The sequence below is a fragment of the Platalea leucorodia genome (genome assembly GCF_965183815.1).
Source record: "Platalea leucorodia genome assembly, chromosome: 19".
Taxonomy (NCBI): Eukaryota; Metazoa; Chordata; class Aves; order Pelecaniformes; family Threskiornithidae; genus Platalea; species Platalea leucorodia.
The window spans coordinates 5,703,732-5,825,618 of NC_138841.1; the positions used below are offsets into that span (position 1 = coordinate 5,703,732).

A 121,887-nucleotide genomic window follows, 5' to 3' on the forward strand; every position below is an offset into this window, starting at 1 on the left:
TGCAGCCCACGCTGCTGCAGTTAAGGATTAGTTACTCCTGGGTTTGTTTCATCCAGACAACTTGGCTGCAAGGCTTCCGTCCTTCCTGGGAGTTACAGGGGGGAAAAATGCTTTTCTGTCATCGTTCAATGATTTATTCCCAGGTATAATCCTGCAAGGCAGCTCCGGGAGCTAGGGCTCTGGCCAAAAAGGGAACGAGCAGTAACACAAGAGCACGGGGACTTTGCTGCCATCGCACCCATGCCCAGAAGAGCCTGGTCACCCTCCGCAGCCCGTTGGGACCCGCTTCCAGCGCCCGTGCCAGGTATTTCGGCAGGACTGATTTACGGGGTAGGCACCTGCTGGATCTTAATCCCCACTTCCACTGGTTTTTACATACGCCAGGATAAAAAGCTGCTAAGACTCAGCTCAGGTCTATCAAAGCTACGGAAGTCGGTGCAATCGGAGATCACGTCGAGAAGCGCGCTGCGCGAGTCCTTAACTCACACTGGGATTATTCGATATTATTATTTGATACAGCGATCGTACGCCTCTGAGGGCCCCGGCTATCCGGTGCAGGTTCTCCTTCCTCATTCTGTATTTGTGGAAACCTGCTCTGAGCCATCGAAAGTCAGGGTGGACGTTTTAAAACACGGATTTAGCCATTCCTCAGTACACAAAATAAACCTCTCTCCCTGCCTCACGCTCTCCATGGTCAGCCTCTCTCCTCGGTAAAAAAAAAATAATCTAATAACCAAGGCTGGAACTTTCCCACTGCTCCTCTCAGATGCCGACGACAGATAAACCCAGGCACTAAATACAGAGAAAGTTGACCCTGACGTTTATCGCATAATAAGCGACGATCTTTATCTCGCAATAAAATCCCCTCCAAGGGCTGGGCTGGACTCGTTTCAGCCGTTTCCCCGACGTGCACGAGCTCTGGGTGAGCGCGGAGCTGACCTGGAACCACGCAGCCGCTCGGAGGTCTGAGACCAGGGTGAGGGGCAAGAAGCTTTGGGTTTAACCCATCACCTGGGATCCCACCTTGACCCCTTCTTGGCACCTCGGTTGCTTTGCACACAAAACCGTTGCAAGACTCTCGCCCACGGCAATAGTGCGAGAAACACCAGCTTTGTGGGACACTCATTAACCACGGGGGGGAAGAAAAAAAATCTACATAATTCAGATTTTAAAGGAGAACAAGCGTTTTCACGGCTGTGGCAGGCACAGGTCTGTTTTTTGGGTAGCGGTACACAAGACACCCCAGAGATGCTCCACCTACCAACGCTCCTGAGGTTTCTGCTTTTTACCTTAAGCCGCAGGAAGAAAGCAAAAAGCAATTTAAAATAAAATAGCTGGGTAAGCATACGACAGCACGGCCTTCCAGCAACAGGAAACAAGGCTGTTCTTCCCTCGCCCGCCTGTTTGGCAGATATCGCGTGCGGTTTCGGCTGTTTACTTGCCCTTACACACGCTGATAACAGGAACCCTCGGCTTTTTTATTTTTTATTTTTTTTTGGTGCTTGTTTCCTTCCCTGCCTGGAACACGTCCCGCAGCCGCGTTTGCGATGCAGAGCGTTACTAGGCTGAAAATTCAGCAAAGCCTGAATTAAAAAGTCTCACTTCCAGCGAGATGAAAGCCTCCACAGGAGGTGAGGAGGGTTTGTTTTTTTTTCTTTTTTTTTTTAATCCTTAAAGGTAGCATAACGATTTTCATTGAAGTCGATGGGAATTTATCAGCTACTCTAATGAAAAAAAAATTAAAACAGATGTTTGAAAAAACAGAAGTTTTAGCTTTAGCTAAGAGATCCTCACAGAAAAGCTTTCAAGCCTGCGGGAACCACAAAGGAGATGGGAGCTCTCGCTCATGGCCAAGGGCAATTTCAGAAGCAATTCATGGGTCAAAGTCTCCATTTCCAAAGCGATACAGACTTTGCCTCCTAAGTCACCACTGAGCTTTGCAAAACTTTCCCCTACAGATACTTCTCACGTGGGCAAGATAGGGCAAGGATTGCACCCTGGCTCGGGGAGGCAAAGGGTGTCTTTACAACACCCCAGTGACTAATATAACGCCAATAAATTGATTTCCAGCCCTTCAAGCCTTCGGTCAAGCAGGGAAAGGGAGCTACAGCCAAGCTGGCCGAGATAAGGGCGGTTGCAGGGATGGGTTGTCTAGGACAGGGCTCTCCCAGCCTCAACCTCCTGCTGGGATGCAAGTCTGCGTGCAACGAGGAAGAGCAAAGGCACTCGTTAAAAGGTATCTGCCAGCCAGGAACGCGCCCATGCCGATATGCCTTAGCGCAAGAGAAGAAAGCTGGGCTGGCAGATGTGAAACATGAAGTCTTGTATTCATCCACCCAAGAGGAGCCGCACGCGAAGGAACGACGTCCCCTTCCTCGCCGTGCCCTCCCCGCAAGCCTCAACGACAGCAGTTCGGGTGGTCCAAGAGCTCATCCTGCCCTGAACCTCTGCCCAGGCCAGCGATGGCGCTGGGTTCAGAGCTGAAGCACCCGAAGTGGCCAGCTGATGCTGCGGGCAACGACCAAAAGCAATCCCTTGGCCAAGTGGGCTGCAAACGCCACCACGGACCACAGGACGACTCCCCTCAAATGGGAACAAGAGCTTAACAACAACCCTCGTGAGACCTCGGTGGCTTCCCTTAACTCAAAATCCTTCCGCACCCTACGCGTGTCCTGAGGCATACCTAAAATGTCTAATTTTATGGGCTTGAAACGCAGCACTTGCATATGAAAGGAGATACAGACTGACGGATCTAAGCGCTGACTCGCTACAAATGGCAGAAATTACAGGGAAAACTGCCAGTTCGGGGCAGGACACTGGACCGAGTCGTCCACGTTGCTAAAAGTCAGCCTGACCTATCACTGGATCTGGGGACAGGAAATATTGAAGATAGCTAAAAATCTACAGACCGATCTTCAGATCCGATTGCAGAACTAGGTATGAAGGTCAAGGCAGGGAGATAAGGAGATGAAATATCCGTTACCCACAATTAACGTACGGCTCATCTGTGGAAGCCGACCACGTGCACACACAACCCATCCCAATCCCGGGACAACGCACACGAGCTCAAACCCCAAAGCATGGGCACAGGAGCTGGGCTGGGAGGTGGCAACTCATTAATTCACAGCAACACCATCATGATTGACAGCATCCATACCTCCGTTCTTCAACCACATTTAATTAATACATCCCTGGAGCGGGATGCAAAGGATTGACAAAATAGCAGAGCTTTGTGCCACCACGTACACATTCTCTGCTCCCGCTCGAAGCACCCCAACTCCATCAGCACATGAACAAATAGGATGAACACCAGCAGGGTCTTGTTAATCGGCTCCGAGTAACCCATCACACCGAGCCCGGCTGACCGAGTCCTTCAGCAGCTTACCCTGCCTTAAGAGTTCACTTCACCCAGTTCTCAAGCCAGCTATAATTAAACTCAGGCGCACAGCTACTAGACAATAACCGAAGGAGACACAATAGCAATCACAAAGCCACCAGCCCGAGATACTTCCCACTTCTCTCCCCGGCCTTTCTGCAGACGCCTTGCCTGATCGACTCGCACCAAAAACCAGGACACATGGTGAGAGCATATCCTCAAAGAGCATTTGCCATTTCATAGTAAACGAGCAGCACGAGGCGAACATAAGCTTGTTATTAGCGAGGAGCAGAATCTGGGCCATCTGATGTTTTAAACTTACTTATTAATTCAGCTGCGGCTGGTAAAAGCACAATTCTAAAAAAACGTGTGAATTCAAATAACCGGTTCCCCATCTAATCCACTTGCATCGCTTTCTACTGCAGTGCAGTTAATTAAATGGTTCTCTTTACAAATCCACTTTCCCCAGAAGTCTCATTAGCCAAATTAATATGATGCATATAGAGCACTTAACCCTTCAGAGAGACTAGTTTTAACAAAAGCCCGGCTTTACCTGGCAGCTGAAGCATCCCTCTAACCAACTGAGAAGGCAGAGGGGCAGACCCAGCACACAAAAAAACAACTCGCTAGTACAGAGCAACCATAGGAGAATCATCCCACACCACTTCCCACGATACCTCCAAGTCTCCGGAATAAATACGTAATGTAAAGGAGAGAGGGAACAATCTCCCGGTTAAATACACAGTGAAATCCGAGTCAGAGAGGCAGACCTCTTCTGGAACAGCCACCGACGGCCCCGTTTGCCGCAATGCAACGCGTCAAAGCACACCCAAGAAGCGGGAGAGTGCCCAACCCCTGAAACACATGCCCGGTTACCCGAGCGGCTAGCCAGCTCGCCAAAAACACCTCCTTTCTTTGGGTTACGCTACCAGATCACTCATCTCCTCTTGGCATCAACCACCCGGCCGAGTTAAAGAGGTTGAAACATGCCTCCCGGTATAACTACCGGCCCCAAACCTTCTGTACAACGCTTCAAATTAAACCAGATTCAGAGGTCACATCTCAACAGAACATGAAATACATTGCAAAAATACGAATTTTCACTACAAACACCGACTTCTGGAAGAAAAGGCATCTCAAGAGTCTCCCCTCCCCGCTTCCCTCCCCTCGTTACCAGCAAAATCTGCAATCGCTCCCATTTCCAATAAACAGCTTAATTTAAACGCTTACACCAGCATCCCATAAACACATCGATAGCTTTGCCTAATCATTGGCTTGGCTTTCTGTATCAACATTTACAAATTATAAATAGTATTCTGGGTTAAAGCAGTGTTAATTCAAGCAGTTCATAAAGTCAAAATAACAGCTCTATCTCGCCAAGCTGAAAACCTTTAGGTTTATCCACACGGCATCTTGCCCCAGGTCGGCAGAGAAACCTCACGTTCGTTAACCCCCAAAGCAAACACAGAAGCTACATCGAAGAGCTCCTTCCTTCGCTCCCATCCCCAGAGCGGATGGAGCAGCGCGTTGACCGAAGCGAACACGTTAGTAAAAGTTAGTAGGCTGGAGAACCAAGGAAAGAAAAAAAAAAAAAAGGCGAACAACAAAATCATCTTCTTTTACATTACAATTCAGTTCAACCTCGGAAACCCCCTTACCTGTTTTAGGGATTTACACAGCTCTTTGCCCCAGGAACAGGCACCTTGCAGAGCACAACCGTGGCATCCTTTTGTTGAAAGGCACCTGCAGCCTAGCAATGATCCTGCCTGGCCGCAGGACAGCACTAGGTTCGTTATCCACGGGAGGTTAAAGTATGTCAAGGCAATCAGGGCAAGCTTGCATTTCAAGGTGTCTTCATCTGCATGTCACATTAATTCTAACAGACCGGCAAGCATAACACGAGAGGTTTCTGAAGCCAACGATGCAGCAGTGTTAGCTTCCTCTTGATGTCTGCGGTTGTCAAATGCGCCCCGAAGTCTCCTGCAGCAAACATGGAGTTGTACTCCTGCACTGGAACGGCCTTCCACAGCTCAGGAGCCCCCAATACAGGAGAACGCAGCAACTACAGCACACAACATTTTCAGGCCGCCTCCATTTTTTCCTCTCACCATCTGTACTACACAGTGAGGCGACTGCAAGGGAACATGCAGTCGTACCTGGGACGCGATCAGGGTGCATGCACATCCGAGGCGTGTGGAACCATTTGCTTCAAAACCGGTCAAAATAAGGCACTGAGACACCAACGCAAAGGTTTTAAATTACCGACTCTAGCTCTCAGGAACTCTTCATCCATTCAGCACTAAACCCATCACTGCATAACTGCTGAAAAGCCCCTGGAGATGGAGGAGCGCCTCGCGTGTGTCGGGAAAGGCTTTATTAACATCATTTAAACACTTTTAAGGACTCATTTCTCTTTTTCTTTTGGCAATTTGGTGCAAAGGTTTACGTGCAAGATTCAAAGCAATTTCAAACTTTTTCTTCAAAATTAAAAAAAAAAAAAAAATCAAAACTAAAGCCAAACATGTTGGGTGAACGAAACAAATCAGAAACTTAAAATTCAGGAACTCCAGCTCTTCAAACCAGCGAAGCCCCAGACTTGTACACCGTTCTGAGACGCAGGGTGGTGCTTCCCTGCTTCTTGCATGCCAGCATCAGCACCGTTTCCTCGTCAAGGTGAGGAGTAAAGCAGCCAGTGACCCCCTTTTTCACTGCAACCAAAGGGGGTGCCACAGCAAGACAATCAACTAGATTTTCTTCCGATTCGGTACAACAGGCTGGTCAACGCGAAAAGTGTCGGTCTCCCTGCTTCTTGCTCAAGACCCACAACTATCAGATCAAACATTGAGCAGCAGCAGCAAGTAACCCCTCCGCTGCAAACAAAGGGGTCAAACGTTTGTCGTCAATTCACTTCCAGGCAGAAAAACCATTTTCCTCAAAAGAAACAATTTATTTAGAATGAAACAAAATCAGCTCAACTGTGAGCGCATGTTTGAGTGACAGCTACTTTTAAGCTGTGTGAGCCATAAAAAGGGTATTCCTTTACTTTTCCAGCAATCTTGTGTACACAGCACAAAGCAAAGAGGTCAATTTTTTTTTTTTTCCACTTAAAACACGGGCATTGGCATCACAATAGCAGATACACAACTTTTTTTTTTTTTTTTAAAGCTGCCATTTTAGTAAAATGCACAAATACTAAACAGATAAGCTTTCTTCCATCAAGAGGCCCATGTAAATTCCACACAAGCCACAGCTTCTCTTCCCAAAGGTCCATTAGAGCTTGGTATCCCATGCGGTTGTCTTCTGCAGTCCACCAGCTTTGCTTGCAGGAGGAAAGAAAATGTTATTTCAATACAAATGTATACAACAGATTTTTTTTTTTTTTTTTTTCCCCCTCCCTACATTATACAGATGAACATAAAGAGCTACAAGGCCTTTCTGAATATTCTACTTGGACTTCAAAAAGCACCAATACCACCCACGGGCACAAAACCTTGAAATGAAGTCACCTTCTATGTATAGATGCATAACAAGTAGTGCAGGGCTTCTTTTTGGACCAAGGTTAAACTAGGCTTACAGTACTGATGATTATTCAACTTTCAGCAACAGTTAACGGGACGCATCCAAATAATTAACCATGAGAAAAACCAACCGAATTCTTGGAAATTCGGTTGACTTTCCTCAAAGAATATTTCCTGAAGGCAACTCATCAACAAAAATATGAAATGTAGTGTTACAAGTTTCTCTTTTGTTCTCATTTTGCTGCGTAATTCTAACAGCAGACAACTCCAATATTAAAGAAAAGGTCAAATCAAAGACACACCTCATATAATTTAAAATTGTTACTATTCAAGTAATATTTCTCATCCATCATTTTCACACAATCAAAACTGCATGAAGTTGAATATTCAATTAACCATTCTCTGAACCATACGGTCTGCTTTAAGCCTAATACAAAAATCATCTCATCATTCAGTTTATAAATCATTGGAATATCTGTCCTTCGGTGCTATCTGCAGAAAGTAATAAAGGGGGAGACAAAGGGGAAAGAACCCCAAAAGCTCTATAGTCGCACGGCAATAATTTCTTCCGCTCTCGTTTCTGTTCAACAGGCATACAGCAGACTCCCCAGGAGCACTGCCCTCAACACTGTTTTTCTTAAAGCCAGGAACCACGATTTTCCAAGCCATTTTTCCCTGAGTCCTCAGAGTTTTTGAACCTGTCTTCACAATTTTGATTCACTCCTCCTCCCCATTAATACTTAAGGCCTCTCACCTCAGTTACCATCAACCAGATGGTTCCCCAACCAATGCAAGCAATCTAGAAGTCTCCTCTCCGCCCTCCACAGGGGGCTGAGCAAGTTGTCACCAAACCATTTCAATCCTCTAACATCCTTGTGAATAAAAAATAAAAGAGAGAGGGTAAGATTTGTCTGCCTGGCACGTAACGCCCTCCTCTCTCTACGATGCTTACAAGGATGCGTCGGTATTTGTAATCCTCTGGAGTTGAGGGTAAGCTCAGCGTTCGCGCCGCGGTCCCAGTGAACGGCAGACGGGTCACTAGACGGGAGCAAACAAAGCCACTGGCCAGCAGCCAAGGAAGTTGCATAAAGTTTCCAATTAAAAAAAAAAAAAAAAAAACAACAGCCAAAAAAACCAACAAAACAAACAACTAAGATCTTAAACAAAAGTATGAGTCATTTGAGGTTCTTTCCCCAAAGGATAAAGCACAACTATGAAATGATTCGGGAAAAGGACATCCTTTTTCCACGCTAATTCAACCAACTAATGAAATATAGGAACATCAGCTGTACACAACGTCCGAAGAAATACTGAGCTCTCGCTAGAGCGACATAATGCCAAACACAACGAGAGAGCTAAAGCCTGCTACATCTGTTTTGCTCTATACAGAAGTGGTATTCCACACGGATTTCTACTCGCGTTCAGCCCTGGCCAAGACGACTTTTAGTGGACAGTTACTCCAATGGTGCACGCTTCGGAGCCTAAGAGAAAAGCACAGCCGACCGAGCTGTACCAGCCTGGATGGCAGCACGGGAACTTAAGTGCCGGCAAAAAAAAAAAAAAAAAAAAAAAAATGTTGCCAGTCAACTATGTTTTGACATTAAGAACCCTCAAAGGGTGTTAAAATCCTTGCTTACAAAACAGAGCAGCAACCACAAATAAACCAGATTTAAAGAAGCAGGTACTCCATTAAATAAGGAACCAGAAAACCTGGAGTCAAACGCAGCCTCGCCTGTTCCTTATTACCCTCCAGCGCAGCACAATTTTGACTCATAAAAGCCCGTGGCCGGTAGAACCACCGCTATTTTACAACGAAAAATGGAAGTGCACCTAGGATGCTCTTTCCAAAAGGGTTCCCACACTGAGTTTGCTTTGACAAGCTATATTGACCCCAAGTTTTACGGGTTTTAAAAACAGGTGCCTACTGCGTATCAGCATAACAAACACTGTTCTCAGCAAGTTTAAGTGTTGAACACAAACGTTAGTGCTTTTTCTTTTTTTTTTTTTTTTTTGGTTTAGGGCAGATTTGAATTCCCAGCGGTTCAAGTTTCTTTCCTTTAAAACTCTGCGCTTGCACGTGACTCATGTCAGATGCAACGAGAAAACTCACTCGAAACGCAAGCAGCGCTGCGGGCGAGTTAGCAGCCGCGCCGATTACCTGCTGACACACAACAGACACCTGCGAGAATTAAAACAGACATTCTTTGCAATAAGTGGTAAATAGGCTGTATCTTCTAAAACATATAGTTATTTGCGTTATCGGTGTCATTTCGAAAAATTCTCATTGTTAATAGTAAGATGAACAGCTGAATTCTGCCATCTATTACATTCACGCGGAAGGCCAACAACCCAGAAATCCTGGGTTTTACCCTCAAACATTTAAGAGCATTAAATGAGGCTTCTAAGTTTCCATTTAGAAAGAAAAGTAGCTATAAAACCAAAACCTGTTTTCAAGGTATGCTGCCACATTCAAGTTCTCAGTTCACCGCGATGCTTGGGTTACTACGTCTACTCATTCCGGTCAGATGAAGGAAATCAAAGCCCAATTCACCAAAGCACTCTCTGACGAGTGGTTCAGTAAAGCGGTATTACAGAAATTCATATTTTTGTGACAGTGAATCTTAAGCAAGTACAGTCACACTTCAGAACTGCCGTGCCCATAAAATACATTCAAGACATTTCCTCCTTCATCTGCTATTCCGCATTTTGAACTCGGATTTTTGCATCGTGCAAGTTGAAACAAAAATCAACTTGTCCCTGTATCGACCGCCCAAGGCATACAGCGGAGGATCGACAGAGTGAAGCAGCATCGCTCTTACATTGCCCAAGTCTCTGAAAACGCGGCTAAGTGCAAGGCTACATTCTGGGTTTAAGTGCAAGATTACATTTTGGGGGGCTGTAAATAGATACAGTCGGATTCACACTTCAGTTTAGAAGCTAGCTGCAACATCCTTTCGGTTGTTAAACAAAACAACAGGGATTTAGATCCCTTCTTCCCTCCTAAATGCCTGTATTAGCAAGGTGGCCGAGGCAGCTGGAGAAAAGTGCCCGATGAGCGGCGAAAAAACATAAGAGAACGTGAACTAAGTTCTTTGAGAAAAAGCAATCTGTTTCCTCCTAGAATCACAGGAACAAGAGCTCAAACCTCAGCATCTCGGCATACTTCTACTGCTTCTCCGAGATGCTAAAAACACTTTACTCCAGATGCCTATAAAATGATAAACCTCATGTAATGCCCACTGTACTGTACCTGAAAAGTCCCTAGCAGACAGCAGTTTCTTGCTATTAACAAAGAGGTAAAATGTTAATGAGAACTTTTATGTAATTAAATTATCACAGAATTAAAACCATCTCTGGAGAGAAGCACACTTGCTCAGAGTTTGCACTGTGGAACCAGACCCCACTGTACCTGCAACTCCTTGAAAAAAGGCAGTAAAAACAAAAAACCACAATATAACTAAAGTTATTCTTAAAGCACCTCCTTGTTTCTTGCATACCAGAGTAAGCACAAGACATTCATGGTTTGTAACAAAGTCCTCAGCTATTTACCGAACATTGTCACTGCTACAAACCCAAAGTGCATATATGGGATACAACAGAACTCAGAGAAAGGGGAGAAATACACCTGTTAAAAAAGCATACTTTCAGTGCATGCATTTTGAGGGGCTGGATGAAATTATCAAACACCCAATAAAGGAATTTAAATGTTCTGCAGTGTACCCGAGAGCAGGTGCTGGTCACCTGAAAGACATCAACCTTGAGCCATGCAACTCAAAGGGAAACCATTCAGGCTCCTGAGGAAAGGGATCGCGCGTGCCAAAGGGCCGCTGGCCTCAGGCCGTCGCGGAATTTCAAGGACTCGAAAAAACTGAGTTGACACCAGTCCGCTAGCAAGTATGTGGTTTTCCATTTAAACTACTGAGTGCTTTAAATCTGGTCTTTTAGGTTTGTAACTCTATCGAGGATGAGCTATTGAACTTGCTTTAAAATACATGAAATGAAAAAAGGACACGAATCAAAATTAAGAAGATGGGAGCTTGTTCTTCCCCCCCCCCCGCCCCCCAGTTTTTGTTTTTCCTTTTTTTTTTTTTCTTTTTTTTTTTTTTTTTTTTTTTGTAAATCAAAGCAGGCCTAGCCTCCCTGCTATCCCCACTGAGAGGGGATTCTCAAAATATCCTATTCACGCTAACGGCTAACCAACCTTTCTGGCTTCTAACTTTATAGAAAAATGTAGTAACAGAAAAACGGGCAGGGAAAGTCACCTACAAACAAAGATCTAATTTAAAATAATGACAGGGCTGGCTAAGGCTGTATCCCATAGCACCTGGCACACGCTGGAGGGGCTGTGTGGAGGAGTAGGCAGGGTTGGGTACAGAGAACACGAGGGCCTTAGGACGCCCCACGGACAATGATCATGACCAGATAGTCGTCCTCTGATTTGGCCAGCGCCTTGGCCGTGGAGTCCAGGAATTGCTGAGAGAAATCGCAGGGCGGAAAGGCGTGCAGGACCCCGCTGTTCTCCTTGTCTTTGTTACCCCCCACAGGGAGGCTGATCACCCCAGCAGCCTGCTTTTGCTTTAGATAGGACACCAGATTCCTGAGTGGCCTCTGGGTGGAGGTGGTGGCGGCCTCGGCAGCTCCGGCTGCGGAGCGGTTGTCTGATGCGCCAGGCACAGCCAAAAGGATGGCGTAGCCGTTGGGACCCGCCACTTTGATGCGACGATTGACCTCATCCAGCTTGGGCTGGTCCAGACGAAGACGTTGGGTGATCTTGAGCTGAGCTACTTTCCCACCCGTCGCTCCCTCCACCAGGAGGCTGCTGGCAACACCGAGGTCCCCCTGAAGCAGATGCATATTGGACGGGAAGTTGCTGTTCTTCAGCAGAAGCATCCCCTGCCAAGCCAAGCACAGCTTGGGGGCTCCCCCGGCCTGCGACGCTCCATCCTGCTGCTGCTTCTGAGGAGGAGGTTTGAGGCGGTAGCCTCCGCCGCCTCCTTCCGTAGCGCGCTCATCCTTTTTGGCTGGACTTTTGCACTCCTGCGCGGCGGCCGCCGCAGAAGCACGATGCTTCCGCTCCCGTTCGGCGGAATTCTTGCGGTCGCGCTTTTCGTTCTGACCCCGCTCCAGGCTGCCCCTGCGCGATTCCCGGACAGGCGAGGGCCGCTCCAAGAGGAGCAAGCGGGAGGACGTGCGCTCGGGGTCACTACTGTAACGCTCCCTCCCTCCAAGGAGCTCGGGGCTGCGGTCCGGTGGAGAGGTTGTGGCTAAACAGTGACGCTTCCGGGAAGAAGAAGAGCGCTCACTGTCTGGAGAGCGGTCCAAGTGCCGGCCTCCATCCTCCGCCAGTCTCCGTTTCCTAGGCTGATCCCTACTACTACTGCCCAATTCCCTCTCCCCTCGGTCCCGCTCCAAGGACCAACCATCCCGGCGGCGCTCCAGGCTTTCCAGTGGGTCATAGGCAGCTGCCCGATTACTCCTATCCCGTACAGGGGGTGGGGGTGGCACCCACTCTGTCTCAGGATAAAGGTCTCTGTCGCGGTCTCTATAGAGTAACGGTGGCGTCCTGTCCCGGGCCCCCCGAAGAGGATCAGGCGGGGCTCCCCGGTGAGCCCCAAAAGCAGCCGCCTCCGCCACAAGCTCGTAATGAGCAGGGGGTGGCAAGGGCAGAGGCTGCAGGTAGGGCTGCTGGTACCGATGCTCAGTGTCAGCAAAGTCTACGCGGAGCCGGCGATCTGGCCCACCCAAGGGAAACCCACGCATGTGGGTGCACGCTGCCTGCGCCGCGTCCAAGCTCTCATACTGGATATAGGCCCAGGAATCGCCTTTGCGGTAATCGATAGTGCGAATGGTGCCAAACCGATCAAACTCCCTGGCCAGGGCGGCGAGGGGCACCCAGGGCCCAAGGCCACCCACCCAGAGCCTGGTAGTTGGAGTGGCTTTACCATACCCAATCTTGATGGGGTTGCGCAGAAGCACCTTTCCCGACATGGCCAGCTTGGCCCGGTGCGCCATGTCCAGATTTTCAAATTTAAGAAAACCATACGTGCTGGTCTGCCCGCGCCCCGGCCTTTTGATGTCCACCTCGGTGATGACCCCAAAACGGTCAAAAGCTCGCCGTAAATCTGACTCGCTCACGGTGATGTCCAGGTTGCCCAGGAACAACGTGCGGTTGGCTCTCTGGTCATCCTCGGGGCTGATCTCCTCCTCGCCGGCAGCTCCAGCACCCCCTCCTCCTCCACGAAAACCCCCAGCAGCCGCCACACCGGCCACCCGCTCCAGCCCATAGGCCGGCCGCACTCGTGCTTCGTAGAAACCCCCGTAGTCCCTCTCCCTCTCCAACTCCCTGGGCAGAGGGGGCGGAGGCGGCAAGCGGCCCAGGGCGAGCTGCTGCAGCCGGTAGTCTCGATAACCCAAGGCCCCGCCGCTACCGGCGGGTGACAGGGCCCGCTGCGTCGCCCCAGCCGGAGGGTGCCGCACAGCCGCCGCCGCCGCGGCCGCCACCCCTACGGCTGCCGTGCCGTAGGGAGACTCCTTGTCCAGCAGCGCCGGGGAACGGCTGCTGCGTCGTCGGCTGCTCCCTCCGCCGCCCCCGACGTAGACGGCCTCGATTTTCAGCGGGCGGTCGTAGAGCACGAGGCGGCCGCGGGCGTGCTTGGCGGCGCGGGCGTCCTCGGGCCGGCGGAAGTTGACAAAAGCCACGCGTTCGTCGGCAGCGCCGGTACCGGGCGGGAGGCGGCTGATTTTGACGCTCACGTCTCCGAAGCGCTTGAACTCGTGGAAGAGCCCGTCCTCCACCGCCTCGTCGCTCAGCGCCGAGCCCAGCTCGCTGATCTTCAGCGTCTTGTACTCCCCGCCGCCGCCCGACTCCGAGGAGGAGGAGGACGGGGCCGCTGCCGGCGCCCGGGACTCACCCCCACCGCCGCGGCTGCTGCTGCTCCGCGACGCCTCCGCGGTTTTGCCGCTGCCGCCGCCGTAGCCGTGCCGGCTGCCCCCGCCGCCCGCCGCCGCCGCCCCGGCCTCGTACTCTCGGCTACCGGCGCGGCCGGCCTTGTCCGGGTGCGGGCCGCGCCGGCTGCTCCCGCTGTTGCTCTCGTTGGAGGCCGCCGCCGCCGCCGCTTTCCCGCCGCTGCCGTTGGAGCCGCCGGAGCCGCTCGGCTTCTTGCTGCTCCGCTCGCCCCGCGCCGACGAGGAGGAGGACGCCGAGTCCTCGCCGCCCCCGCCGCCCCGCGAACGCTTGGCTTTGGCCGGCGAACGCTCCTTGCCCTTCATGGCGGCGGGCGGTGGGGCCCCCTCCCGCCCCCGGCCCTGCTCCCGCCGGCGGCCTCACCGACTGACTGACCGCCGCGCTCACGCACCCGCCGCCATCTTGGAAGCCGCGGCGGCAGCGAGCCCCGCCCACTCGGCGCCCATTGGCCGCCGGGCGCCGGCCCGCCGCCCTCGTTGGCCGCCGAGCGCGTCACCCCCACCCCCTGGCCCCCGCCGGGCGGAAGGCCCGCCCATTCCCCCTCTTTTGCCCCTTCCGATTGGCTCGGCGGGCCGTCCTTCCGCCGGCCGGCCTCGCGCGCCCGTGAGGAGGGGGCGGGAAGAGCCGCCCCGCCCACTCCTCCCCGCCCCGCTCGCTCATTAGACGGTTAGAAAGGGCGCGGCCTTCTGATTGGGCTCACCCCGTGTCAATCGCAGCAGTCCAACCGTGGGAGGACTTCCCCTGCTCATTGGCCATTGGGCCGGACTTTTTGCCTCCTTCTGATTGGCTCTCTTACCTGCCAGTTATAATGGTCCTGCTGCGGCCCCGCCCCGCCCTTCCCCATTGGCCGCTCGCTTAGACGCGGGTTCCCATCGTCCCTCTCAAATTCTCGCGAGCTGCTCTTTCCCCGCCCCCTTTCCTCATTGGTCACTGGTAACCTTTCCTGCGCTGCTCTGATTGGCTGAAGTCTACGCCGCTCCCGAAGAAGCGCGGGCTGCTGCCCAAGCTCCGCTCTTCGGTTTTCATTGGGCGAGAAAATTCTCCCCAGGCACCTGATTGGGTGCAGCCAGATAGCTTGCGGATAGGCTAAAGCGGAAATCAGTCACGCTTGCTCTGACTCTGATTGGTCGCAGCGGGGAAGAGGGCGGTTTCCCGGCGGAGTTCGCCGTGCGGCCGCGGCTGAGGGCTCAGACCGCGCCGGGCTGCGGCGCGGAGCGGAGGGGGGCGGGTGCCCGTCGTTTCCGCGCGTCTCCTCAGCCCGTAGGGACGCGCAGGCAGCCGGGGGTTCAACGCCACCGGGGTGGGCTGGGGCTCAACTTCACCGGAGGGGAAGGCGGGGGGGGGAAAGGAGAGAGCGTTCAAGCGGGGCGCGACAGCGCGGCCTCTGGTCAGCGCCTGCTCTGCCCCCCGCCCGGTTCCCTGTGCGTGTCCGCACCAGGAGATAGACCGAGACCCCTCCCGCTGCGGCAGCCCCGCGGGTCTCGGGGGGGCCCGGCCCTCCCCTCCTGGGTGTCGGAGCCTGGGGAGGGCGGCAGGGAGCAGGCCCGGGGACCGTCCGCCTGTCACCGTCGCGCCTCGGCCTGTCACTGCCCCGCTCGAGGCGTTCAAACCATTTGCAATATTCCCTGTTTAAAGCATCACAAAAAACATGACTTATGCGGATACATTTTCGCGTTTGCCAGCGTTCTCCTCTTCCATGCGGGAGCTGGAGCTCAAGAGGTGGTTAGGGATGGGAAGGACCAGCTTTGCTTTGGGTCTGCCGCTGAGGCGAAGGGGTCGGAGCTGCTGCAGCCTCCAGGCCTGGGAAAGCCAGGCCCCGCCGAACAGAAGCGGCTCTTAATCGTGTACCATCGCGTGAGGATCCGGCTGGGCCCCCGCGCTCCTGCCCCGCCGCTGCGCAGGGCAGAAGGGAGAAAGAAAGGTTCGAAGGCTGAGAAAGCTGTGGCAGGGGTGGACGCCGCCATCCTGCCGTCCCGTAAATCCCAGGGATGGACTCCGCCAACCCCTGCATCCTACTGTCCCATAAATCATCCCTAATTTCGCACCACCAGGGCTGCGCTGGAGAATTATCCGTTCGTTCTTTGCCATCGAAACGCATCGCGATCCAGCAGGACCTGAGGAGGGGAAAAAAAAACAAACCCAAAGCTGCAACCACACTGCAGTAGGAAGAGCTTCATTTAAGCCAGCGATGCTACGGCCCCCCTGAGCCATGTTTTATAATCACAGCCTAAGTGGTCTGAAATAAGGAGAGCAGAAAGCACGATGTTCCCTCGCCGTGCCTCCGAGTGAAATGTCCTCGCATCTCTGTGTCACCCCATGGAAATAAGATCGCTCCCCAGGAACGTCTTAATCCAACAGAGGGAGAATTAAATCACATTTTTTTAATAGCGGTCCATTAGACTGCATTTCTCCCTGTCATATCATCTCCTTCTGACAGAGATGGTACACAGAGGCTCCCGAAACTGTGGGTAGGTTTTCAGTGGTGGGTAAATAGCTGATGTCTAAATATAGGCCTAGGAGTGATAGAAATTGTGTTGGAAATATATGTTGAGCTTCTGAAAATGAGATCCTCCTATGTAACAACACTGAGTTAACCTAACGGGCGTAGCGGAGGCAGAGCCGCAATGGTACGGGAGCTCGGCTCATGTGGATATAATTATCGTAAAGTATCTGAAAGGCAGATAAATGAGATGGATGCGGAGCATCCAGATGAAGGGATGCAAAGGTATGTGAGGGAGGGGCGGCGGCCCCGGCGCGGAGGAGACGCGGAGTCTGTCAGCCTTATCGCAACTGCTGCTCTTGTCTGGGTCGAGATGCTTTCCCGGGGAGACACCACTGAAGGATAAAGCTTGGGCTTGTATTTTTTTTTTTTTCCTTTCTCTTCCCCTAAAAAAATGGCTATTCTGTCGAGGTGTTACCATTTTACAGAAATATCTCACTTCCAGGGCCAGGGTTGCGAGAAAGGTTTCTGGAGGCTGGGATGGGATGGATTGAGGAAGGAGACCCGGCCCACAGCGTGCTTTGGGGAGCAGAATATCCCAGTTTACACTAAAATAAAGCATCGTTTTAGTCTGGATCCCATGCAGATACCCCTCCCCGCCAGCTCCCCTCCTGCACATCCCGTGGCATCTGTCAGAGCGTCAGAGGAGCTGAGGAATCACTCCTCGGCTAGGTAAGATAAAACTGCGGGGAAAACCCTATTTTACCATATTTCAGCTTCATCTTTGAGGTTACATCTGGTAAAACCTGGCACAGCTCCACCGGCTCCACGCATCGCTTTAAACAGCTAGTTGGAGCGACGTCTATCTGCCAAGGTCCTCACCGCTTCCTCCTGCTGCCTCGGCTTGGGAGAGGAACGCAGAAATTAAAATTCCTCCGCCGATGAGTCACGGTTTAAGACACCTTGGGGGAGCGCTGGGCCACATCACGGCAGGGCCGGGCCCTCCTGACGGACATTTAATCTGATTTCGCTCCTCCTGACCCGCTCCTTCCAAGGGAGGACTCTTCTCCTCCTGGATTTTTCCACCTCCACGTCAGTCGCCGCCGACGTGGATCTCTCCAGCGGCACCGGTGCGTTTTGGAGCGGGTTTTGGCACCGGGAAAAGGCAACGCAGCGCCTGAAACCGGCCCTGGCGAGGAGGACGCGTTGTCAGGCCGTGAGAAAGGACCCGGCGTAAGCAGGAATCTCCCCCCGGGCCCAGGCTAGATAAAGAGCGCGCTGTCTGCGCTTATGTATGGGCGTATGAATAATTAAGGTGCCAGATGGCCCCTGAGCCCCTGGTCTAGATATAAACCTCTAATTACATTTGGCGTCCATGGGAGTTGGGTATCCGGGTCCCTCTGCGGAGCCGGGCTCATCCTGGAGGATACTTGGGTGTTGCGGAACCACAGAAACTTGCCGTTTTCCTGCAAAAACCTTTCTCTAGGGGTTTAACTTTCTTTTTAAAACCTGGCTGGAGATGATCGCAGAGGAACGGGTCAGCCTGATGGAGGAGGAGAAGCAAAGAGCTCCCTGGCAGGATCCCGAGCCCCCGCTCGGAGCCCCGCTGAGCGACACGGGTAGAAGACTTGCGAGCATCTCGACTGAGGAGGCGTTTGCAGTTTTGCATTCAGACGAGCTGCCTTTCATCCTGGAGGTGCGCTTGTATCCCAGCTGGCCATTAGAGACGTCGAAATACATTAGCTTCACTTAGGCGAGGCCGCAAGAGCCCTCCCGGGAGCGGAGCTGCCAGCCCAGGAGCGAGCCGTCGCGCACCCTGACCCGGCGAGGAGGCGAAAGCTTTCCCCGAACGGCGGCTGCAATTCTCGCGACGATCTCCGCAGCGGCCCAGACCTCGCCTCAGCCAGCAGACGAAAACTGGAGACCATCCACCCTGCGGGATGCCGGTGAGGTTTGGCAACGAACCGCGAGGCAGCTCCCCGTACCTCGAGGAAAGCCGGGAGAGAGCAGATTTCTTCCTGCAGCCGGGAAAGCCGTGTCCAGCGCTCGCTGGCAGCCTCGCCGGGAGATGGGGTCAAGTTCAAGATTCCTCACCCTGCCCCGTGCCTGAGTTCACTGCTGCCTAAAGCCCGGCTCCCTTCGCCCTGGTCCAGCTCTGCTCAGCACCGTCCCCGAGGGCTTTGGGGACGGATTTTGCAGCGGTTTCTCCTCGGAGCATCCTCCCAGCGAGCAGCCCCAGGCACCCCGCTGCTCCCCAGCCTCCTGCCCCATGCCCCGGGGCTCTGCCCGCTCCTGCCCGGCAGGCAGAGCAGGCAGCCCCTGCCCGTCCCGCTGCCGGCAGAGGGCAACGGCAGCCCATGCATTGCCAGGGCCTGATCCGGCCCCGCTGCCGCAGCCCTGCCCGGGGCTGGCCGCAGGAGCTGGGCCCTCTGCCCTGGCGCAGCCCCTCCTAATCCCCCTCCGCTCCCTTTTCTTCTCCGTTTCATTTCTTTTCCTCCGCTGCATGGGGAGTGCTGGAGTTTAATAAGTAATGAAGGAATTTATGGAGCCATTAGCACAGTAATTGTTCGCTTTCCACCTAATATTCAGAGATTAATGGAGAGGGAAAAATAAACCCCCAAAGTACAGAGAGGATTAAGGCGGGATCGGGGATCCAGGGTCACACTGCAGGGCCACATCCTTCACCGAAGCCCTGTGTCCTGCGGATGGCTGGTGCACGGACACGAATCTAGGATTACAAAGATTTGATCACCCAGGGACCCTCCGCGCTCTCGGCCTCCTGCCCTTTCCAGTCCCCAGCTTCCCGCCCCGGGACGCGCCGAGGACGGCGCCGCTCGGGCCAGCGACGTCCGTACGGGATGGAGGCACCTGATTTTGGGTGCCCAAGCCCGGTCTCTCCTGGCAGGGCCCCACGGCTCCTCCTGCGGGGATGCAGCCCAAGGAAGCCAAGCAGCGCCCTGGGACGCTGCGTGCGTCCAAGGGCTTCAGGTGCTTTGGCTCAGGTCCGTCTCCGGTCCATCTGCCCCCTGCAAGCTGGTGCCTTTGCCTTCCAGTCGCTGCCTGCCCTCAGAGGAGCCCGGTTTTACATCCTACTCCGCTCAGAGACCCTTCCACCGAGAGGCAGCAATCTGGACCGTCGTCACGCTGTGCCTCGGTTCCGCTCTCGGAGAGCGGGCAGGAAAACGAAGCCGTCCTCCCGGGGAGGAGCAGCACGGCCCAGAAGGACTCAGCCCTGCTGCGCTCACGCCGAGCGGAGACGAGACCCGCCGCGATCCCGGCAGGCAGGCGCCTTTAAACGCTGGAGCCTCCGCTCGAGCCACTGCCATGTCACCGCCGGGTGACACGCTGCCACGGCCGGGACGTGACGAGCGAGCGCCGCAGCAGCCTCGCACGAGCTGGGTCTTGCTGGGCAGACGGCAAACAGGTGGCGGCTCCGGAGGAGGGGGACCTCACATAACCACAGAGCCCCAAAATGACCCAAACACCCGAGGTGTGGCTTGGGCTCAGCCAGGGCTCTTGGGTGCCTTTGATGGAGGAGGATTCTTCTCGGATAGGGAGAGAGGGAGAATGTGGGGGGGAGACCCCCCTCCCTGCTCTGAGCTATAACGTCACCGCCGAGCGTGACGCCTTTGCAGGATGAGTGGCACTTGCTCCGGGAGGGAGAGGCAGCGCTAAGGGATGCTGTGAAGAGCCAGCCGGCGGCACCGGTGCCCAGCTCCTGGCAGCTGAGACCCGCGCCCTTTCTCCGTGTCCCGGCAGGGAGGAAAGCAAGGACACAGCCTGCGGCAAACGACGTCTCTCAACCATTTGCACAAGCAGCCGGGAAGGGAGAAGCTGGGTGGGAGCCTGCGGGGAGCCCAGCACCCACAGCGGGGGGACCAAGGAGATGGCCCCATGTGCCAGCCAGCTCCCAGGCACCTCATGCCTCTCGTCCACCCCCCGAAGGATCCGTACCTTGTTTCTGCTGTGCCAAACGCTGTCACAAAAATGCAGAAGTCCCTCATCTCCCTTTAGTCTTCAGGGTGGCGTGTGTCACCTCTCGCAGCTCTTCCCGGTGACATGCTCCAGCCGCGGTGGGAGCGGAGAGCGTCATGCCGAACAGCACGTCCTCTCCTGTCCCATCAGGGCACCTTTGCCTGCAGCCCTAGAGGAGAAAAAACCCAAGTCTTCACAACATCTCCCCTCCCTTCCGACACCTTCCCAAGCGAAAAAGGCATCGTGCTGAAACGCATCGCCTGCGCGGCAGGCAAGGAGCCCAGGAGTTGCCAGGGTCCCCTCTGAGGACGCACGTGCTGACCACAGAACTCCGGGTTTTTTTCCTCGTCATCCCCCTTTCCCACCCTACCACCCCCTGCCACGCACAGGCAGCCCGCCACTGGTTTCTCTTCCCTGTCACCCACGCACAAATTCCCACCTCCTCCTAACCAGCTCCGGTGCCTCAGTTTCCCCACGCTGTGGGGTTTCAGGGAGGGGTTTCTCTGTGCCAGGCAGGTGGGGATGAGCAATGCCCCCTCCGCGCACCAAGTGCCCCCCAGCATCTCCCAGCTCAGGTACTCCATCACACATTCATCATGTCTTTATGTCGCTAGCGGGAGGGAAAAATAGCAATTAAAATAAATCAGAGGCTGGCAGCTCCGTTTGTCATCTGGAGGGGAGCAGCGACAATCTGGACGGGGTGGGAACACGGGCAGGAGACAATCAATAAAGCCCGCAGGTCTGTAAGGAGACACCCACCAACCTTCAGTCAGGGCCCCAAAGTCAAAACCTCGCCTGACTTTGCCGTCGGAGCAACGCTGGACCCGAGGAAGGAACGTGTGAGTTGAATTCCCTCGAGTTCTTGGGTTTCCAAGCTGACAGCCCTGGGCAAGGCTTTGCTGCTCAAGGAGACCCTTCTCCACGGCGTAACGGGATCCTCCGCACCACGCAGGAGCGGTGAATAATTCATGGGCTCTGGCTGATCCCGAAGCTCCCAGGGCAGCCCTGGAGCTGGGAAATGAGGGCTGCTCTGGGACAGGGTCTTTAGCCCAGGATGCTCCTAGGAGCGAGGGGATCTTCTTACTCCTAAAGGCCTGGGAGCTGGAAAACACTTTGGGATCTCAGTGCCAATGGCCAGCTGGTGCCAGGGGCATAGTGCTGCTCCTGGCCATCCCGGTGCTTCGCACCCGCCGAGCATCAGCCCCATGGCAGCTTTGTAGTCTTCCTCCCATGGGACCATACCTGCCACTTGTGTCTCCTCCTGGGCGTTGCGTTACGGATTTAATGCCATGCCTTTCCATCCCTCTAGCTGGTCCGTCAGCAGTTCCCTTCTCCAGAAGGGCTGGGCTCAACCCAGCACCTCCTCATCCACTCCCAGCTTGATGGGGACCAGGATCCAAGCCAGGCTGTCCGCACTCAGGCAGGGGGACCAGCGCAGGTTACTCCCGAGCGAGGAGAACCGCGATGGATGGGGTGGTGGCACCGCAAGCCTGCCGCACACAGGCTTGGCGAGAGCCCGGGCAGCCCGCGGCGTCTCCGAGGGTTGTGTTGCCAGCCCTACCCCATCAGCAGGAACCCTGGATTTGGCCTGCTGGTAGACTTTGATGGAAAAGGACCTTCTTTTAGAGACCCAAAAGGCTCCAGACGTGGCTTTATGCAGCGTGGGGGCAGTTCACGGGCATGGGAGGGTGGCTGAGCGCAGCCCTGCAGCCTCCTGCCCCAGGCACAGTGTGGGATCTCCCCCATCTCCATCCCACGAACCTCCTTCCCCTCTAAGCTGTGCTAGATCCCATGGGTCTTTATCAAAAACCACTCCGTACATTTGGTGCCTGGAGCTCCCTCAGCCATGGACTATGAATTCTTGCTAAATATATATTTAAGGGAGTCGTGGGGATATTTTTAAATGACCCCTGAAGCTATTTCTGCTTAATTTCCCTCACTTTTCCTCCGTGTCTCTCCCTGATCTTCTCCTCCACAGAGGACGAGAGCTCATTTTCATCTCTCCTGTCTGGGAGCTGGGGTCCCTGGTTGGCTGAAGACAAAGAACAGTCCAAAAAAGAGCAGACACGGCTGAGCAAGAATAGCAGCCGGGGCTGGCCCAGGGCAGAGCACGGCGGGGTCCATCCCCCCGCCTGCTTCAGGGTGCTGCTAATCACCAGCAAAGAGCAACCAGGGTGAAATATTCCCCTCTGCAGCCCTGCCCAGGCACCCAGCGGGGCTTTTAGCCCCTCTATAGTCTTAAGTTAGACTAAACCTCTGCAGTCAGGACAAGATCTGTTCACGGTCCTGATGCTTTGGGCCAATCTTTAGTCCCTGCTCAAAAGCAAAGGCACATCCCCGCTGCACTCAGCTTCTGCAAGGAAGCAGCGGGTCCCTCCATAGCCCCCAGACCATTTTACTCTCCACCCTGGGCCAAGCCATTTCACCGCTTTACGTCTCCATTTTCCCATCCGACACCTGTGGATAATCACCCACCCCCGGAGCTAATCAGGCCCTGGTGCCTCCTGGCTGCGAGCCGCGCACAGGCCCCGCAGATGGAAGCGGTTATTTTCCAAGGCAGCCCTCAGGGGAAGGGCAGCGCGTGTGCGTGCGCGCATACACACATGTGGGTTTATTGCACCTAAACACTGCCAGGGGAGAAACACAAATGAGTGGAAAACCCAAATCTTTGCTGCTGATGAGAAAGCGGTTCGTTAGGTTAACCCTTTCATCTCCGCCGCCGTCTCCTGCCCCGTCCTCTTCCCGCTGATGCCCTTGAGAAGCCGCCATCGTTCATCTTGGGCGATCGGCCCATCCGTCTTCCCCGCAGGTGTGATTTGCCCTTCAGGCTCTGCCCCTCGCCCTTACCATCCGTTCTTTACACGGGCGATTAACTCCCAGCACTGAGCTCCATCCCGCCCGCTGGCAGCTGTCTCCCCCTCGTCCTGACTGCTTCGGTTTGGGCATCTCTTCGGTGGTCGTGGGGGTTTTGTCTGGCTCCTTTGGGTGGGTTGAGTGGGAAGCAACAGGATTGCCTGCTGGCTTCCAGCAGAAACGGGGGAAATGGTCCTTGTTTCTTCTCCCTGGCTTCCCATCCCTGCCTTCCCTCCCAAATTTCCTCACCTGCAACCCACCTTTAGCTTTTTTTGGCACTTCCCTGGCTGTTCAGGCACCTCCAACCCTTGCGAAGTGCTGACTCACTGGGATCCCTTAGAAAATACAGGCAAGAGCACGTAGTAAACCAGAAAACAGGGATCCCAGGGAGGGAATGGATCCCTGCCGAGGTCCCACCTCCCAGGGAGCTCCCCCAGCCCCAGGGCAGGATTTTTAACCTGCATCTGCACCGTCCTGGGTGACCAACCCCAGGATTTCACCGGTGAGATTTAACCACCCGGGTCCAGCCTGGATTTCCCACATCCTCCTCCAAACTGTCCCACAAGGCAGGTGGAGTAGCACAGGCACAGGAGCAAACACATCTCGGAGCCTGAGGACACTCAGAGCTTCAATTTTGATCCAAATCTCTCCAGAAGGCTTTAAGAGACTCCAGTTACTTTTTCCTGGTGCTTAATGACCCCAAGGTAAAGGCTGCGGGAAATCAGGTTACCATCGCTCCGCAGAGATGCAATAACCACCGCCGACACTCGCGGTGTGTTCACAACAAACTGAATCGCGTCAGCTGGTGCAGCCCCTTCCTCCCTGGGCGCTTGCTACACGCTCGGGGTTTGGCACTGAGGTTGTTTCTTACACCTCAGTCAAACGCCGGCTGGAGCTGCTGTGAACATTTGTCTGCTGGTCGGAAAAAAATCTCCCCAAATTCTGGCAGGGAGATGGGACAGAGGAGCTGAGGACAGGGGAAACTGCGGGGCTCACTGTAAAACTGCTCATCCAAGGTCCTCTGAACGTCCTGTTGCACATTCAGTCCTGGAGACGCTCCATCAGCTCCTGCATCTGTATTTCAGCACAGGACGGATCTGGGATCCATCTCTGTTCGGAGCTCAGCAGCACCCACGTGCCACAGCCTGACACACTGAGATCAAGTACAGATGGGGCGAGATGCCCTGAAATGCCTCTAGGAGGGGGAACCTGACCCCAGGAGACCACCGAGACGCAGACAGGAGACCCTACAGCTTCAGAAAACGTTATACCAAGTGAGAAAAGAGTGCCACAACCCCCACACCGGATCTGACCACCTTCCTCACCATCACATGGATGGCCACAGAGCCCTCGGCGCTCCTGCTGGGGCTGGCACAGCCCCGGACCGTGCCCTCAGACCAGGCAGGCCGGCTGCCAAGAGCTTCTGCGAAGGCGAATTGCTTGCAGATGCTCTTGGTGCAGGTCCAGGACACCCCGAGCCGCTGCAAGCCAGCCCCGGGCACGCGGCGCGGAGCAGACCCACACTGCTCGCTCCTGGCCAGGGAAACGGTCTCGTTTGCTCTTTCCTCGGTTTGAACCGAGGGAAAGCAGTTGTGCTTTGCAATTCGGTGGATCCGGAGTGCTCCGAGCTGGCGGCTGCCGTTGCGTGGCGGGACGGAGGTGCTCTCCAAGGGCAGAATTGGGGAGCTGGAGATGCTGACTCAGCTGGGACACTGCGGAGCGGGGAGGTCCTTCCCTTGAGTACCAGCACCCATCCCATCCCTTCCCTGGCTCCCCAGGGGAGCCCAAGCACACGGGCTGGGGTTTTGCCAGTGACCAGACAACGGGGTGCTTTGGAGCCCCTAAGGGCCCCTCCACCTCCTGCTGCTTTTTCTTTTCACCCACTTCTTTCACCCCAGTCCTTTCCCCCAGCACCGAAGGTCTCCCACCCCTTCCCCTGGCAACACACGGCCCCCAGCCCTTCCCTTCCAGTGCTCCCCCCTCCTGCAAAGGGCCCCTAAAGGGTGCTGGTGGCTTACGATGAGCCGTGTCCAGCCACCCAGCACGTCCCTGGCACAGCCCTGGGGACCCGCTCAAAGGCAAATAGACACCGCACAACTCATTGCAGCGATAACAAGAGCCAGGTCTGGGCAAGGAGCTGGCGCTGAGCACCAAGAGCCCGTGTCCTCCCGGGGCCAACAGCTGTATAGAGAGGGTGGCTGTTTTTGGGGTGCTGGCACAGCGTCGGGTGCTGCGTGGAGGGTGAGGTGGCAGCTGTGTGTGTCGCTAAGTGGTGACGCTGCCACAGGAGACCACCCGTCCTGACAGGAGCGGAGGGGACCAAGCGAAGCTGAATCCACTGCCAGAGGCTGGCAGCCCACGACGAGGGTCCCCAGCTGGGACCCACAGCAGGGTTTGGGACTGGCTCCGAGCTGCCCAAAGGGAAGAGGGTCCCCCTGCCTTGACTGTGGGTGCTCACCCAGGGTGGACTTCACCACTGAAGACACCCCCGGAGGACCAGAAAGGTCTTTCCAAGCTACACAACATGGGGAAAAAGCCTTCCCTCAGCCACCAGGCCAGTGCGCATCTCCCCTCTTTGCAGGCGCTGCTTGCAAAGGCAGAAATCGAGCAAGAGCTCACCCCGAGCTAATCCGGGTTCTGCCTCGGCCCTGGGTTGCCGTTGCTGTTCCCTGCCGTGACTCCAGACCCTCCATCCCGGTACGCTGCATCCCTTCCGTTCTCCAAGCCGCGGCATCACGGCGGGAGCTCTTATTGCTCGAGCAGGGGCTGCCACCCCGGAAAGGGCTCCCAAGGACATGAGCCAAGGAAGGTCACACCACGCACGGCCTGATGAGATGGAGTAGAGACCAGTTCCTAAGCCTCCCCCAAGGCCAGCGGAGCAGGGCTGTGATCTTCCCAGGTGACCGGCTCTGGTTTGCCTGGGGCTGACCTCCGGGACGCAGAAGGGGAGATGCCACCCGCCTCCATGGGAGCCACATTTTCCCCAGGTCCAAGGCCAAGGGTGCAGCCCTGCAGCATTCACCCTCTCCCCCCGCTCCTCTGGCCACTGTCCCCACAGGGAGACAGGCAGCAGCTGAGATAATTTACCATTTAATGTGGGCAGATGGCTTAATTTAAACAAAATCAGAGAGGAGGGAAGACAGTCTGTGAATGTCTTGATGAGTTCAGCCTGTTCTCCCATCTCTCCCCCTCCCTGCACTGCTTTTCTCCAGCAGCAGCAGGTAAGGTCCCCACGCTGCCCAGGGCACGACAGCACCCTGCTGCGGGGCTGGATCCAGCCCCAAAGGCTCCTCGAATCCTTTCATCCTGTCTCCTCCCCAAGCTTCACTGTGCAGGAGGGAGAAAAAAAATAAAATATCCAGGTGCAGCAAAAATGCAGCCTCCCCCAAGCCCCTTTGCAATGTGGTTTGGTCTACAGAAGCTCTTGAGATCTTCGCCTTGGGGGTTTGGGTTGGCCGATGATGGGTACTGGCATGGTTAGAGGTGGCGGCACGGTCACCCGGCGGTGCTGTGCCCCGAGGCCTGGAGGGGCAGAGGCTGTCCTGCCAGCGATGGAGAGAGAGGGGCTGAAGTGGGCAGAGTTAAGGGGAAACCTGCTGGGGTGGGAGGTGGGTGTGGGGAAGCTGCTGAGCAGAAGGGAGGGGTAAAGACCAAAGGGACTGCGGCTTCTCTGCTGTACCAGGCTAAATCCCTTCCTCCGCCTGTCCTGCTCCTTGGGGACGTCTCAACAATCATGGTGCCCATTAATCCCTTCCTAAACTCCCCTCCAAGCTGTGCTCCCCAGACTCTGCGCCTCCACCCAAGACTTCATCACGCTGCCCGCTCTTCCCCATCTCAAGGTCTTCCCCCATCTCGGGGCCCCTCCTGGCTCTTGCCTTCCACCCGAATCCAGAGCCTGCTCAGGCTTTAGCCACACATGTCCCATTTTATGCCCATCAGGCACAACGAGCTCCTGCCCAGGCTGGAGCTTCCAGTGCTAAAACACACCAGTGCCCTCTTGGCCACGCTGGTCAGCAGGGGCGGAGGAGGCAGATCTGAGCCGAAACCATCACCAGAGCCCGGTGGTGAACGCGGAGGATGATCAGGCAAAAGTACGATCAAGCGTTCAGCGCTGCGGTTTCCTACCCAGGAATTAACCCAGCACGGCTCCCCGTACTCGGGAGGAGAGCCAGGCAGCCAGCCCCGGTCCGGGCAGGCATCGCAGAAGCAAACACAGCACCTTGGCTTGCCAACCACCACCAGCCCCGCCTGCACGAGCAAAGCAACGCTGAGACGGGGGGAAAACACCTACAACAACTGCACCGGCCCCCCTAATTTCCAGAACAAGCGCGGCAGGCTCTTATCTGTCAAGAGACGGCGATTTTCCTGTAATTACCCCTGTCCCCTATGCACATAACAAATCCATCCTGGTTATGCAGAGAGTTTTCATAACAGGTTGCATGGCCGTAGGTGATTGCTTTAAAAAGCTCCCCACCCATGGAGCCGCGCTTTCCGTGCCTGTTCCCTCCACAGTAATAAACGCTAATAATAAGGCTTAGTACCACGCAGCATTTTATGGCCTAACGCAGGAAGTCAAAGTCACTGAACACAATGGTCTCTGGCCACAAAAATAAGCATAATCCAAGGAAAAAGACAAAGCCGCCTTTTGGAAGCGGCAGAGCACGCCAGCAGCCTTGATTTGGGATATCAAAGCGGAGTCTGGGAGTTAAGCAATGTGCCGGAGGCTAAAAAGCGCATCGGTGGCAGAACCCGTGGTTGGCGATTTGCTCCTCTCCCACCCACGTCCATGAGCCTGCCTCGGGTGAAATGGGCTTATGCCAAATGTGGCTGGATTATTCCCATCTCCCCCACGAGATTAATTAGCCCCCGCGGCGGGTTGCCCTCATTCCCAGCCCCATGGCGTGGCTCCGCTGAGACTGGGGGGTCTTGGGGAGCTGCTTGGTGCTGTATCAGCACGAAGCAGCTGCTTTGCAGCAGCTCGGGGCGGTGATGAGCAGGGCTGATAGCCAGCCAGGACACCCTGATCCGAATTTCAATCAGGCCAGGCAAAACCCATCCACCTGCATCCTCTAGAGGGGAAATTTGGGGGGAGAAACCCAGAAAATGCTTCTTCCTGCATCTTGGGAAGATGCTGATCCCATGGAAATGCAGTCAGCAACAGGGTGTTGAGGTGGGACGAGGTGTGGGTGCCCGCTGGGGTGGCAGGGTGGAGGGGATGGTTTTATCCCCAGGCTGGAAACCCAGAGGGTAAAAGCAGCAAGGAAACATGGGGAGAGGAGCCAGGAGCAAAGGCGATGGGGCTCACTAACAAACTTCTCTTTTTTTCCTTCCTCCTGCTGAGGTTTTGAGAAGGACGAGCACGGCCCGTGGCCCCGAGAGGCAGGGGACCTTCCCCCAACAGCACGGGCAGCTCCTTGTCCAGTGTGGAAGTTGGGGGTCCCCTGTTGCGCCTCTTTTAGGATGGCCCAGCAGCAGCGAGGGACCCAAGTGCCTCGGAGACACGTGAGCCGTCCTGATTTACACCTGCACTTCAGCTCCCCTGCACCCCCTTCGCCCCAGCCCATCGCCCTCAGCCTGCCGGGGCCGTGCCGTCTCTGCAGCAGAGACAACAGCATTAGCATCGATTTGCCGAGAGCAGCATCCGTGGCGCAGGCTCCGCGCACGTCCCCGAGCGGCCGAGAGCACCCACCGTCCCCGTGGCTCCCTCCCAGCCTCCGTATCCACACTTCTTCCCCGCCAGCCACCAGATTATCCTTTTGCAGAGCGTTTTGGCCCCAAATTGCCCCAAACGCTGCCCATCAGAGGGTAGAAAAGTGGGTCCTGACCCAAATATACCATGCAGCTTTGAGAGCTGAGCCCCAACGTGCGCATCGCCTCCCTCCTGCTAGCTTGGCTTTTTGGGTACGGCTGTTGTAGGTCAAAGCCATTTTCTTATACAAGCGAGAAAAAAGCATCCCTGGGACCAAAGCGGGCTGTTTTATCCCCAAAAAGCTCTCTGGCTCCGGTAACATCTGTGCAACTCCAGAGGCAAATGGGGAGAGGGGGTGAACGTGCAAACAAGACAATTCCCAGCGCGTGGGCTGCATTTTGGGATGGGGAGATGCCTGCAGCCCGGAGAGCTCCTGCATTTAAATTGCTTTTCACAGAAGCCCGATCCCCGGTGCGGTACCCGGCGGCTGGCGTGGAGGGGAAGCGGGAGCACGGCTACCGGGAGCGGCACAACACGGCTCTGCCCTGCGGCCGGCGGCTCCCCCTGCCACGCCGAGGCCGTGCAGTCGCCAGCGATTTCAAAGAGGTGCTGGGGAACGGAGGCACTTGAACATTTTTAATGAAGCGTGTTCCTCGTCGGCTCCGCACAGAACGGGAAGCCTTTAAAGTCGGGCTCCCTTTGATTAGACAATGGACCCAGGGAGAGAAACGCTTCCCCTCCTCCTTCCCCCCGTCCACCTTCCTCCATACCCCTCCTGCCCCAAAAGGGCTAAATTTAGAAGCACAAACCCATGAATTGCAAGTAAGGGACGGTGGATGCTGCCCGAGAGCGGAGCAGCAGCCCCAGGACCAGGCACATTTAGGCCATGGTGCCTCCTGATGGGTTTTAGCAGAGGATGGGGGACACCGAGGGGGGTCCTCACCATCCTCCCCCAATTTATACCCATAGTTTTCTGGGATACAGGAGCCCTTGTTCTGCTGCACAGAGCCAAGTGTTTCCCCACCATCACGGCCACAACCAAGACCAGAGAGGAGAACCTGCACCTCTCCCAGCTTCTCCCTAATCTCTTCCCAAGTGCGGCTCTGGAGGGGTTGTTTCAGTGCAGCCCCAGCCTCTTAAAAGGCCATTTCTCCCCACAAAACCCAGCTCTGCCAAGCTCATCAGCTCACACGGCCTTTCAACACCCCAGCCAGCACCAAGGACACGTTTAAACCAGTTACGGGAATGTGACGTCCTTCTCCGAGAGGGACAAACACTGGGGAAGCACGAAGAGCCCCCAGCTCCAACTGACTCCCAATTATTCCACTCAAATTGCTCTGTGGTATTTTTTTTTTTTTTTTTTTGAGTCATTAACATCCCATTAAAAGCATCCCGTTAAGCAGAGCTGGCTGGCAGGGAGCTGGGCAGATGCAAGGCTGGAAGGAACCACAGCTCTCCCGTTATGGTAAGTTTTCCAAAACCCACTAGTTATGTCCCTAAATAGTTTCCTTCCACAAACAGCGAGATGGTGTCAGCTGCTTTTTTTAAATGAACAGCAGAAAATAACAAAAGAGCTGCAAATGGCAGCTATAAATGCAAAGCAGAGGCTGGAGTGTGGGGGTCCCACAGAGAGAGACCGGGGGGGGGGTTTGCGGGGAGAAGGGAACACATTCAAAGGGGACGATGCCGGCGCTGACCCTGCGAGTGCCACCGCAGCCTGGCAAAGCTGCTTGGACACGGTTGACCTTCCCTTTGCTCGCAAACCAGAGGGAAACGGTATTTACTCCAGCTGGAAGCAACCAGAGCATCCTTACTGCAAGCTGCTCTTAGGGCTTCTCCCTGCTCCCCCCGGCCAAGCCTCCTGCAATCGCCACGCACAAGGGAGGGCACGGTGCTCTGCTGCGAATGGGGCGACGTTTCCCACCGGGGCTGAAGTGCAACAGGTTTATAATATATCTCCCCCCCTCTCCATGCACTGCCCGCCCCTGCCCAACCATTCCTGCTTCCCGTCGGTGCTGGGAACGAAGCTGCGCAAGTCATCCTCTCCCAAAGGAGAGTCACAGCATCCCGCAGAGAATTTAGCCCGGTTACTGAAATAAAGTCAATAGATAGCTGGAGTGGTGCAATTTGGTTTGGGTTGGGTTGGTTTTGGGTTTTTTTGTTTTGTTTTGTTTTTTTCTGCAGGCTGTTCCACAAATATCATTTTCTGTAAGCAGAAAGCAAAGATGAAGACTAGCTCACCCCGGGGAAAAAACAAAAGGCTGATGATGGAGCAGCCCGGGCGGCCGGCAGTGATAAGAGGCAATTCATTTGCATGTGTTTCATGCAGCCTCCGAGACACAGACGAAAAAAGCCCCTTGTTACCACCGAGCATCTGGCAGGGTTAAGAGCGTGGCCTCAGCGCATGGTCCCCGAGCCCGGGGACACGGGGGACTCCCTGGGATGCTCCTGCCAGGTTGCATCTTGCATCCCAGTTGAATGGGTGCCCCCAAATCCAGCAGCATCGTGGGTGCTGGGCTTAGTCCTCTACTAACCCGTGCCAACCGTTGGCCAAAGCCAAGATCCAAGAGCAGAACCATGAACCTCGAACACCAAAGTCCCTCCAGTAGCATCCCCTTCACTCCATGGGGAAAGACACAATTTCCAAGACTACACAAAAATAAGGACCTGGGCTGAAATATGACTTTTTCTCCTTTTATTACCCAGAACAAGGAAAACAGACCGTTTTCTGAATGCAGCCTGAATAGGAACAAGTCTGCCTAAATTCACCGTGAACATAGATAAAAGCCCATCATGTTGGCCGTTTCCAATCCTGGAAAATCACCCGTTGGAAAGGAGCTGTTTCAGGCATGCTGAGTGCAGCCTAGGGATGGGAGAGCAGCTATTAATGAAAGTGGAAGTGGTTTTCAATTAAAAAAAAGCCGATGACAACAGTTTTTAGATCAAAAGAAGCCTTTTCACAGAAAGTATTCTGCTTGGGCAAAAATATTAATCAATCAGGCTGAAAAATGCTGCAGTAAAAAATCATTTTGTTTGGTACAAGTTCTCAACTTGGATTTCGCTTGGAGGACATGGGGTTTTAAGCATCCATTTCTTTTAATGAAAACGCCTTTGAGAAACCAAAGAAGTTTTTCTGCAGATGGGATTTCATTTTTTTTCCCCTAGGTGAGGGATGGGAAAGCACAAACTCTGCTTTGAAAACTGAGTAGTTTTGTTCAACCGTGGCTGCTCTCGGCTGGTTTGAAAACTCAAAATACCGAACCCCGTTGCAGAGGACGTGGCCTTAAGGTACCTGATTGCATCGGGGGTTTGGTGGCTCGTGTGTGGCTGCGGCCTCTCGCAAAAATCTCTGCTCTGTCTCTCCGTGAAGCCCATCTGCACTCAGATCCTGCTGTAGGATGAGATCTCCCCAGGAGCTCTGGAGCTGGGGAGCCCTTCTGCTCCCAGCAGCAGCTCATCCCTCCGGAGATGATCCATCTCAAGCCTGCCCAGAAGTTGCACCATGTTACACATCACCCATGGCTCTGGCCCTGCAGATCCAGCAGCCCCGTGCAAGGAGGCAGCGATGGGGCTGCCCACTCCAAGAGCTGGCCTTTGCTTTGTGCTTTATATCATCATGTTTTACTGCTTGGTTTCAGCCTCTGTTGGGGCAGCTACAAGCAGTCCCAGGCTGGGTTTTCTAGGTTTCTACATGCTGGATCTCCCCATGGAAAGAGATGGGACCATGGAAAAGTCCCATCATAGTAAAGGGAAAGCAACTGGGAGAAAATGCCTTGGTTCCAGCTTGGATCTCAGTGGGGTTCAAGGGTGGGCTTGCTTGGAAAACTCATGACCAAGGCAAGACCCCACTGCTGGGGGCCATGTGAGCAGAGACCAGCTCCTGGGATTCAACATATGGCCCATGTCCACATCCCCATCAAAAGAATATCTCCAAGGGTGCCACCGAGTGAGTCCACAGAGCAACCGTCTTGCTGTTATTAGGACAAGCAAATGATCAGCTCATTGCTGCAGACCAGCCAGTCCTGGGTCTCTCTTGCCAAATCTTCTCCAGTGCCAAACTGGGAGCGCTGAGTTTTCTGCACACTGCCCCGCTTTGCCACCCAACACTGCCACCGCACCAGCTGAGTCCTACCCACAGTGCTGGGGACAGGCAGGAGAAATTATATGAATGTCTAGCAAGAACTAATATTTGTCTTTTTTTTAATCCAAATTTCCAAGATAGATGCAGCAGGAGGGGGAGAAGGGGGGATTTGCCGAGCTAGAAAATAAAGGAGAACAGCAACGTTTTGGTCTCTTCTCCATGGGAGACCCTTGTGGCTGATGTCTCTCTGTTGGCCAACAGGCAAACAGGACAGCTCTGCAGTGTGATCCTAAGCAATCGTCTTCATCCTCATGTCCTCTTACAGAGTTTCTGCTCCTACGCTGTGGACTGGAGACAACCTGCCCCTGGCAAAGCCCCTTCAGAGGTGCCTCAAGGCAGAAGAGGACACAGTCCCAGCATGGGTAAGAGCATCTGCTGGTTTAACTCATTTAATTCCTGGTTCCACCATTCCAGGAGAGCAAACCCATCTTCTCCTTGGCACCACGTCACTCCCTTTCTCAGCAGCAAGGCACCAAGACCTCCCGCCAGGCTCCACCACCAACTTAGCAAACCCACCACCCAAAAAGCACATCCAACCCCAAAAAAACCCACCAAAGGGGTATGGGATGGGACGAACAACCCAGCTCGCACCCAACCACCTTTTAACAGCGTTTCACAACCTAACGCCCACATCTCTGCTTCCACGCCCGCAGCCTGGGTGACAAAGGACCGGGATTTATAACCACAATTCTCCTCTTGGAGCCAGAGCTTGGCCATCCCTTGCGCCCACTCCCTACCTGCTGCTTTTTTTTTTTCCGCAAGGAAAACGGGTTGCCCTGGAGCTGGGTCTCCATGGAAACTTGGGTTTTTCAGACACTCAATGGAAAACGCTGGCACGGAGAGGCTTGTGCAGGAATACTGATTCAGCCCCAGCGTCTGTAACACTGACTGCATTTTAATCCCGCTCTGCTACCCGGCGAGCTAAAAATACCCCGCGCGCTGTCGCCTCCTGAACTCGCGTAAACAGCTTAAAGCAACATGGCGATGCCAGAACAGAAATTTCATGAATCAGCTAAAAAAAAAAAAAAGGGGGGGATGGGGGAGGTAACGGTGGGGTCTCAGCCCCCGGCACGGCACGGGGAGCACCAGCTTGGCGGGGAAGGGCACATCCCCGCTCCAGGGATGGAGGAGAAGGAGCAATTGCACCACACAGGTCCTTGGGTTTTTGTTTCACCTCTCCAAGATGCCCTTTTCCAGGTGTAAAAGCAAGAAAACGAGGCTTCTCCCAGTCCCCAGCCAGCTGGGAGGAGCGGTGTGTTCATTGGCATGCCAAGCTCAACACGGAGCACTAACGTGGGCTGGGGGACGGAGCCAACTGTCCCCAGCAAGGAGTTTGGGGACAATCTGGGGATGGGGTGACCTTGGCTGCCCGCTGGCGAGCCGTGGCCTGGCACGGTGCTTTCCCTTCTCACTTGTATCATCTCTTTTGAGAAAACGATGTCGAGGTCCAGCAAATGGTTACCTCCGGGACGCGGGACACGGGGGCTGTCTACGCTGCCAGCCCTCGCTGTGCTCGCGGCCGCGTGTCCGCCCGGCGTTACTGGGACCGTAATAGGCAAATAAGATCATGCTCTCCTCTCTCCAATTAGCCGGGGCTGTCCTCAGCTGACTCCCAGAGCTTCTTTTTACAGAATACACAAACACCTCCTTTTTTTTTTTCTTAAAGGCTTTCTCCCAGCAGCACGCCCTTCCCTGCGAAGGAACACCCACATGGGGAAACTGAGGTACAAGCCTGCTTGCTCAAGACCTGGCAGCAAATCCAGCTTTCCCAGCTCCCCGAGCCGTGCTGGGAGCCAGGGGTCAGGCATTGCCCTTCGCCTCTAAAGCATTGCAGCCTGCAACACCCCTGCACCCATCGCAGAAACTCTCCTACCCCCAATTAGCGCTGCCTTCTCATTAAAAGGCTCTCAAAACCCCAGGGCAGAGGGGTGAACCCACGTCCAAGTGGCTTTGGGGGGGCTCATCCAACCCAGCAGCTGGCTGGAGAGTTGGGGTTGATTTTTCTGGGGAAACACTGCATTTACACATTTGCTTTCATCCTGACCGCAAGGGGACCAGCCAGCATTCCCGGGATGCTGCTTTAAACCTTGACTTCCATCAGGAACCAGAGAAGCAGGAGAACTGCCATCCCCAGCTCACCGTCAGAGGATTTCGGGTAGGTGATAGGCAGGGGGGTGCGGTGGAAAATTCCCCCCGCCCTACCCAAAGCAGGAAAAGCCAATTTCCCAGTAAAAACCCATTTCAGGTGAATTTTTCGAGGCTGAGGAGAGGAGAACTTGCTACAGGGTTTCCCCCTGTTGGCTCAGGCAGGGGAACGTGCACCCTGGGGTCCCTCTGCCACCCCCAGCATCCCCTCCCAAGCATCTCCCCTGCTGACCCGGCTTTCTCAGTACACGTTACAATATGACAAAGTAGGGAGACAGAAAAAATAAATTAAAAAAAAAAAGAACATTTTAGGTGACTTTTTGTGGGTTCTAAGAGCTTTCTCCAGCAATGGCAGGATGAAGGCCATTGGCTCTGGATAGCCAGAGCGGTAACATAAATCCATGCAAGGCTCGCGTGGGCCAGCCAAAAAAGGGCTGCAAGTAGCATTCCTTGAGGTAAAGAAAAGCCATTCTGGGCTCGAGTTATTTATTGGGATTTCATCACATTAAATGAGCGGGAACTGGACACACACAACGCCACCATCCCCAGCCCTCCATGCCAAAACGCTCAGCGCCAGCGCTACGAAACCAAGAGCCCGAAGCATCGCTGATGGGGAGGGGATGCGCAGAGATGCGGCAGCCAGGGACCGCGGCCGAGTTCAGCGGCTGTAAATCTCCCCGGGGGTGGGAAAAGGGGGGGTTCATCCACCCCAGCCCCACGTTTGGCTCAGCACCCTGTGCATACAGCAGCAGTTTTCCAGGTAGAGCCGTGCCAGGGGTGCTGGGACAGATCCCAGTGAGCTCACTGGGCAATGAAACACCACTTGGGAGAAATCCTGAACCCCTCTTCCCAGCAGTAAACTGGTTCCAGTTGCTTTGGAGTGGGGTGATGCTTTGGTAGAAATAAGGGTGGTGGGAATAAAACTGCCGGGAAACTGGAGAGAGACTGGGCTGCAGAGGGTTTCTCAAGTGATCCCACCAAGCTTGGGGAGGGGGGGTCCACCCGACGCCGATGGGCACCCAGCCCACGGGGCTGGGGCTCTGCCGTGCTGCAGCGGGGCTCGGCAGGAGGAAGGGACTTTGTAGGGTCCCACCAATCCCAAATGGAGCAAAGCAGCTCCTCGCATCACTTCTCTTACCTTCATCACCCCTGCTCCAAGGCCATGACCAGCAACATCAACTGCCAGAGACTTGGGGAGCCTCAAGAGCTGCTCTGGGTGGGTTTATAACCTCTCCAGTGCTCCCAGCTGCACCTCCTGCAGCCCACAGGCTCCTCCAGGCAATGGCAAGCACAGGTATCCTCCGTTAAGAGCCAGATTAGGGCAGAGAAGCAACCTCCTCATCTTTCTAGAGGTATTCAGTAGGAAGGAGGAGATACACCTGGCTCCCAGGGAGCCTCCCCCTTCCAAAATCCCGCCAGGTGATGCCACAAACCTCCTGCCGCAGCCCCAGATGAGCCTGGTGCGAGGCCACGCCACCCAGAGCACCGCAGCGCAATGCAAGGGAAGGTGCCCCCTGCCTGGGGGGTCAAAGAGGGGGAACACAGCGAGGGAGGATCGCCGCCGGGCTTGGATGCGCCTGATGGGGACGTGAGCTGGTCCCAGTGTTTCGAGGTTTCCCAAATCTCGGTGCCTGGGTGGCCATCAGGGAGCTGTCACCCTGCTCAGGTCACCGCAAGCGAAACGCAGGGGCGGCGGGGAGAGCTCTTATCTCGTGGGCTCGGGGTAACGTTGATTGTAGCAGGGGACTTCCAGCCGGCTGAGAAGCAGACGCGGGTCTGCTCGTGTCGAGCTGTCTCCCTGCTCCGAATCGCTTCAAGAAGAGCTGCCTGCTGCGGGATTCCAGCAGTTGCCTGGGTCGAACAGGCCTGACGGGCAGCCTGGTGCTCAGCGCAGTGACCGCGGCTCCGGCTGCTCCCGTCCCAGGGATGGAGCCGCGTCACCAAGCTCTGGAAAGCCGTCCTCGCCCAGCGCAGGCTCGGCCCTGGTTACCTGCTCACGGCAGGGATGCTCAGCTCCCGCTGCCCTTCTCCTGGGCTTTGCTCCAGGCTCGTCCCACAGCCTGTTGCTGCCTTCACCCAGCACCCTGCAAGCAGTCCCTCTTTTTATACCCCCGCCCAGCAAGTCTGCCTGTCTCAAAGGGGTGATTAAGCATCTTCACTTAGCAAAGGGGAAACTGAGGCACGGGAGAACAGTCCCTGAGCAAACCAGCTGCAGAGAAACCCAACATCCCCATGCAATCACCAGTCCCCCCCATCCCTTTCCCCACCACCTCCCCCTGCAGCGGCACCCCCAAGGGTGGGAAGGGGGAAGCCCCTCTCCCAGCCCGGATCGGGCCCCTCGGTTATCCCTGGCACGGATGCAGCTCCCCGGGAGCCGCTGCCCGGCCGCGTGCCGTTCCCCTCCCGGCAGCTACTTTCCTAGATTAAAAATCATGCGCTCATCGCCTTGGCGCGGCGCCACGGAGCCTCTCGCTTGTTTTTATTGACAGCACCATCTTTCGCTGATTAAAATTCCTTTAAGTGCACCCGATGGCTAATCCCAGCCCCGAGGCCAGGGATGCTGTCACCGTTCCACCCCCATATCGGGTCTTTCTGCCCATCTTCCCTCTCCGCTGCGTCCCAGCCTGCCGGCCCCGCTGCGTGTCCTCGAGTGCTGTGTGTGCCTCCCTCCCCGCTTGGTCTTTCCTTGGCTTCAAAAAGAAAGGAAAAGAGTCAAAAATGCTCCTGGAGGTGGGGGAAAGGGTGATTTTTATTTGGGAAAAGGAACTGGGGGGTGTAAGGGTGTGCCAGGCTCCATCCCCAACCCTTGTCTCCCTCCTCCTGCTTGGCTGGTGCTGGGTTTATACCCAGAGGGATGGAGAGCCAAGAAACGCGGGCCAGGAGGGGACTTGTGCCAAAAGCGCCCGAATCCAAGCCTTGCGGCTCCAAACGAGCAGCAGCGCTAACGAAATCCCCGCCGGCCCTGGGCTGGGGCTGCCGGAGTTGTCGGGCTTGGCTGGGATCGCCTGCCAGCAGGGATGGGCTGCTCCGTGGGGATATGGGGAACACCGGGAGCATCCCACCGCCCACTGGGGAGCCGGATGCCTGGGTCCAAAAATGGTTTGAATTCCTCGTGGGGACGGCTGAAGTGGCACATGGTGGTGGTCCCTGGGGCAGGGCCAGCAGCAGCATCAATAAGCCATCCTTTCTGCTCCCCTTTGGGCTTTCTGCTCCCTCCGGGAGCTGTTGCTCTTCCATGCCTGGTCCTCGTGCTCCCCCAAGAGGGTTTTGGCCCCTCCAGGGGTCCAGCTTCTCCCATCCGATCCCCCCACCCGCCACGACCCTCCTGTGTCTCCGTGGTCCATCGGGAAGTTGGGGTGCCCACGGCCTTGCCCGGCAGCCCAGCGCACAGCCCCAGCCTGGCGCAATGCAGCAGCCGCAGCAAGAGCTAAGGCAGCCCTGCGCCGGCCGGGGACCCGGGCCGGGGGCTTCGCCCCCCTCCTGCACTCGGACACCCCCACGGCGTCCTGGGGTGAAGGACCTTACCTGGCTGATGGCTCACGTCCAGCTTCAGAAAGGCTTCGCAACGCTTCACGCTCATCTCCCTGCCCCAGATCTAGGCTGGAGGCACGATACGCTCATCCTACAGCCCCAGGGCCGGGCTTAGAGGGCCTGACCTCTCTCACCCAGCCAGCAGCCAAAGAGGGAGGAGGAAGGCGAGGGGCACCCCGGAGAGCCAGGCGGTCCCACCGGACCACGGGGGCAACCACGTTTGCTTTCTCTCTCCGGGCGGCTGCTGGCAACCGTGGATTCGCAGGGAAGGGACCGGTCCCTGCAAAACCGCAGGGTTTCCGTGGCAAATGGAAAAAAGTGCAGCCCCCTCCTCAGTCGGCAGCCTGGGGACATCCTGGGGGAGCTGCTGGTCCCCGGGGACGCCCTCAGCCCCGAGCCACCCGTTTGCTCCTCCTGATTCATTTTTGCACAAGGGTCAGTGGGAAACAGGTTGCATCTCCAGGATGGAGAAGGGACGCCGTCCTGCTGCTGGGGGACACTACAGGGGCCATCTCCAGCCAGTGTTGGACCAACCACCCACAAGGTGACCACCCTGTCCCTAAAGCCGCCTCCCAAAGAGCCAGGCTGTCCGGGTCCCCTTGAGGTCACCCTCAAGCAGCCTGGCAGGTCCTGAGCACCGCCAAGACGCCCGAGCCCTCCCGGTCCCCAAATGCAGGACCCCGGGGGGATGCAGGCGTCCAGCATCGCCTGAACGAGCACCCCTGATCAGCCAGCCCGAGCACTCGGCATTGATCCGAGGATCAAGCCGTGACCACGGCCACGGCAGAGAAGGGCCACGACATTGAGTGTCATCAGGGCCCCAGCAGCACCGCGGGGCTCTCGCCAGGGCTCTCTGCAGCGGGAAGCGGAGCATCTCGCTCCCGGCCTCGGAGGAAGGCTCTCGCTTTAATTGCTCCTTGGCCCCCGGCCACTGATTGCTCACATTTGTGGCTGCTTTCTTTTCAGTTTCGTGGCAGCTTTTTGGTTTCCCCCCTGGTTTTAACCGTCCCAGCCTCTCCCTGCGCTGCTGGTCTCGGATAAAAAAGACCTCATGTCCCCGGGGCAGGTTGTCAAGAAGCAGAGCCCCAAAATCTCCGTCCTGGAGGTGTCAGCTGAGGCCCCTCCAACTCACTGCAGCAGTGACTGGGGTCATGCCAGGTCTCTTTGGCTCTCCGGGGGCTCACGCTGTGCCTCGGGGGGTGCAGGGGGTTTAAACCTCCTTTGGAGCCAGTCAAAAGGCAACACCCCAAAAAGGTGTGAAATATTCAGCCCTAAGCCCGTGAATCAGCTTAGTCCCATCTGCTCAGTTCTGCAGCCAGGCTGCGCAGACAGCTCGGGGAGGAGCAGCCCATTCACCTCAATGCGGTGTTCACTCTGAAACCTAAGGATGGCACCGGTGTGGCCATAATGCTGATTAGTTCATCTTTGATAGTCAGAGCAGGCAGAGCCAATGCATTTGTCAGCTCTGCAGTGCCTTTCCTTCCACAAATGAATATCACGTGGATGTTGAAACCGGTCTGCCCTGGGCTTTCCAGCAGGCTCGCATCCAAGCCATGCGAGAAAGCAAGGAGCTCAGCTACAACATCCAGGCAACGCCGCTGCTGAAATCACCGTCCCCGCTGCCAGGGACACCCGGGGCCAGGACAGGGCTTTGTGGGCACGCAGGCAGCCGGCGGCGAGGAAATACGGAGGCAGGAGGGGTACGGGAGCTGACTCAGCTCATGGATGTCTTTATTCGAACTCTAGTACGGTTGGACAGGTAGAGGCATGCGTACAGGACAGACAGAAATGGGAGTAGTATTGCCTTGATCACAGAGATACGTAACAGCATTAGAAAGATACTGACCCTTCCAGGCCAGCCGGGTTCACCCCACCTCATTCACCTATTGCTTCCCGTCCCCGCGCCCGAACCGACCCGCTCGTCCCCCCGTCCGCTCCCCGGGGTAAGCACCCATGAGAGGGGGGTGATGGTGCAGCGACCCGCTCGCGGCACCTCGAATGGAGCCTTTGAAACCCTGGAGAAGGGTCCCCAGCGGCCATTTGACGATGGAGGCGGTCAGAGCACGGATGGAGCCGCGGGCGGCGACGTCTCGGGTGAGCAGCTGGCGAGGCTCCGGAGGCGACGGAGGGGCGAGGTGCATCTGAAAGCGTGGGCGAGGGGCAGGGGGCAGCCCAGGGGTGCGCTGGGGAGCCGGGCAGCGTGTACCTGGCAGGGCTGGCAGCAGGCAGGGGAGCGGGGCCGCCCCCAGCACCCCGACTTTCCCTCCTGGCCCCGCTGCCCTGCGGCACCTCTCTGGGGGAGACCCGGCTGCCAACCCCCCCCCGGCCACGGAGCTGGCAGCCGGAGCTTTGGGCTGCTGCGGTGGGCAAGCAAAGCTCCTTGAGGAGAGCATCCCTCGGCCTCGGGGAGAGCATCCCTGGGGGAATGCATGTCCCAGCCTCGGGGAGAGCATCCCTCTGCTTTGGGGAGAGCATCCCTCAGCCTCCGGGAGAGCATCCCTGGGCTTTGGGGAGAGCATCTCCCTTGGGGAATGCATCCCTTGGCCTCGGGGAGAGCATCTCCCTTGGGGAATGCATCCCTTGGCCTCAGGAAGAGCATCTCCCTTGGGGAATGCATCCCTTGGCCTCGGGAAGAGCATCTCCCTTGGGGAATGCATCCCCTGGCCTTGGGGAGAGCCTCCCTGCACTTTGGGGAGAGCATCCCTTGGGGAACGCATCGCTCAGCCTTAGGAAGAGCATCCCTTGGCCTCAGGGAGAGCATCCCTTGGCCTTGGGGAACGCATCCCTTGGGGAAAGCATCCCTTAGCCTCAGGGACAGCATCCCTCCGCCTCGGGGAAAGCATCCCTCGGGGAGAGCATCCCTCGGGGAAGGCATCCCTCGCCGGGGCGCTGCCTGCATCCAGCCGGGGCTCAGGAGAAGGTGACCACCTCACCCTGGGGGTAACTGGAAGAGAGAACGTCTTGGCAGGTGTCTGCAATTAAAGACACAAGTATTAAACACGCCGTTAGACACTGCTTTCATCGGCTATTTGTGGAGAAATAGGAGAGGGAGAGCGAGACTGAGGTTCCAGGGGACCCAGTCTTTGCAGGGTGCAGAAAACAGAGCAACTACAAAGTGAAATGGCCTTCTCCGGAGGGATAAAATGCTGCTATTCCATGAGTAAATCAGGAAAAAATGTTTTTAAAAAGCCTCAGAATGGGCCCAGAGATGGAGACTTGGGAAACGACTCTCCAAGAGAAATCAGATGTGGAGTCAGGGCGATTTTGAGGGTAAAAATGAAGAGCAGAGGAAAGCAGTCGTCCCCACTGCAGCCCTCTCCTCCCAGAAAGCTGCTCTTCACCAAAACTTCCCAAGCCAACCCCAAGCCAGATGTCCCAAAGCCAAGCCTGGTGCATTAATATCCCGCAGTGGTTTTCTCTTGTCTCTCTCGCTCTCCCTCTCCTTCGTTATCATTGAATTAATTAACATTGATTGGAGCTCTGAGTCACAACACCGCCTCTACCCATGTGCCAGGTCCCGGTTTGCAGGCGAGGGGCCGTCAGACAGGGAGGCAGCGCCTGATCCACGCGATGAGCCACCGAGCTGCCCTTTCCCCCCAGGGATTTTGCTGCAAACCCCAACACCAGCTCCCGACCGTGGCTTTGACCTGGCTTTCCCCGCTGCAGCCCGAACGCAGCTCCAAAAGCATCTCGTTCTCCCCAAAATAAAGGTCTCGTCCTCCGTCGAGCATCACTGCGCAGCTTGGGCGAGCAGTGCCCAGATGTGGAGGCTTTTCGAAGCCCCACATCCCAGAAAACCCCTTGGGATTAAAGTCCCTAAATCCCGGGGCTTGCAGGAGAGGTCCCCACCTCCCGAGCTACCACAACGGACCAGTTCAGGGGACCCAGCATCGTCCCCCAGCAGCAATTTGGGGACCAGCACTGGCCACGCACGAAGCGGCTGCTGGAAAATATCATTTCTCCTGGTTCAGTCACTCCTGCAAGCAGCTAAAAGCTCTCGGCAGGGCTCGTGGCCTGCTAGAAACATTCCCCATCAGGTCGATTGATTTACCAGGGACACGACTCGGCTTTTAACTCCCATCTCCTCCTCCCCGTTCAAAGCCATTTTGTGCGCTAGCTCGAGCCCTGCTGCCCGCATCCTCCGGGGACCTGCCTTGGAAAGCAGCTTCCCAGCCTCGGAAGAAATTAGCACGACTAAAAATAAATAACAACAGCCGAGATTTTTTTTTTTTTTGTTACTGTTTAATCGCTGTCCCCCAGACAAAGCCACCACAAGAAAACTACCCTCCTATCTCGGCTCATCACTACCGCTCGATTCCGCACCGCCGGCGGGTCCCAGCCCCTCTCGCCCTCGCAGCCCCCCTGCAGCGTGCGGCTCCTTCCTCAGCCCTTTTTTTTTGGGTGCAGATCTGCCACCCAACAGCAGCGGGGTGATGCCCTGCCACCCCCTCCTCGGGCAAGGCAGGAGGCTTGGCACAGCCCCGCCGCGACCCGGCCCGGAGAATCCCCGGGGTTTGCTGCGGTGCTGCCAGGGCCATGCCCCCGCTTTTCCAGGGATGGTCAGCTCCCACGGTCCCACTTGCCCCCTGCAAGCGTCTCCCCAAACACCCTTAAGCGCTGCCTCCCCGGGCTGCCAGCCTCCAGCTGCTCCAGCACAACGTTTGGGTAGGTCCTACACTAACTCCGCTTTGGTCTGCCAGTGCGCTTGCTTTGTTGGTTTTTTTTTTTTCCTTCTTTTTTTATTCCCCCCCCCCCATTAAAAGATCTGTTTGCAGACAAGAGGCTCAGTGCTGAAAGAGAAATCACCAAAAGCCAAAAGGCTCCTGCAGGGACGGCTCCTCGCAGTGCCCCCGGCCACTCCTCGGTGGCTTCCCCGGGCCACCCCAGGGCACCTTGCAGGTCCCTTTTCACCACTGCAACAGGAGGGGTTTGAAGAGCCGGCAGCGCCCCGCGGGGCAGAGCCCCCCACCGCGCTCCCCAGATGTGGGAGTTAAACACCTCCCGGCCAACATCTGCGTCTCCCGCAGCGCCCGTCTCCCCGCGCCGCGGCAAGGCGGGGGGATTTCGTGACGACGGAGCAAAAGCCAGCGGCCACCTGCATCGCCCGTGCTGCGAGGACCAGGGGCGCCGCCCCGGGGGGGTACAAGAGGAGGAGCACGACCCGCTCCCCAGCAGTTTGCAAAATTTCTGAGCCTCCATTTACCTTTTCATGGGGAAAAAGCGTAAAGATCGATTGCCCGGGCGGAGGTAACGAAGTAACAGACTGGGAGCTGGGAGGCACCTATTTATAAGCTCAACTGCATCTTATTTTGCATCTGCCTCTGCTCTCCCCGTTCCTCGTCAGCACGGGCAAGGGATGAGGTTGCTATTTATTTTATTTTCTTTTTTTTTATTGTCATCAAATAAGCACTGAGGATTTTTCCTGGCAGTGCTGGGGAAGCCAGAAACAGGCTGCTTCTGGGTAGAGCAATTACTCTCTTGACATCTTAACCTCCTGCCCGGCTGCCTGACAGGCCTTTCTATTTTCTCAGCTCTTTCAGGCATCTCCCGAGAACCAGAGCAGTTGTTGCAACAATAACAATTAATACTTTGCACGAAACCCGGGATGGCGGCGCAGCCTCCACGCAGCGCTGGCCTCCGAGGCTCCCAGGAGCGAGAGAGGAGGAAGAAGCTGCTGCTGGGTGATGGCGGGGGGAACGGCCCCCAAATCCCCCCCGGATCCAAAGGCTGTTTGGCTTTTGCCCCTTGCACGGCTGCTTTCTGCACCGGGCGCAGGTGGTTACAGGGGTTTGATCCCCATCCCGAAGTGCTGGTGGTCTCAGCAGCCAGACACACGGACAGGCAGACGCACGGCCTCCCCACAACGTCAGGGCAGCCCGATGCTACGCAGCGGCTCTGATCCCATTCCCGCTGTCGGGCATCACATGCACCCGCAGCCGCGATGGGGCGAGGAGCACGGGGCACTGAAGCTCCCCTGGGTACCACGCTGCCGGGCAGCGCGCTGTACGTAGGCGAGGGGCACGTATAGACGGTACAGGCAGTGCTTTAGCTGCACGTTCCTGCTCAGTCACAGCATCCTGCTGGGAGCAAGACAGCGGCTCAGACCCGACACGCTCACCCCATCCCATGGGAAGCTCTCCTTTCCAGGCTGGGATACGGGCAGCGAGCTCCCTGCCCTGACAGTTGCCGCACACCAGTTGATTCTTCTTTTTTTTTTTTTTTTTTAAAATGCCATTTTAGGACTTGGGCAGAGGCAGCCGGACTCCTATTGATTTATTCAGTTCGGCAAGAATAAATCAAACAACCTTGCTTTCTCCCGCTGCTTTTTGCCTTAGCTGGAACGTGCGCTCCTCGCCAGATCCCTAAACATAGATAAGCGGCTGGGAGGATATTCGGGGGAAGTATCGTATATTCTTGCTCTATTCTTATCCTATTCTCTAGGCAGCCAATTTTGGCCACTGTTTGAGATAAAACCCTAGGCTACAGAGATATTTAGTGGTCTGCTCTTCTGATCCACTACAGCTCCTCTTATAATCTTATCCAGGGGATTAACCCCTGCTAACTCGCCCCCAAAACCAACCCAGACCCCACCTAAAAATACCACCCTGCTGTTTTCCCCCTCCTGCATCCCCCAAATCACTTGTTCCGAAGGCGGCGGGGAGGAAGAGGGAGAAGATGCGATGGGTTTTTCAACAGTTTGGTGCCTCCCACTGAAATCCCTCCGTCTCCCATTCGGGGCTCGGTTGTTTTAGAGGAGCTTTTGGCACATTAGTCATCCCTTCTCCCGAGTTGCATAACGCCACTGCTAAAAATTGCATCGTACCGGCTCCATGTCAGCTCTCATACTCAACCCTCGTTGCTCTGATGGGGATGAGATTTTTTTGGGGGGTCCACCAAGGGTTTTCCAAAGCGGGAAACCAGCTGTGTTTGGATGAGCTGCTTTGGGAACCTGGTGGGGGGAAAGGGAAGGATGGGATCTCTTGGGATCTGTGGCTGCATCTGCTCCGGGGTTAATCCTCTGCTTCCAAAAGACACAAACCCCAAAGTCTGAGTCTCTTGATCTGCTTCTTCTGCAAGAGGCAGGGCAGCGGAGCTGGTTTTTCATGCCTGGCTCGTCCCCAAAGTCAGCGCGTGACCTTGGTTAAATCATTTATGATTCAGAGACCACGGAAATCATGGAGGGTGACCTTCCCTCTCGCACGGGCTGGGGATATTCCAGCTCCTCCCGCTCCAAGGGGGAGGATGAGCCAGAGAAGCACCGGTACGGTGCCGCCGTACTCACCCCTTCGCCCAGCTCCTGGGGTTTTTGGGTGATTCATGAAGCTGCCGAGGTACCCCGACCGTTTGGTGTGGGAAGAGACTTTAATTACAGAAATCAAAGGAATGCAGCTACACCAACAATACACGGTAAACTCAGGTGCTGCCAGCGAGGGGTGAATCACCATCACGGCACAGGGGTAGGAAACCACTACGGGACACAGAATCGTAGAATCGTTGAGGTTGGAAAAGACCTTTAAGATCATCCAGTCCAACCATAACCCAGCACCGCCAAGGCCACCACTAACCCATGTCCCCAAGCACCACATCTCCCCGGCTTTTAAATCCCCCCAGGGACGGGGACTCAGCCCCTGCCCTGGGCAGCCTGGGCCAGGGCCTGGCAGCCCTTTGGGGGAAGAAGTTTTTCCCAATACCCAACCCAACCCTGCCCTGGCGCAGCTTGAGGCCGTTCCCTCTCGTCCCATCGCTTGTTCCTGGGGAGCAGAGACCGACCCCCCCGGCTCCAGCCTCCTTTCAGGCCGTTGCAGAGAGCGATGAGGGCTCCCCTCAGCCTCCTCTTCTCCAGGCTGAGCCCCCCCAGCTCCCCCAGCCGCTCCTCCCCAGCCTTGTGCTCCAGCCCCTGCCCCAGCCTCGCTGCCCTGCTCTGGCCACGCTCCAGCCCCTCCATGGCCGCCTTGGGGTGCGGGGCCCAGCGCTGAGCACAGCACTCGAGGGGCGGCCTCACCAGTGCCCAGCACAGGGGCACCATCCCTGCCCTGCTCCTGCTGGCCACACCGTTCCTGACACAAGCCAGGATGCCACTGGCCCTCTTGGCCACCTGGGCACGCTGCTGGCTCGTGTTCAGCGCTGTCGACCAGCACCCCCAGGCCCTTTCCCGCCGGGCAGCTCCCAGCCGCTCCTCCCCACGCCTGCAGCGGTGCCGGGGGTTGCTGTGCCCCCAGGGCAGGACCCGGCACCGAGCCTTGCTGACCCTCCTGGGCAGAGAAGGGATGCGCCTTATCCTAATTTCTCCCCAACTCTGGAGAAATTCCAGCTCCAGCACCGGGTCTACGCGGCGCTCAGCTCCTGCTGTCAAGCCCCAGGATCGGCTCATGGCACCAAGTTTTTCCCCCTCTTTTCTGCTTTCCTTTGACTCTCGCTGCTCTGCCTGCACGGCTGGGGCAGGAGAAGGCAGGAAGGAAAGAAGAAAAGCGAAATAAAAGGCAAGAGCTTCTTGTCAGCCCCATGTAGGACTTGGAGGGGGGTTGTTTTGGAGATGTGGTGACTGGCTCCTGCTGTCAGCTCCTTCAGCTCGGTGGGGAGAAAAAAAAAAATAAGCCAGACGAGGCATTTAACGCTTCCTCCTTGTATAGCACCTCTTCCACTGTGGCAGCAAGGAGTTTTACTGCAGGAGGCTCTCAGTGCTAACCCTTCTCTGCACTGAGGGAAACTGAGGCACGGGGAGCCTGGGAAGGAGCAGGAGGGTCCCGGCTGCGGGATCTGCCAAAATCCAGCCCGGCACCTTCGGGGTGCGGGGACCAGCCTTGCACCAAGGGGATCCGCACTCTGCATCATCCCCTGAGCACCACAGCTCCGGTTTGGCCGTGATGGAGGGGAAGGACCTGACCCCCAAAAAGCTCTTGGGGCTTTCCACCCAAGACCCAGATGCCTCCAGGGAAGCAGAGCCAGGGTGACGGAGCTAGAAATGAGCCAGAAGTCAGGGGCCCGAAGGTTTTGTTCTAGTTCAGGAAGGCACCTGAGATCATTCAAAATCATTCCAAAAACGAATACGTGTGAGCAAAAACCAGCAGCGCGACAGGGAGTTTGGCACCCCAACCTCATCCTCCCAAGGCTGGGGGAGGACCCGCTTCAAACCCAGCTCCCATCCCCATGGGGATGCTCTGCCCCACCACCCCGCGTCCATCTCAAAAGAGGATTCATCCCCCCATCCATTTAGGCATCATTTTGTCTCAAATCTCTCATTTCCCCACTGTTCAACAGCAGCAGCAGCTTTCCCAGTTGCTCCCAGGGACGCACATTCACTCCCCTCCCCACCACCTCCCAGCTCTTCAGGGGAGCATCCATACATAGATTTTGCCGATATTTTGCCAATCTTTATCCCAGCTCCGCGGGCTCCCCGCACCCGGCCCGGGGCCCTCCAGTCTCCCACAGGACCTCGGGGCTGGTTTTCAAGGCTGCCAAAGCCCCGTTCAGCCCCAGGACCATCCCCGAGGTTGGATGGAGATGCAGACACAAGCGGGGAAGGAGTGAGTGCGATTTAGGCACAAAACAAGAGGGGAACCGCTGCTGGGCAGGGAATAGAGGTTTATTCATCTGTTGCCTCTAGAAACTTGAGGCTGGTTTAAAAAAAAAAAAAGAAAAAAAGACCTAAAATGATATGAACGCAGCCATTCCCAGCACAATGATATATAATTTTATGAGTCAACATGTCCTCCTTGCATTTCCACCACCCTTTAGCCCAAGTGCAAACAGCCCACGGGAAGGAGGGCTCGACACCAGAGGGAATCGCATGGGTTGGCCCAGTTTATTTAGGATGAATAAGGTTTCAAGACGGGAAAAAAAAAAAAACAACACCTGCTTCAGGGACTGTCCCAAACACACGGACACGAGACAAGTTCAATGGAGACGTTACACGTCCTGCAAACCGGGCAGGGGGAGCACGGCGGCCGCGCTGGGCTGGAGAAGATCAGAACCCGCTTCTCAGCGATGGAGACGTCCCAGCTCAGTCTCCGCTGGGCACAGGCACCGCCGCAGAGACGTGGCGTCACGGGGAAGGGGGGGACAGAGCGACACGACACGACAAAGCGGGATCCGGGCGGCGCTTTAGAGGATGGAGGGGACGGGAGAGCAGGGACGCCGCAGAGGACAGGGAGAGCTGCAGCGGGACGCGAGGGGAGCCAAGCCCACCGTGGATCCTGCCACGCCATCTATGCTGCTTAGGCTTCGGGATTTTCCATAGCCTTGGTGAAGAAAACGGACAGGTTAGAGCTGAGCAGCCTCCTTCGCAAGGCTCGGAAAGCAAAGAGCACCGGGGTGGGCATCGCCCAGCCCCACACCCCAATTCAACCCCCTAAAAAATTCAGAAAGGGCTTTTTGAGGGCAACCAAGCTTCTGCAGATCCTCCAGACCTCCCCTCCCTTCCCCTCGGCTCCCCGTGCAGTCGAGCAGCGCCGGCCAAATCCAGGAGTCATTGATGCTGGGAGACCAAATCGGTCCTGGGGGGTGCTGGGTTTTGTTTCCCAAATTGCTCTGAATGAGGAATGAGTCTGGGGATTTTGTGGGCTGAAGCAAATGGGGAAAAGCAGCAGAACTCAAACAAATATGGGATTTGGAAGGAGTTATTCCCCCGGCGCTGGTTTTGAAGCCAGCCGTAGCAGCAGGCTGCTGCTGACCCCTTACTGTATGGAAAGGAGCAGGTAGACGTGCTCATTATTTTCCATAAGAAATTGCATTAAAGTGCAAATATTTCTATTGCTTTATGCATGGGAACCCTTCACGCTCCCCCAAAGAGCCAGAAATTGCTGCAGCTTTTATTGAAAAGCAACAGCCAGAACAAATGCTCTCGCAGGTCAAAAGCCACTTTTCTTTCTGGAAAGAAACTATTTGTACTGAAAATGGGATTTTTAGGTCCAAACAGCAGCCCTGTTCAAAGATGAGCCCCAAGATCCGCTCTCTGGATCGCTGCACCTTGCAGGGACAGCTCTGCTGCCAAAACATGGAAAATTACGGATGCTCCCGGCCGTGATGAGCCCAACTGCCCTGCGCCATGCCACGCTCGCTGCGTTTTCCCCGAGAGTGGCCGGGCGAGCAAATCCAGCCTCGCCTTTGCCTTCCCTGCAAGCGCCGGCGAGCTCCGGAGAGAGCAAGCGCGGGCGAGCGAGCGCGTGTGCGTACGCAGCGGGGGGAGGCGGCTCCCCGACAGCAGAACTACGAGGTGATGGATGGCCCCTCCGGCAGCGCCAAGCTCGGAAACCGTCCCCGCGTCCCCCCGGGGAGTTACTGGCGCGTCTTTGGGTTCTGCTTTGATGCGAAGGCACCGACGGCGGGTCCTGGCCCGGCCAGGCTGGTTTGGGCTTGGATCAGGGCTGACGGCTCACTCCGGAGCGATCGCAGCATCACCTCCTTGCACACCCGAGGAGGATGCTGAGGCACGAGCATCGTCTGGAAAAGGCTCCAGAGCACTACCTCTTTAAATCTGATTTTTTTTTATCCCCTTTTTATACCTTTTTTTCCTACTCATTTCCCAAGAACAGCAGCCAGCAGGGAGGCACGGGAGTCTTCAACCTCTTCCCATAACTCAGCCCCCCGAGGAGACACGGCTCCTCCAGCTTCGGAGCAGAGAAAGGGCCAGGGGACAGAAGGCCGCCTGCCTAAACCTGTTGCTGACTTCAGCCAAGCTTTTCCAGTTCCCGCAGTGGAAGCGAGAGCAGAATCCGGCCCCAAAGAGAAGAGCAATTTCCTCCTTTGCTTTTTGGCATGAATCCACGCAGCGAGCGAGGAGGGAAGCGAGCACAGCCCTGAGCCGGGGGGCGGGGGGAGCCCCATCCCGAGCTGGGGATGTTTCCCACCTACAGCAGCTGATGCAAAGACCCCACTGCTCGCCCCCCCCCCCCCCCCCCCCCAAAAAAAAAACCCCAAAACTGCATCAGGCTCATCCTTCAGCAAACCTTGCTCTTTTTCCAGGAGCGCTGAGGCTTTTTGAAGAGCTCACGCATTTCCCTGCCTGCATCCCACCCCGAGCCATGCGCGTGGGAAGCAATCGTGCCGAGACGCAACCGGTCCCTGAAAGCTTGGGGTCACCGATGGTTCCAGCACCCAAACAACATCAATTTGTCGAGAGGCATTAGGGGCTCAGGGCTTGCTGGAAGCCGCCTTGGCGATGCAAGGACCCGCTGATGCGGTTGAGCGTTTTACAGAGTTGCTCTCTGCCCTCTTGCTCAGACCATTGAATAGAAAAGGGTGGGAGGACGGCATAGGAACAGGGCCAAAATCATGCTGGCAGTTTTGATTAAGTCTCAAGCATCACAGTTTGGGGCAGCACTTCATAAAGATGCTTGATTGCTCCAGGGCCCCTCTGTAACGGGACTCCGAGGGCAAACCTGCCCCAAGCCCAACACTTCATTTTCTCCATCAATTAATTCCCAACGCCCATAAAGCCCCGCTCGTGGGAGCACCTGGGAAGGAGCTCAGGACTCCATCCCTTAAGGCCATCGTGGTTTTCCACCAAGCTCAGGGCCAGGTGCCATCACGGAGTCAAGCTGCAAAGCGCCCGGAGGGTTGTGCTCTGCTAATTGCCACTGTGCTGGTGGTTAACGGAGCCGGTATCCCAGCAACTCGCATAGGTGCTAACCGAGGTCACCGGGCTTGCTTTATCAAGGGGTTTGGTGCCAAGGAGCCATGTGGAGGCATCTTATAAACAGAGCGGTGGGGCAGCAGGTAACCCTCAGGGGCTCTTCCCCGGGACCTGGCAACGCCGCGCTCCCCACGTGCGAACGCTCGCAGCTCACAAGCGCACGTGCACGCTCGCACATGCTTTGAGCCGGCAGCAGATGGGGACGGGGTAGCGCAAGCAGGCAGCGTTGCCCGGGAACACCTGCGCTTGTTTATACCGGCGGCCTGGCGCTCGGCTGCGCGTTGCACGCACTCGCACGCGTGTCCCCGTGCAAACGTGGCCTGGTCCCTGCTCCCCCCCCCAGCCAAGCATCACCGGTGGACGCTCACTTGAGCATCCCCACGCTCGATCCCACGCCGTTCAAGCCACGTGTCGGTCACGGCCCTGCGCTAATAGCAAGCGACGGAGTAAAAATCAGCTGCGTGATGTTCTGGCTTCTGGCAACCAAGCCAAAAATTGCCGCTTTGCAATGCCAGTGTGCCGTCACAGGGTAAATCCCGTTGCCCTCATTTAACCCCATTCCCCGTGGCTCCTCTTGAAATCCCACTCTGGTTTCAACCACTGCCTTTTCCTAGGCCACCATAGCCAACCTCGCTGGCATGGGGGATGCTGGACTCATTCTGCCTCCATATCACTCCACCCAAGCAGAAAACAAGGGCTCACATGCCAAGACAGAGCCATGCCAACGCGTCTGTGCCCCAGCAGGACACGTTTTGGGGAACTGCTGAGCAGGACCTGAGTGCTGGAGGGAGACAAGGGGTCCGAAGCCATCCCCGGCAGCAGGGGAGCAAGGTGATGCCACTGGAAGCAGCGCTAGGGACAAGAAACCGATGCCACACAGCAATCCACTGCAATCCAGCTCAGTCTTCTCCAGGGCCCGGGTCAGGGGTAGCTCTTCTCTTTGAGCTGCCCCAGTGAGACCAACCGCTGGAATCGGGCTCAAACCATGATGGATGCCAAGATCTGCAGCATATTCCTGAACCAGCTCCATCTCCTGATTTCCACAGCTTGTACAGACATCAGTACCTGTCCCAGGAGCTGACAGATGGCCATCAGCAAGTTGGGCTCAGAATCAAGCTCATCTCAATTTGCAGAGCTGCCAACATCCCAGTACCAGAACAAACAGCCTCAGCAGGAGATAAATCAGGACCGAGGGAAGAGGCGCCTCTGCGGCTCCCAACAGCTTTCGGATCTAATCATCTCCGGTCACCGCTAGCCCTGACCACACTGGAGCATTTCACCAGGGAAGACACCAGCCCTGGCCTCCCAGGACAGGAGCCCACCGGTCCAGCCCCAACAGCCCAGGCAGGACGCAGATATTGAGGTTCCCTCTTCCCAAAAGGTCTCATGCATCCCTCCAGCCCCTCTGGACACCAGATCCACCTTTCCCCAGGTGCAAGACCATTTCAGCGAGGTGGGGGTAAGCGACCCACGTACACATCTATTTTTAATTGTAAAAAGCACTCTGACATTTGCAGGAAGGACACCAGAACAAACCAATGAAGATCACCAAAGTGCCCTTTCGAAGAGCTGTTGCTGCCACCATGCAAGGAGAAAAACCTCCTGGCCTCCTGCAACGAAGTAATGTGATTTGGGAGCCCTGCAAGAGCGTCACTGGATCCTCAGCTATTAGATCTACCCTCGTTCTGCTGGCTTCAGTGGGACCAAGCTCAAATGCTTCAGCTGAAGAGATGCCTGACTTGAGCATCTTGTCAGGATGAAGATCAGCACTGGCTTTCATCCCTTTCCTTCATCGCTTCCAGTTCAGCATCCCCAAAAGTCTGGGGCAGGACTAGAGCCCCCTCGCTTCTTCTCATTAGCAGGCATTAAGAAAAGAGACCAACTTCACAGAAAAAGGCACTTCCAGGAAAAAAAACAGGCTTTTCAAGCAAATATTTTTATAGTAACCTTCTGCCTAAATATGAGCAAAGCTTTTCATCTTTTTCCTCTTTCTAAGGGATGATGCTGAGCAGGAACGCCAAAGGGAATCCTTGATTTCCCAAGAGGAAGCAACCAATTTGCTTCTACTAATGTAATAAATGTGATTACCCCCAAACACCTCCCCTCGCTCCCGGGGCTGTTGGAGAGCCTGGCCCAGGCCAGCCTGGGATGAGCCGGGCTGCCTCGCACATGAAAACAGGCAACTCCCCAGTGTAAAAGCTGCCAGGAGGGCGTGAGATGAACCTGGGCACCAGGTCTGGAGGTCACAGACCCAAAGCTGAGGTTCTCCCTGTGTCCCAAGCCCATCCATTCGTTACCAACCCAAGCAGAGCCTCGGGAACAAACCCTTGAGGGCCTCCAAAGCACCAACACCACGAGCGAACAGATCTTGGTGTGCAGCTCAGAGACGAAGCACATCATCTCTTCTCCTGCCTGGTCCCAGCCCGCATGCACCATTCCCTGTGACCAACTGGGATTAGATGGTACCAAGGAGGCAGAGGTAGGTCAGCTCTGCAGCTACATCATCCCACACCGCCCTGGACACACAAGAAAAACTGCAGAACTAAAAAACTGAGCTGTGTCCTAAGAATTATCCCAGCAATCGAGGGTGCAGCTGGATTTTGCGGCTCAAAGTAGGCACTGGATTTACCCTCCCAGGGGCTGGGGTGCTGGGAGCCGGGCACAGGGCACGCTCGCTGGTGGAGAAGGCTGCAGTGCGAAGGGACCGGGCTGAAGAGGACTGTTGTTTTGTCATGGGAAGAAGAGTTTTGTGTTTTCCTGACTCATCTCCCCCACAGTTTCCCATAGAAAACCTCAACACTTAGCAAAGCTCACTTTCCAAGCCCAGAGGAGACAGCCTTTCTGGCAGCCCGGTGCTTTTGGCAAGGCAGCACTTGACACATCGCGGCTCCCCATGCTCAAACCCACCAAAAAACATCAGAGGGGGAGAGGAAAGCAAAAGCCTGTGGATTTTTTTTTTCCCTACTGAAAACCTGTCAACCACCATCAGTCACAACCTCACCACCTCCCCAGGAGAGAAGTCCCACTCACACCACCCTGAGATGGGTGACTGAGGCCCAGGGAGAAGAGCTGGAGGGACAGGAGAAGTCAGAGCACTGGGGAGCAAAGGGACAGACCTGTCCCCAAGGAGGGCAGTGCAGCCAGCATGGGGTCACAGACCCCAAATAATGGCAGTCAGGGGAGGAGAAAACAAAAAGGGCAGAGCTAGCACGGGGAGACGTGATGGACGGAGATGAAGCAGATGGAGAGGCAGGGAGAGAAGTGGATTTGGGGAGCAGAGAACAGGCAGGCAGATGGAGATGAACCACCATCCTGGACAGATGCAATAAATCTCTACCTCGCGCCTCCATCTCACCCTCCCCAGCCCATGGGCCAGCTCACACCTCCAGCATCAGCCATACCTTTCTGGATGCCTCCATCCGCTGCACAGGAGAAGTCACCCGTGGCCAGAAGGAAGCACGTGGAGGATTTCTTGTTCTTATCCCGGGTGCTGGAGCGCCGCATGGGCCGCTTCTCCTCATCGGTCGGCGACAGCGGCTGCTCCTCGTCTGACAGCACCACGTTGGCCTCACCGTTCTGCTTAGAGTCTGCAAGAAGGTGGCAGAGACCCATCAGCAGTCGATAAACTCATAGGACGAGGTGCTTGGGGTGGCCAGAAGGGTTTGCTTAGACCACGCAAGGAAGCAGAAGACCAGATTGCAGATGGCCTAGAGCAACACCCACAAATTCAGGTACCGATCCCAGCCTGGTTATGCTAACTTAGAATGACCAGGGGAGCAGGACCAAGCCAGATTTTAATCCCAAGCAGCAAACAGCAGCTCTTACTCCTGCTGAGGGTTATATACCCTGCGTGAAGCCACGCATGGTTTGCCAGGGAAGAAACACCCCTGGGCTTTGAGATCCACCCACCTAATTGGTGGGAATTAGCTCTCCAAAATTCACACTGCTGAGATACAGGCTGCTCAGGTTAGTGGTGAAGTGCTAATTTATGTCATCTGACTCTGCGGTTCGTTAGCTGAGAGGAGGCTATGCCAGGCGAGGGTCTGGCCTGAGCTCCTGGATCGGTGTTGGGGTGAAGGGATGGGGTTGACCTGCTCCTCCAGAGCAGGACAGCTACCCTCACTGCTCCCCACTGCCAGGGCTCCTGGGGCAGACGGGATGCGTAGGCATGTGGAAAAGGCAGATTTATAACGGAAAACACCTATCTGGGGCATTTGGAGCTCCCTGTGTCTCCAAGGGTGAAGGCCCATGTTAAACACGTGGCCAGATGTGCGGCTGCTCAGGGCTGACCTCAGTGAATGCCGCGTTGGTGCAGGACACAACTCCACCATGGTCCCTCCTGTTTCCACACTGCAAAGCCGGCTGCTCCGGAGGTGCCGCTGGCAGCAAACCAAGATGAAAAGGGCAAAGCAGCCTCCATGGCCAGCCATGATACCATGGCAGGGCTCTCGCAGTCCCCTAAGCCTAGTCCAAGCGATGCTGTCCACCAATGACTGCCCACAGCTGGGACCATGCCTTCTCCTGGCCTGAAGGAAAGACTGGCCAAACCCCAAAACTCAGCTCACGAGACCAAATAATAAATGTACAGGGGCTGATTTTGCTCCTGCCTGAGCACAGGATTTGGAGCAGCGTTGACCTTGCTGTGCGGGGATGCTACATCTACTAAAAGATGAATGGGGAGGTGGGGTCAAGCCCCAGGGAATACCCATGGATTTATCCATTTTGGTGAAGCTTGCCCCAATTCATGGTGGGAGGAAGCAAAAGAAAATCTACCCCAAGGGCATTACCAGGCTAAGATGGGAATTCGGCAAATTCCGTACCTCTGTCAGCGTGAGGAAGAGGAGGGCTAGGTAGGGACACCTTGAATCACACCACGGTGACTTGATCTATGCCATTAGGAGAGCAGGAGATGGCTTTTCCCCCCCTGCCTGGAGGGGGGATCTTGATCTGCAGCACCCTGGTCCACCGATACGGCACCCAACACCCGAACACCCACGGGCCCCAGCCCTTTCTGCACCAAGTTCTCACCAACCCAAGAGCTGGGGGGCCACGTCCTGCAGCAGGGCAGTCCCCAGGGGCTCTGGGACACAGGAGACCAAAACCACTGCCTTGTGGGCTCCCGGAGGTCTCTCCCTCCCTCTGCCCCACCTTTGGGGTCTCACCTGACCGTTTCCGCTCAGCCGCCCCCTCCTCTACCGCCAACGGGCAAGTGTCGCTCTGGGTGCTGTTACGGGGGGAGTTTTCCTCGGATTTGCAGTAAGTAGGGGAGTCCAGCGGGGCCGGACGGGGTATATGCTTTTTCTTCTTCTTTGGCAGCTTCTGCTTGGCCATGGCCAACGAATAATACATCCCAAAGTTATTGACAATGACGGGCACGGGCATGGCAATGGTGAGCACCCCGGCCAACGCGCAGAGAGCCCCCACCACCATGCCCGACCAGGTCTTGGGGTACATGTCACCGTAGCCCAGGGTCGTCATCGTGACTACAGCCCACCAGAACCCAATGGGGATGTTCTTAAAGTGAGTGTGGTCGCTCCCGCGGGGGTCAGACGTCTTGGCTCCGATCCGCTCAGCGTAGTAGATCATAGTGGCGAAAATCAAGACCCCCAAGGCGAGGAAGATGATGAGGAGCAGGAATTCGTTGGTGCTGGCCCGGAGTGTGTGGCCCAGCACCCGGAGACCCACAAAGTGCCGTGTCAGCTTGAAGATCCGGAGGATCCGGACGAAACGGACCACGCGTAGGAAGCCCAGTACGTCCCGGGCAGCTTTGGAGGACAGGCCACTGAGACCTACCTCCAGGTAGAAGGGCAAGATGGCCACAAAGTCAATGATGTTGAGCAGGTTTTTAACGAAGAGAAGTTTGTCCGGACAGCAGATGATGCGAACCAGGAACTCGAGGGTGAACCACAGGACACAGACCCCTTCGATGTAGGTGAGGATGGGCTCTGTCTCCACTTTATGCGTCAGCAGGATCGTCGTGGTGTTGCCAACCACGAGGGTCTCCGTCACATTGACGTCAATGTTGAAGGCCTCGTGTGTCTCCAGGCAGAAGGTTGTGATGGAGACCAGGATGAAGAAAAGCGAGGCAAAAGCAACTACCTGCGAAAGTAGAAAGTAGGCGGGCCATTAGCCGATTTGGGTCAGCCCCTCCTGATTAGTTGATCTGGGTCAACCTCTCCTCTTTGGAGGAGAGCAGCAATTTTATGAACCACCGGGACAACTTTGGGGCAGCCTGAGACACACTTCTGGCATCACCTGCCTTTAGCACATCTCTTCTAATCCCTGCTAGCGAATAGCAACAGCAGGGACGGGAGAAGTCCTCATTCAATAAAAATGAGTGCAACAGGCTCAAAACACCCCAGGAGCTATGCTGCTGCCACCCACTTCCCCAAGACCAAGGATGGAGAATGGGGCGGGTTCCCTGGACCTGTGCCATGAGTTGACAGCAAACCTCAGTGTCTGGGGCCATCAGTCCAGAACCTGTCTCCAAGCGCTACGATACGTACAGGAGGTGGTGTGCTGGGCTCCAGCTGTGGCTGGAGATGCACCAGAAATGACAATGATGGGGATGGAGACCTGCAACGGCCTGGGTTTGGAGCAAGCCTCCACTGGGAACACCCATGAAAAGGGAACTTTGAGAGGACTAAGTCAAAGAGCTTTCCCCCGCATTCATCCCAGCCCCCCCAGATGAGACGTTCACACCGTTCACGACTGTGAGGTTTGGAGTCTGGATGTATCAGAGATGTCCTTTTGCCCCCTCCCTGCTCCCTAAGGGTCAGTGGTGGACGATGCGCCCACGGATGGTCCCAGGACTGAGAGGGCAGGATGAGGAGGAGAGGAACAGGCAGAGCTCAGCGTCCCGCTGATGCCTGGACCTGGTGACACCCAGATGCTCCCATTTCTCCCCTCTGCCCGACCGGCGAGACCGTTGTCCCCTCCGCACGGCCTCCCCGCCGCGGCACGCTGCCGCTTCGCCTCGGATGTGAGCGAGGAGGGGCCGGCAGCACGCGGTGGAAATCACAGGCTGTGTCAGAAAGAAAAAAACCACTTTGGCGTCCCCCCATCAATCCTGCTCAGCCCTCCTCCCCGGCAGGATGAGCTCATGATGAGTCCATTACCCAGAGCATCTGTTTCAAAGAGCCCCCGAAAAAAAAAAAAAGCCTCTGAGCAGAAAAAGCTCTTCTTCTACTTTCCTCCAGCACAAAAGCGCAGCGGGGTTGGCTTCCTGGGAGCAGATCCTGCTACAGCACCCTTTGCTGCTCAGCCTGCACTGAGCAGGATGCGACCTTTTGCTGGCGAAGCCACCCGACTGGCTGCGTTCAGCAGGCAGCCGCACCGCGAGCCTGCTCGAGACGACAGCCCGGGTCCTTGGCTGGAGTGAATCAGCAGCAGAGACAGTCTGAGTCACGCTTGAGAAAAACCCGGCCCCGGACACCAGCAGTAACGTGCCGGCAGCCCTGAGCCTGCCGAGAGCATCCTTGAGGGGTGTCCCCAAGGGCAAACCCGTGTGGGTCCAGCACAGAGAGCATCAGCCCTCTAAAAGTTAGGTGTGAAGTTTAAGCCAGGCTCTAATTGATGGAGAAACCTCTGGGAGATGGTTTTCCCCCCTCCCAGCGATAGACGCCTGCTCGGGGATGGGCTGAGATGCTCCATGATCAGACGGCTCTGGACCACGCGCCGTGACGTTGCTTTGCTGGCGGCAGCTCCGAAGGCAGCGCTCGCCGATCAGTCAGGCACAATTCGGGAACCAAACCCAACAAAAATGTGGGATCTTAAAGCAAGGCCGGTTTAAACAAAGTGTGTCTATACAGCGGTGGCATGGCCAAAATAATCCGCTTTTCAGCTGAGGGCTAACGTTCCCCCATATGGGGAATCTCAGGAAAACCTGAAGAGTAAAAACTTAGACTCAAAGCAAAGCAGGAAGAAAAAAATTAGCAAGGAAGAGAGTGGGACCCTGCAAATACTCAGGCAATGAAACAGCCCTGCTGCATGAGCCGCGTAGGTGAGATCTGATTTAGCCCCAGGAGCAAAAGCAACCTCTAAAAATAGGAGAGTCAGGTTCACAGGCGGTGCCAGCCATCGTCCCCCCCAAAGTCAACAGCGCTGCTCCAGTTTTGTGTCAGCTGAAGGTCTGGCCTGAGATGTCTTATCTCAGCTTTGGCCTCTGCTCCGAGCTCAAGTGTTTTACCAAAACTGTCTTAAAAATAAAATAAAATCCACGTATATGCCCGCTGGCCACTAATACAGCACCAAAATCCCCACCAAACCAGTCCTCCAGAACTTGCCGATGAGCTACGCGATCTCAACGTGCGCTCAACAGCTTGGGATGGATGTTCCCAAAAAAAGCCGTGACCCTACAGGGCATCACTAGCCTGGAATTCCCAATGGAAGTGAGGTCAGGACCCCACAAGTTGGGCTGCAAAGGGAAAAATAATGAGGAGCTACAAGTGAGGAGAGTTTGGAAGTAGAGATAAAATCACAACCAGGGCAGTTTTCCATGGGGAGAAAAAGTTTTATGCTCCAGCTGGGACAGCAGCTACCCTAGGGACCAAGTTTTCACTGCGACTGGACGAGACACAGGAGCCAAGATGCCGTGGGCATCGATGCTACGAGGAAAAGACGCTAAAAACTTGGAGGGGGGATTTCTAACCACGCGCTCATGCAGTTGCCAGCTCAGGAGGTGCCGGGAGAGAGAAGTGCTGGAAGATGGAAATAGCCAGGAGGCAACTGAGTCAGGGCCCGAGGGGCTGCTCCGCGGGCGAGGAGGAGCGAGGGCCGGAGAAATTCAGCCCCCGAGACTCTTAGTCACTGCCGTCGCGCAGTGGTTTTTCACACGCAACCCGGGACCGCTCTCCTTCCCGCTGCTGCCAAGGTTTGGCAAGATGCACCGCGCCGGCTGCTCCGGCGCATCCCCAGGCCAAATGCCGCAGCCGGCAGCGCCCCTTTTGCTCTGAAAAGGAAGGGGAAGACTCCAAAATGGGGCAGCACCAAAGAAATCCCACTTCAGCCACCCCAAAACACCAGGGCAGCACCATGAGCATCGCACCTGCAGAGATGCACATGGGTCCCGGAGCATCCCAGTGCTGGATGGTGACTCCGAACCAGTAACGGTTCCCTGTATTAACTGGGTGCACTGGACAGGTTGGTTGCACTGCTCTGTGCCTCAGTTTCCCCTTCTGCCAAAGCAGTTCTCCTAAGCCATTGCAAAACTATACTGATATTTTAGAGTGGAAAATATGACCCAGAAGAGCCTGTGAGCGTTACCGCTGGAAGCTGACCGTCCCCGTGGCGGTGCTGAGCTGAGCCTTTATCTTAGAGCAGCAAGAAAGAAGCGGGGAGCTCCCAGCACAGACTGGCCCCGCTCCAACCCCAGTCAGGGCTCACATCGCAGCCATCTCTGCTCCCTCCGACACGCTCCTCCTGCTTCTGTTTAGCAACTGCCTTTCTGAGAGCAGCTCGGCACATGGGAAAAGCAGAATCAAATAATAACGTGAAAAACCTGAGCTGAATTATTCTGCTTGGCTTTATTTTCTAATTTGGAGCTTTGCACCACTCAGAGCATCTCTGAGAGGCACCGAGCCCTCAGGGATGGGCAGAGGATCGGGTGCCCCTTTCAAAACGAGTAAAGCTCTTGCTGCCCAAGCCCCTTCTGCGTGTGTGTGCGTGCTGCTCTTACGTTAGCTGCAACAACACCGCCTTGCCAAACTGACCCCCTGCCCCGCGCGCTGCTGGTGGGTGTGAAATGCCTGCAGGATTTCTTACGATTGATGGGTTTTTTACACCTCTAAATGCATCCAGAATTCATTTAGATCCCAAATATCTGTATGTGCGTGTGTGCGGCAGAGTTATAAGCTGGGCGTGACGGGGGACACACGCGTGGGGATGGGACCGGATGGGTATGGCACGGCGTGGGTGGGTGCCTGGGCAGCGCTTTGGGGATGACCTAAGAGTAGCTGGGAGAGGAGACAAGTGCGCAGAATAGTGCCCGAGCCGGGCTGGGAGCCCAGAGATGCGCCTGGTTCTGGGGGATACGTCCCGGACATGTCGGTGTCTGTGGGTAGGGATCGTCTGTGTGTGCAAGGGGGGATCGTGGAGCGATACTCGCACGTGTATGTGCTCGTGTGTGTGTGTACGTGGTGTACCGGGTCCCCAGGGACGTGCGGGGATGAAGGGGACTGGGGGCGTGTGTGTGTTTGTGCGTTAAGCGCGGTGAGAGCCTGCACTCGCACGTGCTGATGGGGACCGTATGCTGCGCGTGGGCAGCATCAACGCGGCGACGGTGGGGGACAGGGGTGCGGGGACGAGGGCGCTCGCAGGGCGCAGACACGCGGGGTGGCCTTTGGGGCTGCTGCTGCTGTAGAAGAGGAGCCCGAGCTCCTTGGGGACGACCATGAGGATCCCATTTGCTTCAGGACCTGATCTGGGTGCCAGCGGGCACCCGGCCTGTCCCCCCCATTGCACACCTGGGCCATCGAACGTGGGTTTTGGCATGGGCACACAGCGAGAACCCAGGCAATCCTGCCTGTCCTAGAGCATCCCGAAACTCTGCCAGGACGCAGCCCTGCCAAGGACTCTCCCTGACGATCCCTCATCGACGTGTGCCCAGGGGGTGCCCGGGCAGCACCCGAGGGTGCGAAGGGGGCAGGGAGCAGGCTTGCCCCCAGTTTCAGCCCAGTTCCCCCAGATGCGATGCGTTGGGAGGGGAGGTAATGGAAGAGACTCCCTGTAGGATGGGAGATGGCCAACGTGCCCCATGGTAGGAGGGGGATGGCGACGGGGGGGCCCACATAACCCGCTAGGAGAGTCCATCTCACCCACGGGGATGGGGAGGTGAAGACACAGCCCCAGCACGGCCCCGTCCCACCTTCCCGCTGGCGCGTTTCGGGAGCTTACCCTTGCCGCCTTGGACGAGTAGGGATCCTCAAAGAGCGCCCACATCCTGGGCTGCCAATTCCGACAGCAGCCACCCCCTCCGGCAGCCCCCGCCGCCCCCGGCGGCCTGTCATCCATGCCCAGGCGTTGAAGGGCCATCTCCCTACCCCCTTCCTCTTCAGGCTCCTCTCCACCGGCCCCTCCGCCGGGCTCGGGACTCTCGAAGATGTCCAGGGCCTCTTCGGCATCGCGATGCTGGCGGTAGGTCATCCAGCAACAGGGCTCCACATCCGTCTCGTCGATGCCCCAGTAGGTCAGCTCCTCCTCGAAGAGGGGCCCGCAGATGTCCGCGGGGCAGTGCAGCTTGCCGGTACGGTAATAGTTGAGCACGTAGGAGAAGATCCCGGGGTGCCGGTCGAAGAAGAACTCATTGCTTTTACCATCAAAGTCAAAGTTGCTCTGGGCATCGGGGTCGGCGAGCCAGGCCAGGCGGGTGCCCGGCAAAGTCCGTAGGGTGCTTTTGTAGGTCTCATGCCGGGTGCCACCTACGTTGATGGTGATCTTGTCCGACTCTTCCCCTTTGCCCATCTCTTCCTTCAGGCATGTTTTGGAGGGTGGTTTGTTCCCAGACTTGCGTCCACGGTAGGAGGAGACACACACCGAGCTGATCATAGATTTCGGTGGATGGGAGATGCACGCTACGCGCACCCTTCCTCCGGGCGAGGAGCTGGGGGTCGGCGGAGGCGGGAGAGGGGGACAGAGATGGGACTGGGGAGGGGAAAAGGGGGGGCTCAGGCTTGGCTCTGGCCTCGGGGGGAGCAGGCTGGAGCCGAGCCGGACACCGCTGGCTGCTGGGGGACGGCAGGGGAGGCTGCAACCTCCACCCCCTCCAAAACCACCCCCCTAAATAAAACCGCCCTAAAGCAGGAGCCAGCCCAGCCCCGCCGGGCAGCAACAAGTGCGGGCAGGAGGGGAGGGCGCGGGGGGGCCGGCGGCCCCGGGGGGATGCGGGCCCGGCGGGGGGGCGATGCTGCCGCCGGGGCCGGGGCGGGGGGGGGAGCCCTGAGCCCCACCGGGCTGCGTGTGCCCCCCCTCCCCGGTACCTGCAGCGCCAGGCGCGGGGGGGCCCCGCCGCCCGCCCCCCCCCGCTCCGGCGGCTCCGCGCTCCCTCCGCCCCCCCCGGGCCGGGCTCGGGGATGGGGGGGGGGCGATGGATGCGCCCCCTCCGCCTCCCCTCCCGCTCCCCCCCCCCCCCCCCAAACCGGGCCCTGCCCTCCCGGGGGGGGCTGCGGCGCCGGGGGGGGGCGCTCACGCGGGGCCGGGCCGGGGCGGGGGGGGCCCTGTTGCGCCCCGGCCGTTGCCTCCCGGCTCGGGGGAGGCGGCGAGGGCTGCGCCGGGGCTCGGCGGGGGAAGCGCTGCCGCCGCCCGGGGCTTTTATAGGGCTGGGAGCGAGCGGCGGGGTTACGGGAGCCGGCGCCGCCCCGCCGGGGGCCCGGGGACCCCCCCCGCCCCAGCGCCCAGCCCCACAGCCCCCCGCTGCTGCCCTCCTTCCCACCCACCCTCCTCCATCCCCGCATCCCTCCCGCCATCCTCCCAGCCCTCCATCCAGCCCCTCCACCCCCATCCCAGCTCTCCCCCCCCCCCCCCGCCACCACCTCCCCAGGCCCCCCCCGCGCCCCCAGCCACCGGCTCACCTCCCCGCAGGGCCCGACGTGCAGGTGAGGGGCTCGGGGGGCTCGGTGTCAGCGAGGAGTGAACCCCGGACACCCCAGCTCCGCTTCACGCCGGAGGGGAAATGCAGCCCAGAGCTGCCTGCGGATCTGGAGCCAGCTCTTGGCAGAGGCTCGAGCAGATCCCATCCCTCCCTGGCTCGCAATCCCTCGCTCACCGAGAGGTCAGGAGAGATCGACCCCGGGTGCGGGGCCGTGGCCGGTGGGGAGCTGGGTGGCTGCAGGCAGACCTGGCCCTCCTTCCCTCCCACGACCCTCCCCGAGCAGCTCTCAGTCCTGTTTCGGCTCTGGCGTGAAAGATGTCCCTTCCCCGGAGCTGCACCCGCAGATGCCGAGGCTGGGACTCGGGGTATCAACCACCCCAAACCCCAGGGGCCCTTCCCTTAAACCCCCCTCCTTGGGGGGCTCTTACAGCCCCAGGGTGCTGGTGATGCTCAGCCCCATCTCCTGGGGCTGGGGAGGAGGTGACGAGCTGCGGTGCCCCAGGGGACAAGCCCGTCACCAAGGCGAAGACCCAAGGGACCCGGACCTGCCAGCGCTGTTTACTCCTGCGCTGGCGCTGCTGGTGCTGGGGAGGGGGATGCAGGCGGGTGCTTTGGGGTCATAGGTGGGATTCAAGCCCAGCACAGGCCTGTTATTGGGGTGGGGGGCTGAGCAGGGGCTCAGCACCTGGATAAGGGGGACAGCACTTGGATAAGGGGGTCCTTGGTGCAGGGCGAGGGGACAGGGAGGGGGGGATGCTGCCCCACTCCAGCATCCCTCTCTGCACCTCCCTGGGCTCAGTGGAGCGTCCCCCCAGGGCCCCAGGTCCCCTCCTCACCCCCTGCCCAGGTTTGTCCCCTCGGTGACACGCTCACCCCCTTCCCGGGGGGCGTTGGGGGTGGCTGGGGCAAACGCTCCACCCAAAAAGCCACGAGGCATGAGAGCCGCGCTTAAAATCTTACCACCAAGAAAGCCCTGCTCCAACTGTAACTGCAACTCGACAGCTTCCAGGGCCGGATCCTGAGCGGGTGGAGGCTGGCGTAGCTCCACACCCAAACCACCCGGGGCTGCACCAGCGGGAGAGCGCGGAGCCCGAGGGAAAACCGTGCTGGAAAAATCGAGCCTTGCATCACCGGCCAGGCATCGCAGCTCAGCTCCTCATCATCGGTAATGCGAGTTTGGCCAGGAGGAAGGAATGCTGCGACCTGATGCTAATATTTTATCCGGCGACTTTCATCCCGGGGAGATCTTCGTGCACCCAAGCGCGGCCGTTCCTGGGGTGGGAGGAGGTGGCCAGGCAGACAAATGGGTTGTATCTGGGGAAGGAAGAGATCTTTTAGCCAGCAACACCCGCCCAAAGCTGTCTGCTCTCTAAATATGCCTTCAGATTTTTAATGTCCATGAAAAAAAAGAAAAAAGAGAGAGAGAGAAAGAGAGAAAATAGAAAGAGCTTGATGAATAAGGGCCTTTTTGGAGCAAGAGGGAGTCACTTCTGCAGGGACCTCCTGCGAGGCTGAAGGCATCTCAGATAACATCCAGGTGAAGGATGGAATGAGGAGCAGGACCTGGAAGATCTCAAGGAGGATCAGCTCCAGCCTGGAAAGCCACAGCCCTTGGGTGGGTGCTGAGGACACGGTAAGGGGTCCCTGGGTCCCCCCCACTGCTCTCCGCACCGTCTCTCCCCCTGACCCAGCACAGCACCCTGAGCCCTGCCCGTGGCCCGCCACGTCGGCCGCATCCCCAGCTCAGCACACCGAGACCAGCACAACGGGCCTCGGGATGCTTGGAGGGCTGCGTGGCCTAAAGGAGAGGCTGGGGACACGCTGGGATCATGCAACGTCCCCATCCGTGGAGGGACGGAGGAGGAAGGTGGACTGCAGCTCGCTTTAGGGAGAGGCGATCCTGCTTTGGGGTATAGATAGACAAACCAACCTCTCCAGGTCCTTCCAGCCCAGGATTCTGTTAAGAAAAAGATATGTTGAGCTCAGCAAGCCCTGAATGCTCCAAACAAGGTCTCTGCCCTCTCCCCTTCGTGTTTTTGGTGGGACAGGTCCATCGCCGGTCCATGGGTGGTGGCACCTCAGGGTGCTGATGCCGCAGAGCAGCTCCCCAGGGCAGGAGCCCCAAGCAACCTTTCAGGACGCTCTCCTGGGTGCGGGTCTTCCCAAAGAAGCTGTCGCGAGCCGTGGGCAAGGTTCATCCCTGCCGTCCGCCTCTGCCGGGTGAATTTTTCAGCTAAAATCTCTCCTCACCAGCTGAGCATGGATATTTGGGCTGCGCAGGTTGCACGGACGGAGTTCGCAGCCCCGTCCCTCCGCGACCTCTGCCTGGAAGGGGAGGTAGCTCATCCCTGACCCCCGTGTAGGGCCTGCACCCCAAATTTCTCCCGAGGACACGGGTGGCAGAGTCCCCGTGCTGCTGTCACACAGTGCCATCTTGTGGGTCCTGCAACACAGGCTGGAGCCAAAGCAAGAAAAAAAACCCAGGCGACGGAGGGTGTCTCGGTCCAGCGGCGAATCTGGCTCCATCCGCGGCGGCGCTGATGCAATTTTGCTCCATAAAAGCAATTTGGGAGCAGGAGGAGGCTGGGCTGGAGCGGGGATGGGTGGTGGTGATCGTCTGCCTTTGGAACGAGCAGGAGCCGCTCATGAGCTGGTGCTGTGCCTCGGTTTCCCCATCTTTATGAGTCAGGGTAACTGTCTCTGGTTTTCTTCTCGAGGGGTTCGGGGAACCACAGCAAGATGTTGCTGTTAGCAGCTCCACCGTGTGTCCGTACCCTGGTCCAGAGCTGTTTTTGAGATGGGACCCCCAAAACCCCCCCCGATCCGAAGGCACCAGCCTTCCCCTCCCAGCAGGCTCTGCAGGCGCCCTGCCCCACTGGCACAGGAAATTCAATATTTTTTTTTTAAAAGCATGCATTTGGCTTAAATTTTACATTTGGGCCCGTTTCTCTGTGTCTTTTTTCTCGGCCCACAAGGGCCAGAATCACCCTTTTCAGTTTGTTTCATTCGTCTGGTTTGCCGGGAACCCTGGCACCGGGAGCTGGGGGCTCCTGGCCCCCCAGACCCGCTCTCAGCCCCCTGCGGGGTGGATGGAGCCGAACCCTGCCCCGCTCTCCCCCTCCTGACCCGGGGCTTTTCCACGGCAGCAGCTCGCCCAGACCCGTGCGAGAGCTGCAGTCCCAAAGATGCAGCAGAGGTTGGGGGTTTGGCAGGGTTTGCTTTTGCAGGCAGCTGCCCGTCTCCCTGCCTGGGAGAGGAAAAGGGGGTAAAACAAAACAAGGCCCCTCCGCGCTGGGGGGGGTGGCCCGGGGACAAGCTGCCATCGCAGCAGCCTGTGGGGACACCTGTCCCCTCCCTGGGCTCGGGGTCTGAGCCTCTTCCCAAGCCCAGAGCCACCCAGTGCACACAGCAGTGGGAGCACAGGGGCGGGCTGAGGCCAGACAGCTCATCACAGCAGTGAGCACCACAAGCGGGTACCGCAGAGCCCTGGGCATCACCCTGAGCCAGGCTCGATGGGTGCCGCAGCCCTAATCCTGCATCCCCCTCTGTGCCACCTCACTGAGGATGAGGAGGAGCTGGGAGCATCTCCGTCCCTGCTCCCACACACAGGCTGGGCCTGCGCTGGGGTCGGAGCTGCCCTACACGTCCCCGTTCTCCTGGTCATCGCCCCCGGGGGACGTTCACCCCCAGAGCCAGGTCCTGGAGGGACTCCGGGCGCAGATAACACACGTGCCAGCTCCTGCCTCCACCGCAGGCAGCGCCGCTCCTCCAGCCCCCGTTGCAGACACTCGCCCCAATCCTACACCAACATCTCCAGATGATGCGGAGGTGCTCAGAAAACCCGCCCTGCTTCTACGTGGCTGCCGCCTGAGGGGGACGAGTTCAGTTCACAGCCACAGCGATACCCCGATGGCATCCCCAGTGCTGGCAGATCTCATCCAGTCCCATCCATCCCGTTTTCTTCCCCCCTTTCCTCACGTTCCCTGGGGCTGGATCAGCCCTGGAGAAGCCAAGCGAGCTACAATGGACAGGAGGAAAGGGAAGCAGCAGCCCTGCTCCCCTCCAGGCCTGTAACTAAGCTAGTATCTGGCAGCTGAAATCATCTGGGGCTGCTGGAAACCTCTGAACCCTCTCCAAGGAGGGTCTCCAGACTCCCAGTACCCCCAGTACTGGCTTCCAGACTCCCTGTACTGGCTTCCAGACTCCCTGTACCTCCAGTGCTCAGGATAAGCCACCAGCAACGTTGTCAGGGCATTACGCAGAGGAGCAGAGGCTGTGTCTTACCAGTCCATGCGCCCTGTAAAGCCAGCGTGTACTGGTTGAACTGGTCCAGGGTGGAAGTTCACCTCCACGATGCTCCTGAAGCACCTGCGGGCAGCCGTGCCCTGAGCAACCCCCTCGCCGGGACTGGTGCTGGACGGAGGAAGGGAATCAGAGGACGAGGGGAGACAGAAGGCCGATGGCGGTGACGGGACAGGGAAGGACAGAGACATCGCTGCCCGTGGGGGCCGACAGCCCCGGTGCCCATTGCTCTGGCTGTCTGCAACCCCAAACCTCGGAGAGACCCCAAAGCCCACCCCAAGAAAGGAAACAGAGGCAGAGAAGAGACTTGGTGAGAAGAGATTTGGTAAGAAGAGACTTTTAATCGGACTCCGTTACAGCTGTTACAGGGTTTCTCTCGACTGCCGAGGAGTCCGGCCAGCACGGCACACGCGGTAAATACACCGGCTACGAGGATACATGGGACGAGTTACTACGAGATCTGTGCTTTTACCTGTACAGGAGGGTTTCGCCAGCGTTGTGCTTGGCCGCAGGGGAAGCGGCCGCATCCTGCGTGCTGCCGTGGCTCTGCCCGGGCTGTGCCGTGTCCCCCCCCCGGCCCCCGAGGCCACCCGGCTCCGCTCCCCGCTCCTGCCAGCGAGACCCAGGCTGGGGGAAGGACGGGGGACAGGAGGAAGGCAGTGGGAGTTGCTCCAGGGAGGTGCTGGGGTTTAACGTGACCTGCCGGGGTCTGGGTGGGGGCCGGGAGGTGAAGCGGGGGCTATTTTGGAGGGATTGAGGGGAAGGGGCCAAGGGACACCCGGGGACGGTGTAAATGAGCAGGGTACAGCCAGCTCCAGCCATCCCCATCAGGGTCAAGGGCAGATCCAGCCCCCAGCGGCGGCAGAGCCCGATGCTCAGGGGCAGAGCATCCCAGCTCCAGCCCTACGGGGACTGCGCGCGCCCTCGGACCCACGGCACCGCCGTCACAGGGTGGGCACCCTCCTGCAAAGCTCCTTTCTGCCCTCAACACCAGCCATCCCCTCTCCAGACCCACTTCACCCCTCCCCAGCTCTGTCCCCAGAGAGGGGACAGGGGTTTGACCCCTCCTGATCTACCCAGCACCTCCTTGTCCCCCAACCAGGGTCACCATCCTGCTCCGAGCAACACGATCCGGGCTGGGAACCGAGCAGGGAGCTGATGTGGGGGGACAGGAATATCGGCAGCAGTCCCCCCCTCCTTCTCCCACCGCCTGGAGGAAAACCAAAAAGTGCCTGTGCTCACAACTAGCAGCTATTCCGTGTGCCTCTGTGGAGAAAAAGAGGAAAAAAAGTGATTTCCAGGGCTAAAAGCCGCTGGGGGTTGGCCCGATCCGCAGCCCGGGACCCCGAGAAGGTGCGTGGAGGGAGAGCCTGCCCCGGCGAGCGGGAGAAACCCCCAACGCAGGCTCCCAAAGTGACCGAGTACAGGGAGAAGTGAATCCTAAACAAAACACACCCGCGCACACGTACACGCGCACACCCCCACGCACGGCATCTACGGACGAACACGCGCACGCTCACACGGCGACGACACGGATCACTTAAAATTTAACACACATCCCCCCCCCCCCAACACCCTGTGTCTAACACCGAGCAAATGCCACGAAGAAATACAGTATTTCCACGGATAAAAATAAAGGTGTCGTCCCTCCTCCTCCTCTCTGTCGGATCCCCAGGGCAGCTGGACCCCCTGGGGCAGGGTGGGGGACGGCCACCCATCACGCACGAGAAATAAAAAGGTAAAAATATGTCCCGATATACAATGAGAATTGATCTGTACAGCACTGGGAATGAAAATATGTCACGGGCCACTTTGGAATACATTTTGTCATTTAACAGCATTTACAGTGACATTTACAGAATAAATATACAATAGAAATAGAGAATCTCTAGGTTATTATTCCATCTCCTCTCTCTGTATATATTTTATATATATATAATATAGCTTTTTTGTTACCTTCTTATTGACTTCGCCTCTTATTGATGCTGCAAGAAGAGGGGAGGAAAGCAAACACCTCCCTGGCTGGTTTGGGAATGGTGATGGGAGAGACGGAGGGCCGGATCCTTCCCCCCAGAGTTCGAGGAGCATCACGCCGTGGGAGCGGATGGGACCAAGCACGTCGGCTACGGGAGGTGTCCTGCTCCGTTAACTCCATGGGAGCTATGGTGGGAATCCGGCCCCCGGGCTCAGGGGCATCGGGACGGTGATGTTGGGCAACGGTTTGGCTCATCCTCTGTTTTGCTGGTTGGGTGGAGGAAACCGGGGACAGAGGGAGAAGCAAGAGATGGGAGGGAACATCTTGGCTAATGATGGGGAAATGTCATGGGTCTTGTGCCTCTCCCATTTGGAGATGATGCGGTGGGGTTATTTCTGTGTCCCTCTGCATGGGCGGGAGAAGGAGAAAGACAGCGGTGGGGACGGTGAAGTGGGGACCACTGGAGGAGAGACAAGAGCATGGCTGATCCTGACCACACAGGGCTGGTGCTTCTCAGAGCCATCAAAGACCGAGTGCTTCATTTCAGTCCGTGCCTCCATTCCCCCCCTGGAGATTGGCTACCGAAGGGCCTGGGCTAATTGTCCAGGAAGAGTCTCCAGGTCACCAGCCAAGCCCATGGAGAGGGACTATAAATAAAGGGTCACAACCCACAAGAGAAATGTCATTATGGGGGACCTCCTGGCCCCAGGGATGCTAAGAGAAGTCAAGGATGGACCAGGTACTTTCTGCCTTTGCCTCCCAGCCGAAAGGAGAATCGAGGTGGAAGAAAAGCCATTGATAGGAAAGCAAAGGAGAGAAGGGCTTGTGGGCAAGCACCCACAAACTTGGCCTTCAGACTGGCTTGAAATACCATCATGCATGATCTAAGCCCAGCAGGACCAAGGATGAGGAGCTCCCTTGGCTTTTGGAGGCCGTAGCAACGTGCTGAGAGGCAAAGAGGCTGCAAGCAGGCTGCTGCACCGTTGTCCCCACGGGGAAAGGAGGAAGATGCCATGTAATACTGGTACGCTTGACAGAAATGCTCGGCTACATGTAGGATTCAGGAAAACAACCCTCAGTCCCAGTGGGAGAGACTCTGAGCTGGGAGATCCCAACCTTTCCTAGATAGCATGGGGAGAAACAACGTAAGGTCACATTAATCTGGTCCCCAGAAAACATGGATGGGCACGATAGAGGCCCCTGGGCTCTAAAAAGGGTTCACCAGCCTGGATCGAGGGCTAGCGGGGACACTGGGACCTGGCACTGCTGCTGCTCAGCAGAACCTTGCTGTCCCCAAGAGCTGGTTACCCCCATCCGAAGGCTGGTGAGCCCCTGTGGAGATGCAACGGGAGGCAATGCAGACCCCCTGGCTCAAAGCCATGAGAAATGAGGACGTACGTCCAGAGATCCTCACCGCCCAGCTCACCTCAGCTGGTGGGTGCAAGGGAGGTAAGTCAGGGGGTGGTTTCCTGAGAGCTAAACCAGGACTGTGGTAGGACTGGATGCCCCACAGCTTCTCTGCTTGTCCCTCTGGGACATCTAAAGAGAGTGGCAAGAGGAGACTATCAGCATGCCAGGGATTTTGGTTCAGCAGAGCATCCCACACGTCAGGAGTAATTCCAGGAGAGCGCTCCAGACCCTCATCACGGTAACCCTATCCAGACCCCATAGATGCTCGCACATCCAAATCACCCTCACTTCAGAGGTCCTTCTGCCACTCAGCACGATAACTGCCTAACCACGGAGCACGCTGACCACTTCGTCCCACAGACATGACATCTCCGTGTCTCGGAACAACCCACAGATGCTGTCCCCATGCTGGTGGTAACAAAACAGATACCGAGGATCCACCATCCACTGCCTCACACATTGCAACGTCTCAGCCAGCCCTGCGCTGCTCCCTGCCAACCCTGGTCAAAATTTGGGGGTTATTTGGGTGTGTCCACAGCTATAAAAACCTACAGGAGATACAACAACAACAACGATGGTGACAACAACAGCACCTTTTTGTGCTATGAACATCGATGGTTAATTGTGCTCGTTGGAATAAGGCCATGACTCCTCCCGGCTAAAGGACAACAGACGGGGAGGGAAGAGCGCTGGGTTACAGGAGGAAGCGTGGCTGGCTTTCCACCTGATGCCAGGTCCTTTTTCCAACCATCAGCTGCTTAGAAAAGAGAGATTCTTTGCTTCAGATTTGAGCTGCGCGAGAACAACTCTTGGAAAGATATTGCAGCGTCTCTTGTTCCTCCTCCCTTCCCCAAAGGCAAGCCCCGGGGGATCCTGCCTTTCAGCCGAGGGTTGTCGGAGGAGTCCTGCCCCTCCCGCAATCCCTTCTTCCTGATGTCATCTTAGAAATGGCTGCTTTTGGTTACGATTTTAAGAGGGGTTTCTTCTTCATCTTCCTTATTAATTAATTTTCCTGTTGCCTGGACAGCCAGGATCCACTCCCCAGTGACCTCCTCTCCCGGTGGGGGTGGTCGGCAGGCAACCATCACAGTTCGGATTCAGGGGTGCTGGCCAGTAGGTACCCACTCCCGTATCGTCCGTTGGGGGCACTGCTCATTTCCATGGGGGAGTTGCTCCCGGGACCCAGGTAGGAACGGTGCGTGGGCATGGGGGACGGGGTCTCGCTGGGCACTTTGCTCAGGATGAAGCGGGTCTCATCGTTGTCTTCCAAATTAGAGATGTCCTTCATCATCCGACCCTTCTTGTAGGTGACAGAGAGGGCGTTGGAGCCGTCCGACACGAGGTGGAACTGCCGGAGGATGAAGACCAGAGGCAGAGGGAGGGATGCCAGGATGATCAGAGAGATGAGGATAGCCATGGCCCAGGTTGGGTAGAAAAGGAACTTTTCTGCAGCCTGGAAGAGACAGATATTAGCGTCAAGGGGTTGTCACAGCAAAGGTGATGCACACCAGGTACAACGTCTCCTAAGTGCTAGGCAATTCCCGCTGCCTCCTGCCAGACTTCATCCTCAGGGACACCATGTGAAGCTATCAGAAGGTGGGTTCAGAACAAGGAAAAGGACATGGGCCTGCACACAGTGTGTAGCTGTGGGAGCAAACCAAAACCCAAGCTCAAACTTCAGCCCATGGTCAGAGCTCACTGGAGACTTCTGGGCAGTGTGAACAAACCTGATTGCTTGCAGAGGATGAGCGACCACAGGCAGGACGTCTCCCAGCAGGAGAGGGGAGAAGAAACGAGCAGAGTTGTGAAGAGTAGGGTGGTTGGCAGCTCTCAGCTGCCCCCTGCTCAGCCTGGACCTGGGGTGGAGGTGGCTGCAGGGAAGGGAGCTGTGCTCACCTCCTCTCTGATCCATGCGCTGTAGCCCGGGGGGCTGACTCCCAGCTGGATGATGCTGGCGGTCATGAGTACGGCCATGCAGATGGGAGAGACGTACTTCCAGGTGTAGTAGTAGAACTGATAGGGCCGGAAACCCAACATTTCCGTCAGCTCCTGCATGAACCTGCCGAGAAGAAGAGATGGAACCATGCGTTCCCCACCTTCAAGTGAGAAACTCCCTCCCAGGAGCCCCCATTGTAAATTATGCTCAAGGTAAAGCCTGAAGAACCACCCAGCTGATCCAGGCAAGCACCTCAGTGCCTATAGGACTGGTTGGGAATCTCCTAAGGAAAAGGCCATTTGAGCATTATCCAGAGCCTCCTTTGCTCTGGCCAGCTGATGAACAACAAGAGCAGGCACTGACGGGAACAAGGTCCCCTTCCAGAAGGACCTGGAAACCTCCGACAAAAGGGTAATCACAAGTGACAGAGCACCACAACCAACAGTAGATACCCACTAGAAGGACCTGCTCTTGGGGCTGGGTTACACCTAAGGCAGGGCAAGAGGATCAAGGTGAACTGAGTTCCTGCCTCTTTAAGGTAGCTGCCCCTGGGGCATTTGCTCCATCAGAGCTGGCCTCCTGGGGAAAAAGGCATATGGAAAAGAGCTGGAAGGAGGAGGTTTTTTAGCCAGGAGTTACAGCGCAGTTATTCTTTTTGTTGTACAAACGCCTTACTTCTTGGTGCCGTAAATCCAGGCCACAGCGATGTTCTCCAGGATGACCACGACCGTAAGCGGCAGCGTGGCTGAATAATCATCAAACATGGTGACAAAGTAATTCCCAGAGCGCTGCACAAAGATCAGGCCCACCAGGAAGGCGAAGATGCAGGAACCAACTGTGGGGAGCAAACCTGCATGGTCAGCAGAGCACCCCAAGGGGCCCAGTACATGTCCACACTCTTCTGGAGTGACTCCCCAGGGCAACGGGGACCCTCCACCCCTTCCCCAGGAGGTTGCAGAAAAAAGACCTCACCTGTAAACACTTCCTTCCGCACCTTGAAGGTGTCGATGATGGGTGTAGTGATGCCTGACATGGTCCCGATCATGCTCCCCAACCCCAGGTTTATCAGCATCAGGAAGAACATGACGGACCAAAACGGTGAGGCTGGGAAGTGGGTCATGGCTTCTGTGAAGGCAATGAAGGCCAGGCCGGTTCCTTGCACCGACTGTTCAGGGGGAGAGAGGACCAAAAGATGAGAAGAAACATGTTGGGGACCCAGCCTGCCAGCCCCTGCGCGCCTCTGGTCTCTCTCACTGAACCACTCTTCAAGGAAAGAAAAATCCAGTCTGGTACCCCAGCCTGGAAGTGGTGATGACCCTGCTAGGCTTGCTATGGGCAGACCTTTCCCCCACCCCAGGAAGGGCCACCGTCTGCTGGGGAAGACCACAGGGACAGGGAAGCCCCATCCCTGGAGGGTCCCTAAAAATAGTTTTTCCAGATCCATGTGCCAGGAGTGACACAAGTAGAGCAGCTCCTACCAGGGAAAGGCAATGGCGTAGGTGACCTCCCGGTCCTACCGAGAGTGCCACCAGGTACCTTGTTGAGCTCGTCCTCCAACAGGCAGGCATCCAAGCCCAGTTCTTTGAAGTGCCCCTCTTTCACTGTCATGATCACCCTGTACATCTCATTGTAGTCTTTGGCAGTGAGGTGGGAGAAGTTCACATGGGGTGGGATGAGGTCGTGGCTCAGCACGTTGGTGTTCAGGTAGCCCAAGATCTTCTCAGCGTTCCTAAAGGAGAGCAGAGCCTGGTCACCCAGAGATGTCCCCTTCCTCCCAGGGTGGAGCACAGGGCCTGACCATGCAAGCCCTTTGCCCCAGGCAGGATGAACCTCCCTGGATCACGTTACCCAAGTCTCAATCAGAGGACCTCGTTGCAATTCCCCAAGGTGTAAGTAAGCATTCTAAAGCACAGGTCTTGTGAGGAGCGGCTGAGGGAGCTGGGGTTGTTCAGCCTGGAGAAAAGAAGGCTGAGAGGAGACCTTATCAATCTCTACAACGGCCTGAAAGGAGGCTGGAGCTGGGGGGGTCGGTCTCTGCTCCCAGGTGACAAGAGATAGGACAAGAGGGAACGGCCTCAAGCTGCGCCAGGGCAGGGTTGGGTTGGATATTAGGAAAAATTTCTTCCCCCAAAGGGCTGTCAGGGCCTGGCCCAGGCTGCCCGGGGCAGGGGCTGAGTCCCCATCCCTGGAGGTATTTAAAAGACATGTGGATGTGATGCTTAGGGACATGGATTAGTGGTGGACTTGGCAGCGCCTCGTTAACGGCTAGACTTGATCTTAAAGGTCTTTTCCAACCTAAACGATTCCATGATTGCATTAAGCCACATGACAGAGGATGCACATGGGGGCCCACCAGGGAACAGGCTCTCTGTGCTTCCTTCTCAGGTTTATCTCCTGCTCTGGGACTCCACACTGCATGGCCCGGATTTTTATGGATGCAGCTCACTGTCTAAAGATAACACTAGGTGCACAAATTCACCTTCCTCCAGCTGCTTCTAGGGGACAGCACAGCAGCTCCCTTAACCTTGCAGACAAGTGGACCATACGATGAGCAGAAACTGGGGGAAACCCAGGTGATGTGACCAGACACGTTGGATTTACCCTCAATTTGCAGACTAAGAGCCCATCTTAAGGTTGTATATGAGGTTGGAGGAGCTGAATACCCAGCTCCCTCAGCTACGATGGGATACCTCTGGAGGTCTTGACCATCAGGAGCTTGTGTACACCAAAACACAGTATCACCCAGCTCCAGAGCACTTACTCTGTTTCCTCCAAAACCACCACAACCAGCAGTAGCAAAGACCTGCCCACCCCAAATGGAGAAAAAGCAAATCTTACTCCACCACACATTTCTCATTCATGATGTTGGCCTTGAAGCCCAGCACAGCAAACACAACCAGGGTGGCCAGGACAGATGTGAAGAAGTTGATGAAGGAGACGAGCGTGGCATCAAAGTGGCAGTTGTTGTCCTGCTTGTTGTAGCTGGAGAAGGCAATGACTCCTCCAAAGCCCAAGCCCAAGGCAAAGAAAACCTGCGTAGCTGCCTCCCGCCACACCTGGGGGTCTAGCATCTTGTCCAGCTTGGAGGGGAGACAGAAGAAGAAGTTAGGTGGTTTGGTGGCCCCACAACTCATCCCAGTGGAACCAGAGCTAAATTAAAAGGCCTCTGAGACTACAACCTGGGCTGGTTTTGGAGCAGCCATGGACATGCTTTGATCTGCCACAATCAGGTCTTGCATTACCCAGCACTCATAGGTCCTTTTTCTTTCCCACAGAGGGGAAAACTGAGGCATGGAGAAGGGCAGGCAAAGATTTGAACTGACCATGTCTCTGGGTGCTCCATCTGCCCCAGGGCCCAAGCTGGGTGCCCGATCTCCCAATGCAAAGCCCTACAGCTTCCCAGTGGACCACCCAGCTGCCCTGGGGAGCTGGTGTCCACGTCCCCCCACCCAAGGGAGCCACGTGCTGCCCAGCAATGGGTCTCCATCCTCCCCTGGCCATCTGCCTCTGGAGCGCCTGGAGCACTTGAAATCAAATGTCTCGGCTGGTGGGTTTGTTTAACCTCCCGTCCCCCCAACCACATCCCACCTCTCCTGTGAGCCAGAGCTGCGGGCTGGAGGCCTCCGAGCATCATTCATCAAGAGATCATAATTAATATCTTCTAACAGCCTCACCGGCTGAGCTGATTCATCTACATCTCTGCTTAATTAATTAATTAGCTGGTTAATTAATGAATGCATACCACCAGTGGAGGTTTTGCTGCCAGTCAGCATCTTCCCATGAAGTCTTTAAATATATCGCCTTGGGCACCTCCATGCCCCCACCCTCGTGTCTGGGCACCTCTAGGTGACGGGATGATGCTAAGGCTCAAAGCAGCTCCAGGGTGGTGAGTTTGCGAGGCTCTTGGCTGTCCTGGCCACACCCCGTATTTAGGGTGCTGCTGGCACGTCCTGATGATATATCAGGATCTCCGAGGTAGCTTAGGTTTTTGGTAGCTCTGGTTTTTGGGGTGGGGAGCATAAGGGAAAATAGGGCGTGACCAGCTGGGAGGAGCTGCTTAGAGTCTGCTGGGCTTGGAGACTCTTACCTTGGGTGTGAACATGTGCATGATCCCATCCACTGCCCCGCGCAGCAGAAGTCCCCGCACCAAGAAGCAAACCAGCACCACGTAGGGGAAGAGCGAGCTGAAGTACATCACCTAGGGCAAGAGGGAAAGAGCACGGGCACGATCTCATTTACTGCCCACTGAACTCAGCCGCCTTCCCATCCAACCCAAGGACAGCTCAACAGGGGTGAGAAGGGAGGGTTACCCTCCCCAAAATGAGGTCTGCTCCTCAGGCAGTGCAGGATGCTACCAGTGCTGAAGCTCTGGCGTGCACCAGGGGATCAGACAGTTGACGGCCCCCAAACGCAGGGGCTGGGCAGGCGATTTGGTTAGCCTGATGTGGCCGAGCCCTGGGCCGTTGCTGCAGGTGTCTGCTGGACTAAACCTCTTCCCTACACCCTCTTTTGATCTTATTCTGGATTCCCCTCGAGGTGGCCCCCAACTCTGGAGTGGGTGTGAGCATCCCCCAGGGGACACAGCATCCTCCAGCCACCCCAGATCAGGGCAGGAGAGCGTGGCCCAGGCAGGAGGTTTCTGCCTCGACGACAGACCGCAGCCGGGCTCAGGCGGCCACCGATACCCACCTTTCCCGAGGACTGGATGCCTTTGATCATGGCCAAGCCAACAAGGCTCCAGGCCACCAGCAGACATAGGGTCATCTTCCAGTTGAGCCCTCCGCTCTCCGAGATGGAGTTGGAGATGTCCAGGGTCTCCCGGTACCAGAAGTAGGTGGTGGCCGAGCTCCTCTCACATTCAGTCTCCACAACTGCAACCGAGCAGAGGCAGGGGAGCGTGAGGGGGCTGCGGGAGAGTCTCCCACCGTCTCTTAGGGGATGAACTTCAATTAATGTCAAAGACCTGCCGGAGCCGGCCAGGGAAGGCAGGCACCCCTGGAAACTAAGGGACAGGAATTAATGGGGCTCATTTTTAGCAGGAAAAAGAAGAGCTAGGACATAAAGCCATTGTCAGGTGAAAATAAGATGTTAAATACAGGGAGATACATTTGCGTTTGTTATAAAACTTCCAAGAGTGTCTCAAGGAGGTGCTCAGACGCTATTAAACACCATTAGCTCCATCAGCGTCTCAGTCGGGCACCGATGAAGCAGCCAGGTGAGCTCTGCCTGGCTCTCACTGCCTCCCTCCATGGTCCTGGCTCAGATCCTGGCCCCGAGCACCGAGGCAGCCTGGAGACCCAAGCTCTGGATCCCCAAACTGGCATCAAATCCCATCAGTGGGGACAGACCCCAAGGGAAGAGCATGGGAGAGACTCGTCCAACCCAAGGGAAACATCTCCAAACGATTGAGGCAACTGGACCAGACAGGACCCAGTGCCCCAGGAGACACCTCAACCTCCGGTGTCCCCAACCTGTGATAGCTACAGATGTTGGGGGTCCCCAGTGTCCCACAGCCCCCCTACCCTGGGAACTGCTCCCTCCCAGCTGAGCCTCCCCCCATGCCAGCGGCCGTCCCTTACCAGCCACTGAGCCGTTTTTCACGATGGGGCACTCGCTCCAGGGAAGAGGGTACTGGAAGGACTTAAAGAAGTAAAAGATGCTCCAGCCGATGATGACGTTGTAATAGAGACCAACAAAAAAACAGACCTGGGGGGAGGAAGGAGGACACGGTATTAAATCTCAGTGCAGTGACACTGTCCCCAACACACCTCCCGCTGGGCAGGGGAGCAGGGCTGTTGGGAGCAGGGGATGGACCCATTCCCACCCAGCCTTAAACCCACAGGTGGAGCTGGAAAAACTCCCCTCGACCTCTCAAACCTCCGTACGGAGCCCCTCGAGGTTTGCTTCCAGGCCACCCCCCACTTCGCAGCTTGCAAAGCCATCCCATGCCCCCCGAGGCGGGGGTCCGAGGGGACCCATGGGCGCACTCACGAGGCAGCTGGCGTAGCCGATGCCCCCCAGGCGAGGACAGATGTAATTCCAGACGCCGATGCTGCCCCGGCGGATCCGCTGCCCCACTGCCAGCTCCAGGAAGAAGAGGGGGAGCCCGATGATGATGAGCAGGACCAGGTACGGGACCAGGTAGGCACCTGGCAGAGGAGAGAAAGCTCGTCACGGACCCATCTCTGCCTGCTCTCATGCAGCCAAGGATGGACAGATAGGGATGGACAGGCAGGGCAGAGCTGGGATGGGCTCTGCCTGGGCCCGCGGTTCATTGGCAATGGATCTGGGAATGCAGCTCAGTGCTTGGGCACCAAAGACAGGCACGGAGAGGAGCAAACACACGTGCTTGGAAGGGAAGGGTGCGACATCCCCTGCCAGTGTGGGTACATGCGGGATAGACCCCAACACACCTAAAGACACACCACATCCATACAGGCACATCACCCTACGTGCAAGGAGACACCTCCGTAAGCCAACCCATGGGGACACGCACGTGGTCCCAGCCGTCTCAGACACACAGGCAGGCAGGAGCCCTCCTCTTCACCCAGGTCCTGCCTGCACACGCGTGTCCGAGCACAGCCGAGCCCCCCGCACCGGCACCCCGCATCCCCGGCGGCAGCATTCACCATGCCGCCTGCCGCCCAGCGCGGAGCGAGGTCCCCTGGTGGGGTAGAAACAGCTTGAATTAGAAACATGGTTAATCTCTCCCTAATTGAGGAGGCCGGAGAGAAATTAGCAGTTCCTGAAGCATAACCAAATGACCGTAAAGGATGCGATGACTCACGCTGCAGCGCCCGGCTGATGAATTACTCCAGCCTCCTGCCCGTGGCTGAGGAACGGGCTCGGGAGCATGTGGCTCGCTCCCGTGGGGCGGCAGGCGATCCAAAGGCACATGCCGGAGCCCGGTTGCTTTGAGCAAATTCCCGGCTGGATTTACACCCTGGTGACAGCCACCATCCCCCGGCCGCGGGCAGGACCCGTGGCAGCTGATGCTGCTCGGAGTAGCGGTGCTGCAAAGCGGTTCAGGTGGGGAGATAAATTAAGATGCAGTGGCCCAGGGTGATTAGGAGGATGAAAGGAGAGGCAGAGAGCAGGGCAGAGCTGGAGCACGGTGTAATTCGGGAAGGACCACGAGCATCCCATCTCTGCAACGCCCTCCTGGGCATCCACATCACGACCCGCAGACGGATGGAGCATGGGACAGACGGACAGATTCAGATGTGAATTTCTCCAATATTGGAGATTTTCTTCCTGTGACCTCTGGAAAGATGGGCACCAGCTCATGCCAGCGCATCGCCGTGCCCGGCAGCACCAGCGTGGAAGCGCGGTGGGCAGCGCTGCCAGCCTGTGCCGGCTCCCGGCACACCGAGTCCTGGAAATTTGGCCCCAGCCCATCTTGCTACCAGCACGCAGCCGTTCTCCCCCGCAGACGCCCGCTTGGGGAGCAGGAGAGAAAGCAGCAGCCACCACCACATCCCGGGGCTGCTCAGCACACCCAGAAGTGGTCTGTCCATCCCTCCCCAGCTCCTGCGTCTGTCTGTCTGGCACCAGCCTCGCAGCCCGGTGGGAACCCCAGCTGAGGGCCAAGAAGGTTAAACACGGTGGGAAGAAAAGGCAGAAAATCAGCGTCTGCCCCATGGGAGAGGGGAGACGATGCCACTTGGCCAAAAGAAAAACTGCAGGAAAGCTCAGCAATCTGCTGCTCAAGCCAGTTCCCAGCTCCGTGCCTCAGTTTCCCCATCTGTACAATAGGGGCAATGACTGGGGCAGCTTGGAAAGCCCTTTTTGAGACCTGCTGCAGGAAGATGTTATACAACAGCAAGGAGCTCCTAAAACCAGCGCCTTGTCCCGGTCCCTGCCTGGCTCCGTGCCCCTGGGTCCCACCGCAGGATGGGGCCGAGCCGCCAGGTTCAAACCCAGCACGCCCATCTCCTCCGCTGCCGCCGGTCTCAGGGCTGTTGTAGGTTCAATTCCCCATCCCCACTTCACATCCCAGCTGGTCTTTTATCTAAAAACACTTGCTTAATGCTCCCCACATACAGACAGCAAATTCAGCCCCGGATTTGCTAGGGAATACAGCAGGATGAATCCCAGCCTGGGAACACAAACTGCTCCTCCTGTTACCCAGCACCTGAGACAGCCGAGGCTAAAGCCCCGCAAACACGCAACGCAGCAGAGACCTCGGCATAAGCGGAGAAATTTTCATTCATTGCACTAATGACAGTTATTGACTGCTGTGCCAGTGGGGAAACTGAGGCACAGCTGAGTTTAGTGCTTACAGAGAAGCAGGACTCTGGATCTCCAACCGGGAGCTGGTTCCCAATCTCACGTAATTGGGAAAATCTGCTTGGAAGTCAGAGGCCAGCTGCAGAGAGCTGTGTAATGAAGCCAGCAGGTCCGTAGCGATCTATCCCAGCCCTGAATTTACCCCAGGCTCTGCCTCCGACCTCCTTCAGGCCACGCGTGCAACCCTCCCCGCTGCATCCGATGCACACGGGCGCCGGCACGTGCAACATCGCTAACGCAGGCGTTCGAGTCCCGCAATGCCCGCGGCTGCTTGCTGCAACCCAAGACCACGCTGAGACCCCCCCATTGGCTTTGCAACGCGGCGAACGCACCGCGCAAAGCCGTGCCGCGCCGAAACCGAGCCTCGCCTGGACCCAAACTAGGGCGCTGGGAGCTAAGTGTGCCAGCGGCTGGGGGGATGCTGGGATGCGGGAGCCGGCCGCAGCGTGCTCCAGCCCAGCCGGGAGGGGAAGGCGATGGGGGTGCGAGCAGCCCCGGGGTGGGAAGTGCTGACTGCACAGGTCTTCGTTTGGGAGAATGACTCATCGTGAAGATGACACCAGAGATGTTTTAATTATTGAGAGCGTTGCAGGTTTGCCAGCTCCGGGGCTGGGGGCATGCCGAGTGATGCAGCGCCGGGAACAAGGCGAGGGGGAAGAGGGGAGAGCTGGGCTGATCCTGGCTTCGGTCAGTGCCGTTCGGCAGGGGCTGCTTCCCATCGCTGCAAAGGTCGGTGCTGCGGGGGAGAGGCCTCCAGGGCTGGGCTTGGATTAATGATGAGCAACCTGCTCTCTCATCAGTGTCATGAAGGGTGTTGGGTCTCAGCACAGCTGGAAGAGACCTGGCCCTCCGGGCTGCTCCTGGAAGCCCAAGGAGGGGGCATGGGGTGGGATGGAAGGAGGGTTTGGAAGGTGCTGGAGCCTACACGATGCGGCTAGGGAAAGGGAAGGACACTCTTTTCTTTTTTCCCCGCCTCGTTTCCAAGTTGCCCCAACAGGAATTGGGGGCTACAGCAAGAAATCCTGGCTCCCGGCCTGGGATTCACCTTGACTTTGGAGCAGGCAGGTGGACACCCTTTAGGAAGAGGCTGCCCTGGAGGTTCCTGCATCTCTGCGCTGCTGCACGCGCGGCGGCGAGCAGCTCCTGCCTGCCCCGTTCCTCCTTCAGAGCCCAAATAAGCCCCATCCTGCCCCGGGATCCACACGCCGACGTGCAGCAAGGCAGGATTGGGCCATAGCCCCTTCCCCAAGGGCTGAGCCCGTCCCTGCCCCATCTCTCACCTCCTCCGTTCTTCTGGCAGAGGTAGGGGAAGCGCCAGACGTTGCCCAGCCCCACGGAGTAGCCGATCTGCGCCAGGATGTACTGCAGCTTGCTGTTCCACGCCGGCCGGTTCTCTGCATCCAGCTCCTCCTCTCCATCCTTCTGCTTGTCCCAGGTCTCCCCCGTCACATTGAGGACGCTGCGTTTGTAGTCCACGGGCTCTTCGTGGGCCAGCAAGTCGGCCACCGACTCGGTGACATGCTCGCTGCTGTGCTCCCGCTGCGTCACCTTGCTGTTCTTCGGCATCGGGACGGCTCCGCGCGGCCCCGGGGGGCGGGATGGGGCGAGGGGAGAAGATGAGTGTCCCGCAGAGAACGGCACCTGTGTGAGCTACAGCTCGGGCCTCACCTCCTCTTCATCAGCAGGACCTGGGTGGGGAAGGGGACCAGAGAGGATGAGTTGGTTTTGCCTTACCCCAAGGGTGCCCTGGTGCTGGTGGAAGGGTCTCCATCACCCCCTGCCTTGGGGCTGGGGGATGCTAAGGGCCCCCTTCTCCATGAACGATGGACCCGGAGCAACCCCCTGGTTCAGCATTCATGGAGAAGAGCCTCCCATGACCCACAGGAGGGAATGTCCCTGGGCTGCCAGGGACAGTGACAAGCAACGGAGCCGGTCACGTCGCTGTGACACCTCTTTTAGCCTCTAACCACCCCGTTCCCAGGCCAGCATCACTGTGACACCGCATCCAGCACCGGCCAGGGCTCTGCCCTCCGTGCCCCACTCCCTCCCCTCCTGGCCCCTCGGCAGCACCCGGGCTCAGCCCCGCAACAGCTCAGAAGCACCGGGGGGACAGTGACAAACGCCCGGGCAGTCTCTCCATCCCTGGACGTTATCAGGAATGACTTAAAAGCCTGGGAGCCTGCAGCTAAATCTTCCCAGGCAGCTTTACAACAGATAACGGCTGCAAAACAGTGGCAGCCAAGGCAAAGCCATCAATCCTCCCGGCCCCTCCACCTTCCCAGCCTTCACCGTGGGCCACCCTTGGCTGGGGAGAGCCGTACCGGTCCCACAGCATCCGCACGGTTACACCAGTTACACCAGTTTGCCCCCCGCCACCTTATTCCCAAAACCAATGGCACCAGATCCCATGGGTGCGGGGCCGGGCTGGGTGCAGGCAGGGTAATTTTTGGACCCATGGAAGGGAGCGTGGGTGGGAGCGCGGGGTCACCACCAGCGTGGTGAGGAGTGGATATGCGTGGCAGGTCGCGTTTGCAAACAGGGACTCCTCCCGCTGTGGGAGCGATCCTGCACAGAGGCCTTTCAGGGGGTGCCCACAACCCGGCTCAGCACTGCAGCGCTCACCCCCACCTCAAAAGCTTGGGGGCATCTGGGAAATCCACTCTGCTGGGCTGGGGCTCCCCAAGCCGGGAGAGCACCGTGTCCCTCCTTGCCATACTGGGAGAACTGGGGTTGAACTGGCAGCTCCCGCCCCAGCTGGGACCGTGGAGTTTCACCAGCTGGGGAGAAGACACAGAAAACCCACAAGAAACCCCACATCTTGGAAAAATGACTCTCCCAAAGGGCCACGCTTGCTTCTTTTCTCTCCCCTCCATCCCTGCTTCCCAGGGGACACCAGGCTGGTCACCAACCCCTGGAAGAGCGATGGTGCCATGCCTGAGGACCTGTCCCACCCCAGCCTGCCCACAGCCCCCACGGTGAGGGTGAAATGATGCTTTCTCCTTCAGTGCAAAGCTCGTACAAGAGCCCGGCAGCAGCTTACAGACGCCATCGCACAAATAAGCAACCCATCGGCGCAGTCCTTGGGGCAGGCAGCCCTCGGCGCGGGTGGCCGGTCTCTACCAGGACAGAAGATGCAGGATGGGCGATGCGGGATGGACCTCCCGCTGTCCCCCCTAGGCCAGCAGAAGGAAAACTCTCTCATGTTATTCCAGAGCCACCCCCAGATCTTCTTGCCTTCGGACAAACATCCATCTTTCTGACCCAATTTAGCCCCAAGCAAAGCCCACAATCCCAAACCTTTCCAGCGCAGCGGGTTCAGCCCAGGCACCAAAGCCCATTCCCAACCATTGTGCCGACGTCCCGACCTCGGAGGGAAGCAAAGAAAGCATCGGCAGCAGGAAACCTCACCCTCCCTCGCCCTCACCTTGCTGTTTTTTCACCCCTGAAGAAAGTTCCCCGTTTGCCAGGCCCTGTTCCTATTAGAAAAGCTATTTTCAGCTGTCGGCTGCATCCGTTGCCAGGCAACTGTGTCGGCTCCACATCTTTCCTGGATCCGGCTCCTCCGGAGAAGCCGTTTGAATTATTCTTTCAAGCCTGACCCAGCAATGTTTAATTTCCTAACGAGCGTTCATTCACGTAAACCGCTCATGGCTCGATCGTGGCAATTACTGGCACGTGGCTGCCCGGGGCTGGAGCATCCTGAGCTGGGATGGGGACAGGCACAGAGGGTGGGGAAGGGCCTCATCCAGCAGCCAGGAAATCACTGGGATTTCCATCGATTTTGGATCAGGCTCTGTACAGATTAGTGCAGACCTGGTTGAATCACCCATGAGTTGTTTGCTGCTCCCTGGCTGCTCAGCAGCCACTTGAGCTCCTTCTGAGCGAGGGTGACTCAGACCTTCAGGAGGACTCGGCCTCGGGGGCTAAAACCTCTCTTTATATTAAGGATAGAGCCTAGAAGACCTGGGATCTGCTGGCCCAGCCCCCGGAGCTGTTCCCCATGGCGAGGGCACCCAAACTGCTCTCCTGGGACAGCTCAACCCCTTGGAGCAAAGCCTGGGAGATGCCCAGCCCCAGGGAAGGCGGTGCTGAGCCAGGCCGGCGCGATGGGGTCAGGACAGACCCCACAACATCCCTCACTGGATCTCTCCCTCTCCCCCTCCTCAGTTTAGGTCCCCCCCACGTTCTCCTTGGGAGCTGAGAGGCAGCAGGACACAGCGGCCCTTGAGGAGCAGGTTTCTTCAAGCACCTCCAAAGCCCCAGAGGCTCTCAGTGCCTTGGAGGACACCTGAGACAGCAACATTCCCAAAGGATTTGGGGATCAAAAGGGGTGCTTGGCTGCTCGGCTGGGGCAAGGGCTCCCTAGGCATTGGGATGAGATGACACCGGAGGATGAGGGTGGAGGGGCAGAGGTACAAGTCTTCCTCCCCATGGGAGATGCGTCCAAATTGAACAAGAGCAGGGGAAAACCATGGTAGAGGTCCAAATCCTGATCCTGGCATGGCTCTGTCACTGTGTCCCCCGCTGGGGGAGGTCCTGCTGTCTCCCAAAAGGCTCAGCCCCAGCCTGGTGATGGTGGTGTTGCCTAGAGGAGATCCAGGCCTGAAGGAGAGAGGACCATTCCCAACAGCGATGCCGTGAGCGTTCCCAGCCTTTGCCGTCCACGTCCCTGCCGGTGCCGTGAGATGAGCCCAGCCAGAACCAGCACAAAGCCACCGACCCGCGCGGCACGGGGACCCGATCCAGGGATCAGTGAGGTCAACAGGGCTCTTCCTATTGATTTCCCCAGCATTTTGCATCAGCCCCAAGGTCCGCACCCCTCAAATTGGAAAGCACAGTCCAAATCCATCTGAGAAAGGTATTTCCACTCATTTCTTTGATTGAAAAGGTAATTTAATAAAAAATTCATCTGCCAAAAATAATAACCACCCTGCGAGAAAGACGAGGCAGATCAGCTGACAACCAGGAGCTTTCTGGGCTGGAGAGAGATAGAAAACCCTTGTCACTGACAGATGGAGATTCAGCTTGTTTACTTAGCCCTCGTGACCTTAATTTTCTTAAATGTGCATTTTTTCTTTCTCTTTAGAAGACAGATTAGGGTCTTGCAGAGCCCACGGCTTGTAATAACCTCGCTCGCGCTGCCGGACCGGGGTGCCTTTGCACCGACCGCCTTGCCCAGGAAAAACCAGTGTCGATGCCACCCACGCAGGTGCCTGGAGAGGGACCATGGCTTTTCCCAAGGCAGGACCAGGGAAAGGACTGGTTTGTGCTGGGGTCGGTGCCACTGTCTCTAGAGATCGCTTGGGAGCGGCCAACAACATCCCGCAAGGCGTTACGAGCGGAGACGTTGGGGAAAGCATCACTGGGTTGTCCCTGGGGATAACTTACCTCCTGCATCTCCCACCGCTCGGTGTCCCTAGGGATCTCCTTGGATGGGATCCCCACTTTCATGGTCCCCGGTGGGTGCCTTCGTGTCTTGCAGGACCTCAGCCCCCGTGCAAAGCACCCACCATCCCCTGAGCCCCACTCCCACTCCAGACTCACCGGCTGAGCCCAGGGCTCCTGCTTGCACCAAGTGACAATCCCCGATCCGTGTCCCCTCATCCAGGTGACACAGGGGTGGCCTCGACCACCGTATCCCTTTGCACTGACAGCTCAGGAGCCACCGCTGCAGCGGGTCGAAGGCACATGGCAATGGTTTGCCATGGTCCAAGCTGGATTCACCCCACCCAGGGAAGGGGCAGAGATGGAGAAGTTCCTGCTTTGCTACACCCAGAGGGGTTAATCCCTGCCCGGAGGCTCCCGTCGATCACAGCTGGAGATGGAACCACGCACTGGGAAAAAGCTGCTATTTGGGATGAGTGAAGACCTCCGGGAGCCGAGGGCACCGCGGCCCCCAGCCCTGCCAGCGGCATCACGAATGGTTCAGCGGAGGAGGGATGCTCGGAGCCGCGTGTCCTGCCTCGGCCCGTCCTTGCTTTCTCGGGAAGGCGCTGGGGAGCAATAAAGCGGGCTGGAAACGTGTCAGCAAAGCTTTCAGCTGGGCCTGGGAGCGCTGAGGTGGGCGGGGAGGAGATGGGGATTTACAGGAGGCTCCGAGGAGAGCAGCCACCGGCAGCAAACATGCTCTGGGTCTGAAGGACAGGCACGGGGGGAGATTTCTCATCTCCTATGGCCAAATGCTACACTTATACCTTGTTTGGGTCCATAAAGGGGAAACTGAGGCAGGAAAAAACACAGACTGAGACTGGGTGAATTCAAAATGAACATTCAAACCATGGGGCCTCTCTGCTGGTCCCTCCCTCCTTCAGCTGCGACCCTGCTGCGCTCAGCTTCCAGGCAAATCCCCAGCAGCTCCTAAAGGAGAGGGGAAAGATGCTCCCAGCGAAGCATTCAGCTCAGCAGGCCAGGGAAGGGCCAGCTCACTCCACCGAGGTCAGACAGCAGGGAAGGGAGGGAAGAGCAAAGGGGCCAGAGGGATTTCAGGATCTCCGGTTTGGGCTGGGAGATCCGAGCATCAATTTGCAGCTCCCCATCCTCCCTGACACGGACAGGGCCAGGGAAACCTCGCGCCCAGGGCTGGGCTCTTCGGTGCAGATGGGGAGACTGAAGCAGGGAGGGGAAGGGACAGATCCAAGGTCACCCAGGGAGCCAGAGAGCCCGGGAAGGAGAGGCGGAGGGAAGGAACAAGCATCCCTCCCGTCGTCCCTCGCTACGCTGCAAAGCCCAGCAGCAAAGGGAAGGAAGGAGGCCTGGGTGCACACCCCGGCTTTGAGACCAAATCACGAGAAAACCAGCTCCAGGCCCCTACCTGCTGCTCCCCGCAGTCAGGAGTGCCTCTGCGATGGGAGAGGGATCGCCCTCGCAGAGCGGGTCCTTTGGGAGGTATCCCACCTTCGGGAGGTATCCCGCTCTTACAAGCCGCAAGGAATCAAGGGCAGGACCCTCCCGGCAGCATCCAACCTCTGCTTCAAAGCCCCGAGAAGAGATTTTTGCCCAACGCAGAAGCATTGCAGCTCTGATCCCCCCAGCCCTGCTCCGAGCACCTTCCTGCAGCCTCCGTCACACAAACCTCCCTTCCGCGAGCCAAGGCCAGTCCAAGACGCCTCCATCTTAAAGCTATTCAGTGCCGGGGCTCGCTCCTCCCTGCTCATCCTCTCTGGCTCCATGGGGAAGGTTTTTGCCATCTGGGCTCATTAGGGCTGCTCCCTCTCTCCCCTTCATTAAACGATCCCTGTTAATTAGCGCCAGGCTCTCACCGCCCGGCGGAGATGACACGCGGTGAGTCAGGCCCACCAGCCGAGCTGCATCCCGGCGTGCTCCCTCCCTCCCACCCACGCGCGGAGGGGCGCAAACTTTGGACGGGGTCGACGTGAGCAGATGGGAGAGCGCGGGGATGCCTGAGGACAAGGGCACCCGCAAGAAGCTTTACTGGAAAGCAAGCTCCCAGCCCCGGCGTTGGGTTGAGAGCAGCCTGGTGGCACGCAGCCGGCGTTTCCCCGCCGGAGGTGCTGGAGATGCTCTGCGCCCCATCCTTCCCGTGCAAACGCTCAGGCCCGCTTTAGCATCATGACACAGGAAGGGTTCACGTTCGCTGATGAATCAGAGCTGCCTCCGCTTCTGTCTTACACCTACCCAAGTGGCTTTCGCCAGCAAAAGCGCCCAGATGTTATAAATAACCCCCAGCTCCTATAGAGGCAAGCAGAGGTGGGGCTACCCCCGCCATCGCCACCCGCTCCCCCCCAGAGGTGGGTGCTTCTCCCACCGCCCCCAGCTCAGGTTTTTCGCACCCCACAGCAGGCTGGGACGTTACAGCGACTCTTTTCTTTAATAGGTGCCAAGAAGCCTTGGGAAAGGGCAGTTTTGCTGATGGGTCATGAGACAGACACAACAGCACCGGAGGAGGGGAAGCCTTGGCACTTGCGTTTGTCACGAAGTCTATGAGCCCACTGATTCATCAAATTTGGTCTCCTTTCATCTCTCATTTAATATCATGAAAACATATACAGCTGCAATAGCGTGACACCGTATCAAAGCCAACCATCATATGATTCCTTCAGGGCTCCGGCTGATTCACCAGATGATCTTTTCCCAGTTAGATCTCCGCGATCCCTCTTAACTCACCCACTCCGGCTGAAGGTTAGTGACCGAACCCAAAACCAGTCCAGGTTTATCCTAAAAGGCAGCAAATGGGCGGCATCCAAATCCCTCTGCAAGCTCTGCTTTTCCCTATTGTAATTCCTGAAGCTGCTGCCACATTTGTAAACAAACAAGTCCGAATGCAAGCCAGGATGGGGTAAAAGCAGAGCCTCTCCTCCCAGGGCAATGGTTTAGTCTGGATGTGCGGAGGTCAGCATCTGATCTGGGGTAAATTTGATCCTCGTGACTCCAGCTCGGCTCTGGTATAACTCCAGATTCCCTGCTCTGTGCAAGCCTGAAGTAGCAGTGGAGTCACTCCAGATTTATAAACCAAACCCTTTTATTCCTATCGACTTCAGCGGAGCCATCTCCAATTTATCCCGGAGGACAGCTCAGACCCATATTTCATTTCTCTTCCAAGCAGCTGAGCTGCAGTCAAACCACCAGCCAGGTTCCTTGACCTAGTCCCGACACCTCTAGAGAGAGATTCGCAAGAAACTCTACGCCCTGCCGAGAATAGCTCAGCTGCCGTGGCATTTCGGGTTTTTTTTCCTACCAGGACCAGAAATAGTTGCATCAGCTCCTGCTGGATTCAAACCTCAGGTGCCTCAGACACAAGGCACGATCCGAGAAGCAGAAAGATTTCACCTTCTGGGTCATTTACAGATAGCTGGGACCAGATTTCTCAGCCGGTCTAAGCCCCGCGTCCGCAGAGTGATACAAATCTGCACCTGGCCGAGACGCCAGCCCGAAACACGCACCTCTGGGCACATCCAGCGATGCAATAAATGCACAGAAGGGGATGAGGACTCCCCACACCCAATACTGACACTTGCACAAAACCAGGACCCCAAGCCCCATTTTTCTGCCCCAAAGCCAGCCATCCACATCCAGGGAGTGGCATAAAAAAAAAGGCAAAATAAACCCCCAACACTTCGGGGGCCGGGAAGGAAACCCTCAATGCAGCCGAATGCTTTCTCCTCTCCCAATGTTATTGTCAAGGTCAATCTCGAAGCTGCATTTCTACCCATCCTCAGGCAGCGGCTGGGAGGGGATGAGCCCCCCACCAACCCGGGCCGGGCAGCCAGTGCCGCCCCCCCGGGCGGCGACCCCCAGCCTCTCCGGGGTGGCCTAAGCCATTTGCTGTCTCTAAAGGTCCCCCCCAGCCCTCGATGCCACCACCCTTAGGGCCACGCCTGATGCCTCCAGACTTAGGTGTCCCCCCCCCCAGCTTAACCCTAAGCTCCTTCCCCCCAAAAAAGCCCCGACAGCAGCGATGGGGAGGGGGCAAACAGAGCAGGCGGCACCCCAGGAGGCGGGGGGCGACCCCCGGGAGGGGACCCCGGGGCGGGGGGGGAGCGAAGGGAGCAGCCTTACCTCGGCGCTGCGGCGGTTGCTCGGCGGCTCCGGGGGAGGGTGAAACTGCCGCCTTCCCGGGTGAAATTGACCAGATCCCGGCTGAAATTGCCCCGTTCCCGCGTGAAATTGACCAGGTTTCCCCCCCCCCCCCCCCCCCCGGCCCCGGTGCTGGGAAGGGGTGAGACCGGTACGGGGCTGCCGGTGCTGCAGGGAACCGGGCGGCCGCCGGGAGAGGAGCGGCAGCAGCAGCCGGGTACCGGTGGATGCTCGCCGGGCGGCCGCTTCCCTCCCTCCCTCCCTCCGCTCGGCGGATGCGCGCTGGGCTCGGCCCGGCCCCGTTCCCCTTCGCCGGAGGGGAGGTAACTCCGCTCGGCTCCGGGAAAGAAGAAAAAAAAAAAAAAGAAAAGCAATAAAAAAAAAAGATTTAAAAATAAATAAATAATAAGGGACACGCAGCCCCTGACGCAGGCTTGAGTCACCAGGGCTGCGCGTCAAAGCTGGGGTGCCGGGCCACCCCCCCACCTCTCCGAGGGGGGTATTAAAAAAAAAAATAATAGCAGTGAGTCCTGGCAGAAGGGGTGGGTGCAGCTTTGCCCACCCGGGTGCTGTGGGGAAAGGCAAAACCCCCTTTGTAACGGGCCCCCTGGCCAAAAAGGGCAGCCCCCCACTGCCGTGGCTCTGCCCTGGGGAAGAGGAGGGGATCTGGGCACCCCTTTCCTCCCAGGATAACTTGGTCACTTTGTCTCAGACCACACAGGGACAAAGGGAGCCAGGAGGAGCAGCCGGGACCCAAATTCTGCTCCCCACAACTCGGGTGCAAATCTGGAGCCTGCCCTTTGAAGGCCGCGATGCTCAGGGCTGGCCCAAAGCCCGGTGACACCCAGGGACCCCAGACCCAGCGCTGGGCTCAGAGGACACCCAGCCCTCTCCAGCCACACCAGTTCCCTCTCGTGCCCAAGCTGAGCCCGGGAGCAGCACGGGATGGAGCAAGGCTGAGCTGGGGGCGTAAGCCAGCTTCGCAGGATGAGGTATTCGCATTTATTAACCCACCTTTCACGCTGATGATGAAATTCTGCAGCCAAAAGGGTCCCACTCCCCACAGGACACAGTGGGATGCAGTGGCACCAGGTATTTCATCAGGAGGAAAGCAGAAATACACGGGCACAAACAGCTCTTCAGGGCAAGCAAACCCCAACTCCAGCTTCTCAGGCTTAATTTATCCTGGCTGCTTTGGTGCAATAAGCGTGGCCTGGCTAGCAGAGAGTCCAGGCACACCTGTAGGGCCCAGCCCTCCCCTTTTATTCAGTGCTGCTGAGTCCTGCCCTCAGAAAACATCTAACTGGGATAACTGGGAAAGCCAGAGGGCTGTCGGGTTGGTTTACTGGGGGGGAAAGGAGTTTTTCAAAGGAGTTCATTGCTGGTTCCGCACCTGATGGAAATGACTAAGGTCTCTGGGTCCTGAAAACCCAAATTCAGCCCATCCAAACCCCAGCAGTGTAGCCTGAATGCATTTTTCCAACCAGTGTGTTACTAGTGCTGGGAATACTGGTACCAGTGTAAAGCTCCTGGGACTGTGGGAAAGCCTGACAGGAGGAAAAACACATTTGGAAGGGACAAACCCTGGAGGATTCACACCTCCAGCCCCAAACCACGCTCCTTGAGCTCCCGGATCTCAACGTTTATGCACGTTTCTGGCCTTTGGACCCATTTCCCTTTCCAGCCTATTAGGCACAAAATGATCAATTCTCCCAGGTACTTGGGAGCTCAGCCAGCGCCTGCAGCGAGATCCAGCGCCCGAGCGCGAGCACGACGGTCGTAACTCTCCCTCCTGTCCCCCCGGGAGAAATGAGGCCACGCTCCATTAAATCTGTGCCTTTACCCATCCCGGGCAGGGGTAAGGCAGCTCGACGCCGCTCTTGAAGGGGAAGAGGTGCCTCCCGCTCGTGATTTACTACCGTACAAAATCCCCAGCGTCTGCTCGGCTTATTGCGACGTCTCCGCACATCTCACAGGGGCTGATGGACCTCGAGAGCGGCGAGGGGAGTTTGAGGCTGATGCAAAGCAGCCTGGAAGAGATGGGGTGCGGGTCAAAGCCTGCCAGGGGCTCTGCCGGTTTGCAGCCAGCCTTCGTGACCTCCCCGAAGATTTGATGCTTTCTGTGCTTTAAACGTGGCATCTTGTCACAATCCTCCCTGTGGATCACGCTTTCTGGTTGATAGGAGAAGCAAAGATGGAGGGCGAGGATGCAAAACCCAGGCTGGGAAGGGAAGGTGAGACTTGGAGCCATCACGGCCAGGGCGTCGATGGGGTCCCCTGCTCCCTCCTATGGGGCCACGCAGGGGACAGGCAATGGCGGGTATTAATGAGCAGGGAGAGGAGTGTGCCCCACAGCATGTCACCTCCATGGGGACCGAGAGCCCTCTGCGGGGACGCTCCCTGCTCCGCTCCCACGGATCCAGGGGCCTGGATGCAGTCAGGGGTCTGGGACAAAGCCATGGGGCCAGGAGACATCACAGGGCACGGAGGAGCTTCTCCCTGCGTGAAATTCAGCCCCAGGCAGGGTCAGTGTGAGACGGCCTCCGCCCTGGCTGCGAGGCGACGGCCACCTCCGTGCAGAGCGGCATCAGGCTCGGCCCCGGCACTGGGAAGAGCCCAGCGATGGCAAAAAGGCCCTGCTGTCTGCAGGTGTGAGAAAAACTTCCTAATTTCCAAAGATGGAGATGATTATTGCATCCCAGCCCCGTCTCTGTGGGGAGGTGGGCACGAGCCTGGGGCTGCTGGGGAAGGGGAGCTGCAGAGCCCGCGGCTGCAAATGCCGCCAGCGTAAAGCTCCCTGCACGCCCAGGGATTAAACAAAAGATCAGGTAACCTTATTAAGGGGGTCTTAAGCAAAGGGAAATCAAGCAACCTTATTAAGAGGGGCTGAAGCAGCCGTTCAGCTCCCCTGCCTCTGCACGTCTCGGCGGGGAGCAGGGATGAGCCTGCTGGAGCTGGGGAGGGGGCAGTGCCCGGGTCACGGGTGACACCGTGCGGTATCATAAATCCTCCCCTGGGGGTTTAAAGTTCCCCCTTTGGCTGGCCACACATCACCGAAGCATGTTGGAGTTGGTAAACTGAGGCACGGAAAGATTCCCCGGCTGTATCAGAGCTAAAAAAAAGACCAGACAAGGCTGGGTCTGGGCTCTGCCGTGAACATGCATGCTCAGGACCGAAATTTCAGCTTATGGCCCAGGCTGCCACGCCGCAGACGGTGCCAGCGATCGGCACAGAAGATGCCACGGGCAGATGCAAGAAGCTCTGGCTCCGGCTGCCTTTGGCTGAGGCTGATCCAGAGACTCAGGCTCCAAAAAAAAAAATAAAAATACCCCAAACCCAGAGAGCCCGGTACTTTTCCGACACCAGCCTGAGCAGCAGGAACAGTCTGGATTAAAGCAGAGCATGAGTAATGTCTTTCCTGGAAGAACGGTGCCCCGGAGAGCCAGCGAAGGGCTGATACCACGGTCGAAGATAGACGCATTTCCATAAACGCTGGAGCAGCAGCCTATAAATAACCGCCTGAATTTACCGCTGCTCTCATGTGACCCTGATCCCCGCATTTTCGGCTGCCATCTGTCACCATGGAAATGGCATCACAGGGCCACCAACCATTCATTCATTCATAGGACTGGTCCAGGGGAGGGGGCCTGGCGTGGGGGAGGCATCACCGAGGCTTTTTAAAGGATGACAGTTGCAATTCGGGGAGGAAAAATACAGCGGGAAGGTTTAGAGGGAGCGGGTGAGGATGGAGCGGTCCTTCCCAGGAGGGATGCGGCAGAGCCTGCGTTTCCAAACGTGCTGCAGCCGGGCAGGGGCACCTGGGCAGAGCTATGGGGAGGAAGGGACAGACAGACAAGTCCTGATGGACAGAGAGCAGGGATGGATGGACACCGGCAGGGAGCACAGGGATGAACAAATCCCTCACTTTGGTGGTTTTGGAGCATCACGAGGGTGCTGCCAGCACGGGGAGAGGCATTTACCGCCCCGTCTGCCCCCCAAACCCCTCCCGGCCGCAGGGACCACCCTTGTGCCCTGCGCTTTAGGAGGAGACGGCTGCCTTAATAATTTACCTTATTGCCTCCTCCACTGGTGAAATGGCTCCTAAGCCCGGCTTTTCCCCCCAGAGCAGGGCACGAACGGCGAGGGATTAACAGGACAGTGAGCGTGGAGCTGCCGGTACGCTCGGAAGATGATTTTCCACCTAAGCTGTCAAGACGACCTACATTCAAGTGATAATAATTGAAGGGGATAATGCCCGCCGGTTTCTAAATATGTATTTGCCTGCAAAGCCAGGGCCTGTCGCGGCTCATTCGAGGCTGGGCGCTGCTAACGCAGAGGGAAAGGAGCAGAGCCTGGGAAAGGAGAGCCCGGCCTGACTCAGAGCGGAGGAATTTCTGGCTCTTACGGAGCGTTTTCCACCCAAGGATCCCAACTGGCCGTGCCAGGCTGCTTCCCCCAGCCCGCGGGGCGAAGGGATGTGCCCAAGGCTACAGGTGAGGCGGTGGCACAGCCGGGATCCCGACCAGGACATTCCCCTTGGATTTGCCCTGCCCATCCCAGAGGTGGCCCATCCTCATCATCACGAGGGGGAACAGGGACACCTTGGCCCGGTGGTGGCCCTTCCAAGGGCTCCCAAACCTGCCGGGTCACCCAAGAGCAGGATGACAACCCCACAGGGTACCGCGTCCCCAGGAGAGGGACAAATCCCAGACAGCCCCAGCTGGAAACATCAAGAAACACGGAGAAAATGACCTTTAACAGAAACATCTCCCGTTTATTAGTGATCTTAATGAAACCAGCCCCGGTGCCCCTCCGCACACTCACCTGTCAGCTGGTTTTCTCCAGGGCTGCAAGGAGCAGGGGCCATCTATTTTTGGCCTGGAGATCACGTCTAAAAAACAAAAGGGTGGTTGGAAGGAGGTAATAAGCCGTGTCTGAGCGCAAGAAGAAAACCACACTGCTTCATTCAGCCCCGGGGGACAAGCATGCAGGGAATAAAGGGGACTCTGCACAATAGAAGGAAAAATAATAAACTCCAGCACAGGCGTAGGAATGAGAACCATGTCCCAGCGCCCCTGGGCAAGGGCTTCTAGCAGCGGGACAACACGCTTTAAAGAGCTGCTGCTCCTGAGTTCTGGTCTTAATTTTCTTCACATGCCGAGCTGCCATCGGATCAGACGGGGCCGAGCCTGCTTTGTGCAACGGGGCAACTTGACGAGCGCCGGGGCTGGCTGGCACCACGCTGGCTCGGGCTGCCGCGGCGGATCAGGCTTCGCATCCAGGTGCTTTTGGTGGCCTGGATGGGTCTTTTTGGAGCCACTTTGAGTGATCTCAGAGAGGGTTTTTTGAAGGCTTTGCCCGTGGCTTCGCTGATACTGGTTTCTCCTGCAGACCCCGCAGTCCTGCCCCTTGCTGCCTGCGCTCCCCAGCTGGGCCACCTCCATCTCCCTGGAGGGTTTGCAGCGGGATAGACCCCAAAACCCTCCCTCACGGCCAGATCCAGCCCTCCCTGCCCAGCACAGAGGCCTGAGTTGGGGATCTGGGCTGGTCTCAGCGCCTGGACCCGCTCTGGGGAGCCACAGGGTCCTTGGACGTTTTGTCCTTGGAGATGAAAACAAAAACCTTTTCAAAGGGCTGCTCAGCCTCAGATCTCCTTGCACAGCTGCTGCCGGCTACGTCGTTTATTCCTGGAGGAATAAAGAGATATCTCAGCCTGCCTTTAGGCCAGCTTCTTTGAGAGGGGACATGTGTCCCCTTTCTGAGTCCCAAAGGGAGGACACAGCCTGGCAGGCAGGGAGTTTGCTATGGCCTTGTCTGATGCTGCCCAGACCCAGCACATGCCTTCTTCCTCCAATGCTCATCCTGCCCATGACAACCTGCCCGGCAGACTCAACAGGGCTCAAAGTGCCAAAACCAGAGGATTTTCACCGCAACTTGCATTCCCTGGGGAGAAAAAGCATGTCCTGGGCTCTCGAGCCAAGCCCGCCGAGCTGCTCATCATCCCCAGCCCTCCCCGGGGAGATAACCCCCAGCAGCTTGGTACCCAGCATCGCTCTCTACCCAGCTAATGCGAAGCAGCCAAACACCAGCCAGCCAGTCCCCACCAGTAGCTGCTTTCGACAGAAGTCACCCGGGAACCTCCCCGGGGCTGTGCAGCCGCAGCCCCGGCTGCCGGGGAGCAGATGGGAGCCAGCCGGCCACCTGCGGTCCCCGCGGCCGCCTGCCACCGGCCGGCCCTCCCTGCTGTCCCCAGCCTGGCAACGCAGCTCCCGGGTCATGGGAGCCGCTGGAATAAAGAAGAGAAAGCAAAGCTGCCGGTTTCAGCTGGGGGACGCTTCCCACCGGATCCTCAAGGCTCCCGTGGGACTCGGTGCGTGGAGCCCGTCGGCTCCTGTTTCACAGGCTGCCATGTGATTTTGTCCTGGATGTATTTTAAGCGCTGCCTTTGACGTCACACCTTCTTCCCCAGGATGCTGCTTTCTATACGTTTCCAGGCAAAACGGTCCCCAAATCTCCCCTTCAGCTTCCCCGCATCAGGCACTGAGCTCCCCTGGCCTGAATTTCCCTCATCCCCTGCGGTATCGCCTCCCCACAGCCAGGTCACCCCTTAGCGGCTGAACAGAGCTGAGGATGAGGGAGGTGGTATTTTATAATTCCCTTTGGCAGAACAAGGAGAAGGTGGAAAAAACACAGGCTGCAAGATGCCTGGTTCACCTGGCAATCAGACTCAGGGCAGGACCGGTCCATCAGTCCCGCAGGGTGGATGCAGGAAGCAAGGCATCAGGAGATGGAGGCACCCAGGGTGGTGGGTTCACCCTGCTCTCTCCTTCCTTTCGGAGCTGGGTGCAAGTGAAAAATCCTTCCCGTGCCCCAACCGACCGCCCTGACAAGCTCCATCGGGCCTGACAGGGTCTGCATCAAACCGGGAGCCAGATCCTGTCCCATCCCCTCCATCCCAGCTGCTCTCCCGGATTAGTCCCAGCCCCAAATGAATTGCTGCGTCCTGCCCTGGACCAGGAACAAGCCTCCGAATCCCTCCCCTCCCAGGCCTGAGCACCTCCAGGAGCAGGATACGGCCATCTGGGGAGGAGGACGCAGGCAGGGACGGAGCAACACAGCTGCTGCGCTTGTTCCAGCAGCTGGGGAGTGTTTTGCAGCACTGCAGCACGAACACACACCGAGCTCTTCGCTTGCATGGCTCATCCCAGAAACAGCCGCTGTCTGTCCCTGGAGAGCTTCATCTGAGCCTCACCTCCCATCGAGCTCTTGGGCTGACCCATGCCCGGTGGAGAGCAGCAGAGGGCAAAGATCCGACCTGTTTTTTCCCCTGCTTCTGGGAATTTTTACCTGCAGCTCCATCTCAGCACATCCCACTGGATCTCAGTGCCAACACCGGGCACACAAGTGCCTCCGTGTCCTTCCTCGGACGTCCCCGAAGCCAGGCTGCCCATGAAGATGCTGTGGGGATACCCACTGCCCCGTACACAGCACAAACCCACCCTTCCATGCCCTGTGAGCACGCCTGGCCCGAAAGGAACCCAAAACCTCTGGCCGAGGGAGCGCGTTCCCTTATCCCGGACCCTGGGCACAGCCGGGTTTTTCGCTTTGAATTCCCTGGCCATCACCCAGACGGGCATTTCCATGGGCTCTCCTGCATCTCACCTGCCAGTGGGATGTCCCCAGCAGCGGTTCAGCCCCCATCGGAGCCGTACCAGTGGAGGGGGAAAACACAGGAGGTCCCAGTGCTGGGAGAGGTCACTCAGACAACTAAAGCAGCTGATAAAAAAAATTCCATCCCAGCAGTTCAGCTGGAAATGATCATCCACGTGAAGACAAGCGGGTTGGGATGAGCCGCCCTCCCCTCCCTCGTGCCCCCCAACCCTCCAAGCTCCCCGCACGAGGGAGTTTCGCTGCGCTTTAAGGACAGAGCAAGCCCCAAGGTATGTGAAACGCTGCTGGAGAGAAGAGCCTGGATGCCATCCCTCGCCCTCCCCGCTGAGCTCCCGTCCACCCAGCGAGACAGCCGCCCGCGGGGCTGCCTCTCCCCGCCTCGGTGCGGAGAAGCCGCTGATGCTCGGCCCCTCTGGAGCCCTCTCCCATTGGGAAGAGCTGGGCTGCCCCACTATGGCTGGCACAAACGGAGGCATCTCCCCCTCCGTTAGCCCTCTGGGGCTGATTCTTCTTCTCTCCCATCCAACAGCACAGACCCAGCCCAGCTGCAACAGGGCCAGGAGGAGGAATCGGGCTCGGGAGAGCTTTGAGGAACGTTTCTGCCTGGGCGGCATCTCCTGGGCTGAGCCGTGCGGGTCCAACGTGGCCACGCTGCCCCGTCCCGCTCGTACCCGGGATGCGGGCTCCTGCCCTGAGCATCCTGCACTCAGGCAGGATTTGCTGCAGCTTTGCTGGAGAGAGGGGGATTTTTCAGCCAAGGCAGGGTTTGCTGCAGCTTTGCAAGGAGCTGGGAGAGGGGGATTTTTCCTCCCCAAGTCTCCTTACCTGGAGAGGGGTGACAGCAGGAGGTGGCTCTGCCAAGGGGAGATGTGGCAGCCATGCAGCGTGATGGGTGGTACCCCCGGCTGGAGCGGGGCTGGCTGTGGTTCGGGTTCTGGCTTCATACCTGTTCAATCCTCTCGTCTTTCTGGCTTCTCCTCCTTTTCCCCAGTGCCCAGAGCTTTCTGTGCCAGCTGCCTGGTGGCGGTTCCCCTGCCGCCCCCCAAGCCTTCCCCTGCCGCTCCAGCACCGCCTGGTGAAGCCGGAGACGGCGCTGAGATCAAGCAACCCTTGATGGGATCAGGGAAGGATTTACTCAGGCCTCAGCGAACAGGACTTTCCTCCCCATTAACAGCACTCAGACCTTCAGCGAAGGCACAGCGGGATCCCAGCTGGGACCCCCCAAGCGCATCTCCCTACAAGAGCACCTCAAAAACAGCCATTCGGGGACCTCCCACCGCATCTTCCAGTGGGAACACGCACCCAGCTCAGCCTTCATGTGGGAAACCATCCAGGCACCAACTGCCTGTCGGTCCCCATCCCGTTCCTCCCTCCCCAGCATCCCCACGGCTGTCGACACACGGAGCTGCTGCCAAGACAGCAGCGCGCTCCATTGTCCGGGTCAGGCTTTAACCGCTGCCGCCCGAGAGGAGGTTTGGACACCCAACAAAACTGGCAACGCCAAAGAGACCCCGGAGGAGGTGAAGAGACAAATAACCACAGAAATCAACCCCAAAAAAACAATGCGTCTTTTTGAGGCAGGGATAAAGCCCATCGTCCCCGCTGCAGGGCTCGACCTCGGCTGAATGACACGGCCACCGCTGCTGAGAAAGGGACCGCGGAGGAATGCGGCCGCGCGGGGGTCCCCGGAGGGGGGACACGGGGGATGTTCATGTTTAGGAGAGGGGATTGCAAAGCCCGGGGCCTCTTGAGCCACGGCCCCATCAGAGATGAGTGCTTGTGGCTCCATTTCAGCTGCAACATCTGGAAATTTAACCCCTGGGCAGAGCTGGGGGGGCTGAGCACAACCCAGGGGCTGGGGAGGGGGCTGTGAATCAAGAGGAGGGTGGGGGGATGCAGAAGAAGCCGAGATACAATAGAAACCATTCAACCGGGCTGATTTTAGGGACATTTTAACCTTCTCTTCATTACCTGGAATTCACAGCCCCTTCAAGAAGATGCTCAAAGCTGGAGCCCAGGGCACCAAACATGCAGCACCATCTCTCTGTAGCTGGGGATGGGGAAGATCAGATGGAACCAGCAGGTCCCAGCCCCCGTCGTGCCTTAATTTCCCCACGTACGAGGACATCTCCTTGTGGTGGGTTGGCCATGGCTGGACGCCAGGTGCCCACCCAAGCCGCTCTGTCACTCCCCTCCGCAGCTGCACAGGGGAGAGAAAATATAACGAAAGGCTCGTTGGTTGAGATAAGGACAGGGGGAGGTCACTCACCAATTTTACCATCATGGGTAGAACAGACTTGACTTGGGGGAAATCAGCTTAATTTATTACCTATCAACTCAGAGTAAGGCAATGAGAATGAACAGGCTGCCCAGGGCAGGGGCTGAGTCCCCATCCCTGGGGGGATTTAAAAGCCGGGGAGATGTGGTGCTCAGGGACATGGGTTAGTGGTGGCCTTGGCAGCGCTGGGTTAGCGGTTGGACTTCGTGATCTTAAGGGTCTTTTCCAACCTAAACAATTCTATAAGAAAATAAAAACTAAATCTTAAAACACCTTCCTCCACCCCTCCCTTCTTCCCAGGCTCAAATTCACACTCAACTTCACGCTCAACTTCACTCCCAGTTTCACTCCTTTCCTGCCAGCGGCGCAGGGGGACGGGGAATGGGGGTTGCGGTTGTTCATCCCACGCCATCTCTGCCGCTCCTTCCTCCCCAGGGGAGGGCTCCTCACACTCCTCCCCTGCTCCAGCGTGGGGTCCCTCCCACGGCAGACAGTCCTCCACGACCTGCTCCAGCGTGGGTCCTTCCCATGGGGTGCAGTTCTTCAGGAACAGCCTGCTCCAGCGTGGGTTCCCCGCGGGGTCCCCAGTCCTGCCAGCAAACCTGCTCCAGCCTGGACTCCTCTCTCCACGGGGCCACAGGTCCTGCCAGGAGCCTGCTCCAGCACGGGCTTCCCACGGGGTCACAGCCTCCTTCAGGCATCCCCCTGCTCCAGCATGGGGTCCTCCACGGGCTGCAGGTGGATCTCTGCTCCACCATGGACCTCCATGGGCTGCAGGTGGATCTCTGCTCCAACGTTACCTTCCATGGGGTGCAGGTGGATCTCTGCTCCAGCATTACCTTTCACAGGCTGCAGGTGGATCTCTGCTCCACCGTTACCCTCCACGGGCTGCAGGTGGATCTCTGCTCCACCGTTACCCTCCACGGGCTGCAGGTGGATCTCTGCTCCACCGTTACCTTCCATGGGGTGCAGGTGGATCTCTGCTCCACCGTTACCTTCCATGGGGTGCAGGTGGATCTCTGCTCCACCATGGACCTCCATGGGGTGCAGGTGGATCTCTGCTCCACCATGGACCTCCATGGGGTGCAGGTGGATCTCTGCTCCACCGTTACCTTTCACAGGCTGCAGGTGGATCTCTGCTCCACCGTTACCTTTCACAGGCTGCAGGTGGATCTCTGCTCCACCATTACCTTCCATGGGGTGCAGGTGGATCTCTGCTCCACCGTTACCTTCCATGGGGTGCAGGTGGATCTCTGCTCCACCATGGACCTCCACGGGCTGCAGAGCACAGCCTGCCTCACCACGGGCTTCCCCAGGGGCTGCAGGGGAATCTCTGCTCCGGTGCCTGGAGCACCTCCTGCCCCGACCTTGGTGTCCGCAGGGCTGTTCCTCTCACATAGTCTCACTCCTCTCTCCGGTTTCTCTTGCACAGCAACTTTTTCCCCTTCTTAACTATGTTATCTCAGAGGCGCTACCACCATCGCTGATGGGCTCGGCCTTGGCCAGTGGTGGGTCCGTCTTGGAGCCATCTGACATTGGCTCCATCGGACATGGGGGAAGCTTCTAGCAGCTTCTCACAGAAGCCACCCCTGTAGCCCCCTCTGCTACCAAAACCTTGCCAGGCAAACCCAATACACTCCTCACCTGCACCTCTACGCTCCTCCTCTACGCCTGAGCTCAGCGGATCAGGCTTTGCACTCTGAGCCTCCGTTCGGGGTGGCAATAGGGGCTGGGGGTGCAGGGCCCCGCTTTGGGAGGTCCTGGGGGGTAAGTCAGCAAAAACAAGAATTAGAGGAGTCAGGAGAGAGGGTGGGGAAAGGGAAGAGCGAGGAGGCGGCGGTGGCGGGGAGACAGACTGCACCGACCATCTGCTGTGGGCGCTTTTAATTGCTTGGGCTCATTTCTGCTCCGCTGCCTTGGCTTTGCTGCAAGAGCTGCCAGCAATGGGAGCGGGTCCCCAGCACCAGCCTGGACTGCAGGGGACATTCAGGGATGGGGCAGGATGAGACCCAGCCCCAGAACAACCCACATGTGATGCAGGGAAAGAAAGGAGCCAGGTTTTGCAGGGCTGAGCTGGGGAAAACAGCATCTGTGCCAAGGATGGGACCAGCCAGGGCTCCATCACCAAACCACCCGCTGGGGCCAGGGACTTCCAGCAACCGGCTCCGGCAGAGCCGCGCTGGAGCAGGGGAAGGAAAAGCTGCCCAGAGCAGCCGCAGATGCTTTACACAAGCAGGCAGATGCCCCAATCCCTCGCAGCTTTTTAAAGATGCCTCAATTCAAGCACTTGAGCTTGAGAAGGGGACGTGCACCTGGGGCTGCTGAGCTCTGCTCCAGGCTATAATTATCCCACCTCTCCCCCAGCAGCTCCTTCTGTACTGTCTGCGCCTCCTGACACCTCCCTCGCTCTTCCCATCGCTGCCCTCCTGCCTGTCCCCCCCAAAACCCCTCACCCGAGGGTCCCCATCCCTGCAGCGTTCCCTTCCCCGCACCCCCAAATCACCCATGCCAACCTGATGCCAACTGGCAGGAGCGGGCACAAAAATCACCGGCTGTAAATTGGGGCAGCCCCTGCCCTCCTCCGCGTGGGATCTCTCTTGTGGGACCAGGAACCCCCATCAGGGGACCAGCACCGTGCTAGTGGCCAAGGCCACCAGCCCCTGCCACAAAGGGTGGCTTTGGGGGTCCCCACCATTGCAAGGGCTGTAGCCCACAGGGTCTTTGTCTCAGCCCTACCATAACACAAGGAACAACAACAAGCCACTGTGCTCCCCACAGCCCTTTTATCCCCCATTTGGGGGGTCAGGGTGGGAGGGAAAACCCAGCTGTTAATTATCCCTTCATCACCTATGCAAAAAGCCAGCTGCCCATTGGCTGAACCACATGAATCTACTCACACGATGCAGCATCCGCTCTCCCATTGGCTTAGTGGCCAGCAGTGATTTATGGGCTGGGCATCGCCTGCCCTTTGGGGGGTCCCCAGGCTCCCGAAAGGCCCCAAATCCCTCGCTGGGCTGGGCTGGATCTGCCCCCGCCACCGCGGATCCCATTAACCGGGACCTGTTAATGGTTTGCACGCAGCGGGGATGGCCCCGGGGGGAAAACAGGGGGACGATGCTGCACCACGACCCCCACGTCTCCGTGCACACCGGGAAAAACCGGCAGGAGGTGCAGATCCCGGCTCCTGGCACCGTGGGGTTTGCAGGGGGATTCCATGGGGGATCCCAGTGTCTCCATACTGGGAGCTCTGGGAATGCTGTCTTGCAACAGGGGTCACCTGTATCCTGCCAAACTGCTGGGTATTAGGATTCAGAGGGGGAAAGGCAGCCCGTCTCCCCACGTCGGAGGGAGGGATCGGGGTGGCCGGAGGGAGGGATCGGGGTGGCCGGAGGGAGGGATTGGGGTGGCCAGAGAGAGGGATCGGGGTGGCCGGAGGGAGGGATTGGGGTGGCCAGAGAGAGGGATCGGGGTGGCCGGAGGGAGGGATCGGGGTGGTCCGGTCGGGAAGCCAAGCGCCAGAGCCGCGCACCCCTCGCCCAAGTGTTTACAAACAGGATTAGCACTGCCAGCAGATTCAATGTGCCGTGCCTGGGGTTTAATTTCCTTCCTTGGGAAAGTTTGCTATTGAAATCCAAGGCTACAGCGAGCTGCAGCGTCCAAGCGCTGGGCGCCAGCTGTGATGAGTTTGTCGGGCCTCTGCTGGCGCTCGGTCTCTGAGCCGCTCGCCAGCCCCAGTGGGTGCAATCATGCTGGTAAAGCCGAAAGCTGGGGATGGACCTGGGGGCATCAGTGGAGGTGAGAAGCTGAGGGCAGTGGAGGTGATCTGGGAGCCGAATCGGTGTCCTGTGTTTGGGGGGAGGCAGCAGGTCCCCCTCGGACCCTGAGCCCAGGCAGCTCCTTTCCAAAATCCTGCCCCGAAGGGACGGCCCAGGCAAAATTGGGGAGATAGAGCCAAAGCGATCGCTCACCAAGCAGCTTAACGCAATCAGCTTAGAGCACCAACAAGAAAAAGCCGTGGCTGAAAGAAGTCAGACCCTTAATCTTGGAGCAAATCCCGCTCCGAACCCGGCTCTCCCCTCCCTGCCTCATCCATCCCCTTGGGACTTCACCCTCCTTTTTCCAGCATTCCCAGGAGGGTTTATCCATGTGGATCATGGGGAGCAGGGTCAGGCTGGGGACGGGACAAGCGCTGGGGCACCCATCTGCAAACAGGCAGAGAAAGGCAAAAGAGAGCCCGTGGGAGACGCTTTGTGACCCTGACACGGGGAATCTTGCAGGTAAGGCGGCAGCTGGCACGCGTGGGGTCGGGGAGAGAGGCTGAGATTCAGGGGGGAGCCACCACTGCCGGATAAACCCCGAGGGGCAGGAGTTTGAGCATTAAAAGGGGAAAAAAGGGTGATTGGAAAGGGGTGGCTTCAGCTGCTGCGCGAGCAGGATGCGGCCGAGGCACGGTAAGCAAACACAGGGGTCCCCTCCCCGAGAGGGACAGGGACCCTGCTCCTGATTTACCCCAGGACCGGCCGGGAAGGGATCCCACGAGCGGCCGTGCGGGGAGAGCGAGCCAGCACCTCTTCCCATCTCATCTCCCCAGGTAACTGCCTCTCCCAATTACACAATTAGCGTAAGCCAAGGTAATTACAGAACGGAGGCGTACAATCGCGCAGCGAGCGCCGTGATTTCGGCTGGCAAACTGAGGAGCGAGACGCGTTTGGGGAGACGGCACCGGGAGGGAAATCACCTCCAAAAAGCGGGGGCCGGGGACAACACGGCAGCCTCGCGCACATATTTGCACACGCGTGTGCGCTAACAGCCCCTATGGCCACATCAACAGCTCGGTGGAAGGATGAATTAGGGAGCCAGGCAGCCGCCAAGCAATTTGGGATTGCGGCGGGTTAATTATATTAATACACAGCTCCTCTGCCCTGTTTCTTCCTTTTCCTCCAGCGCAGGGCTCAGGTCTGCAGCATTTTTCTGCTTTATAATAGCCCGGAGGGAGGCATTAATGGCCGAGTGGAAGGATAAATTGCAAGGCCGGGCAGCTGCTAGCAGTTTAGGATTGCAACGTGTTAATTATGTTAAAGGCACTAAAAAATTTCACGGCGTTGATGAGGGAAGGGAGGGAGGAGGTGGCGGCGGCGAGATGCTCCAGGAGGCTGTGGCGTGTCCAAGGTGCCGGAGGGAATCGGGTACCTCCAGCCAAAGATGCACAGGCACCTTGTTCCCATCAGCTCCTTTGGAAAAGGCGAGTTTTTAAAATGTAATAACTTGATCTAGAGATGTTTAGAGCCTGAGCATGTCGTGTTTGGGCAGTCAGGGCTGGGGAAGCCACTTTCCCTCCAGTGATGCCAGGCTGACCCAGGCAGGTGCCCGCAGCGGGTTGCACCAGGGAGGACGGCGGGGAAACACTCTCTCCTTGCAGGGAAGAAACCAGTGGCGATGGAGAAACCTCCTTTCCCCCGGGGAGAGGGTTCAGCTCCACACCCGGAGCCCCGGAGGCGAGAGCGGGCAGGACCCGCTGCCTGCGGCTGGGCTCAGCGGGGACCGGTGCCACCGACCTCCCCTCCCCGGGGTCCCCTTGTCACTAGATGGCAGTGGAGCATCTCCGTGAGGCTCCGGGCTCCCCCATCCCTCGGGAGACCCCCCCCCCGAGGCCCTCCCATCCCCTCGGGAGACCCCCCGAGGCTCCCCCATCCCCTCCAGGCAGACCCCGGAGTGATGCCCGGAGCCATCCTACCCCGGTGCTGGTCCAAAGGGATCCCAGATTGGATCTCAGCAAACCCGAGCTGCGAGGCATCGGCGTTGCCCTGGATACAGCCCGTTTTCTGGCGGAGGTTTTATTTGGGTGGAAAAAATGAAGATTTTGGCTGCTTAGCAGGGATTTCTTCTGCAACAGTCTCAGTTCTGGACTCACGTGTGCCGGCCACGTTTCTGCCCGACGGAGCCCAGGCGCGAGCGTGATGCAGATCCCAAATTCCCCGCTCGGTCCCGGTGCTGCAATATAACCCCCAGCCCTTGCACAGACCCCGGCTGTCCCCTCGCCACGGGGACAGGGCCACATGCAGGGACCCTGCGTTACACAAGCTATGAACAGGGGAGGTGAGACGAACCCTGGAGCTGCCATCCCCATCCTGGGCTACCACCTCTCTGGGGTCTAAACAGACTCTTTAACCCCGGCACAATCCTATGGGAATGAGGAATTAAACTGCCCGGCTGGACCGGCAGCAGAGCGGCCGATGCCAGCACTCTCCAACAAGAAATCCCTCAAGAAAATCAGTTTAATTCAATCGCCGCAGCGGCTGGCACATGGCTACAAACCAATCTAGAAACCAGCTCCATTAAATCAGTGCAATTTCTGGGCATGCATCAGCTCTGGTTTTACAGTCCTTCAAGCCGGGCGCTCCATCTACAGCAGAGCGGACTTTGGGAGATGTCTGGTTTTCCTGCCTCAGCATCCCACCTTCCCTCCGCCCTCCAGGACCGGCAGCCGGGATGGGGCCGTCCTGGAGCTGAACCAATTCCTGCTTGGGAAAGAGAGAGCGAAACCTGGAGATGGTCAGGTCTGGGATGTGCAGCTCCAGGCTGAAACACCTGGTCAAAATGCACAGGAACACCTGAAAAGGGAGAAATTCACCCCAAATTCAAGACTGGCTAGGAGGAGAGAGCCCCCAGAGCAGAGGGATGTCGCGGTGCAGGCAGGGGACACCGCAGCACCGGGGTGCAGGGATGGGGGTGAGGGCAGGGGATGGACATATCCCGAGCCGGGTTGATAAAGGATGGGAATAAATAAGCCAGAATTGCTCAGCTCCTCTGGTCCGCGCTGTGTGGAGAGCATCGGGACGCAGGGCTGGTGTGATATGAGATGTCCCCTCCAAGCCCAACAAAACCAGTATCCCACCAGGACCTTCATCTGGCAAAATCCACAGCACCCACCACCTGCCCAATATGGGCTCCCAGACCGGCTTGGGAGAGAGATTTTAGGGTTTCTCCCTCCTTTTGGGCATGGCCAGGCCAGACCCCAAAGGAGGGGAGGTGAAGAGGGACGGGAAAACCAGACAGAGCCTTGCTTTGCAATCCCTGACTCAGATTTTACCAGGGAGCGGGTGGGATCCGCGAGTCCCCGGGACCTCAGTGATAACAGCTAAGCCTAAAAAAAGGGATGACATTAAATCACGACAAACATCCAGTTATTTATCGGGTGCTTCAGTGGGCACAGGTACGTCTGGCAGTTTTTAACCACGCAGCAACCAACGCTGCTGGCAGAAATCAGGGTGATGCAGTCCAGCCGCCGTGCCGGAGAGCGGCACTAAGACCACATCCATCCTCCAAAGGGATTTCTTCCTTTGGCAGCGGGAAGGAGGGAAAACAGCAAGATCTGCTCATTCTCAGCTGCGTTTCCACAGTCCCCCAGGACCTGCGTTCCCTGACAGCGGGGCATCGGATTTCCACGGCTGAGGATCAGCCTCTTATCACGGGGGTCTGCAGGAAATTGGGGCTGATGGGAGGCCCTGGGAGCCAGGATGGGGTTTGGAGGCTGATGCCTTCAGACCGAAGGCGCCCGTTGTCCCGGCTGCTGCTGGGACAGGCACGGAGCCCGGGTCCCTTTGGGGCACTGGCCCTATGGGCTGGGTAGAACACAGCGGGGTGCACCCCAGGGGGGCAGCTGGGATTTACCCTGGGGATTGCTGGTTTGGGGAGGGCACAGCACTCACCTCCTGCCTCCTCGCATTGCCACGCAGGTCCTGGGATGGGTACGTGAAATAGGGCAGTGGGGAGAACACGCGCCTGCGCTGGGCTCTGCAGCCAACGTGGCAGGGAGCCTTCCTCCTCCTCCTCCTCCTCCTCTTCTACAGGCTGCAGAAGGAAGGAAAGAAGTTTGCAGGGAGCCTCCAAGAAAAGAAACGCCAAGGGCTCAAGCCCTGTCCTGTTACCCCTCAGCCTCTACCCTAGACCAAGAGGAAAACAGGAGACAGCAGCTATTGAACAGGAGCCCCTCCACCTGCTGTCAATCACCCTGCCTCCGGACAGCTGATGACAGTGATTGACAGCAGCTCCGGATGGGGCTGAGCCCCTCCGCCGGGGTCTTCCCTGCTCTCCCTCCCTCCCAGCCCATCCAGCTCCTCCAAGGAGAGCTACCCCACGCCGGATCTGCCTGCTCTGTATTTATTAAAACAACAAACAGGGGCCCTGCTCCAGGTGCCCTCGCACATTCCTGCGGGGCCGGCAGAAGCCGGAGCCGGCGGCGGGTGCCTTGGAAAAAAGCATCGTCCCAAATCCAGCTGCTCCATGTCCTACCGAGCCGCCCCGTGGGACGGGGGCTCCCCGTGGGAAGGGGGTTGTCGCAGCACGGCGGGTCCCCTCGAGGCGGAGGTGTCCCAGCAAGAAGCAAAGGGGCGGTGGGATGATGGATCTCATGGTGGTGCACGACTCCTACACCTGACGCCTGCAGAGCAGATGCATTTTTCTTCCTATAGCAAATGCTCTTTCTGCCCCGTTCCCACCCAGGGAGGGTATTTCTGCTGCCCTTTGCTCACTTTTGGGGGCTGGATACAACTCCCCCGCTCCTTCCTGGGGTAAACCACTGCCTCGAGCAGCTGGTAAAAGGCTGTCGGGCTCTCACCCAGACGCGCTTGCCTTAGTGGGCAAAAGTGGGGGGGAATTAATGCTCCAGGCACAGCCAAGGGGAATCGGCTGGGCTGGGAGACCGCCCTGCTGCAATAAATGAAAGGATGGATTTCAGCCTGTAAGACATCGCAGCCTCGACAGGGTCAGCGTGTCCCACGCTGCTGGGGTCTGGTTTCCTTTGAATGAAAGAAGTTAATGAAATTACTGCAAGTTGGAGGGACACAGAGGAGACTCTGTGCCTTCCTCCGCGGAAAAGCGTTCCCACGTTCAGCTCGCCACTATTGCCTCCGTGCCAGGGACCGCAGCATCCGTGGGGGACGCTACGCAGGGCAGGAGCGAGGGGATGCTGCAAAATCCCCGCCCTGAGCATCTGCTCTCGGTGCCCTGCTCTTGCCCGGGCTGGTGGGTGCTGCTGGATGGGCTGGTCCGACCAGCAGAGAGGATGGTGCCGTGCCGGAGGGATGGAGAGCAAATCAAACAGCGCTACAGCAAAACAGACAGCAAAGAAAGATGCTGCAGCAACCTTATCACTCCCTGCTGCCAATTAACCTTCCCATGCAATCTTATCCCCTGCCCGGATCGGCAGGTGCCCAGGGGCGGTTTGGGTTGGGTTGGGAGGATGGGGCAGCCCCTTCGCGGCTCCGTGGGGAGCAGAGGCACAGAGAGGGGTATTCTGCCTCCCCTCCGCCGCCGCCGGCCTCGGCTAACAGCCGTGACTCCTCCGTGTGGCAGAGGAAGCGGGGTTAATGCCCAGGAAAGCCTCGGCCGGCTCCGCTGAGCTCATGCCCTCAGTGAAGTTATTGAATTTACTGGGGCTGCCGCAGGGCACGCTGTGCCTGGGAGCCAGGTGGGACCCATTAAACCCCATCCTGGGGACCAGGCAGCACTGTCCCCCCCCGGTCACACGTGTCCTCGGGAGAAGGGTGGGGGCCCCAGCAATGTCCTCCCAAAAATGGGGCCAGGAGAAGACCCCAAGAGCAGGGAAGGACGGAGGGACAGGCAGAGACGCTGTTGGGAGGGAAGGAGGGGAGCAAAGGGGAGCTGCTGGCGCAGGTCAGATCCTGCTCATGGGGTAACTCCATCAGCCTGAGCATGGACATGCTGGGATCTGTATTACCCAAATTAGGAGCTTTAGACCCGATCATTACTCAGGCTGCTAAAATTTAGCCCGTGTGAGCATCTCTGTGCTCTGAGGACCTCTTCCCCAATGAAATGATCTCATACAGAGGCCCCCTCCCCACTGCAGGGTCCCCCGAGACCCCAGCACCCAGAGACCCAGGTCCCTGCCAAGCGCCCGGCGCGAGGGGCTCCATCCCCGGCTCCCTCCGCCGCATGGGTCCCCTCTCCAGCTCCTCGCTCCAGCTTTCGGGGCTCTGCACAGCCGAGCTGGGGTGGGGAACCCCCCTCGAAGATGCTCAGAAGAAAGCAGCAACAAAAAAAGATAATCACAAATCAACACTTTTCCCCCAGAATGGCCCATTCTACCCATTTCAAATGAGGAACGTGGTGCTCAGACCTCGTCATAATTTTTCCCCTGACCCAGTCCCCTAAAACACTCACTTTCCCCCAAATTACCTGGATTTGATGACTTGCCCATAGGCTGCACATCCTGGGGTCTCGATTCTCTGGGCGATCCCTCCAGGAGCATCCTCTCCCAGGCGCTGGACCACGGGATCGGCTGCTGAGCCCTTACCCCCTGCTCCGCGAGGCAACAGCCCCTTTTACCCCTGGCTCCGTGCAGAAAGGGCTGATCCTGGCTGTTTCTTCCTCCCCAACTACTCTGGGCACAGAAATTTAATGTGAAAATGCTGTGGGCTGTTTGGGGAGCGGGAGGAAGACATCTTTTACTCCAATTTGGCAGGGGTCGCCTCCACTTATTGCTCTGAGCTTCCCCCCCTGCTGCTCCGAAGGCTTTGAACCGGCTCAGATCCCATTAATGGGGTTAAACAACAGCAGGGAAAATGTAGAGTTAGTATCGGAGGAAATATAGGGAGCCTGCTGGTGTTTAGGGCCTGATTCTGCGGGATGCTCAGGCTCTCCATCACCTGGGACAGCCCCGTGTTTCATGCCGTGGAGATGTTCTTGATAAACACCCAATGCAGGGAAAAACCCCGGCGTGGAAAAGCTCAAGTCATGGAAACCAAGTGGGGATGTATTTGGGGAAAGTATCACGGCACGCTGCTCTCCTCCACCCCGTGGGCTCACACGCAGCGAGACGCAGCCCACGTCCACGCTGCAGCGAGGGGAACGTGGTCCCGAGAGCCTTAACCCGGTTACTGGGGTCCGAGCATCCACCGAGACGTAGGACCTCTGCCCGATCCCCCCGCGAGCTGAGCACGCTCCCCTTTACAGAGCCGCCGCCTCTCCCGCTGTCGTGTTTATACCAATTAACTTGCTCAAAGCAATTAATGAGCTCCAACACCTCCAGCCATCACCTTCCTATAATAGCGGCGGCCCGGGGGCTGTAAGCAAAGAGCAGGGCATGTCACCGAGCTGGACCGTGCTGCTTTGGGATGGGAAAGAAAGCAAGGATGGAGTTTTGCTTCGAGAGGCACATCGTGTCCTTTCCCAATGAGCCTGTCTCATGCAAACTTACACCATCACTTCTCATCCGTGATGGCCCATCCGTCTGTCCGCAGTCCTCCTGGGGCCAGCAGAGGTAAAGGTCTCAGCGTAATCAGAGTCTCTCACTCTCAGAGAAGAGCAAAGGAGGTACCAAGTGTCCCCCGAGCCTTTGCACCCCGTTGGTGGGTCTCCACAGGGGAGTGCAGCAGCCGAAAGGGAAGGAGCCAGCAGATGACCAATGCTCCAGACAACCGATCAACCCAAGACACCTCTTACACAAGTTACAGCAGGGTTAAAACCACCCGGTGTTCTTCAGCTGAGATTTTTTTGGGTGCCTAAGAGTTTTTTTGGGGGCGAAATTGCTTAAAAGTTCAATGGCACGGTTTTTGTTGCCTATCACAGGACCCTTGAGATATGGAACAGCTTGCGGCTCCTCGCAGGGAGATTTGCAGTTGAAAGGTCAAAGCTGTTTCTGGTTCTCCTTATCAGCGTTGGCCGAGCGAGAAGGAAACCTTTCGCCATCTGGGTCGGGTAGGGGAGGTCACGCCGGGGACAGAGCACCGGGGCACCGGGGCTCCGGAGATGAGGCGCCGATGGCAGAAGGTGGGAAGAAACCCAGGAGACAGGAATGATGCCCTATCTCCAGACCTACAGCAAGGCCACGGAGGGGAAGGCGACCCTTCCCACCACCCCGGCCGGCGCCACAGTCCCATCCACTGGAGAACTAAAGGCAGTGGGATGCAATGGTTTGGGGAATACCATTGCCCAAAGTGGATTTGGCCACTGCAACCATGGGGCTGGCCCCACTGGTGGCCACTCAGCTCCCTGGAGCTGCTCCACGTCCCTCCCAGCACTGCTGGGTTTGGTTTGGCTTGCACCGTTGACATGGATGAGGACCCACGTTGGGTTCGGGTGCTGGGACCCCTCCAGGGCTCTGCAGAAACACGGTGGTGGCCGGGCACAAAACCCCCAAAGCAAGCCAGAAGCAGCGTTTGCTTTACAAGACCAAGGTCTCCTGAGCCTAAACAGAGTCCTGGCCCTGAGGGACGAGTTTCTCCACAGCCAGGTGACATGACGTGTGTCCCATCCGACCACCTTTGCCTTCCTGACCCAAATAACCAGGTGCTAGAAGCATCCTTCAGCAACAATAAAGCTTGAATGCTTCTGGCCTCAGCTCTTACCCAACCCTGCCTTGTTCTCAGCCTTCACCCCCCTCTTTCCATCCATCCATCCATCCATCCATCCATCCATCCATCCATCCATCCATCCATCCCAGACCATAGCACCACGTTGCCAATCCAACCAGCGCTCCAAGCTGTTGGGCACTTTGATCTCCCCCTTGCTTGCTCCTGCCTGCCTGCTCCTTCCCGTTCCCCGCACGAGCTGCTCCTCACACACCTTAAATCAGCCGACCCAGCCAGGCTGGGAGCCGGAGCAGGCGAAACAAAGCGGTGGGAAGCAAGAAGCCTTGACAGCCCATCTGGTTTTCGTGCGACCCCCCCGGCGCTCTCGGCGTTGTCACCTTTCATTCATCCTGACAGGTACAGAGATCACCACCAGCCCGATCTCTTGAAGTCTTGACATGCACAATCCCGTTACGGAAATACAAGAGCTCCTGTGGATGTGCCTTTGGGGAAAGCAAAACTCTCTGCAAAGCCCTTGGCTGGGAGGAGTAGAACCCCCATGGCGAGGAGGGGAAAAACACCCCGAGATGCATGAAGGTGGCTCCTTGGGGTCAACCTCACCTCCCCTGGCTTCCTCCAGTCGTAAAGACAGCCAAGCATCACCAACCCATCGGCAAAACCACCCAAGGAAGAGCCGGTGGGAGGTTTGCAACCCTTAACACCTATGTCGGTGCCCCGTGCCTCAGTTTCCCCATCTGAAAGAGGAGCGTTTTGTCCCCTGGTGTTGTCTCCTCGATGGGACCATCAGGACAAGGACACATCCAGCACCCACCACCTCAAACACCGGTGAGCCAGAGCATCCCGCATACATACAGCACTATGCGCGCTCCCAGACCACGTCCGTCCGTCCGTCCGAGCGGGGCTCACCCGACGGCGGGGCTCACATGTACGTGAGCCCCGCTCGGACGGACGGACGGACGTGGTCCAGGAGCAACAGCAGTGAGAAAATACAGCTCTCCTCCCCGCAGAGCCCCCGGGGACGGCTCCTTCCCCCCCGCCGCCACCAGCCACCAAAAAAAAAAGCCGATTACTTTCAGGTGTCGGCCAGTTAATAAAATAAATCTTCCCCTTAAGGAAAGAGGAGATTTGCAAGGGGGATTTTTTTTCTTCCCAAAAGCTAAACGCAAACCAGAAGGCAACGGACTCGGGCACGTTGGCTCCACTGTCCTTTCGGGACACAGTTGGAGACGCTTGGTTTTATTTTTTTCCCCTTGTTTCACCCCCCCAAAAAAAAATCTTCCCTAATTTTTAGGGGCTGCTACGAATTTATCCCAGTAACCACAAGGCGATGCCATCCCACCGGCTCGGCCTCAGCGAGTTACTTGCATCGTTGTTTCTTACGGACTCTCTGGAGACAACTTTTCCTTTCCCTGCAATAAATTTTCCACTTACATTTTAAGGGAAGAAAATGTTTTCCGGTGCTTTTTCTGGCTCTCTGTCGGGAATGATTACTCCCAGATTTATTGGGATTTGCAAAGGAGGTGGCGATACCTGGGATCTCCGAAATTCGCCCGGATAATGATGCAGGCAGCACTTGTCAGCCTCAGATCTGATTTATGGAGCAAGATTTCATCCGTCCCGGTGCGTATAATTTACTGGGATCTGGAAGTGGCTCATTAGGGGATGAGATGAATAAATCCATCGAGCCCCCGGGGAGGGGAAGAGCTTTGTCCAGCTGGAAAAATCCCAAGGTGGGGTTTGGGGGTTTTCCTCGGTGGCAGCCGGACGGGGAGCAGGGCCCTCGCCGGGGTAATTCGGCACCGCCGGCACGGCACGGGACTCCCAGCCGGCTGCCGGGACGGCTGAGCCCCGGCTGGGGGGATCAAATGAGCCCCCAAGGTTGGGGGGAAGCATCCCGGGGCGCCCCCGGGCACGGCGCGGGTCCTGCTGCCCCGTGACAGCCGGGTGTGAACCGGGGGGACCCCGCTGGGACCCGCTCCACGGATGCTGAACAAGCAGAAGCTGGAGCCAAACGCGTTTGCTCTTACAAAGCCAATTTCTGGAAGGGCCTGGGTTTATTCCCGATCCCTCCCGGGATCAGAGAGCCAGTTTGGCCCTTTCTCACTGCACAGGCAGGAGCTGGACTAAACCCCCCCCAGCACCCCAAAAACATGCCCCACATCACCTCCCTTTTCCTTTTTTCCCTCCCTTCCCACCATTTTGCAGCCGTTTTCCAGTTAAAGACCAAACTCTGCCCAGGGTCACCCCATGCACACCCAGAATAACGGAGCCGACGGGGGAATAACCCCCCAGGGGAACGAATTCCCCCGGCGCGGAACCGGGCTGTTGCACGTCCTACCGGCAGCGTAAATCCCACCACCAGCAGCCAGTTACGCTGATTTACACCTATTTAACCAGCTGCTGCCTTAATTCAGGGGCCGGATCCTGCTCCCGGTTACGCATACGTTAAATCCAAAGTGACCCCGCTTCTTTAGTGCCGTTATTTCAGATTTACACCACGTAACAACGTTACTGTAAAATGAGAAACTCAAATCGACTCGAATCCTACCGCTTCCCGGCAGAGCAAATCTGGAATAAATTCCCTTTAATCCCTAGATGTATTCCTGGTTTTGCAATCGCTATCAGATTTTTAGGAGTCAAAAGACCCGTTCGGCTCCCAGTTACACATCTTTTACTGGGATTAATGCCATAAGCACACATCCAGCCCAGCATCTCCCCCGAATCCCAACCGCCGCCGGCTCGCTGCTGCTTCCAGGCTTCATTTCAGCCCTTTTTTTTTTTATGATATATATATATATATTTGGAGCAGCTGGAAGGAAAAAAAAGCCTGAACTTGGCATCCTGAAGCACTTTCCAACGCAGCCCAAAAATCCCCCACATGGATGAAGTATAAATCTTTCCTTATTAAAGCAGAAAGCTGCCCGGCGTAAGAGCACGGCATCGGGACGGCGATGGGAGAAGGGATCCAGCCCTGCGGCTGGGAGCCGGCAAGGCAGGGCTCACGCGTCCCCTCTGCCTCCCAGTATAAAATTGAGTTTATAGAGCCCGAATGAACTGGTGGTGGAAATCCACCCCGTGGCCCTGACTGCAAGGACGGGGCCGGATCCTCGTTTAAAGCAGCCCGAGGGAATTAAACTGATTTATTCCTGCACCTCCTCTAAAGGCCACTACATCTCCAAAGCACTTTATAAACACTTGGTTTTTTATTCAGCAGCTGCAAAAAACTGCTAGTTTTTACGCTAGTTTGAATCAAGCTAAAATAACGTTGATTTTTTTTTTTTTTCTCCTTTCTTTCCCCCTAATCCACCTCCATGAAATGCAAACAAAACCAAAAGCGATGGGGCTTGGCTTTCCCGCCGGGTTTAATCCCGTCGGCAGCCCCGCAGTTTGTTTTCACGGGTTTTGTTTCCTCGGTTGTTATTGCTATCATTAATTTACGGCACGCTTCGACACCGAACGCCGCTCCGAAGGAAAGCGGCGCCAGGGCGAAAACGGTAACTTAGAGATTTCAATAACCAAAAAAACAACCCCTAAAAATTGCCAAAAAATTGCAATTTCAATAAATTCACTATTTTCTGGAAAAAATCCCCCCCCCCCGTTGCCAGCGCTGAGGGTGTCCGTGCGTCCCCCTCCTCGCTGCCTCCACGGGGCCCTGACCCAGCTCCGCAGGGCTGCACGCACAGACGGTACGATCAGAATAGATTTGCACCGATTTCGGTAGTTACGCAGTTACGCGGGTGCGATTTCCGCGTGCTCATCCGTACCCCTCTGCAAGCTAGACGCAAACTTCCATGATTTTAGATATGTTATTACAGATTCTATATAGATTATATAGATTTTAGATATGTTTCGCTGCTAACGTGAACTGATACAGAAATACACTGTGTTCGTGTGCAAAATTATAAGACGTTTGCATGCGATTAAATTATCAATGCATATATCTAGATGGCGATAAATATGCATGTGTTTATAAAAGTGCATGCGTATATAAATGTGCATGTGTATATAAATATGGATGCATGTGGATAAATACACATGGATGCATGTGGATAAATATATATACATGCATGTGTATAAATACATATGGATGCATGTGGATAAATATATATACATGCATGTGGATAAATATATATACATGCATGTGTATAAATACATATGGATGCATGTGGATAAATACATATGGATGCATGTGTATAAATAGATATACATGCATGTGTATAAATACATATGGATGCATGTGGATAAATATATATACATGCATGTGGATAAATATATATACATGCATGTGTATAAATATACGTGGATGCATGTGGATAAATATACATGGATGCACATGGATAAATATATATGGATGCATGTGGATAAATATATAGGCATGCATGTGTATAAATACATATGGATGCATGTGGATAAATACATATGGATGCATGTGTATAAATACATATGGATGCATGTGTATAAATAGATATACATGCATGTGTATAAATACATATGGATGCATGTGGATAAATATATATACATGCATGTGTATAAATATATATGCATGCATGTGTATAAATACATATGGATGCATGTGTATAAATACATATGGATGCATGTGGATAAATACATATGGATGCATGTGGATAAATATACATGCATGCATGTGGATAAATACATACGCATGCATGTAAAGCACGTGTGCGACGCGGAGGCTGTCGCCTGCCTTTGTGCATCGTTACTACACGTGGGTGGATATTTGTGTTTGTGCTTTGCTTTTGTCAGACCTGGAAACGGGACCGTTTTCCACGTCGCCAGCCTCCTTAAATGCCAAATCTGGCGGCGGCTCGGTGGACGCGGTGGGTTTCCGGCAGGGTCAGACCGAGGGGCTCCGTCTGCCACTCGCTAACGCAAACCAGGGTCGCGATCAGCAAGGGAGATTTCCCCGGGTGAATTAATAAAGTCATTTTTCCTGCCATCGACGTGCACATGGCTGAGCGAGATCGAACCGTAGCTTGGGGTGAAGCTCTACAACGAGTGGGGCGTTAGGAATTGGAGGATTTTCTGGGATATTTGGGAGGCAGAGAGGGACGTGCAGACGGACAAGGGCTGAGGATTGAACCCGCGAGAGCTCTGCAGCTTTAGCAAAACAAAAACGTAAGCAAGGGCACAGATTCCCTTTGCCTCAGGGCCGAGATTATTGTCCCCGCGGGACGGAGAGATGCAGGGACGTGCCCAGGACAAACTAGAAGACCGTATTGGCACCCAACAAGGGGTGTAAACCAGCCAGGGATGAATCTCCCCTGGGGATGAGGAGAAGGTCCTCGCCGTGGGGCGCAGAGCCTGGAGGAGCCCGGGCTGGGGACACAAGCAGAAGAGCCGCCAGCGTGGCCAACTGAGTCCCACATCTTCCTCGGGCAAGGGAAGAACCTCATGGGCTTCCCCAAAATGCACATCCTTGCAAAGAACAGAGCGAATGGCCTTCGTTGTGTTGTCCCAGCTCCTTTTGTCCACACGTGGTGTTCCGCCAGGCTGAGGTCCTGGCCTGGGCATGGAGAGAAGCAGTAGACCTGGAGAATAGTCTCCAAGCCCTGGTCCAAGCTTGGCCAGCAGTCACCCCAGGCAGCTGGGGATGCTCCAGGCTGGAGGGGGCGTTGGTGTCTGATCGCGTCCTCAGGAGGACAGTTGTCCCCAGACCCTGGCCCTTCTGCCTTGCCCCTGAAGCTCACGTGCCAGAGCCGCGTTGAGCTGAGCTGCCTCCCTGCTTTCCAGAGGAAGCCAGAGCTTTTTCTCAGCAGGCTCCCAGGAATGGGCTTTCTTCCCAAACTGCAGATCGTAGAGGAAAAAATAATAAAAATCAACCCCCTTGAGAAAAAGCCCACGGGCTGGACCACGACCGCTGGGCCTCATCTACGCTGCCCGCTGCTCGACCTTCGGGCTGGGAGGGAAAGCACGTCCTTGGAGAAGGAGAAGCCTGTTCCCGGTCCCGTGCGTTCGGCATCGCTCCGTGCCTTGCCGGCATTTCCAAGGCTCTGGGTAACGTTGCAAAGTCTCGGCTGTGCAGGGCCGTTCATAGAAACCACAGAGCTATGCAAACCCTCCCGGCCTCCTGCCGAGCTCTTCAGTGACATCTCGTGATCCCCGGGGAGGCGAGGCAGCTCTCTGGGGTGGTTGGAGACAGTCGGGAAAGCCAATGGGATGCAAAGAGGGGGGAAAAAAAAAAAATTCCTCCTCCCAGCAAACAAGAGAGAAACCGAAAACAGAAAACGGTTGCCCACAGAGCATCCCGCTGGAGGGCTCCCGCTGCACTTGGCGGCTCTCTTGCATGGCTCGTTCGGTGGCAGATGCAATTAAAACGGGGCCACAAAAGGTGGTTTCAATCCAAGAGCCGACCCAGCGGCGCTTCCCCTTGCGGAGATGTCGGAGTCGGACGCCGTGACATTGTGAAAAGTTTCTCCTGGAAGCTTTTCAGCCGAGGAGTTTGTTGGGATCATCTTTTGCCCATAAATAATCTGGTTTGTGGCAAATGAACCCCAGCGAGCCCCAGGAGCACCACGGGGACCTCCCTGCCCCGGTCAGTCCCGTGCCGGCACCCACCCATGGTGCCCTAAGAAGAGGCACCCACCTTGGTCTGCCCCAGCAGCCTTCGCCCCCATCTGAAAGCACCCAACGGATCCATCCACCACGGCAGGAGGATGAGGCACCCAGGTCTGGCCCTACACACAAGCAAACCCAGGGCAGAGGCTTGGTGGCAGGTTCAGAAGGAGACCCCAGGAGCCCTGGTCCTCAGCCCTGGCCACTGGAGGGACCAAACCCCTCAGCACCTCCCCGAACCAACACCACCACCACAAATAGCCAAAAGATCTCACAAACCTCTCCTCACCCTGCCTTCAGCTCCCAAATACCCCAAATCCCAGAGACCAACCACCTTCCCAAGACCTCTTCCACCTGCCCCGGAGGGTCCCAACGATGGCTCCAGCCCGGAAAACCAGCGCATCCCAAACCAGCCTGCCCGTCCCCCTCCGCACCACCGGCACACACGGGGAGACTCATCCCTCTGCTATTAAAATCCTTTAAATGCCAGCAGTGAAACTGGGAGTGGTACGCTGAAACTAATAAGCCTTCAGAGGAGTTACGCTATGTTTAATAATATTTAACGACTTCTTGTGTGCCAGAGGACTTATAGTCCCTATTTAGCAATAATTCACAACACGCAGCGAGCCGCGGACTGTCAAACAGGGAAAATCTCGGCAGCTCCAGCTGCTGCGAAGGGAAAGCGTCGGGGAAGGCTGCGGGACGCGGAGGGAGCCGTCGTGGGCATTTACAGGGTGGGTGAGGAGGGGGCACCGCACGCTCGGACCCCCGTTTGCAGAGCCAGCCCCTCGCAGGATTCGCTGCCAGAAAAAGTTCGAGCCCAGGATCACAAGCCAGCCGCTATTTTTCCTGCAAATACCAGTTTCCGTAACCAGGGACTGGAAAATCCAGCCGTGATTTATACCACACGCCACAAACCCGGCGCTCCCGCAGTAACACCGGTTTTTGCAACGACCCGACAACGTCCTATCAATCCTGCAACCGCTGCCAAGACATAGGGGTTACATTATATTTTTATCATAAGCTCTTGGAAACAAGATTGGCTTGTGATTCCAGATTTGCACCGTGCCTGGGATAACAAAGTACTGCCCCAGCGCCGCCAATAAAACGCTGCGTAATGTTATTTAATGGTCAGCGTTATCCCGTTGTTCCGCTATTTAACATCACACGTCTGTGGTCCTTCTCTGCCGCTTTTTGCTGCTCCCACGCAGTTCATCCCCTGCCCTGCAGCCCCGAGACCCGCAGGTTATTTTTTCCCAGACCTAGAGCAAGGAGCGATGCCCTAGGACGGGTTAAAAGCCGCGGTCTGCGCTGCGCGTAGGGGAAAACAGCAAATGGGGGCGTAAAACACCCCCTTCAGCCCAGATATCTGCTCGTTTCTCCGTGCCTGTTATTGAATCCCCTCTTTCTTTGACACCGAGCCTTTAAACCGCCAAACCTGCCCCATCGTTTTGCACTCAAACACCCCCAAAACGGTATAACCCCCCGCGCTGCGAAGCCAAACGCCCGGCCCCGGGGAGCAGCCGAAGCGGCTCCAAAGCGGATGGATGCAGAGGAGCAAAAAGGAGGAGGGAGGGTGAACCAGGGAGAAAAAAAGTCCAGGCAAGCTCTGGTCCGCTCTGCCCCGGCACCGGCTGCGAAAGCCAAAGCCGAGCTGCTGGGATGGGGGGGACCCAAATCCCGGGGTGTGGGAGCAGCGGCAGGGACACGCGGGGAGCAGGATGGGACCTTCTCGGTG

General features: G+C 57.1%; 3 protein-coding genes across 5 annotated transcripts; all 3 read right to left on the bottom strand.

The window, feature by feature from the left end:
* Window positions 1–6,137: 6,137 nt before the first annotated feature.
* RBM15 (RNA binding motif protein 15) lies at window positions 6,138–14,241 on the bottom strand. 2 transcript variants are annotated; one of them, XR_014230225.1, is made up of 2 exons: window positions 11,219–14,241; window positions 6,138–6,695 (listed from the first exon to the last, which is right to left on the bottom strand). XR_014230225.1 is itself a non-coding variant. In XM_082330476.1 (1 exon), exon 1 carries the CDS (start codon window positions 14,161–14,163, stop codon window positions 11,284–11,286), a length of 2,880 nt encoding a protein of 959 aa, XP_082186602.1. In that variant the 5' UTR covers window positions 14,164–14,241; the 3' UTR covers window positions 11,011–11,283. The 2 variants fall into 2 exon arrangements, 1 of the variants encoding a protein (XP_082186602.1); XM_082330476.1 differs by lacking the exon at window positions 6,138–6,695 and having other exon boundaries at window positions 11,011–14,241.
* A 27,301-nt stretch (window positions 14,242–41,542) lies between these two features.
* Window positions 41,543–64,977, bottom strand: KCNC4 (potassium voltage-gated channel subfamily C member 4; the record flags this gene model as incomplete). Of its 2 annotated transcripts, XM_082330040.1 has the most annotated exons (5): window positions 48,734–48,870; window positions 54,665–54,850; window positions 56,426–57,362; window positions 62,157–62,903; window positions 64,810–64,977. In XM_082330040.1, the coding sequence occupies 5 exons, from the start codon at window positions 64,975–64,977 to the stop codon at window positions 48,734–48,736; spliced, it is 2,175 nt and encodes a 724-aa protein (XP_082186166.1). The 2 variants fall into 2 exon arrangements, with proteins under 2 accessions (XP_082186167.1, XP_082186166.1); XM_082330041.1 differs by lacking the exons at window positions 48,734–48,870; window positions 64,810–64,977 and adding an exon at window positions 41,543–41,604 and having other exon boundaries at window positions 62,157–62,807.
* Window positions 64,978–72,620: 7,643 nt separating this feature from the next.
* SLC6A17 (solute carrier family 6 member 17) lies at window positions 72,621–83,327 on the bottom strand (the record flags this gene model as incomplete). Its single annotated transcript, XM_082329968.1, has 11 exons — window positions 72,621–72,989; window positions 73,433–73,595; window positions 74,148–74,307; window positions 74,445–74,637; window positions 75,009–75,201; window positions 76,311–76,552; window positions 77,560–77,670; window positions 78,162–78,343; window positions 79,052–79,178; window positions 79,464–79,621; window positions 83,042–83,327. The coding sequence occupies 11 exons, from the start codon at window positions 83,325–83,327 to the stop codon at window positions 72,621–72,623; spliced, it is 2,184 nt and encodes a 727-aa protein (XP_082186094.1).
* Between the last annotated feature and the right edge of the window lie 38,560 nt (window positions 83,328–121,887).

Excerpts from the sequence above, each read along its gene's own strand:
- RBM15 (XM_082330476.1), bottom strand. The coding sequence starts at position 14,163 with ATGAAGGGCAAGGAGCGTTCGCCGGCCAAAGCCAAGCGTTCGCGGGGC.